At 31.7% G+C, this 140,447-nt stretch overlaps 20 protein-coding genes and 1 non-coding gene across 39 annotated transcripts; 10 read left to right on the plus strand and 11 right to left on the minus strand.

The window, feature by feature from the left end:
* Positions 1-1,614: 1,614 nt before the first annotated feature.
* Positions 1,615-3,028, plus strand: LOC113863890 (ethylene-responsive transcription factor ERN2-like). The gene has a single exon (XM_027497657.1). It carries the CDS (start codon positions 1,694-1,696, stop codon positions 2,930-2,932), a length of 1,239 nt encoding a protein of 412 aa, XP_027353458.1. The 5' UTR covers positions 1,615-1,693; the 3' UTR covers positions 2,933-3,028.
* A 1,459-nt stretch (positions 3,029-4,487) lies between these two features.
* On the minus strand, positions 4,488-12,828 carry LOC113863541 (SNF1-related protein kinase catalytic subunit alpha KIN10). Of its 8 annotated transcripts, none has more exons than XM_027497167.1 (12): positions 12,629-12,786; positions 9,108-9,211; positions 8,781-8,981; positions 8,273-8,457; positions 8,007-8,189; positions 7,728-7,859; positions 7,147-7,332; positions 6,753-6,842; positions 6,601-6,684; positions 5,803-5,943; positions 5,339-5,578; positions 4,607-5,162 (listed from the first exon to the last, which is right to left on the minus strand). In XM_027497167.1, exons 3-12 carry the CDS (start codon positions 8,971-8,973, stop codon positions 5,049-5,051), a joined length of 1,548 nt encoding a protein of 515 aa, XP_027352968.1. In that variant the 5' UTR covers positions 8,974-8,981; positions 9,108-9,211; positions 12,629-12,786; the 3' UTR covers positions 4,607-5,048. The 8 variants fall into 8 exon arrangements, with proteins under 8 accessions (XP_027352965.1, XP_027352968.1, XP_027352967.1 ...); XM_027497166.1 differs by having other exon boundaries at positions 9,108-9,380; XM_027497164.1 differs by lacking the exon at positions 9,108-9,211 and having other exon boundaries at positions 4,488-5,162; positions 12,629-12,828.
* Positions 12,829-15,137: 2,309 nt separating this feature from the next.
* Positions 15,138-17,225, minus strand: LOC113862541 (SNF1-related protein kinase catalytic subunit alpha KIN10-like). The gene is made up of 5 exons (XM_027495622.1): positions 17,051-17,225; positions 16,696-16,880; positions 15,818-16,000; positions 15,583-15,714; positions 15,138-15,326 (listed from the first exon to the last, which is right to left on the minus strand). Exons 1-5 carry the CDS (start codon positions 17,223-17,225, stop codon positions 15,138-15,140), a joined length of 864 nt encoding a protein of 287 aa, XP_027351423.1.
* Positions 17,226-19,806: 2,581 nt separating this feature from the next.
* LOC113863318 lies at positions 19,807-25,126 on the plus strand. Of its 2 annotated transcripts, none has more exons than XM_027496860.1 (10): positions 19,807-20,289; positions 20,727-21,089; positions 21,173-21,256; positions 21,664-22,101; positions 22,387-22,522; positions 22,651-22,813; positions 22,963-23,091; positions 23,355-23,549; positions 24,156-24,278; positions 24,710-25,126. In XM_027496860.1, exons 2-10 carry the CDS (start codon positions 20,798-20,800, stop codon positions 24,824-24,826), a joined length of 1,677 nt encoding a protein of 558 aa, XP_027352661.1. In that variant the 5' UTR covers positions 19,807-20,289; positions 20,727-20,797; the 3' UTR covers positions 24,827-25,126. The 2 variants fall into 2 exon arrangements, with proteins under 2 accessions (XP_027352661.1, XP_027352662.1); XM_027496861.1 differs by having other exon boundaries at positions 20,182-20,289; positions 21,176-21,256; positions 24,710-24,993.
* Positions 25,127-26,641: 1,515 nt separating this feature from the next.
* LOC113862815 (ABC transporter C family member 3-like) lies at positions 26,642-33,494 on the plus strand. 2 transcript variants are annotated; one of them, XM_027496038.1, is made up of 11 exons: positions 26,642-26,938; positions 27,755-29,582; positions 29,944-30,030; positions 30,122-30,772; positions 30,952-31,116; positions 31,371-31,665; positions 31,767-31,981; positions 32,106-32,411; positions 32,497-32,560; positions 32,679-32,918; positions 33,112-33,494. In XM_027496038.1, the coding sequence occupies exons 2-11, from the start codon at positions 27,795-27,797 to the stop codon at positions 33,222-33,224; spliced, it is 3,924 nt and encodes a 1,307-aa protein (XP_027351839.1). In that variant the 5' UTR covers positions 26,642-26,938; positions 27,755-27,794; the 3' UTR covers positions 33,225-33,494. The 2 variants fall into 2 exon arrangements, with proteins under 2 accessions (XP_027351839.1, XP_027351838.1); XM_027496037.1 differs by lacking the exon at positions 26,642-26,938 and adding an exon at positions 27,038-27,089.
* A 1,107-nt stretch (positions 33,495-34,601) lies between these two features.
* On the minus strand, positions 34,602-40,967 carry LOC113861912 (protein IMPAIRED IN BABA-INDUCED STERILITY 1-like). Of its 2 annotated transcripts, none has more exons than XM_027495017.1 (9): positions 40,426-40,967; positions 38,672-38,956; positions 38,274-38,591; positions 37,654-37,881; positions 37,322-37,419; positions 36,788-36,896; positions 36,220-36,696; positions 35,561-35,693; positions 34,602-34,851 (listed from the first exon to the last, which is right to left on the minus strand). In XM_027495017.1, exons 1-9 carry the CDS (start codon positions 40,777-40,779, stop codon positions 34,844-34,846), a joined length of 2,010 nt encoding a protein of 669 aa, XP_027350818.1. In that variant the 5' UTR covers positions 40,780-40,967; the 3' UTR covers positions 34,602-34,843. The 2 variants fall into 2 exon arrangements, with proteins under 2 accessions (XP_027350818.1, XP_027350817.1); XM_027495016.1 differs by having other exon boundaries at positions 36,220-36,705.
* Positions 40,968-43,397: 2,430 nt separating this feature from the next.
* Positions 43,398-48,577, minus strand: LOC113860920 (probable WRKY transcription factor 4). The gene is made up of 4 exons (XM_027493485.1): positions 48,080-48,577; positions 46,420-47,144; positions 46,176-46,334; positions 43,398-44,071 (listed from the first exon to the last, which is right to left on the minus strand). The coding sequence occupies exons 1-4, from the start codon at positions 48,455-48,457 to the stop codon at positions 43,789-43,791; spliced, it is 1,545 nt and encodes a 514-aa protein (XP_027349286.1). The 5' UTR covers positions 48,458-48,577; the 3' UTR covers positions 43,398-43,788.
* Positions 48,578-57,147: 8,570 nt separating this feature from the next.
* Positions 57,148-57,266, minus strand: LOC113863980. The gene has a single exon (XR_003504590.1). It is a non-coding gene; the product is annotated as a 5S ribosomal RNA (ribosomal RNA).
* A 2,301-nt stretch (positions 57,267-59,567) lies between these two features.
* On the minus strand, positions 59,568-63,314 carry LOC113863668 (chorismate mutase 1, chloroplastic-like). The gene is made up of 6 exons (XM_027497318.1): positions 63,153-63,314; positions 62,086-62,311; positions 61,870-61,956; positions 60,821-60,964; positions 60,346-60,438; positions 59,568-60,066 (listed from the first exon to the last, which is right to left on the minus strand). Exons 1-6 carry the CDS (start codon positions 63,260-63,262, stop codon positions 59,830-59,832), a joined length of 897 nt encoding a protein of 298 aa, XP_027353119.1. The 5' UTR covers positions 63,263-63,314; the 3' UTR covers positions 59,568-59,829.
* A 1,214-nt stretch (positions 63,315-64,528) lies between these two features.
* On the plus strand, positions 64,529-66,810 carry LOC113863184 (pentatricopeptide repeat-containing protein At3g29230). Its single transcript, XM_027496658.1, has one exon. The coding sequence runs from the start codon at positions 64,582-64,584 to the stop codon at positions 66,391-66,393; it is 1,812 nt and encodes a 603-aa protein (XP_027352459.1). The 5' UTR covers positions 64,529-64,581; the 3' UTR covers positions 66,394-66,810.
* Positions 66,811-67,903: 1,093 nt separating this feature from the next.
* LOC113863405 (UPF0301 protein BF2109) lies at positions 67,904-69,467 on the plus strand. The gene is made up of 2 exons (XM_027496974.1): positions 67,904-68,190; positions 68,436-69,467. Exons 1-2 carry the CDS (start codon positions 68,043-68,045, stop codon positions 69,194-69,196), a joined length of 909 nt encoding a protein of 302 aa, XP_027352775.1. The 5' UTR covers positions 67,904-68,042; the 3' UTR covers positions 69,197-69,467.
* A 645-nt stretch (positions 69,468-70,112) lies between these two features.
* On the plus strand, positions 70,113-72,433 carry LOC113863183 (probable mitochondrial saccharopine dehydrogenase-like oxidoreductase At5g39410). Of its 2 annotated transcripts, none has more exons than XM_027496655.1 (2): positions 70,113-70,907; positions 71,526-72,433. In XM_027496655.1, exons 1-2 carry the CDS (start codon positions 70,218-70,220, stop codon positions 72,216-72,218), a joined length of 1,383 nt encoding a protein of 460 aa, XP_027352456.1. In that variant the 5' UTR covers positions 70,113-70,217; the 3' UTR covers positions 72,219-72,433. The 2 variants fall into 2 exon arrangements, with proteins under 2 accessions (XP_027352456.1, XP_027352457.1); XM_027496656.1 differs by having other exon boundaries at positions 70,113-70,914; positions 71,536-72,234.
* Positions 72,434-72,856: 423 nt separating this feature from the next.
* Positions 72,857-74,944, minus strand: LOC113863454 (isoliquiritigenin 2'-O-methyltransferase-like). Its single transcript, XM_027497040.1, has 4 exons — positions 74,511-74,944; positions 73,595-73,908; positions 73,443-73,507; positions 72,857-73,153 (listed from the first exon to the last, which is right to left on the minus strand). Exons 1-4 carry the CDS (start codon positions 74,942-74,944, stop codon positions 72,857-72,859), a joined length of 1,110 nt encoding a protein of 369 aa, XP_027352841.1.
* Positions 74,945-76,701: 1,757 nt separating this feature from the next.
* Positions 76,702-79,242, minus strand: LOC113863232 (isoliquiritigenin 2'-O-methyltransferase-like). Its single transcript, XM_027496734.1, has 4 exons — positions 78,749-79,242; positions 77,352-77,665; positions 77,199-77,263; positions 76,702-77,079 (listed from the first exon to the last, which is right to left on the minus strand). Exons 1-4 carry the CDS (start codon positions 79,198-79,200, stop codon positions 76,783-76,785), a joined length of 1,128 nt encoding a protein of 375 aa, XP_027352535.1. The 5' UTR covers positions 79,201-79,242; the 3' UTR covers positions 76,702-76,782.
* Positions 79,243-83,953: 4,711 nt separating this feature from the next.
* Positions 83,954-87,435, plus strand: LOC113862933 (tRNA (guanosine(18)-2'-O)-methyltransferase). Of its 4 annotated transcripts, XM_027496243.1 has the most exons (6): positions 83,954-84,548; positions 84,923-85,061; positions 85,436-85,497; positions 85,762-85,900; positions 86,859-86,999; positions 87,090-87,435. In XM_027496243.1, exons 1-5 carry the CDS (start codon positions 84,028-84,030, stop codon positions 86,985-86,987), a joined length of 990 nt encoding a protein of 329 aa, XP_027352044.1. In that variant the 5' UTR covers positions 83,954-84,027; the 3' UTR covers positions 86,988-86,999; positions 87,090-87,435. The 4 variants fall into 4 exon arrangements, 3 of the variants coding, with proteins under 3 accessions (XP_027352044.1, XP_027352043.1, XP_027352046.1); XM_027496242.1 differs by having other exon boundaries at positions 83,973-84,548; positions 86,859-87,420; XM_027496245.1 differs by having other exon boundaries at positions 83,973-84,548; positions 85,762-85,895; positions 86,859-87,295.
* Positions 87,436-89,617: 2,182 nt separating this feature from the next.
* On the minus strand, positions 89,618-93,911 carry LOC113863804 (phosphatidylinositol 3,4,5-trisphosphate 3-phosphatase and protein-tyrosine-phosphatase PTEN1). The gene is made up of 7 exons (XM_027497524.1): positions 93,636-93,911; positions 92,782-92,958; positions 92,118-92,231; positions 91,533-91,721; positions 90,728-90,964; positions 90,357-90,458; positions 89,618-89,797 (listed from the first exon to the last, which is right to left on the minus strand). Exons 1-7 carry the CDS (start codon positions 93,909-93,911, stop codon positions 89,645-89,647), a joined length of 1,248 nt encoding a protein of 415 aa, XP_027353325.1. The 3' UTR covers positions 89,618-89,644.
* A 2,040-nt stretch (positions 93,912-95,951) lies between these two features.
* Positions 95,952-101,864, minus strand: LOC113861942 (cyclic nucleotide-gated ion channel 2). 2 transcript variants are annotated; one of them, XM_027495059.1, is made up of 8 exons: positions 101,624-101,860; positions 100,799-101,453; positions 98,608-98,823; positions 98,185-98,501; positions 97,768-97,879; positions 97,441-97,677; positions 96,809-96,895; positions 95,952-96,701 (listed from the first exon to the last, which is right to left on the minus strand). In XM_027495059.1, the coding sequence occupies exons 1-8, from the start codon at positions 101,647-101,649 to the stop codon at positions 96,216-96,218; spliced, it is 2,136 nt and encodes a 711-aa protein (XP_027350860.1). In that variant the 5' UTR covers positions 101,650-101,860; the 3' UTR covers positions 95,952-96,215. The 2 variants fall into 2 exon arrangements, with proteins under 2 accessions (XP_027350860.1, XP_027350861.1); XM_027495060.1 differs by having other exon boundaries at positions 96,023-96,701; positions 98,608-98,721; positions 101,624-101,864.
* Positions 101,865-117,040: 15,176 nt separating this feature from the next.
* On the plus strand, positions 117,041-120,157 carry LOC113862732. Its single transcript, XM_027495886.1, has 2 exons — positions 117,041-117,178; positions 118,546-120,157. The coding sequence occupies exon 2, from the start codon at positions 118,679-118,681 to the stop codon at positions 119,477-119,479; it is 801 nt and encodes a 266-aa protein (XP_027351687.1). The 5' UTR covers positions 117,041-117,178; positions 118,546-118,678; the 3' UTR covers positions 119,480-120,157.
* A 4,494-nt stretch (positions 120,158-124,651) lies between these two features.
* Positions 124,652-127,905, plus strand: LOC113862542. The gene is made up of 2 exons (XM_027495623.1): positions 124,652-125,081; positions 126,153-127,905. The coding sequence occupies exon 2, from the start codon at positions 126,226-126,228 to the stop codon at positions 127,903-127,905; it is 1,680 nt and encodes a 559-aa protein (XP_027351424.1). The 5' UTR covers positions 124,652-125,081; positions 126,153-126,225.
* A 1,285-nt stretch (positions 127,906-129,190) lies between these two features.
* LOC113863108 (EID1-like F-box protein 2) lies at positions 129,191-132,664 on the plus strand. Of its 4 annotated transcripts, none has more exons than XM_027496534.1 (4): positions 129,200-129,324; positions 129,400-129,455; positions 130,196-130,978; positions 131,895-132,664. In XM_027496534.1, the coding sequence occupies exon 3, from the start codon at positions 130,214-130,216 to the stop codon at positions 130,958-130,960; it is 747 nt and encodes a 248-aa protein (XP_027352335.1). In that variant the 5' UTR covers positions 129,200-129,324; positions 129,400-129,455; positions 130,196-130,213; the 3' UTR covers positions 130,961-130,978; positions 131,895-132,664. The 4 variants fall into 4 exon arrangements, with proteins under 4 accessions (XP_027352338.1, XP_027352335.1, XP_027352336.1 ...); XM_027496535.1 differs by having other exon boundaries at positions 130,205-130,978; XM_027496537.1 differs by lacking the exon at positions 131,895-132,664 and having other exon boundaries at positions 129,191-129,324; positions 130,205-131,061.
* LOC113863107 (chaperone protein ClpB3, chloroplastic) lies at positions 132,540-139,212 on the minus strand. Its single transcript, XM_027496533.1, has 10 exons — positions 138,648-139,212; positions 138,012-138,230; positions 137,608-137,845; positions 137,131-137,326; positions 136,481-136,535; positions 136,085-136,235; positions 135,556-135,864; positions 134,746-135,011; positions 133,576-134,502; positions 132,540-133,160 (listed from the first exon to the last, which is right to left on the minus strand). The coding sequence occupies exons 1-10, from the start codon at positions 138,882-138,884 to the stop codon at positions 132,831-132,833; spliced, it is 2,928 nt and encodes a 975-aa protein (XP_027352334.1). The 5' UTR covers positions 138,885-139,212; the 3' UTR covers positions 132,540-132,830.
* Between the last annotated feature and the right edge of the window lie 1,235 nt (positions 139,213-140,447).

Below are 140,447 nucleotides of genomic sequence, written 5' to 3' on the forward strand. Positions count from 1 at the left end.
TATAAGTATGATTGTGGTTGGAAATGGACAATTATGTCCCAGGTGGGGCATTGGAGCAATCGTCTTTCATGACCTTGACAAGAGCAAAAAGCACTTTCCTTTTTGTGTTTTAACTTTTAAAATTGTAAGATTTAATTAACTAAGAATGACATTGACCTCGTTTTGGCTTGAAAGAGACTACTACATCTGGATTCCTTAGACACTTGCATAAGATAAATCCACTTCTCCCAACTGTTATTCTCATTCTTTTTTTTTTCACATAAAAAGTGTAAAATGTAACTTTAAAAAATGAAATATAAGAATTATATTTCTTATTAATTAACATGTAAGAGCTTTGGTTTACCTAATTACCGTATTCATTACTTTTATTAGTTTAGAGATATTATTTTTATCTTGGTTTAGAATATACTTTTAATCCTTACATTTTAGTGATTTTTTAATTTTGGTTCTTATAAACAAATTTTTATTTTATTTTAATTCCTATATTTTAACAAATTATTTTTAATCGCTATCGTTGATATGATTCAACAAAAAACTGTCTGTCTAGCAGATTTTTAGTAAACCAGATCAGTAATAAAGATTAAAAATAAAAATCATTTAAAGAGACAAAAACAAAAAATTTGTTAAAATATGAAAACATATGTAAGCCTTTTGTCTTTTACCTTCGCATTGTTGCTTAAACATAGTGTTAGAAAGGTGAAATCTATTAATTAGACTGTTGGTGAAATTTAGGCTCCATGAACTCCATCGATATTTTTATTTATTTTTATTTTCTTAATTAAACATAACAAAACACCAGTATTTCCACCCTTGTAGGGTCTGAGGAGGGTCACATGTACCTCTATGCCCCATAGGAACCAATCATTTTAACAAGTCATAAGACAAATGTGACGTTGCAACAAGGCTCAGCCTCCAATCAAACATAGCATGGAGAAAAAAGCTACCGCATTCAAATTATAAAGCTCTTTAGTGTTGTGCTAAAAGGATCATTAGAAAATCCATAAAACACAAAATGGAAATATAACTCAACTGGTTCTGAGCTAGAATCCAAACGCCAGCTGCATCATGCTATGGTTTCTAGTTACTTCTTTAGCACATAGATTTTGTTTGCTCTAGATTTTATTTGATTGTGTTTTTTTTTTTTTGGTCTCTTTTAAGACAAGTAATGTGGGGCCCTCTATCTCAAATTTCCTTGATGCCTTAGACAAAGTGGCAATGAAGAGCAGATAATGGACAGCATGAAAATTATAACATTAAAAAAAGTGCTAGATTACGTAATCTTTAGTTTCTATCACATAAAAGGTTGAAAGCAATGGCAATGACCAAGTCAAGCTTGCACTATGTTATAAGATATGGTTAAATTTTCAAATATGGTCACAGAAGATAAATTTAAATACCGTGTCCAGATCCAACAAGTTGCACCAATTAAAAAGTCTGAGAAGCCGCCAAATGTTCATTATAAAGCCTAAATTATAAAGAAACAAACAAATGGAGCCAATATCAGTGTGTCTGACCTGTTCAGCTCTAAAAAGTGAACTATTTCAAAGCTTCACTCATTAGTCAGTACCCCTCCTTCATATAAAAGCTAAAATCATCACAAAGAAAGCCACAACAACCAAGCTTCTGTGCCTTCAAAGAATCATTAGTAAGCTTAACTAAGAAGCAGGCAAACAGTGTGTAAAAGCACAGGAAAATGGGAAGGAAGAGAAAGGTTGCTGCAGAAGTTAGAGAGAGGAATCCATCTGAGGAAAACTTGGCATGGAATGAGGTGATGAAGGAACCTGCTACACCTGGAAGTGCCAAAAGATCCAGAAAAAGATTTGTTGGGGTGAGACAAAGGCCATCAGGAAGATGGGTAGCTGAGATAAAAGATACCATTCAGAAGATAAGGGTGTGGTTAGGCACTTTTGATACAGCTGAGGAAGCTGCAAGAGCCTATGATGAGGCTGCTTTCATGCTTCGTGGTGCCAACACTAGAACAAACTTTTGGCCTTGTTCTCAACCTTCATCAACTCCTGCTCTTCCCTCAAAGATTACAAATCTCCTCCTTCAAAGGCTTAAAGCAAGGAATAATGGCAATAATAATAATAATAACAATCCTTGCTCTTTTTCTGCTTCTTCAACTTCCTCCTCAAATTCTTTTTCTTTCAACAACCAACAAAAGCAACAAGTAGATGTTTATGGAACTGAACCAAAATCTTTCTCAATGGACCAATTCACTGATTTCCTTAATGACCCTGAAGATTATGGCACAAGCAACAACGAATTCAGTGATAATAGTGCACAAATTGACTACATCACAAATAGTTTTGAATCATGTTTAGCTGGAAAAGATGATTGTAGGGAAAAAGAAATGGGTATGGAATGCAATTTCAGCAGTGTGGCACAAACAACATCAAATGCTGATTGCAGTTCAGGAGGGGAAAGAGAGGGAGACAATGAAGAAGGCATTTGTTTGAGTGCCAAGGATTTTCAGTTCTTGGACAATGTTGTTCCATCTAATTACTATTATTCTCCTTTTGAGATTGCTGAAGAAATTGAGGAACCTTTGGAACCAGAGAACTATAGTGATGAGCCTTCAATGTTAAGAGCTGTCATGAAGAGAATGAAATATGAGAGAAAGTTCTCAGCTTCCCTTTATGCCTTCAATGGAATAACTGAGTGCTTGAAGTTGAAACTGGAATCGGGAAACAAAAATGGAAGAGGGGCTTCTAGTCAACTAACCAGCCTCAAGATGGCTTGTAGCAAAAACAAGATTGAGGCTAATAAGAAGAATGAAGAGTACATGGGAGCAATGGATAGGAAAGACGAAGAAAAACCACAAACATCAATTGGCATGGATTGCTCCTCCCCCACTTTTGCATCCAGTATTGATGGGGAACTCTTACTTTGGAATTCACTTGATCTTCCTAGTATTTGCTTTGTTAACTAGCTGCTATTCAATTAGTTTCACTCATTTTTCTGTAACCTCAATGTATGCTAAGCAACATGTGTGGTGGTAACATCAGATTTATTTAATTATAAAAAATATTTTCTAGTACAGTGTTGTTATTTATGTTTATATTCTATTAGGCTATGTTTAGGAGGAAAGAAGAGGTGAAGAAAAGGAATTAACAAGGCTTAGCTTTAAGAGTTACTTAATTAAAAGAAGAGTTTGAGAATTTTCTAAATTCTCCAAAGCTCTTTAAATATTAGTTTTTTGAGTTCTTCTAATCTTAAATTTTTTTTACAGTTTTCTTTCTTCCACTTTTTTTAACTTTTTCACGATTGAGATTTGAATTTTTTTTTTTTAAATGTTAGTTTTTAAAGGAGAATTTTTTTAAAAAATTATAAAAAATAAAAATATTAAATTTAAATTTATTAATTTTTAGAAAAATAAAAAAAATTATAAAATATATATATAAAAAGAATAAAAAATATAATAATATCATTTATATATTTAAACTTTCTATCATTCTCCTCTCTTAATATTAAACATCTAAACAAAGATGAAGTTAAACCTCCTTTTTCTTTCAAACTCTTTTCTTCACTCTCTTTCCAAACAAAGCCTTAGTCACTAGTGCTCATTTCATTAGTCAGTTAGATTCGGTGGTGGGGTGCTAGGGTGAAGTACACACGTGAAATAACTATTAACAGGTGGCAAAGATATGGTCTATTGTTTCTCATATCATCGCTTAATAAGGTTCTATTAGGGTGAAAAACTAAAACATCTAATATTAAAAATAATACGGACCAGAAACTATAAGAAAATGGTGCTTAAAGACCAACAGCAAGAACGCAAATGTGGAAACAAAAATATCTAATAGTTAAGTTAATGATTGCTGTAAGTCTCTTATATCATAAATTTTATTGCATTGGCAATTATTCAGTAAAAGCACAACCACCACCATTTAAATAATTAGCATAAGACCATATTCGTGAGAAATATTTTGAAACAATGATGTCACGAGTTGGTAGCATTAAAGAGCACATCAAATTTATTAACAAGGTAGCTACATAAATATTTGCGTAGTGCAAAGGTAGTTATATCGTTGCTGGTTAAAGAATATAAAGGAAATCGAGGGAAAGACGAATATAACGTAATGATTCAGACACATAAGCTTTTATTAGATAGACGAAGACGTATTACCCAATGTTTAGATGAAAGGAGAGAAAATTTATGTTTTTAATTTCTAGAAGTCAACTTTTCTTAATTATGTGTCTTTCAATCAAACAAAAAATTTTATTTTCAGATACTCATGAAGAATAAACAAGAATAGACAGTTGCATTAGGCTAGTTTCTAGAAAAAACAATGTCTATTTTCAAATATACGTTTATCTTGAAATAAAATGTTTTTGTGTAGGTTTCTCTGTCTACAAAAGAAAAACAAACACGGGCATGGTAAATTTTCAGGAATATTATATCCCTAGGAATATCATTCTTGGGATCAATATTCTCGAATGAAAAATCAACTCCCAAACAAAGGCCGCCAAGGGGTCCATAAACCAAACAAAATATGGACGGTAGTATACGTCGTCTCATCGTGATACTTTCAAAAGGCTAACGCATAAAAATCCTGAAAGTATAAATTTTGCCAGGTACCAGTTGCAGTCTATAAAGGCTCGGAGGATGCAATCATACAAGAGTAATCTGAAATTACATTCATAAGATAATGCTAATCTGCAAATTCAAAGTTAGATGCAGGCATGCAGCCTAGACAGGCATCCCTTCCGCTTCCAAGTAACAATCGCAACAGTCATTTACAGCCCTCGATTGAAAATCATACACATCACTGTCAATTGGGGTCTAATTCTTTCATCAATTTCCCCATATAATTCACTACATTGATAAAATTAAATTCATCAAGAGAAAGGAACACCTAGTTAAACAACATTGTTAATGAAGCAAAACCCATATTTAGGATTGGCTCATTATGATGTTTACCCATAGAAAAACGGGTAGAAAACAGACCATACTCTCGGACAGAAAAGATACTTATATGTACAATGGTAGCTTATTCACATGAAACAGGCATATTTGAGTCTCTTGTGAGCCTAAGCTCTTTGCTCTAGAGGACACGAAGCTGTGCAAGGAAAGCAGCACACAGATCCAAGAAGAGAAACTGTGGACCTTGCACCCTTTGAAGATCAAGCAGATACTTTTCTTCCCTAGTTTTGTAAAGCTGTTATAGAAGTGAACATAAGAATTCAATAATATCAAGCAGATACTTTAACTACTTTGATTTAGCAAAGGACACTTATCTGACCATCACAGCAAAATCATTACTACTAAGGCAGTAATTGAAAATGTCTTTTTATATCAAATGCTGTAAAGATTATGGTTGTAGAGGTAAATTACCTGCACCTCAAATTTGACAACATTTGAAGCAGAAACGGCATCATTCTCAATAATGTTGGAATCATCTCCAAAGTAATGATTATTATGCACAGCATTGTTCACCATTCCTTCATGTTGACCAGGAATGCCAGCAACCCACCTGCACTTCATGTTGTAGTGACCAATCTTCTTCCAACAAACATTTAATTCTTGCAAAGCTTTAAGGACCTCAGTCATTATTTCACGAGGATGGGCACGAGACTGTCACAAGATAATGAACAGAAAGTAACTACCAACAAGCCATCAAAACTACAATTTTCTTATGGCAACTATTATTGAAAATTCAGACAGTTGTTAGATATAAAGTACATAAGCAACAAATTCAGCAGCCCAAACTTACAACAGATGGAATAAACTAGACAAAAAAAGGCACCCAGCAAATATTTCCTCACAAACAGCATGATCACAAGTGATATTCATTGTACCTGAAGCCCAAGGGCCCATTTTCTCTCAACAGGAAACTGTTGTCTCAATCCTGCTCCTGGATAATCCATATAGCCTTGAACACGGTGCCCAACAACTGAAGAAGCAACTTCACTGGGATGCATTTGGTTAAAACCAGCATCCTAAGCAATTTCAATATAAAGCCAAAATTAAAGGAGTTTTGGATAGGATTGAGTTTTAAAAGGAAACAAACAAAGAAATATAATATCAATTAAGAATAAGAAACCTATGATTCCAAGGCTATAAGATCCAAGAATAACCAAGTTCAGGCTAGAAAGAAATATTTAATGAACGGTTTAACGATAGGAGCCTCACTCAAATTACAAAAAATACTGAAATGGAACTCATTTCACAGCACCCAAACCCAGGACCGAGGTAGCTGATAGAAGGGCTATTTTTCCTTCTCTCTCACTCTCCCAATTTTTCCCTCTTCTTCCCCTCCTCCATTTTTATTTTAACTTAACCCCACCCCCTCTCCTACCTTGTAAGTAAGATGTTAAAAAGCTCAACCCCTCCCCTTTTCTCACATTTCCAATGCAACTTCAGTTATAATTTTCTACTGTTCCTTCCTATCTTCCTGGCTTGCAACATCATAATGTAGTGACGCCTAACATTTACTCATAACTTTTGTACAGTACACAATATGCAACCCAGTTTGCATAGGGATACAATATACCCAAATGTTAGAAAAATGTCTTCTGTTCTTTGGATAAGCTAAATGAATTAAAGAATAAAGACACTAATGAAATATTAAAAAAATAAATGTAAGAGAAACTCACCATGGACTCTTGAAACTCAGCTCCAAGATAGCCGCTGGAAACACGGAATCGGTTGTCCAATAACAAATAGTAGGCTACAGTACCCTGAAATATAGGGATGGGAGTAAGGGATAATCTGGCAGATGTAGAAGGAGAAAATGAAAGGCACAAACCTCGTTTTGTATCCTGTTCCGAAGAGATTCAACCAATTGATTCTTGTCAAATCCCATATTCACCACTTCCTGAAGGATCTCCTCATCAATCTACAATACCATGACATCATTTGGTTTTATTTTTTGGACTGATTACAACATATCAAATATCATACACCTTATAATCCCCAATGTGCAGGTGTGTCTAAAGTGAAAATTTTGAAAAACTTAAAGTAGCTGAAAAGATACCAGTGCCCTTAAGTAACTTGAAATGTTACTCAAGGTATGAAACCTCGCATTTTCATTTAAAATTAGTATTTTTCAACTACACTTTTCATGAACCATAGAAGATAATTTACAGAAGTGTGACATTGGAGGGAAAGGGGGGATAACCCACAAAGACATAAAAACAAACCTTTTTGGCCTGTTGCATTGTATCTGGTGGTGGCACAGCTAAATAACGTGGAAGACGAGCTTGGAACCATGGGTGTTGACGGATCTCAGGTATAGTTATCCTCTTCATAGGGTCGACCACAAGCATCCTTGGTATCAAATTTCTAGCACCAGGTGACAGATGACTGGGAAGTGTATATATCCCACCCTATATGATACAATATGTGGTAAATAAACCTCTTTGAAGTTGAGGATAACAGAACTTAAAGAATAAATCTGATTCTCAAAAAATTCATTATTCAGTTAATACTAATATAGAACATCCAACAGTTAGACTCAAAGTTATAAAGAAATTATAGAACTATTATTATATTCATATAGAACTAGAAAATGCAACCCATGCATTTGCACAGCTTCAGAATATTAAAAAATAGTAAAAAATGAGTAAATCAAAATAAATACACAAAGCTAAAAATATAAATAAGCGAGACTACAAAGCAGGAAAATTAGCCATGTGTCCTTGGTCTGGACAGTTTCAATATATATGTACATAACAGCCAATGGTTTGATTAATTAAATAAATAAAATTAACACCAACAATACCTTTATTTTCTTGAAGAGATTTGGAATGTTTTCATCATCAAAAGGCAGAGTGCCACAAAGAAGTGCATACAAAATTACACCACAGCTCCAGACATCTACTTCTGGTCCAGCGTACAATTTCCCAGAGATAACCTATGAAAAAAAATGGGAAAACAAAGTGTTACCAAGAAATACAAATCACAAGACAAAGAAAATACATATATCCTCAACAATTACAATAACAAAAAAATAGCAATAATCATCCTCATGCATTCCATTAAAAGCCAGAGAACTTCAAACCTCAGGAGCTGCATAGTTGGGGCTTCCACAACTTGTCTTAAGAAAGTGACCATCCCGCATGATGTTGCTCAAGCCAAAATCAGCAATCTTGACATTACATTTGGAGTCCAAAAGTAAATTCTCAGGCTTCAGATCTCTATGAACCACCATATTCCTGTGACAGTACTCCACACCAGAGATTATCTGCATCCAAATAAGAAATTAGCTCAAACAATCTGCAACAAGCAAAATTTTTCTCTACTATACAAAATAGTAAAGAAACCCACCTGCTGAAAAAAATTACGAGCTTCATCTTCCTGCAGTCTACCCTTCTCCACTATGTAATCAAATAACTCTCCCGATTTCACATACTCCATAACAACATATATGTCAGTTGGAGTTTCTATGACCTCATAAAGGCGTATAATGTGAGGATGCATGAACAATCTTAAAATTTTTATTTCTCTTCTCACTGCAATACATTTAGAAAAAGGAAAAGGGGAAGAAGGACGGTAAGCATGTTTGATAACAAGACAGAGCAGGAGGAAACATGGGAGATCTTGTAAACTAAAGCATAAGGAAATTGGTTATATCTATCTTCAAACTCCACATCATTAGAACATAAGGATAACATATGTTAGTAAAATACATAAAAGTTCTTGAAGCTATAATTATATATCAATATTCACAAAACAAAAAGTTGCTAGAACAATTGGAAATTCCTAAATTAAAAAAAAAAAAAAAGGACCACAATTAGATGATAATATATAATTTATTGATAAAAATAATAAAAACCTTTTTCTTCCATGTCCATGTTCTTTATCTTTCGACGGTTAAGGATCTTGATTGCAACCTTATGGCCAGTCAATACATGCTCTGCAATTTTCACCTTCCCAAAGGATCCAATTCCAAGTGTTTTTCCCAATTTATAATTGGGTAGAAACATGTCCAGGCCAGCACCAACACCTCGGCCAGCTGATCCATCCATTTTTAAATCTAGAAGTAAAATTATGGAAGAGATAAAATATATAATCAGGCACATGAAAGTATATCTAGATGCATAAACAAATGCAAACATCAAAATAAGCATGCTAGAATGACTAGAAGAACATGCATAATTACATGAGCTGCCAGTGACACAAGGGTTTTACAGCACTGGTACAAATTTAATTGTCACCCCAATTGTCCTTTTCTTTAAGTGTATGGCGCCTATAATCCAATTCAACCTTTAATAAAGAGGGAGAAGTTTAGACAATAACGAGGAATAGCTCCAACAGATGGGTATAAAGTCTGCCACATAAAGTCTCAGCAACTAAGACTCTTAATGGCTTACAATAGTAAACACCAACAGATGGGTATATCAAGACTGATAAACATCACATCAGAGCAGCATTACTGCATAAAAGAGGATCCAGAACATCATTACAATTGAGAACAATTGTCTGACTTATTGTTGCAATCAAAGAAAACAAGATCCTGATTAATTGTATTCTAAAAAGAAATTTAACAATTTTCTTCTCTATTAACATAGTCATCAATCCCAAAGGCAACATGGGGCAGCCATCCCCTAAACTGCTATGGCAGGACAATGCATCGAGAGGTATGACATGACCACTATTTTGAAGAATATTGTTAAGAAACTTGAGCTTAACTCACTCTCAAAAGTTAACTCATAGGAGGAGGACTATCCTATTCCTTATAAGGAGTATTCTGACTTTATTCCAAACCAATGTAGGACATCTTAACACATCTCCCTCACGTGCTGAACTGGACATCTAGTGCGTGAAATTTGTAAGACTTGACATGTACACAGGTGGATCCAACAGGACTAGACATCTATGAGCAGCCCAACATTTAAACTGAATAAGCTCTGATACCATGTTAAGAAACTTGGACCTAACTCACTTTCAAAAACTAGCTCATAGAAGGAGGATTACCTTATTCCTTATAAGGAATATTCTGTCTTTATTCCTAACTAATGTGGGACATCTTAACAATTATAAATACAAGAAATATAATCTATACTTCACATAAACAAACACTCAAAATATATTCCCTGAAATTAAAGACATTTATAAATAATAGTCAAAAGTCATAGTCTATACACAAAAGCTAACAATAAAAGTTGAAGAACATATAGGAAACAGAAACAGAAGAGACATCTCTGAAATTTAAAAAAAAAAAAAACAGAGAACTCAATGATGAGTAGGGAAACACACAGAGACAACAGAAAAATGAGGATACCTTGCCACTCAGAACACAAACACAGAATGAAAGAAAGAAAGGAAAGAGAAACACAACTCAGATAAGCTGGAAAAAAACATGACAGAGACAAAACATAAAAGAGACCAAAAGAAGGTTCTGCTGTGAAGCATGAAATGAAGCTTGAGAGCTGTTATGGGCTGACCAGAAACACTGCCAGAGAACTGGTTCAGAGACCAGAAAAGGGAGGAGGTCACCCTTAGTCAAGCTTCTTACCCCAACTTTCAAATATGAGCACAAAAAAGGTGCATTTAGTCTTGAATAAGATACATATAGGTTTTCCAATGCAAAACAAGGGAAATGGAAAAATACCATACCCAAAATAGCTTCAGTGATGTACAAAATATAGACAGTAAATAGGGAATTTTCCCCTGTGAAATAATAGGGGATAGCAACCAACTGACCATGACTCTGTTAGGAAACTGGATATTTGGAGGGTGTATCATAGGAGGAATAGAGTAGATGTAGAGGATCATACCCTTGATACCGGTAATGCCAATTAGTTGCTGAGATAATGGAAAGTTAGTCATGGAAAGGAACATAACAATAACAGAACATGGGAGAAAGGGATCTCACTTTGGGAAGGGCTCTCAAATACTCTACATCAATTATCATCTTGTATCATTTCTGTATCAACACTCTAGTGGGTCCTACCACTGAGTTGATACTATTTTTCTAACAAGATTCCTCTCTATTCATAAGTTCTCTCTCTTCTCTGAAACAGATCTAACCAATCCCACTACTTCAAAACGCTCAGAAATGTAAATGAATAGTAACCTGTGGCTGCTCTCCGCAACGCTCCCCCCAGATGACAGTGCTAGCTAAGCATGCTATTAATAACTATTAATTATAAAATAAATTTTCTACTTTTATCAGAAAAAAGGAAACTCAAGAATATACTTATACACACTGACAAAATCATTATTAGTAATGAAACGAATGACAAAAAAATTTAAAAAAATATATTAGCATTGAATCATCTGTCATTACCCTTTCTTTTTCATTGGCATTGCACATTCATAAAAGGCTGACAGGTGATGTGAAGGTAAGGTTATTGAAAATTTGACATGCGACTCAATGTCATTGTTCCTAGTGGCAAAAAAAGTTGCATTTATGGTCAAAGGGTTAAGGATCAATGCATCAAGCCTCCCAAACTGCACAAATGCACAACACCGGGAGCCTCATGCACTAGGAACTGAAAACTTATATGCAAGTCCTAGGCTCCAATATACCAGTACAAAAAGGGTATAGCCAGCCAGATAAGTTAAATACACACTTTTAGAAAGGAATTATTTAATTGTTAAACTTTTGAAACCATAAAATACTTGTATCGGAATGAGTCCAAACTCCAAAGGCAGGTAACGGTTACCTCCTCTGTTTCAAAATCATTACCATTTAAGGTTTTGCACAAGGATTAAGATAGTTATCAGAATACCCTCAATCTTAGGGAATATAATTCCATTAAACTAAATTAACCCTTGACTTTGACAATGCTCTCTCTCACTCCACCTAGAGGAGATACCAAGATACAAGTATAAAATTGGAGGTAACAAAAAATAATGCTTTCTTAGTTTTGTAAAGTGACAAATAACTTTAAATCTAAACAGAATAAACTCCTACAATGACTATTATTTCAAAGTGGGGGGCGCATTTTTCTACCATTCTCACTATTTTACCCTGCCTTAGCACCACAGTTTGCAAGTTAGACAGGTGGCCTCTCCAGCTGCTTTACATCTATCAATAAGAGGCACCATGCACAGGCCATACGAGGCACCTTGCCTCAGGCGCTCCTTTGACTACACTGTTTTTCCAACAATAAAGAAGCTACTACAACCTTATGAGCAACAGATTTTCAAATGATGTAATCTACCACTAACCACCAGCTAAAAGTTCCACTGATTGTTAAGAACCGTACAAAAAGAGAAAAAAAAGTGTTAAACACACCATCTACTACTCTGACGCTAGTGGCAGTGTATATACTGATACCCGAAGGAACCAGAAGGTGAAAATTGATGGAAATAATAATACAACGTAAAGAAAACAAACAATTAGAAATAATTTTAAAAAAAAGGAACATAAAATTAGAAGTAATAACAAGAATTTTAGAACAATTCAACACAATTATTCAAAATCGTGGCCATTCCATATCCACACGCAACGCAATCCAGAACCTCAAATCTGAAAACTAGCAGCCTTCCGATCGAAAGCACTTGATTTAATTTCAAAAAGTAAAAAAGAACAATAGTTATCAAGAAAAAATAACCAACAAGAAGAAGAATCTTAGCACGAAAAAGAAAAAGCGAAATTAACAGAGAGGAAGGGGGAGATGGAGATGTTGAAAATTGTATGGGGATTGAAACTGGAGAAGGGTGAAGGCTCACCAAGGTGTTGTTGGAGTGAACGGAGCTTGAGAGTGAAAATGAAGAGATTGAAGGAACCCTAATGTTGAGGATTGGGAATGGGATGGAGAAGAAGAGAAGAGGAACAAAGCATCGCGTTCTCCTTCGATGTTTGCATCAGCCTCCACAATCTGCTAATACACGACAAAAGACGGTGCGTTTTGATCTCACATGCTTTCGGTAATTAAATTCGCTTCTAAAGCATTTATATCTAATTATTATAATATTTAATTATCAAACGCGATAATTTATTTACAAAATTTATAACTAAATGCAAATATGATTATTTTATTATCCACCACTCCGATTCTTATATAAGCTAACAAGCATTTTATATATTTTATATATATTATTAAATAAAAATTAAAAAAGTAATATCATGTAACTTTGTACTATTAGCGCTAATAAAACGAATTATTTCTCGTTAAAGTGGGCCTGTAACAAGTAGAGAATTTTAGGAAATTAAGCTAAAAAGGTTTAAATTTAATTTAAATTATAAAATTAACTTCTAAAACAAATAAAATTTATTTTCTTACATTAAACTTTCTTAGATTATGATAAAAGACTTATATTTAATTTGAATTCAAAATGTAAAATTCAAACCCTATATTTTATCATATAAGTTTCAACTAATCCAGGAGAGTAAATCAGTTTTGTTAACTCTAATAAAAATCATAATTTAAAAATTAATACTCCATTCCTTATTATTAATGTCGAAGTATTTTTGTCATCATCAAATTGTTACGTTGGCATGATTAGATTGTTTTTTAAATTAAAATTATTAATTCACTTTGTAACAATTTAAATTCTATAATTAAGATATAAAATAATTCTTTATTTAAACAATTAGCAGCTAGTTTAAATATAAGTATTTAAGAATGGTTCTACATAGATTAAAAAATTGAGATTCAATATTATTTCAAAATACAAGTGTAAAAACAAGAATTATAGTATTCTCTAAATTTGTGCTAATGTCATATCTAAAAGGGTCAATTTAGATTTTGAAAGTTGTGGTTGAATGTAAAAGTTTAAGTGGTAAATGTTTCATTTTTCTTTAAATAAAATCTCACCTTTCAAGTTCAAATCTTATTGAAAAATAATAATAATTTATTGTAAGAACTAATCCTATTATGCTACGAGTATTTTTAAATCAAACAAAATTATTAACATGGAGCGTTTCTCATGCATCAGCTTAAGAATAAAACTAGTATACAAATATGCACAACACAGTAGTCAAATGGTGCTTCCACAGGTAAAGTTCCAAGTTCAAATCGTTCCATATCCCTAACTTAAAATATCTTCATTGTCTTTAGCTTCACATTGATCATTTTTAATTGTATTTGAAGAGGTATCAATCAGACACTGGTTAGTCATTAATTTGTTGTCACCATAAATACTTGAGTCCCATAAGTATATACTATAAACGACTAACTACTGATTAAAAAAAAGTATGCTAAATACAATATTAGAGAAAAAAAATCTGCTTGAGAATATAAGCCAAAAGAATAACCCCATTTTCGTTAATAATTATTTGATTGTGGATTTATTATTATAATTTAGTTGCTGAAAGTGTGCTTAATGCTTTTTAGAAACTAAATTTCAGAAATAATTTGTAAATATTACTTCAAATTTAATTTTCAGAATTTTAAAACTAATTTCTACATGATTTTCAAAATTTAACTGTTGAAAGATCTATAATTAATTTTTAAAATTTAATTTTCAGGAGATATTAAAACATTTTTAAAAATTAAATTTAAAAAATAACAGTAAAATAAATTATGCTGATAACCAAAAAGGATGGTTCAAAAATAATCTCAATTTAATTTTACTTGGGTCTTAATAAGGTAAGATGTTGGCCCACACCTAGCATTTCTTGTCTCTTCAAATGCCTCGGGCCTATAAGAATTAAATCTTCAATCCATTCTTAGACCCACTTAGCCTGAGCCACAATGTTGGTTTCTAGCCAATTTCTTTGTGAAAAAACTAAAAAAATTCTTTGGAATTTTAATTCTCTTTTTGGAATGAACGAATATATATATATATATATATATATATATATATATATATATATATAGAGAGAGAGAGAGAGAGAGAGAGAGAGAGAGAACATTTCCTTATTAACACATCCATTTGCATCTTTTTTGGGAATTTAACTCTTAACTTGCCCCAAAAACTACTATTAAATTCAGTTGGGTCTTTCTGTTGATACTTTTAAATGTCTATTATTATTGTTATTTAAATGATTTTTCTTTAACATATTTTTTAAAATGAATTAATAATAAAAGCATTTTGCATAAAAATTATTAAATGGGAGAGTGATGATAGACACTACTAAAAATAAGTTACAGTACACTTTTTGTTTTTCCTGATTGTTAGGATTTACTTATAGCTTTTAATATGCACCACTTTGACTAAAATCCTATCTAAACACCAATGCTTGATTTTGGTCCAAAACGAAACCAAACACAATACTATGAGATGATACTCGAGGCTACATTTTGGGCTGTTGCATTGTATTTGGTGGTGAAACAACTAAAGAAGGTGGAAGAAGAGCTTGAAACCATGGGTGCTGACGGAGTTGAGGTATGGTCATCCTCTTCACTTGGTCGACTTCCAGCATCCTTGGTATCAAATCTCTTGCACCAAGAGATAGATGACAAGGAAGAGTGTATATCCCTCCCTAAATGAAATAAAATGTGGTAAGAATCTCATTAAGGAAAACATCTTTGTGGGTATGCTTGGATAAGTATTTTAATTAAATATTAAATTCATATACACTAAAAAATTGTTTAAGTATTAAAATAATCTTTATTAGTGTATTAATTATCTAACAAAATTAAAATGTTAATGGTCTATGCTAACAAATAATGTATAATACATTTGATATATGGATAGTAATATCCCACCCGATAAACAGGAACTGATTTAGAAAATACCTTAATTTTCTTGAAGAGATTTGGAATGTTTTCATCATAAAAGGGAAGAGTGCCACAAAGAAGAAAATATAGAATTACACCACAGCTCCAGACATCAATTTCGGGTCCAGCATACAATTTTCCAGAGATAACCTGTGAGATATTATATAACAAAGTGTTACCAAGAAAAACGAATCACGCATGATGCATAGTTATCATCATCATGTATTCTAAGCCAAATCATGGAATTTGAAACCTCGGGAGCTGCATAGTTACAACTTCCGCAAATTGTCTTAAGAAAATGAGCATCACGCATGATGCTACTCCAACCAAATCCAATAATCTTGACATTACATTCAGAATCCAAAAGTAATTTCTCAGGCCTTATGTCTCTGTGAGTCACCATATTCCTGTGACAGTGTTCCACACCAGAGATTATCTGCTTCCAAAATATAAGGTACCATAAATATATCTCATGATGTTAACAAAAAATATATATTCAAAATTTACGTGATATAGATAAAATAACTTATGTTTATTGTTAAAATCAAGTGTAAATAAAAGAAAAAGTCTCACATAAAATGAAATATAAATTAATTAAGAATTTATAAAGAAAAGAATCTATACACTCATAACTTTAAAGTTTTGGGTTGCGCATAGTTGTTCTACATATTTGAGAAATTCATTCCTTCTTTATTTCCTTCTCCAACATTTTCAAATAAATTAAAAAAAAATTATTAATGTAATTTATGAATATAAATTACTATATTTTGTATCAAAGAAAAATATTTTTTAAGCTTTTTAAATTTTTACCTAGATAATAGTTCATAACTCTATGTAATAATTTATAATTCTTCGTTACAATTCATTAAACAATAAACATTAAACTTCAAAAGAAAATAAAAAAATTATGTCACATGCAAATGCAAATCATCTCAATAATATATGTAATTTTTTTAATGGATTGATGTTAAAGCATTAATGTAAGTATTCATAATATTAAATATTATAATATTGAATGCAAATTTATTAATTCTTATTGTATATTTTTGATAGATTAAAAAAATTTGAAATTTACAATATATGTCACAGGCAAAAGTTTAGCAAATACACACAATAGCAAACAAGTACTACCTGTTGAAAAATATTGCGAGCTTCATCTTCTTGCAGCCTACCCTTTTCTGCTACATAATCAAAGAGCTCTCCAGATTCCACATACTCCATAACAAGATATATGTCGCTTGGAGTTTCTATGACCTCATAAAGTTGTATAATCTGAGGATGTATGAGCAATCTTAAAACTTCGATTTCTCTTCTCACTGGAACACAATTTGCAGAAATAGAAAGGAAAAGTTAAGATAGTAAGCATATCTAATTAACAAGAGTGACCCTCATGAGCAAACATGCATTTCCATTTCCATGTTAATTAAAATTTAAAAAGTAAAGGCAATATATATATATATATATATATTTGTAAAATAGTAAAAACCTTTTTCTTCCATTTCCATGTTCTTTATCGTGCGACGTTTAAGGATCTTGATGGCAACCTTTTGGCCAGTGAATACGTTTTCTGCAACTTTCACTTTCCCAAAGGATCCAATGCCAAGTGTTTTTCCCAATTTATAATTTGGTAGAACCATGCCTTGCCCAGCTACTCCATCCATTAATATGAAACTATATAATTCCATATATGGATTCACAAAACTAAGATTAATAAAGAAAGTCATCAAATATACCTAATTTTGAAAAATATATTTGTATTTTGACTAAATTAACATCTTACTTTGTTGGTACACTCTCATATTCGATGAATTATATACCTTACACATATACTAAATTTCTATCAAAGCACTGTTAAAATACTACTGTCTACTAACTTAACCATTGAAATACCTGTTTCCATCTCTCTAGAATCACAAATATATCAGTAATACCTTAATATATTTTTTCAGAATATTCTATATATCCTTGTTGGTAGTTTTAATTTTTCAACCAAAAATAAAATTATTTCAAATTGTATAAGTATATGATATGATGTGATCTTTATTATTCAATGATATAGACGTGAAGATAACGTAATGTGTTGGACACCCCACAAAAGAATTTAATTTCCCTTCAGTATCTTCTTGTCCATTATGAAACTTCCGAGAAGAAAAAACTACTAACAAGAATAAAATATTAACCACTTCATTAAATGATCGACCCTGAATAATAATAAATTAAAAAGGTTAAATTATAATTTAATCTTTTACAATCAAATGAAAAAAAATAAATTTTAATCTCTACATGAAATTTAAAATATGTTAAATATAAATATAAAATCTAAAGAATCCATAGAAGTTACTACCCTAAAAAGATATGGAGAATCGATGAAAAAGGATGAAGATGAAGGAAATAATAATTGAGGGTGCACTATGGCTGGTTTGCAATAAAAATCCAAATAAATAATATTGTACATGTACCAAAGTGCTGGTGCACGTGCGAAACTGCACTTGCATGTGAAGACAGGTCCTTTTTTCTTTAAGATATTAATGTTGCCCTCCAAAGTATAAGAAAACTAGCTTCTTTACCATTCTTTTCATGTGTTTTGCCTCGTTCCAAGTTTAGAATAATTGATTTGATACTAAATAAATAAATTTAGGAATTAAATTAATGTAAATCGTTATTTTCAAGGGAAATTTGTATATTTTCTTTTAATGTAATATAGAAAATATAAAAAAATTAATTTAACAAAGTTGAAACTTGATAGTTAATAATACTAAAATAATTGGTCCTTGATAATATTAATACAATACTAATGGACAAATAAAAATAAATACACTAAATTATTTTAAGGTTGGGATCCGTTACATTGATATATTTTAAAAAATTACATATATTGTTTGTGTAAAGCTTGGACATGAAATAAGCAAAACATTTGTAATCAATTACAAAATTTCCCATAAAAAATTAAAATTTTATTAATACAAAAAAGAAAAAGAAATATGACCACACCATTTGAAAAGGAAAATATATTATATCAATTATAACTAATATAAATATAGTATAGTATATACTAACAATTCATTCGAGTCTTGAAAGCGAAGACTTACTTTAAATTTGTTTACTCCAAATGTCAAGTGATTTCTTAATTTTAAGTATCTTTCATTTTGTCTTTTCTTTTTATCTCCTCAAATTTTATTACTTAACTTTAATGAATCTTGACTCATTTAATTCTTAATGCTAAAACTTCTCACATACATACGCATGTAAATTTAAAATTCCTAAATGTTAATACGACATACTAAATTAATTAATGTACATAACTTATTTTTATAATTCACTCTTTAAATTTTAAAAGTCTGATATGATCATATGATCGTTGTTTAAGAATTATATATAAATAATAAAATATTAGAATAAGCAGCCAAAATTGAGATAAAAAGAAAATAAGATAATGAGATTCTACCAAGTACAGCATGGCGGCTAACATGGGAACTCTCTTTCTCTCTTATTTCCATGTATATAGGCAACAAAATCTGGTGCATGAACACCTAAACTTAAGGGGAACATCACATCCAAACACCCTCTAATCTCATAATCAACTCACCAAAACTTGAACTTTATTGACACCCATTATTTCATATTCTTTCAATATATAACATCCATCTTTCATTATTGATTAGGTGCTTTTATATGCACTAGAATTATTGGAAAAGGAAAGCACATAGAAGGTGTTGTGTTTTTGCAGTATCTGGATCCGACATTGCCCTTGTCGGACCCACATTAATACATGTTCTTCCCTCTCCCTCTGTTTGACTTTCCTTATTGCACAGAGGGGGAGACCATATCCCACCCACTCATCCTTCATACAACAACAGGTAATTATCATTATTATTATTATTACATTGGTGGTATCAAAAACTATGAATTGAAACATCAATGTCACATCTGAAGGATTTACATAGGCCGGTGACAACTGAGTTAGAAGATTGTTGGCACCTTTCATCTTGTCTATGATTCTTTTCTTGTTTTTTCACGTTGAATTTCGGTCCTTCACGTCTTATCTGCCACTATTCTATATCACTTTTCTCTTGTTCTGATTGTTTTTTTTTTTTTTCTCATTTAAAAGTAATTAAAAAAATAGATTGTAGTATTTTTTTTTTCTTTTTTGTATTTCTTAATCTAATATAGATGGCTAAGGTTTAAGTGTTTTTGTCGTCTTTTGTTTTGTATTTGAATTCTGCATATTCTTTTGCCAGAGTCATTATTTTGTGTATCAATATTTTTTTATTATTACTTCTTTTCCCTTGTCACATGATATCTTACCTTTCTCCATTCCGGTTTGCTTTCTTTCATGTTATGTAAACAGCCTTTTATATATCCAACAATTCATATTTTTTATATTTTTAAAATTTATACAATACCATATTTTTTTTTATGAGCAGATGCATGGTATACAAAGATAATTGTTTTCTTTTGAAGGTTGTTAATATGTCATGTCTCTTTTCTTTACATGCTTTTTATCAGTCAGGTTTCTCCATCCATATATGTAAGTCTATATTCTTTGTTTAAGGAGACAACAGTAGCTTCCTCGAAACAACCTCAAAAGGAAAACCTCTCTCTGTGTCTCTCTGTGTACTATAAAATTTTTCTGCTTGTCCCAATCTTTATTTATTTTTTCGGTTTCCCTTTTCCAAAGTGTTGAACTCCATCGTTTTTCTCCATTCCTCCCTGCCTAGACCAAAGGTAAAAGCACTCTTCACTTTCCTCAGCTATAGAAGTGTGTATTGTATTGTATTATGTTATATATTATATATATCCCATGAAAATTGTCTTAGAATATTACTTTTTGAAAATTCAAAGTAACTTTTTAATTTGTTCTGAAAATTTTAAAAAGTTATATTTTTTATTTGGTCTTTCATTTTGGCACTATGTTTATCTTCATTCATTTTTGGAGTCAATTATATGGTATAATCTTATTATCTTATTTGTTGGCCGGTTGTAATTCAATAAAGTTTATTGAAAAAATGTGGCATTGATTGGTTTACCTTAAAAGTTTAATGTTGTGTAGTCAGTCTATGGAAATGTCAGAATCACTGCATGTGCCTTCCCAGGTTTCATTTTGTTTCTAGCATTGCTTTGATTTAGTTTTTCTAAAGTTTCCTTTGATATATGCTTTGCAGATTCTGAGGTTAGTCATTCTTACAAAGACAATTTTGAAGCTTTGAAATTGTGTTCCTAACAACAATATACAATGGGAGGTTGCGTGTCAGTACCTTCTAATGCAATGAAAGCACCAAAGAAGCTCCATAGACGGATGGTAAAAGGCCGTAGGAAGGTCCCAAATGCTATTCCTATTGATATCAAGAAGAGGAATAGCAATGCAGGGTCACGTGTAACAGATTATTCTGTTAGTGAATTTGTTCATATGATGAACTTTGAAAATGGTGCAACTACTACTTGTAGGCGTTCTGAAGTTTCCAATTCAGCATTCCATCTTACACAGCTTCAATGGCATCACAGTCAATATGATGCTGATGCAAATTGTATATTTTTTTAACTTCCCTGTTTTCACATTTTTATTGGACTTGAGAAATTTAGAATGACTTTTCTGTTTCATTGGTTGCAGTAGCGTGCCAAGAAGAAACTTATTTTGATTCAGTCAGCATTCTAGAATCTGATTCAGATGACGACTTCAGCAGTGTTCATGGAGGTAATGAATAAGTACTTCCCTTATTACATTGTAAACAATTATTGAACCATGTGAATAGAAAGCCTTAACTCTGAAGGATGGCATTTTAGCATTATGTTGGGGCATTAGACTACTGAGATTTAATGCTTAGATTTATTGAGCCAAAAGTGTGAAGTTATCCTAATGAGTAATCACCTGTCCATGTTGTGACATCAATTACCATTAATAAGCACAAATTCCGAATGCCAAATACCTTTTCCTGTTATTGTCTCTATTAAAAAGGGTGGAAAAAATAAGAAATAGGAAAAAAGTAATAGGCTAGTTAGTTTTTAGTGCGTGAGATAGAGGTTACTTTGTTATTGTTTTGCACCATTCAGATTGTTGTTTCTTTCTATGGTTTCTTACCTTGGAGTGGGATTTATATGCAGATGGTTTTCCATTAGTAGGCAGCACAGTTGGAAACATCGCATGTAGTCAAGTCCTCCAGTATGAAAGATCAACACGTTTTATGGATAACAAGTGTCAATATGAAGAATATAATGAAAGTTATCTTAAAGTTGATGGAGGAAACCAAGATAGGTTAATAAAGGGAAGAGATGAAAGTAGTTTTGGCCTTATCAGTACTCAAGGTTACGGAATGCCTCGCTTAGGTAAGAGTCAGGGAAGCTTCAAAAGTATAAAAGAATATAAACATGGTTTGGAAGAGAAAACTCAAGAGAATGCACGGAAATCAGGCCTTCATCGGTTGGCACCCTCTGTAAGTTTCAATGACAAAACACTGAATCGTCCAAGCAAAAGGCTGTCAACGATTTTCAGACTTTCTTTCAAACGAAAATCTTGTGATGTAGAGGAAGCAAATGAACATAGTAAGTGATAAAGCCCTTTGCTTTTCATTGCATGGAAATAAGTTTACATAGAACAAGAGTTATTTTTAAAAATTGCATTTGTTTGGGCTTGCACTTTGAACTAGCAACTACAATGTTGCATACTGGAAAGTGTTGAAACTTGAAACACAAGTATTATTTTCAAATTCAAAGTAATACCAGTATCAAACTAAAGCAACCTTTTGTGTTGCTTGAATATATTAATCTTGTGTGGAAGTATACTACACTAAAATAATATGCTGATTAAGCTCCTTAATTATATGTAAGGTCATTCAAAAAGATATCTGCTCCGTCCCAGAGCCGGACACACAATTCCATGTCAGAATGGAGAAAAGCCATCTTTGGGGTGTTGGTCTGAAATTCCACCTTCAACATTTCAACTGCGTGGCAAAAATTATTTCAAGTATGTTGTTGACCTTCCTTGCTTGCATATAGACATACACACACACACACACACTTATGTCCTTTATATACGGATGTCATCAATTTTGGTTCCATGAATACATAGATGTCTAATCATTCACTATGCAGAGACAAGCGCAAATCTCCTGCACCAAATCATAGTCCATACATTCCAATTGGTGTTGATCTATTTGTCTGTCCAAGAAAGATACATCATATTGCCCGATATCTTGAGCTTCCAGATGTGACAGCCAGTGGGAAAATTCCCCAACTTCTTATTGTAAACATCCAGGTACAATTCTTTTTTCATTAATTTAACATTCATAAAACACTTTTCAGTACTAGTATTTAAATTACTGTCATTAATTCATCATAAAATTATGAATGGGTACTGCTGATTGGTTTCTCATCCATCAGATTATCTTGTGTACTTTGTGACAGTTGCCTACATATCCGGCTGCAATGTTCCTTGGTGATAGTGATGGAGAAGGGATGAGTCTTGTACTGTATTTCAAAGTTGCAGAAACTGTTGATGAACAAATTTCTTCCCAGTTTCAGGAAAGCATTAAGGTAAATCATTCGTTCACTGCTACTAACCTGTTACAAACCATTATTAAGAACACATTATACTGATAAAATAAGAAATTTCATAATGCTGCATATACTTTGTGCCAAGCTGTTCTTAATGAGTCCAGTTTGGAAGTGTTGTTTTTTTCTTTCTGTACATTAGGTTAATATATGTTTAAACTAAGTCTGACACAATGTATATCTTTTGATACTTAACAATCAATATTAAGTATTAACTTGGTTCATGTTTCCTATTTATGCTATAGAAATTAGCTGAGGATGAGATGGAAAAGGTCAAAGGATTTGCCAAAGAATCTAGCGTTGCTTTCAGAGAAAGGCTAAAGATCATGGTAGGACTCGTCAATCCTGAGGAAATGCAACTGAGTTCCGCCGAAAGGAAGCTAGTAAATGCTTATAATGGAAAGCCAGTGCTGTCACGCCCACAGCACAACTTTTACAAGGTAGAGCTCATATATGCATGTTTTTCAGTCACCACAAAGATGTTTTCATCATATGCCTATGATAGATTTTCAAATAAATGAAACCTATAACCATCTTTCCAAATTTACATTTCAAAGCAAAATAGTGAACTTTAAGGAGCTAATACCTGGTCAGTGAATGACCCGATGAGGGGGATGTATATGAACTACATTGTGGTTACTAGCTTGAAAGATGAACAAAGAGGATTGAGTGTTGTTTCATGGGCAACTTATACTAAAATCAGTTCGCATGAGTAAAAAGATCATGGGCTGGGTAAGAAGTTTGAAAAATAAATTAATAATTTTACCATATAATTCAAAAAATTATATATTTTTATTTTTTTTCCTGCATAATAAGTCATGACTTTCTAGACATTAAGGTACCCTTAGCTCAATTTTTTTATATTTTAACCTTTCTCATCATGTTTCATCCAGACATTTATTGTTGCACAACCTTGATAAACACGATACACCGTTTCTTTTTTATTTTGTTGTAAACATGACATACTTTACTAGTAACATGTAAGTCCTTGCCTTCGATGTTACATCCGATAAGGAGTTGACTCTTGTTTATTCTTTTCCTAATAGGGTCCTAATTACTTCGAGATTGATCTGGACATCCATAGGTTTAGCTACATATCAAGAAAAGGACTTGATGCATTTCGAGACCGTTTGAAAGAAGGCATTCTTGATCTAGGCCTAACCATTCAGGTACTTTGTGTTGTTTGCATACCTTGGCATTCTTAGCTATAATATTTGGCCTCAATTGACATCAAAATAAAATCTATGGTTTTTAAATTTGCTATGACTCCAAAGAACCAACCTTTTCTTCATCAGGTTTTCATTTCAAAAACACAAAACCATCACCCTTCCAAGCCCCAGCTTTGACATGCACATAAATATCTGTGCTTACTGCTTTACATTACCATATATCATAATTTTTTCCAGTTTTCACCCATTCTAGATGGACATTTTTTTTACAAAATCAAGCCGTTAATAATACAACATGATTGAAAATATAGTTTTATACTTTTATATGAATGAACTCAAATGTTCTATTTTGAGATACTTCAAGTTTGCAACCCTTTTCCTAGCATTCTTTAGTGACAACAGAGATTGACCATCTCTCTATATAATAACAGGCACAAAAACAAGAAGAGCTCCCAGAACAAGTACTGTGCTGCCTTAGATTGAACAAGATTGATCTTAGTGACAATGGCCAAATTCCCATGCTAATGACCTGTGATGGTGAATGCTAAGGGTTTTAAGTGAACTGGAGGGAATAACATTCAACACTAAAAACAAATATATGCATTAGTTACCATTGTATACTAGGAGGGAAAAGTAGGAGTAAGATGTTTATGTTGGATGCAACTTCTGCAGTCACATATTTCTGTTTAAATGTACATTAAGATAAGAAATTAGGATGATGATAAAACATGTTTTGCCAAATGACATGAAAGGTAGAAGTGTTTCTTTATTAACCGTTGTAACCTGTAAACAAGTGAAAGGAACGTTGTATTATTGAAATGACAAATACTGCTAATAGATGTTTCTTGCCACTTTCTGTTGCTTCTTGATGTGCTAGCAAGCCTTTGCTTAATTGTCACGGCATTGAAGGTTGACTTATACTTCAATATCACGAATATGGATATTTACTTAACCTCAAACTTGGACCTTGTCAAGAACTAGTTGCATCACTTCAAATTATACTATTTCAATCTACTGACGATTTTTGTGGCTCACTCATACTCCGTACCCTGATTTGTATGTTTCGCATGATTTCCTTTTTGGCCTTTATAAAGTTCATTTCTTAGTTTTTTCATGTGCCAAAATTAAAAGTATTCCCTTTTTTTAAAAAAAATAAAAACTTGAATTCAAGACAAATTTCCTTGTATCCAATAGTTCCCATCGTTTTCTGCCCCGTCCCCATGTTTTTCAAAATTAGAGAGAACTGAAACTATAGGCTACTTCATACCATGGCTTTAGATTTTAGCGTTGGCATAGATTTAAACTAAGTTAAATCGAGAAATAAATAAAGCAGTGTGATTGACAAATTGAATAATAAAAGATTAAGCAAGATGCATGGTTAGCTAGTCTAACAATAGTTCACATGCATATTCAGTCAACATAGTTCGTGTGGAATCTCTTTTCCTAAACACTATTCTTCTCTTTAATTTTATTAAGGTGATCGCAGTCTGCAACACAAATTCAGTTACTCTTATATCGTCAAATCCAAGTCTCTTTTCAAGCATTATGAACAACTGGAATCTTTCGATATAAAGAATTGTCCCACGTGCCACTTCTATTTGATATGCAATCCCAAAGTCAAAACTGGTATATTATGATCGGAATTTGTTTGAGCTCCTCCGAATGTCTCCCAACATTTGAAATTCTCACAGTATTTATGAACAACTATATTGCATGTTATACACACTAATTGAATTTTGAGCTATTGCAGGTTATATTCCTTCCGTCTCATACTAGACGTCAATTAAGCACTTTTATTTGTTTTATATTATTTGTTACTTTAGAATATACATAAAATAGAATCAATTATTTTTTAAAACAATACCCTTAGCTATTAGAGATTATTTTTGTCAACTAATTACCATAATAACGCTAAAATTACTCTAGGTATGGTTCTTATCTACTGTCTATTCCAATAACTTCAGCATTTTTAATAACAGTATTTTAGTGAAATCAATTTATGTTATCATAGTAATCGGGAAAGCTAATCACTTTCTTTAAATGTATGCATTAATATTAAATGACATTCAACATGAGATGGAGAGAAAAATAAATATGAAACGTGTGCCAGCAATTCTTTGCTATGTCAGCATTTTAAATGAGCTATTACGTCATGTTTGAATTAGTCTTTTTCTTTGTACTCCAAAAAAAAGAGGAAAACTACAACCACACAAGTTAACTGCAAAGAACATGTCTAATTTATTATTTTTTTTTTACTAATTCCAATAAAAGAGATGAACGAAAGCTTATCACGCGACTTTAAGGTCAATTTGGCGTATACTATCATGACCTTAAAATAGAGTAACGGACTTTTACTATAACTTAGATATATCATAATAAAACATGAGATGTGATTCCCCCAGTTTTGAGCTCAAAGAAAACGTCAAAAGCCATAGAAAGAAAATATTGCATTAAAGCAACCTCATGATTCATTTGCTATAAAAAACCATAAAAAATGGAATTCACCAATTTTCTACTTATCAATCTCACTCTTACACTCACTCGCTAGCCACCTTTTAGAGAACTCTCACTTTGGAGCAAAGTCAACAAGTGAACCACTACTCTTCATCCATAAAAATCTACCCAAAGTTAAGCTTCTTGCTTAGTTTGGTTTTCAAAAGGTAAGCTGTTGTCCCTCTTCTCTCACCACTCTTCCAACCCATTTTCACAACACCTTGTCTTTGTTACTTGTGCTGGTTATGTGTCTTGGGTATGACTGTGTGGGAGAGAGTCCAGGTTGACTCGTGAGAAAAAGTGGGTTCCATAATACAGGTTTCTTGTTCTACAAACATAGTCTTGTTCCATTAAAAAAATTATTTGCATTTATTTTTTACTCTTGATCATTTAAATAATATTTAATGGTATACATTTATTATTCTCATATTCACAATAACCGAGGGCTCTCTTCTGAATAATGCTACACACACACATATATATAACATTTCTTTTCTTTCTGCTAGTGTGGATATTATAAGCTATACACACAAGGAAAAGTTAGGTTAAGTTAAAATTCTGTTTCTTACACCCGCCTCCTTATTTCATTCTAGTTTCAACGTAAGAGAAAACTTATATTTTGATTCCTACACAAAAAGCATTTTCAAATAGGTCTCTATTGTTTGTTGAAGTTATAACAATGTTAGAATATTTTTATTTAGGGATCAAAGTGTAAAGTTTCTCGCGAGAAAACTAAAATAAAAAAATAATTTTATAGAGACCATGTTTAAAATCATTTTAGTTTAGATAAATAACAAAGACCGATTCATAAATTTGTTTTTTTTCATATAGGCACCAAAATGTATAATTTTCATAGAAGGATTAAAATTAAAGAAACGGTGTAACGTGTTGAAGCCAGTGCTTTTTACAGTATCTCTGTAGCTAGAACAGTATGTTGAACGGAAAAGGTATTTAACAGCAATTTAAAACCTCTAAAACTGCAGAAAATTTCACTTGACAGCTACAGAATTTGGTGACCACAATATGGATGATCATTCCCCTCTTGAAGAAGCCCTTCTGAACGGTGATACTAGTGCAAGCAACAATTCTGATCCCAGTAAGACTAGAGGAAATGAAAATTTAACCCGCTATTCAAATGCTGGATTTTTCAGCATGCTTACTTTCTCATGGATGAATCCACTAATAAGTCTAGGCAATGAGAAGACTTTAGATCATGAGGACCTTCCATTGCTTGCCACCAACGACAGTGCCTATGGAACTTTTACAACTTTCAGAAACAATCTTGAGTCAGAGTGTGGTAGTGTTAGGAGAGTGACCACTCCCAAGCTGTTTAAAGTGTTAATCTTCTCAACATGGAAAGGTCTCCTTTTATCAGGTTTACTAGCATTCCTATGCAGCTGTGCTTCTTTTGTTGGACCCTATCTTATTGAAAACCTTGTTCAATACTTCAATGGGGTACACAAGTTAAGAAGTGATGGCTATATGTTGGCTATTGCATTTGTTGCTGCAAAGCTTGTTGAGTGTATTTCACAGAGGCACTGGATGTTTAGGTTGCAGCAGACTGGGGTTAGGATGCAGTCAATGTTGGTGGAAATGATATATGCTAAAGGTTTGACCCTTTCACGTCAATCAAAGGAAGGTCACAGCAGTGGGAAAATCATCAACTTAATGACTGTTGATGCTGGAAGGGTCGGATCACTTTGTTGGTACCTGCATGTTCCATGGTTATGTGTTCTGCAAGTAGCTTTGGCCTTGTTAATTCTCTATAGAAATGTAGGGATTGCTTCAATAGCTTCTTTTGCTGCCACTGTGATTGTGATGTTGCTAAACCTTCCTGTGGCATCATTGCAAGAAAAGTACCAACTTAAATTAATGGAGCTAAAAGATAAAAGAATGAAGGTGACATCTGAGATTCTAAAGAATATGAAGATTCTAAAACTGCAAGCATGGGAGATGAAGTTCTTATCAAAGATTTTTCAGCTTAGGAAGACTGAGGAGACATGGCTAAAGAAATTTCTAGTTAGCTTGGTTATTATTAGATTTCTCTTGTTTAATGCCCCAACTTTTATTGCTGTGGTCACTTTTGGTGCTTGTGCTCTTATAGGCATCCCACTTGAATCAGGGAAGATCTTATCTGCACTTGCAACATTTGAAATTCTTCAAATGCCCATCTACAGTCTTCCTGACACAATTTCAATGATTGCACAAACTAAGGTTTCTCTTGATAGGATTACATCATTTCTTTGTCTAGATGACTTGCAGACTGATGTAGTAGAGAAACTTCCACAGGGTAGTTCTGATATAGCAATTGAATTAGTAGATGGAAATTTCTCTTGGGATTTATCTTCACTTAATAGTAATACTACATTGAAAGACATAAATCTCACAGTTTTTCATGGTATGAGGGTTGCTGTATGTGGTACTGTTGGATCGGGCAAGTCTAGTTTACTTTCTTGTATAATAGGGGAAGTACCTAAGATATCTGGGACCTTGAAGGTATGTGGATCAAAGGCTTATGTTTCTCAATCACCATGGATACAAAGCGGCAAGATAGAAGAGAACATATTATTTGGTAAAGAGATGGACAGGGAAAAGTATGAGAAGGTGCTAGAAGCATGTTCCTTGACGAAAGACCTTGAGATTCTACCATTTGGTGATCAGACCATTATTGGAGAGAAGGGAATCAATTTGAGTGGTGGACAGAAGCAAAGAGTACAAATTGCCCGTGCCCTTTACCAAGATGCTGATATATATTTGTTTGACGATCCTTTCAGTGCTGTGGATGCTCATACAGGATCCCATCTCTTCAAGGTATTGTTTTCTAAATCATTGATACAGCCTTTTAATCTTTCTAAACATTCTGAAGTTTAATGAGTATTTTGTGCAATGTATTATGTATTTCAAAGATTAACTGACGAATATGAGTTTAAAATTAGATGTCTACAAGTGGAGTTATCACTTGTATAATTAGAAAATTTTGTGAAATTTAATGTTTCTTATCTCTATAAATTTCAACAGTATATTATGGACACGGATACAGCTACAAACTCATGGAATTGGATTTTTATTTTTTCTGTAATAGATGTTATACTTCAAATACAATGCACTAGCTTTATACATTTGGATGGACAGGCTGTTACCTATTTTTACATTTAATACTACACTGTTTCAGGAATGTTTACTTGGCCTTTTAAAAACAAAAACTGTGATATACATAACTCATCAAGTAGAGTTCTTACCTGATGCTGATTTAATATTGGTGAGTGATTTATATTATTCATGCTAATGAATTCAAACACTGTAATTCACTGTTGTCTCAGTATTTTTTCTCTTGCTTACAATTTGTTTAGGTCATGAGAGAAGGAAGCATAACTCAATCAGGAAAATACAATGACATTCTCAGGTCAGGCACAGATTTTATGGAACTTGTAGGTGCACATAGAGAAGCTTTATCTTCTATTGAGTCCCTAGAGAGAAGGCATACACTTAAAACACTGGGTATCACCACAGAGGACACAGATTCACCAAATGATTTTGAACTTGAGCAAAAAATGAAAAACATAGATGATCAAAATGAAAAGTCTGATGACACAGTTGAGCCAAAAGGCCAACTAGTTCAAGAAGAAGAACGGGAAAAAGGCAAAGTTGGGTTTAAGGTCTACTGGAAATACATTACAATAGCTTATGGAGGAGCTCTTGTACCCTTCATACTACTCTCACAGACACTCACAGTTGTTTTTCAGATTGGAAGCGATTATTGGATGGCTTTAGCAACTCCAGTTTCAGCAACTGCAGAAATTGCTATTGGAATCTTCACACTTATGATTGTCTATGTCGCTTTGGCAATTGGAAGTTCCTTTTTCATCCTATCCAGAGCAGTTCTTTCTATGATAGCTGGATACAAGACAGCCACTATGCTCTTCAATAAAATGCATTTGTGTCTTTTTCAAGCACCAATGTCATTTTTTGATGCCACCCCAAGTGGGAGAATCCTTAATAGAGTATGTCATAATATGTTAATAATTCTTAACTGGTTTAATTTGAAGAGACAACATATTTAATATTTACCTTATCATGGCTTAGTGAATTATTTATGACAGTTTGATATCTCTAGATTTTTTTCAAATGATCATATTGATTATCATAGTTGTCTAAATTGTACTTTTGCTTTTTGTTGCAGGCTTCAGCAGACCAAAGTTCAATAGATTTGAGCATTCCAAATGTAGTATGGGCAATTACCATGAGCATGATTCAGCTCTTGGGGAATATTGTTGTGATGTCTCAAGCTGCATGGCAGGTGTTCATAGTATTGATTCCTATTATGGCAGCTTGCCTATGGTACCAGGTAGTTTTCTGGATAATGTCTAGCCTATATCATTTGACACCACTAACATCAGAAGTCACCAAATGGATCTGATTTTGACATTCATTCCTCCTTTTCTATTTTTCAAGGAATGCATGTTCCTCATTGATTAAATAAAGTACACCTAGTTTTATCATAATTCTTATTGAGAAAAAAACAAGAAAAAAAAACTATTTTGATATTATTATGCTAACAATAGCATTATGTGTGCTAAGATAGTGCTTAAATATATTCAGCGATACTACTCAGCATCTGCACAAGAATTGGCACGATTAGTTGGTGTATGCCAAGCTCCAGTTATACAACACTTCTCTGAAACTATTTCTGGATCGACAACCATAAGATGTTTTGAGCAAGAATCAAGATTTAATGACATAAATATGAAGTTGATAGACAGATATACTCAACCCAGATTATACAGTGCAAGTGCAATGGAATGGCTGAGTTTGAGATTGGATATTTTATCCACTATCACATTTGCCTTCAGTTTGGTGTTCCTGATATCTTTTCCAAATTCAATTACTGCTCCTGGTGAGTACTTCAAATTAATTACGTTCACTAGTCACACTTTACTTCTTATGACGCTAGGCATAAAACTATTCATTTCCTACTTCAATTTTGTCTTTGTCAAGGCATTGCTGGATTGGCTGTGACATATGGGCTTAGTCTAAATGAACAACAATCTAGTTTAATCTGGTTTCTTTGCAATTTGGAGAACCAAATTATATCCGTAGAAAGAATACTTCAGTACACCTCCCTCCCAAGTGAAGCTCCTCTTGTAATAAAAGACAGCCAACCAGATCATTCTTGGCCATCATCTGGAGAGGTTCACATTCAAAATTTACAGGTAACTTTCAAAGGTTATTCATCTGATTCATTCTAAGTTGAAGGTTCAAATTATATTTTCTTGGTTACAAGTCCATCCTGGTTTTATATGGTATCTATCCTTAACGAGGAAGAGGGCAATGCAGGTTCAATATGCTCCTCACTTGCCTCTTGTTCTACATGGTCTTACTTGCACTTTTGCTGCTGGAGCAAAAACTGGCATTGTGGGAAGGACAGGAAGTGGAAAATCAACTCTAGTGCTAACACTTTTTCGACTTCTTGAACCTGTTGCTGGACAAATATTGATAGATAGTGTTAACATCTCTTCGATTGGAATTCATGATTTGAGATCCAGACTAAGCATTATTCCTCAGGATCCAACAATGTTTGAAGGAACTGTAAGAAGCAACCTGGACCCCCTGGAAGAGTACACAGATGAACAGATTTGGGAGGTAATTTGATTTTGCTTGACATTGTGAAGAACTTGTATCTTTTGGTGCAAGTTATTCATATTAATATATTTAAGCAATATTTTAGGCCCTAGATATGTGCCAACTAGGAGATGAAGTAAGGAAGAAAGAGTGGAAGCTTGACTCTACAGGTTTGACTTCTCAAAACTTTGAACATAGATATAGGATGTGTTACTAGTGACACTTATTATAATATTATATGTCTAGATGTAGTGAGAAGGTGATACTTATCATCATGAGTTTTTGCAGTTACTGAGAATGGAGAAAATTGGAGTATGGGTCAAAGGCAGTTGGTCTGCCTTGGCCGTGTTCTACTTAAGAAAAGCAAGATATTGGTGCTTGATGAAGCTACTGCCTCAGTTGATACAGCCACAGATAATATTATACAGCAAACAGTGAAACAACATTTTTCAGAATGCACAGTCATTACCATTGCTCATAGAATAACTTCAATCCTTGATAGTGACATGGTTCTGTTTCTAAATCAAGGTAAGCATCATTTTTTTCTATTTGGTAAGTTCCCACATCAACTACAGATATGACCAAAGTTCAACTTATAAAAGCTAAAGCAACCATCACCTTACGAGTTTTTCTTTATTTTTGTTACTTGTTTGTTTTCTTTTTCATTTTTCTTCCCTCATCATAAATGTGTATAAAATTTCTCTTCATGTCAATCCTGCAGGACTTATTGAGGAATATGATTCACCAAAGAAACTGCTTAAGAACAAATCTTCTTCTCTTGCTCAACTAGTTGCAGAATATACAAGGAGGTCAAACTCTGGTTTTGGAAGTTAAACTGAAACTGAATTTGAAATTAATCTCAAACCAGATCTGTTCTTTTTAATGAAATAAATTTGCAGGTCTATAGTAACCATTCCACTTCATGTAGTCTCTTACCATCTACTGGTCTTGGGCAGGAATTTGGTGGTTATATTTTATATATGACTTACAGAAACTTCGATGAGACTCACTCTGTCACAAATAACTTATAAAGCAGAGTAATCAAACTACACTTTGAGAGTTCTGTGAAACTTGTCAATAGTATACTACACCACAAGCTATTTTACATGTTTGGCTTAAGATTCATATATTCTTTTTATGTTCTTTATTTAGTTCACAAATATTTAACACATTTAAATTTAAATTAATCTTTTCTACTAAAATGTATTTAAATATTCTAAACATATATTAAATATAAATTAAATGAATTAAAAAGAATTAGAATATTATAAACAATAATAAATAAACTCATTCCAAATTTAGTAATTACATGAATTGATTTACTTCTTTGCTGTTATATTTGTATATGTATACACTTTTGATTTATGTTTATACACAAACATATAAAAAAATCAAGAGTGTAAACAAATATAACTACAAGGGGTGAAAGAAGAAGAAATATCATTTAGATTTATTTATTCCTGTTATAATAATATTTGTTTTAAAAAAATACTGTATTATTTTGATTCCCTTTTTAAAAAATCATGTATAAATTACTTACATTAATTTAATCAGCTTTTAAATTTTAGCTTTTTTGGCAAATATGCTCTTTTTCAATAAGAAATATCAATTTCCTTTAATTCAACATGTGTTGGAAAGTCAAATCTTCACTCAACTTAAATTTTAACCGAAAATATCAAATTCCATCAATAATAATAATAACAATCACCTTGAGGATAAGAACGTATTCTCTTTTAACATTTTACCCGATTTTTTGCTCCTATCCTATGAGATAAGGGAATATGTATTTTTCTTATTATTCTACAACAAGTTTTTTAAGTGGAGAAGTTGTAATTTTTTTTAACGTGTCCATTAATTTAGTGGTAAGCATTAATATAATAAATGTGTTCATTATTATTATTATTATTATTATTATTATTATTATTATTATTATTATTATTATTATTATGTACCCATAGGAGATAATCATAAACTTGTACCTATGAATTAGAAGTTAGAACGACGAAAGACCACAAAAAATGAATGAAGGAAAGTTGCTTTGGTCTAGATATAATACTTTAATATTTCTCTCTCTCTTTTTTCAGTTTTCAATGTCTGAATACAAAAGGGTTGAGAGAAAAGATAAACAAATAAAAAAACGAGTAAATGTACTAATTACTAGGCTAAGACAAAATTTTACAAGAAAAAGTGAACTTTTCTTTAACCATACCATCTTGCACATGGGCATTGTAATTTGTTACTGTAATCCTATATATATAATTCAGTGTTAGTCCTATGTACGATATACCTGTATGAACACTTAACTCTTTCACAAAGAGAGAGGGTTCTGTCGCCAAAGATGTCAGAAGTTAAAAGGTTCAGATGTTGATAAAGGAGAGTCCATCAATGGCCACAATGTTTAGTCAACCACCACTTGTAGAAATTGAGATTAAACCACTCCTATGATCCTTGATTCATTTTTCTGTAAAATATGGAGTAACTAATTCATATATTGGTATCTGTCACGAGTATCTTATAATTTTGTTTTAAATAACTTCTAATGTACCCTTAAAATACCAGTTAGAGATCAAAGAAAGTGCAACATCGGGTTGAGTTTCTCACCAAATTATTCGATGAATGCAAATCAAATGAAAATGATAGGCAAGCAGAAACACGCAGGCAAAATATAGAATAATCAATCAATTTAATCCTTGTAGTAATAAAAATATCATTTTTGTTCTTGAAATTATCAAATAATTATCATTTTAGTCTCTAATGTTATAAATGACAATCATTTTGTCTCTAAGATTGCAATAATGAAGATAAAATAATTTATATTATTTTAGAGACTAGAATGACTTTTAATTTTAGGAACTAAATTGACTCGTGCTTAACTTTTACTGTATCATTATTTAATCACATAATTAGGGGACATAATTATTAGATTATAAGGAATATGTGGTTGGCAGAAAAATGTCTCTTTTGCTTCTTCTCTTCTTCTATGCATCTAGTGATAAAGAGTGTAAAAAGGATTGTAATTATATAATCGATGAGAGACAAATATTTTTCGTGCAAAAAAGCATTGATGTGACTCAGGTGGATGAAATAGCATAGCATGGAAGTGTATTAAGTTTGTTTCCCTAAATTTGTAAATGTAACGTCACCCAAGATTAAAAAAAAAGTGTTCTTACCTCTTCCAAACCTTGATTTATGAACTGATTGCCGCACACTATTTTCATTCCGATGCAACAACTCATCATTTTTATTCAATTGGGTTATTTTTGGTACTGATTGTTCCACAGGCTCACCAAGTTTTTTGTAGCCCTGTAAAAATGTTGGTATAACTCGCAAAATCGTACAAAGAGAGTACATAGGTATATCAAGATTTCAAATATGATCCACACTCAGTGTAAACATAACTACTAAATGAGAATTTCCATCAGAAGTAATATTAATAAACCTTCATTTTGGTCAAAGAAAGGTTCTAAGAACAATAGTTTAGTTCTCAAGAGATTAGTTTATCAATTCGGTTCTCTAATGATAGTTTGTTAACATTAAAATAGAGTCCAAAAGTTACTATTCAATAGCACTAAATTATCATTTGAGAATTTGATGTCATTGATCTAGGGAGAATATAGTAAAGAATTTTACACAAGCACCAGTGAATCCTTATTAAATCCATTACAAAAGAATTATTTCCAGTTATTAATCAAAAACACATATCAAGCGTTAATTGCCAAGTCTGACACTGAAGTCAATTTATATCATAACAAGTGACATATTGATATGATTATGGTTATGTTTGATCATAAAGCAAGTTTCTACATTTGCAAGAGGATTTCAAACTTACCTGAGTATCTATCAGAGAATCTGTTTTATCTGTGAGATCAAATTCCATGTAATAGTTTGAATGGCATGCATCAGCTGCATCAAACGATTGAACATGATGAGCCTGGTGCTTTTGTGATAGATGGTTGGAAATCTCATCCTGATAATTATGATTTCTTTCTGAAACTTCTATCCCATGTTTTGTTAAATCATATGTGCCTTTTGCAAAGGCTGGATCCAGTGCACTGATTTTGCTTCTGGATCCATCTGATAATATGGATGAATCATGTTTTTTCCTTTTCACCCACGTAAAACCACTAGATCCTGAGACTGGTGCTGGTCCTGAGTATGCACTGAATCCATTGGAACCATTCATCAATTGGGCAGCCTCTGACTTTGCATCATATGAAGCCTTTGGTTGCTCTTTATGCATAGCTCCTACTTTTCCCTTTGTAATACGTGTCTTACCATCATCTGTACAAGCATTTTGAGAAATATTCTGCATTCCCTTCACAAAGATGAGAAAGAAATGAATAAAAGTAGTTATTTGTTTTAAGTAGTGTGGCATTATGCATTGAAAGCAAGAGCACCTCTTTCAAAGCTGGTTTGTTGATATTGTTAGGGTCATGTGAAACTTTGTGGACTCTTCTTTGCCTTTTCATTGTTGCAGCCTCTCGCACTTTACCTTCATTCTTTTTCCTGAGTATAAGATCAAAACTTCAATCAGAAATTGGAAATAAAAGCAGGGTTTTAATAGAAACCACGCTTAAGTAGACTATCCATTTTATATAATTTGGACCTGGTTAATGGTTTAAATGAATATCCAAAACAAGAAGGAGATTATGAATATAAAGATTAAAGACAGAATGAATAATTTATTTTTCACTTTAAATGCCTAATTCTACTAAAGTTTGTGAAATAATATATGTGAATGTGGCCAAACGTTAGCCCTTGTGTCCTTGACCTTTGAAGATGATGCAACCTTTGATTTTTCATTCCATATAATAATAATAATAATAATAATAACTAGATTCATAAATAAGACAGGCTAGCAGAAAAACCCAAGTATAATATAGCTTTGCCATGATTATTTTCTATGAATAGAAAAAACCACAATGATATACCTGCGCATATCTTCCCGATCTTTAACATCCATTTCTTTGCTTGGTGGATACTTTGGCAGGAGTGATGGATTACAAGCATATGGCTTGGTGCTGAAATACTACACACGTCACAACATGAAACATCAAATCAGAAATCAAACTTAATTGTGTACGATAGGGCATTTTGAGGAAAAAAAAAACAATCATGCAAATTACACATGAAACATCATTCTCAAAGCTAACTCATGAAAACTCATATTCTTTATATTAAAAAAATCATAAAGGTAGTAACTCTCCAAAATGAAAATATCCTATTAAGAAAGGAAAAACAGTAGAATGCATAAAGAATTCACCTCAGACATAAGTGCAGAGGATGCAGTCCCACGCTTGGAGTGATCAATGGAAAGCAAAGTCTCAAGAAGGTTTACAGCAGTTACAGGAAAACCTTTACATCTCTCCCGAAGAGAGCTTTCGTAATTAGTCTGAGGCTTAAACATTGTGGCAAGAGGAAGCTTACTCATTTTCCAGTACTCATCAGGTGGAGACCCACAAAGCTTGAAAATTCTGTGTAATTGTTCAACCTGTAGATTAAACAAGAATATACAACAAATCAAGCCACCAAAGTTTTAGTGCTAGTCAGACAAATCATTGCTTGACTTGCCAGGTAAATTTTTATTACACATAATAAAGTAGTATTGTGTATACAAATTCACAGTTGAATAGCAAACAAATACTTTTGTGATTTTTCCTTTCATAAATGGACAAAACTTAAGTCCAGTTAATTGGGTGCTATTGGCGTTGTTTACTAATCAAAATTAGTTTTATTTCGGTAATGTGAAATAACATTAAATGCAAACATTTTATCAAAGTATATCTCTAATTTTAATTGATAAACAATACTAACACATTTAATAAATATCTATATACTATCTTAGTTTATAAATTGATTAAACACATTCATGATGAGGATTACCTCAGTTCTCCCCTTAAGGATGGGCTTCCTCAGTAAAAGTTCAGCAAATACACAGCCTACACTCCACAGATCCACTGAAACTCCATAATTTGTTGATCCCATTAAGAGCTCAGGAGGACGATACCATAGAGTCACTACACGACTTGTTAAAGGGTGCTTACTATTTGGGTTAAGGGTATTTGCTAATCCAAAGTCTCCTATCTTTAGAATACCTTCATTGTTCACTAATATATTAGATACTTTAATGTCTCGATGCATAATACCCCTAACGTGACAATGCTCAATTCCACTTAATAGCTGTCTCATGTAACACTTAATCTGTAGTGGAAAATATGAAACAACAATTAATGTAACATCTAATGTATTAAAGTAACCAATAAATGCAGACAAAAACAAACCTGTGAGTCAGTGAACTTGACATCAGGTGAAGATACTAGACCAGCAAGATCATGCTCCATGTATTCAAATACAAGATATATGCTATTTGATAGTGGTGAAGTAATTATTCCCTCCAATTTCATGATGTTTGGGTGGTCAAGTGTGCGTAGAATTATTATTTCTCTTGCCATGAACCTAATGCTTTCAGGTTGAAACTTGTCAAACCGCACCTTTTTCAGGGCAACCATTCTCCCAGTTTCAACTTCACGTGCTTGGAACACACTGCTATATGTACCTTGTCCAATCTACACAAATTGAAATGTTTTAAAAAAATCATTAGATAAATATTGACCACATAATGACAATAAGCCATGAGGACAATAAATTCTAGTAGACGTAAGAAAATGAGTGAACATGCAATGTATCATTGTGGATCAAAGAAAGGATGAAACTTTGTAGGTAAGAAAATTTTAGGCAGTCACTAGTCCATATAAAACTTCATTGAATCTTTATGACAGGGATTAACGACATGATATAAATAGTTAAATGCAAAAAAATTCACCAAATAATACTTTTCGAAATTGAATTAATAACCTAAAGTTTAATATTATTCATTTTATTTTAAAAACACTCCATGATCTCAGAACATTTAATGTTGTTATGTTTTGTTCGTAGAATTGTAGCAAATACAAAAAAGTAAAATTGAAGGTAGGACATAATTAGTTTTATAACTGAGTTAACTCCAAAGTTGAATACTTAAAATATAATAAAATGAACTTTCCCATTCCCATAATTTTTTTTTCCCCTAAGTCAATAAAAAGTCAAAATATGCCTCAATCTCATAATCCGGTTTATCAAAGTGCAAAGCTTACTCTCATCATCTATGAACAAAATCATTATTGTAGAAGTTAAAGCCCACAAGAGCATAACCCATTTAAGAGATACAATCATTTGCATATAGAATTCCCATAAAGCATGCATTTTTCCCGCTCCACTCATGCTTTCAATTACATCAATTTCAAACAACCCAATACTTAATCGTTTTGCACCCAAAATCAATTTCTCTCGCTCTAACACATGTTACAATATAAAATTTACAACTAAGATTAGAATAGTTGGTCCGGTCCAAAGCTCACTAAAGAATACAGTTTGAATTTTAAATTCTAAACCCGAATCAATTTCAAGTCTTGACCCATTTAGAATTTTCTTTGATCCCGTCAGAACCGGTCCAATATATTTAAGTAAAAAAATGCACATTCAAGATAGATTTGAACTTTTGCTCTACGATCCAAATAAAATTCATTTTTTACCCATCTAATAAAGCTTCTAGTTAAGATTAATTTGAATATGCATCCTAATTAAATTCAACGATTTAAGTATGAATTTAAAAAGACGTTAAAAAATCTATTAACATAATCATTTAGTTGAATTTATAATCATCAAAACATAAATTCAAACATGCACTGAATAAAATTTAATAATTACATTAAAAAAAACTCTAGTTCTATTTATAAAAAATAAAATTTTTTTAATATAAAAAATAAATACCCATTTTCAGATACAACAATTATCATTTTTTTTCACACAGTACACGTCTTTCATTAGAAATAATTTTGTTGAAGTCGGATAAGATTTTTATGGACAATCAAAGTTTTTTATTTAAAACAAATTATTAATTTAATCATTTATTATTATAAATATTTTTAAATTTTAATATAAATTTATAACTTATAAATATAAGGGATGAGAAATAAGATGGTGGAAAAGGGTATACCTTGTGCAATTTCTCAAAAGAATCAGTTTTAAGAGGGAGCCATCCTTGAATGGCTTCTCCAGCAACAGAGCTAAGCCAAGGTGGCCAACCAGCAGCATTATGCTCAGCTTCAACAAACCTATGAGAAGACAACCTTAAAGAACCACTCCTCAACTCCTCAGTGTGGAACCCTTCTCGTCTTCTCTCCCTCTCCACAACCCCACAATTCGATACTGCATTCCATTTTCCCTCCACCACGTCGTTTCGCCCCGACCCATTGCCCCGCTTTCTCGAACCAGACTGCACGTATGGCGCCGCCGGCGACGAACGCGACCCACCTCCGGCAACCGCTTTCTTCGAATTCACACACCCCATTTACCCGGCGCGGTTGAGCCGACCCGGAAGCGGGGTTCAAAATCCGCCTCCGAGGAAACGGAAACGTCAGAGAGAAAAATGAGCGAAACCCAGATAGAGAGGCATTGCATAAGGTTCAAAATGGTGGCTTTGTTTGATGGGTGTGTTCTTTCTCTCTCTCTATCTCTTCCACAAACGCTTAGTGCAATGCGATCCAACCCTTTTTTTTTCTCTCTCACTCTATCTAGAAAGTAAGGGTTGCGAGATCTGCGGAGGGTTTTCGAGGATGTTGTGAACGGTCCTGAGACATTCGCGGGTCCCAATGGTTGCATCTCTTTTTGACGTTGTAATGTAAGAGAACCAGAAAAAAGAAAGAAAGAAAAAGGTGTAATGTAACCTTTCGGAGGCTGTCTTATTGTTTTCTGTTTGTTTCTTTGTTGCTTTTGTTGAACACCGAGGAACATTGTCTGTGTGTATTTTTGTGGAACCAAATGCAATGGTGATGATGATCGTTGCATGCCAACTCTCTAACAGCTCCATTCAACCCTATCTATCATGGAGTTAGTTGGATTCGAATAATTTGATCATTCTTTAGTTTAGTTGCTGCCCAGTTGTGACCTCACACCTATCTAGTGTTCCTGATTCGATTGTTACATTTTCGATGATCTTAGTTATATCATGTTGTTGCTTTAAATAATTATGCATAACTACGTGGGTCATGATTGTTTTTTATTTTTTTATTTTAATTGTATTTTGATGATATATATAACTAAAGTGATGCATGCTTTTTACTTGTAAGTGATTGATTCGAATGATAGATGTGCGGTTTTCGATAAATAATGTTTTGAGTTGAAGTTATTTTATGCATGAAAAAATGATTGAAAAGGCTGATTTTACTGTATTAAGAATGTTATCAATTTAAATATGATAGATTAAAGAACTACTTAACTTAAGCATCATTTAATTTGTGTTTAATGTCCCGATCATGTACTGGGAAAAGGATTTGATATAATGCTTAAAACCATGATATTCTCGCACTCAATAAACTAATATTTTATGATAATTTCTTTTATGATGTTGACTCATGATAGTTGCTGTCTAGTTTTCATTTTAAAAAATCTCTCATTTAAAAAAACAAACTACTAAATATTAATTTGTGGTTAAAATACTTAAAATCTTCCCACGCATTTTAGAAAATGAATCTAACAGCCAAAACTATGTTGTGAGCTGAAATCCCTGTTGTTAAGATCCCTTGCCACGGCTAAAGTGACAAAAAAAACAATTAAATTAAATAAGTCTACACTTTAATGTTTTGACCATCTTTAGAAAGTAAAGGCAGCCGCAGATTGTTTGTTACTTTATACTTTCTTGTCAGATTATGAACAAGATAATTGAGGTCCCCATAGTCAAAACTGCAAATAAATAACCAAAAATTGAACGACTTGATTGAAATAATTTTAAAATTATGAGACTAAATTTGAACAAACAAAAATTGATGGGTCAAAATCATACATAACTATAATAGAATCATCAAAAGCACAACTTTATTTTCTTTCAAATAGAATTTATTTCCTTGTAACACTTAAAAATAAAACCAATACTCAGAATTACTTGTGGGATGCCTAACCCAAAGAGAGCATTGATGATACTAGAATGTAGCAAAAAAACTTAACTGGATCTGTACTTCCCTTACATTCTGTCCATTCCAAACCAAATTCTGATCCTGCCAAAAAGTGGCTGAGATGAAATGCAAAATTTACAAAAGGTTCGTGTAATAAATTTAAGATTTTGTTATGTAACCATCACATTTATGTCTCGTGTTAGTTGATAATGGTCCTCACACCACATTCAGCTTCTCTGACATGAACTTTAGAGACTAAAAAACTGCAATAAAATTTGACTCAATTTACAGGATGAAATAGACAAAAACGTTTTCTATTTGATCCTTAATTAAAGACTTAATGATATATCACTACAAACTTCAATTGAGGCCGTTTTCACATACTTTCATATCAGCCAAAGTTCCTCTTTCTAATTCTTTTTCTTATTAAGAAAATATTAAGTAAAAAGCACCCACGGTCTATAATGCTTTTTCACAGTCGAGTATTACTTTGATGTTCATCTTTATTTTAAGAATTTTGTTATTTTAAGACAAGTTGTAAATTATTGATTGCTTATTAATTAAATTTAATATATTTTTAAACATTTAAATAAAATTAATAATCAATAAATTTCTTACAACTAATGACAAATACTGTATCGGACCAAACAAAAACCATAGGAAATCCATGAAATTATATATTTTTTCTTTCTTTTTTATTTCATTCCTCGTCGTAACAACATTTAAGTACAAGACAGCTGAAAATTGCAACGACTGGACACAAATGAGAAAAATCTCACTGTCTGTAGTACTGTATTATGTGAACAATAATATATCAAGTAAACATCATTCAACAACAATACCTTACTAGAATCAAATTTCAACAATAGAGTCATTTGGTTTCAAGCAATGTTTCTTGTTCCCATTTTTTTTATTATTATTTTAATACAAAATTATCGTATTTTTATTCTATTTCTTGTTTTTTCAAATATTGTGCAAAAACAATGAACAATAAACAAGTCTAAGCCTTGTTCCATTCAGTGGGAACAGCTACATACATAAATGCATACAAGATCAATATCATTTTGAATGCAGCTTTTCAATTTTATTTGAATTCTAGAACTGCCCTTACAAGGAGTATTAAGCAGTACCAGGAACAACCCGGTAATTAATAAATTATAACAATGTCAGTACATTAATTGAAATGATCTTCATACCTGTGAATAACATCTTATACAAACAATTCCATAATTTAGATATACAAAAGGTGTTACATACAAAGAACTCGAAAACAACATAACATACATTGACCATTGTCAATTCTGACTACACCTTCGTGTTTATCCATTTCATCTTCAAGACAATTTCATTCTGTACCAGGTGAGTTCTCTTCATTGACAGGTTGAATAAAAGCACGTGGCAGCAGACTTCTATACTATGATTTGCTCTTCTTTTAAGCGCAAATGTACAGGTCTTTGGTCATTGCTTCCAAAATCCATATCCTTAAGCAAAGGATGCTTCTCTGGCACCACATTGTGTGATTTTAGTGGCATTGAATTGGTACTAGCTGTGTTGTGGCTGCTGTTTCTAGCAGCAGGCACATCATGATTATGTTTACCTTCGTATGTAGTTATGACAGCTTTAGGGTCTGTTGAAGCTCTCTCAACATGCTTGCGCACGTTGCACCCTGCACTAGTGCATTTGTAATAACTCCTGCTCACAGAAATTCTGTATCAGACAAGTATAACATGTTTGAAAACAAATTACATGGATAGCTACAGACAAAACTGGTTATCATTTTGCTATCAGCTTGAAAGAATTATGAATGGAGCACCGTGTCCTCGTACACATCAGCAAAGTGAAGTCTATATCTTAGGACTTAGGATACAATTATGACTAAAAGCATCATAAGATGAGAACACTCACTTCAAGAAAGGAACAAAACAGCAAAATTACCTATTTGTACTTTATCCTTGGCATGGGAGAGGAGGTCTAATCTTGGCAATAAGGTCAAACCACATTTGCAATGGTGTTATATGATTGAAGAACTAAAACTTGTGATTATCTCATGATGGAAATGAATAGACACATATGTCATACAGAAAGTATGGGACAATGTCACAGACAGTGACTGGTGCTAATAACCTGAAACTCTGAATAATGCAACTAGAAACAGCACCAAATGTTTATAAAAACATCAATTTATGTGGAAGCAACACAGCAGATTCTCCCAGGTAAGAATATCAATAGAGTAGAAGCTAAAAAAAAAATTGTATAAAAACATTTCAGACTCAAAGGAGCAGATGCAACAAGGGAATAAAGAAATTTTTTGGGTGTACAAGAATAATTGAATTGTATTAAATTATATGATGCCATGACATGACAAGTTTCTATAATTGAAAAGGCTGAATGCAAACTGAATTATTAATAACTACAAAGTCAAAATGTATAAAATATATAGTTTAAAACGTTTCTTGTAGAAAGCATGAAAGTGGTTTGCCCATAGACTTAGTTACCGGATTTTTTTTGACAAATTTAAATATCAGAGATTAAATTTCCCCTCCTGCATACCACTTACTAAGATTCAACGTAAAGTCTCACAATAATGATGAAAAAAGTGATGAACTGGATACCCAAAGAATTGCATACCCATAAACGGTACACCTATACTGCCTACCTGGTAACTATGGGTGGAACTTGTCAAGTTAAAATTTCCAGTTTCTCCCCATCTTGAGTTCTAATTTTTAAAGCATAACATTTGGGTTTTTAGTCCCCAAATAGAGGAATCATATTTCTTAAGAGAAAATCATAAATAAAATCCAATAATAGAGTCAAGGAGACTTTTAAGCTGACACTCAGACACAGACAATCCTTTGTACAGAGAAATCAAAAGTAGACAATCCTTTTGTAGGTCCAACACCCAAAATTAATAGTCATTAATGAAAAAGCTAGAATTTTCACTTCTCTCAAAATCAATTGTGTTATGAGCAAAATTGATTTTAAAAATCCAGAATTCTACCCAAACAGTAACATATCAAGTTACTGTGCAACTTGATTATTTTCATCAGTATGAAATTTTGCATATATCCAGAGACTGTCTATGATTTTCGTAGTTCTTGAGCAAAAACCTCAAAAACAAAACTTGATTATGTTCATCAGATATGTGATTTTTCACATATCCAAACAGGCTATTAATGATTTTTATTAATTCTTGTGCAAAAACCTTAAACAAAAGATATTTTTTGAAATGGAGATACAGTCAATCAATACAGAATTTTTGTGTGTAAGCGAGACAGAGTAAATTACATTGACCTCTCTTGAGGTTTAAGAAACTCGTACAAAGTCCCTCTCTAGCTTCAGAAATTACAAACTTCTCCTATTTTTATATTAGATAAATATTGCTTAAAATTTAAAAGCTTTTCAAACACATACCCACTGTGTATATTTGTTCAGGCACACAGTACCCAGTTAAAATCAAGTAATCAACTACAAGCGAAGGTAGAGTGATCCCATATCGCAAAATACTAAACATTATACAAAATTAACATAGATTGGGTTTCAAGTCCAAAAATCAAACCAACATCTTATATCCCAGTTGTACCAATTCACCATATACCAACATAGGATACATAAAACATAGTGAGAGATTCTTGCATGATTGATTAAATTTATAGCTATTAAGCTGATCTAACTTCATGCAATAATTTATATGATTTCAAAGCAATAATTTGTTTAAATTTCAAACATATTTTGAATTTTTGAGAAATATAATCCTAAAATGCTTTTGAAAGAAATATTGTAGCATAGAACTTATTACCTTGGATGAGGATTTCCCTTCACCACTTTTTGACCATACTTTCGCCATCTGTAGCCATCATCCAGGAGATCAACTTCACTTCTTGTTTGCACAATGATTTTGGGTTCTGTGACAGTCTTCTGAGACGGAGGTACTTCAGAAACCCCAACATCAGTGTTCCTGAAAGGCAGAAATTTAGCCATCGCCATGAAGAATTATAAAAGTGTCTAGCTGTATGATAAAGGATGAACATGGTGAAACTTGCCTTCTCTTAGGATTTGGCTCACTGTCATCCCCCTCTTCCCTATTATCTAAATCACCGACTTCCTCACTCTCACTTGATCCAGGTAGTAGCTGCCTGGGTGCCCCTTGATTGGAGGTCTGGTCACTCTCAGGTACTGAACAATCAGGCACAGTTTCACTAAACTTGTTTAAATGTCCAACCCAACCTTGTGAGTTAGACTCAGTCTTAGGTTGAACATTTGCATTTCCATTTGAATCACTATTATCTTTGACACGCCTATTTGCCTGCGGTTTTTCATGGTTATGCTGGCCTTTATAGATAATTTCAGTTATGTGACCATCAGGAGCACGCTCAACTTTTTTCTTCACAGGGCAATTCAGATGTGTGCACTTATAGTAGCTCCGTGGAAACTCACTACCTTTAACCTGCTTCTGCCCATACTTACGCCAGTTGTAGCCATCGTCTGCAGGTTTGTCAATGGCCAGGGAAGATGCTTGATATTTCTTATCACCGTGTGAGAGCTCTGACATTTCCAGTTGAGCATTTCTAGGTTCAGATACAGATGATACCATTTGCTGCTCTGAAGCTTCATTTAGAGCAAAAGATGGCTGCTGTACAGGCAGTTCAGTGGTAGCTGTTACTGCAGGCGGCTGGTATTCAGCTTGCATGTGCATATGAGATTGTGCTAGGACAGCTTGAGCTGTAACCTGTGCTAATGCCTGTTGGTGGGACATCCCAAAGGGGCTCTGTATACATCGAATTGAAGATATAGTGAAAACCTCAAATAAGTATATCCATCATCTTCAAGGCAAAAAGATCACATTGATACATAATAATGTGAAAAAATCCCAACAAATGATTTAATATAATGCATGACCTTGCACAATTATCCGGCATCAAAAAACTTCTTTTTGGAAGACAGATTTCAATAATCTTTGTCAAATTTAGCAATTAATCATGAACAAGTGGAATGCAAAGGTACAAACAATCATACTTAGAAGACAAATAAATCCAGTCAAGGAGTTGCTTGGTGAACATAAACATGGAAAATATTTCATTTATTTTCATTATGGAGGGACTTGCAGAGATTGTATTTCAGCCATAAATTCATTTTCTGTTGCAGACAAAAAAATACCCCTTCAAAATTATCATTTGAGAGAATCAAGGTAATACAATCAAAAAATCATTTCACTTAAAAATTTGTATTGTGTGATCTGAATACTATCCCCATCACTCAATCAACCCCTTCAACAATACCAAAGCCCATGTGTATATGTTTCAATCCAAACTTAAATTTGCACCCCACGCATTGAATGTGCTAAAGACCAACTCCTTGTTAGCAAAAACCATATTGGCGATTCGAAAAAAACCAAGTGATTCTCAGAGAAAGAACAATACAGAAGCAGTCCACAAAAAACATAACCCATGACACAACACAATTAAACTAAAACTCAGATCAAATCCGAATTGTTGAGAAAGTCCTTAAGTATTTCCCTAACAAAACACTAACAAACCCCAGAATCATCATACAACCGATCTCATCTCCCTCTTTCAAAAAAACTAAACTTAACAAATATCTCTCTAAAACACACCATAAAATCACACCCCGTTTACAATTCAGCCACAAAAATTGCTTTTTTATTTCATTTTAAGAAACCCAATTATTAGTTGAATCTATTACCTGAGGGGAAAAGAAGCCAGGAGAGTTGAGAAACCCAGAAGGGCTCAAGCCAGGTGGAACAGTGAAGATTGGAGAACGAGCAATCACCAAATTCATGGGTCTACTCTGCTTGAAACCTTTGTGGGTCCCATCTTCTTCTTTGAAGGAATTGTCGGCGGCGGAGAAAGCCATCGGAGAGGCCATGGCTCCGGCGAGGAGCTGAGAAAAGGAGCGGCAGTCGCCGGAGTCGGAAGCGAAGAAGCTAGAGACGAGGGTCATAGGGCCGGGACTGGCGCCGCCGCCGCCGGCGAAGAAGGCCTCGGCAGAGGGACGGGGAGGGAGAGTTATGGTGGGGCGCGGTGGCGGCGCCGTGACGGAATCGGCGTTGTTGGTGGACATTTAGCGGCGGTTGTGGTGGTCGTTTGTAATAATGCAATGGATAGCGCCACCGAAATGATGGGTTTCGTGTTGTGTTATCTTCAACACTCTCGCCACAAAGTCCACTTCGTGTCGTGCAAACTCAATACTGTTATTATTATTATCTTATTTAAACCTTTTCGTTTATTTCTCTTTGTTTTCGGCTTCCATTATTTTTGTTTTTCCTTTACCAAATTCAAAACTCTCCCCTTTGCCACCCATTTTCACAAGTGAAGAGTTGAACTTACATTAGTTTTTTTTTTTTTAACTTTTGTTTATTTAGTGGATCGGTATTTTAACTATGCTAATTGGTGTAAAACTTTATATATTTGTATGCATAAGATTAGCTTCTTCTTTTATTACTTTTAAAAATTTTGTTTATTGAAATAATAACTATTTCTAAAAAATATTTTATATTAAGATTTATTTATTATGAATTTCTCCTTTTTAAAATTAACATGTATAATGAATTTCAACATATTTTGTAAAATCATTGAATGAATTTCATTAATATATTATAAGAATGAGATTACTATCTGAGTAGCATGAAGCAGAAGTATGAGAAACTAGTGTGCTAGTACAAAGAAGCTGACATAGTTTAGTTTTATCTTTGCCTCGCATTGTAAAGGGCAAGAAGCTTAACGTACCGGCACATTGGTCACAGTGGGACACCAAAACATGCTTTTCACAGACACATCATGATCGTGGCTTCCCAATTACTACACCTTCAACATTTTTAATAATCATTAATTAATTAAAAGCCTCCACTCCCACCCTTATAATATACACTAGTGTTTTCTCATCTTCAAATTCAAGGCCATTTTATACAATTCTTTTATTAGATAGCTAAGATAGAGATGTATTTAAATTGGTGATTATTTTGATGGCTTGAAAATTAAAATTTATTCACATCTTTTTAAAATAAACCAGTAACTATTATCCCTATTATATATATTTAATGTAATATTGATAGTAATTTTACGCATGAAAGATATAAAAAACTCTAAAAAATACCATATATAATAAATGCTACCACCATTAATTGTTACCAAATATATTTTCAACAATATACACTCGTATTAAATATAATTTGCATATCTTATTCACTTTACACAAGTTGAAAATAAATAAATAAATAAATCACGTTTATTTCTATATTAATAATATCACATGTAATATTTATGTTAAAGGTAGCAATGTTACTGTATCTATGTTACTTGAGAAATTCAAAAATAATAAAAATTCATAAATAAGGAATAAATCAGTAATTTTAACAATTAATTTTAATAAAATAATTAAATTCTTTAATTTATGTAATTTTTTTCTAAATAAATAAATAAAAAGGAATTTAATTTTGGTATGTAAAAATATGGATTGACATTGCTTTGATAATTTTAAAAACAATTGATATTAACTTAACTTTCTCGAAAGTGGCATTTATTTAATGTTTTAAAGAGGTTGACAATTAATTCAATATCCATTAATGAAAGGCAACTTTAATTTAATCACTTGATAATAAAATTAGTTTATATCTATTCAGTTTCTAAAGTTTGGCAGTCCCTAGTATAAGATATTTTTTCTAAATTTTTAGAGACATTTGTTATTTTTTATACATTTATTTTTAAAAAATTTAATTTTTTTTAGAAACTTTTAATCACACCTAATATGATAATATTATTTGAATTTAAACAAGGGTAAATTTGGAATCTTATATTTTTTTAATTAATGCAACAATTACTTTATCTTTTTTAAGCTATATGATTTAATTAAAAAAGAAGCATAAAGATGGATAATTTTGATTTTATTTTTTATTGTTCAGAAATTCAATAAACCTCATGTACTTTTGGTGGAATCAACGTAATATCAAGTCAACCAAATTATGTTTTTTTTCTTAACATAACTAAATTATATGTTTACTTTTAGCTCTTTTAAGCAATCACTTAATCGACATGAAAACTGAAATAACAACATCGTCTTGTTAGAATTCGACTTTCTAAGTCTTTGATTAAATAAATAACAGAGTAAAAAAATAACATTGTTAATATATTGTATTGAAATTCATAAAATTTAGTTGTATATTTGAATTTGTGTTAAAATAAGTAATATCTAAAAAAAATTACTAATTGTGAAGGTAAAAGTTGTATAAAATTATAATTTATTTTCACTATAGTGAATCACTATTTCATAATATTACTGTTCAATAATAAAATCACTCTTGTAAATTTTTTTCTAAAAATATATTAAAAGTTGGATGAAAAAAAACAACTGAGAGCAGATATTTAGTTTGTTTCTATTTGCAGGTGCATTGACCTGACCTAACTGTGAATCACAACATGAATGACCTCGAGAGACCGGCAAGTAAGCAAATGGAGGACCACTCAATCTTACATAAAAATCCTCAAATGATGTATAATGTCTTTCTTCCACCTTTTTCAGGGATGGAGTGAAGACATTTACAAAATAAACAATTTTATAAAAAAATATATAGTTATTTAATTCAAATTACCAAAATATAATAAATATATTTTAATAAAATTTTATTATTACCTTAAACAACGAATAAAAAGGAATAGAAATAATATACATTATATTAAATGTTATTTTTGAATTAATTTTCAATACTATATAGCAAACAAATTGTTAAAAAATGTTGTAGCATTCTTTAAATTAGGTTACAATCTTACTATTCGATTGAGTGGAAGTTTAAGACTCGAAATTAAATTCAAAATTAGTATTGAAACGGTGAAGTTTACAAAACTTGAGAGACCCATTAAGTAATAAAAAAAATTACAAATGTTCCTGTTAAAGTAACACAGGTCTTTAAATCTTTACTCTGACGTTTCTCTAACTGTTGCTGACGTAGGAGGGTACCTGCAAAAGGTACTCCGATACTGAAGTCAGGATTCAGTTCTGAACAATAAATGTTATTTAATAATGAAAAGTCAATCCTTTATCTATAATTTTACCTTTATTATATAGGCACTATAATGGTCTAATGGGCCTGTCGAGCCAGTCTTCATTTTAGCCCTTTATTTAAAGTAGATAATATATTGATTATTACTCTTAATTGGGTTAATTATCTTTTAATCCTGACAAGGAGTATCTGACCTATTATACTGAATAGATACTCGATTTTCTTTTCTAACAAATAGGATTTAGTTGATCTTTATCCAGTATAACAACTAAATTAAAATATCGGTTTATAAAAAAAATTAAAATTGTAGGATACATATAAAAGTAAAAATGAATTATTTTAATTACGAGAAAGAGAAATATTGGAAGCACGTGGAAGATAATTTTCTATTGTGGAATTAAAGTGAGGAATTGGGTGGGTGTTGTACGTGGAGTATGTTAAACCATCAATTCAAAACACCCTGCAAAGTTAATGTCTATTTAAATTTGACAAACCAGTTAAATAAATCATCAACAATGACAGCACGGCTTGATATTTTTCTTTAATTTTTATTTATATATTAGATTTCAACTAAATATATCATTTATATTAATTACCTTTATTTTAGCAAAATAGTAATTAACATTTATGACGATAAATTTATATTTCTTATATTTTAATAATAATAAAATAAACAGCCACCAATAAAAAGCTGATATAACTAAAGTTGCAATAAATAGAAATGGCGGCGAAAGGCCAACGAGCACTGCCGTCCTCAATAAAACAGCAAGTGGCCTCAAAATTAAAGGTATAATAAGCAGTGTCAGCAAAAGGATAGTCATTAGTTAGTGGTACCCTCAATACACTGTTTCAGCTTTTATATACCAACTCACCCTATTTGTATCAACTTTATATCCGTAACTTACATAAATTAAATTAATTGTTATTATATAATTATTAAACTATTTCATGTAAAAATAAAAATACAATTGATAATAAACTATAACATTATTTTTTAACGATAATATTTAATACAATTATTATGATTGGTTGACCTTTTGAATAAAAATTAAACAATAATCAATTTATAATATAAGTATTTTAATTTTTAAATGTTTTTTAAAATATTTTTGTTAAAAATAATATTTAACATAATAAATATTTTTTTATTTTTAATTACCTAAACTATATTTTAATATAAGACTGTTAGGTAGTGTTTACTGTTTAGTACCACAAACTTATAACTTGTTTAAAATTTTATATCTTAATTTTTTAAAAATTATTTTGTATAATTATTTAATTACAAAATAAAAAATTTGATAATTTTTAAAAACTTTACCTTTATCTTTTTAAACAAACTATATAGAGAGTATTAAATACACATTTTCTAATAAACATTTATTTATTGACTAAATTTTATTAACAATATAAAAATACAAGAAAGAATTATTAAATTAAGATTGAAAAATATAAAACTTATAATTTTTTAATAAATTTTAATTAATAATTAACTATGTGATAAAAAAAATATTAAAAAATGTTACCGATATTTTCTAATTACGTATAATGGTAAAACCTAAATTTCCAACCCTTAATTTTAATATTATAGTAATATAATATTACATATTTTCTTAATCGTTTAATACAATTTAATTAATTCTATTAAATAGTTCTAATTCAATCGTTTATGAGCCACGAGATAGCGTTGCCTTATTTGGCAAAGAAAAAAAAAAAGTAAGAGATCTTTCGTGAGTTTTGGTTAGAATACGAGTCACTATCAAGATGTCTAGTTAAGAAGTGACGGCAGAATATTAATCAAAAAGTATATATATAATCATTCTCTTTAGGCAAAATTTAAGTAAAGAATACGTAAAAAGCGTGTATACATTAATTATAAATTAGATTAGATTTTTCAAAATTCAGTAAAATTGACTTTAATAAATAAAATTTAAATTATTAAATATAATTAGAATTATATACGCTTCAATTATTTCGAACTACATACTTTTATAAGAAAAAAAACATTTTTTTATTACAAAATACATGGTTTTTCTTCATATCTTTTAAAAATTACAAGAACGATCTTTTAATATGTAAAAAAAAAACACACAATAAAATTTTTTACATGATGAAATTTAATTAAAAATTATAAAATATTTAACATAATTTGATGCATTTATATTATTAACTATTATAAATTTTTAATGAAAATTTACTGTCTATTAATTTTTTATTGTATGTTTTTAGATACAAGTTTAAAAGGTTATTAAAACTAAAGAGAAATTTATCTTATCACTTGCATGTATTAATTCTTTGAATTAGAATTAATTTACTTAGATGGGAGGGCGATTAGTGTAGGTGAATGAGAAAGAGTTTGATATTAAATCAAATAATACATTTAATGTGATATTTAAGTCATGAATTTTTTTTATTTCTTTCACTAATTCTTTTGAGTTAATATATATATATAATTCCACGTTATATATGAGATATTGTTTCGTAGAGAACAAGTTGAGTTGGTGAAATAGCATATTGCAAATTGCGTTAGTACATTGATGCACAGTTGGCCTGCTAAGCAAGTTGCCAAATGGCACGTTTCTGTCGGTCATATCTTGCAATCAACCGCACATTATTAATAGATTAAATTATTAAAACTATTATTAACTTATTTTACTTGTAATTTTTTTATTCTTTAACTGACACTCTTATCATAATTAATAATTGTTAAAAGTAAATAAACTTTGTTATACAAAATATTGATCGGATTTGAACGTAGTTTTATTGAAATTTGTATATAATGAAAGTTGTATAACTATTTGATTAATTATTTTAAACAAGAGATTTGATAAAATAATATATAGGAATATGAGATTTTGAAATTAATTAATTAATTATATATATATATATATAAAGTTTAAAAAAAATTTAAGGATAATTTTTTACGTAAATGAAGAGATTTATATATAAAATAATTAAAAATTGTAAAAACATTTTTAAGTATTAAAAATCGTTGTTGACAATTTTAAATGACATTTGTTGGTACTTTCTCATGTTTTTTTTTCTTTTTTTTAATTTTATAGATAAAAAAAGAGCCTAGCCTAAATATTTTCTCAAATAATATTTTTTTAATCAATAATCACCAATAATTTACAATGTATACATAAAATAACTAACTAACTAGCCACTTTTTTTCTTGTAAAACAAATATTATTAAAAAGAGTTCAAGGGGAACTCAAAACTCATATACGCAGAAAAAATTACTTACTTAGAGAAATAAAAAGCAAAAATATACTTATATAAAATTAAGACAAATGCAATTTCGTGGGTTCAAATACCAATCAACTAACATAATAGCTTCTCCATTACTAACAAGTGATAAACATTTCCAAGATCTCAGAATAATAGAATCTAGGACCTTCCTCTCATCCAAAATACCATTTGAAAATACAATTCTATTTCTATGCAATCATAAAGACCACACTGTACTTACCCAAACAATTAATAAGCATATTCATTCTCTTTTACTACAGCCAACACCAACCTAAGAAAGCAAGTGAGTCGATAAATATGAAGGCAAAACCAGTGAGAATCTAAGCCAATGCGCAGTAAAGTACCAGATTTGAGATGAAACTGAACACGTTAAAAATAAATGAGTTGGAAGTTCCTCCAAACTATGACAGAAGCAACAAGTTATATCATTAATTTGAACACCACGATCAATCAGTAAACCTTTACAAGGAAGTGCATTCAACAACAATTGCCAAGAAAAAAACCAGACACTTAAAAGAGACCTTCCCTCTCTATAGCCTTTGCAAGGCATCTGCCATACACTGATATACACTATTAGGACTACCAAAAAGTTCAAATAGCCATGAATACGCAGATTACACTGAATAACAACCTGAAGAATCTGCCCTCTGTACCCATTTATCTTCTTGTAGTAACTTAATAGAAACTCTATCCACAAGCTCTAACAAAAGATTAAAGCTCAAGATCTCATGTTGAAAGAGTCCTCTTCGCTAACTAACATTCCAAACCCACTTAGTGCCATCATGAAAATCATTCTCCAATACACATGATTTAGCATTCCTCGCCACCGCAAATAATCGCGAAAATGCTTCATACAATCGCATCCCACCTACCCACTTATCTCTCCAAAAAAGAGTGTGTAAACCTGCACCCACACTTTTATCAAACTTCTCATCCAGCCATGAATTCCCTTGATGAATAACCTCCAACAAATCATGCCACCACAAAGAACATTTGTTGTGAACTGATGAACGCTGGATAGAAGAAGCTAATATTCTATATCTAGATTCCAACACCCGCACCCACAATGAACTAGAACAGTTAACACCTTGCCACAACCATTTACCAAGAAGCGCCCAATTAAACCACTGCACATTCCTAATGCCTAAGCCACCATTCTTCAGCGGTCTATATACTGTTTTCCATTTCACCCAGGGAATTTTAGATCCATCCTTAACACCCTTCCATAAAAAATTTCGTTGGATAGTGACAATCTCCTTTATTACCGACTTCGGCACCTTAAAAAAGGATAACGAGTGCAATGACATAGAATTAAGAACGACATTAATCAAAGTCACCCTACCTCCAATCGATAAATACCTATGCTTCAACGACGTTAACTGCTTTTTAAAAGCCTCTAACATACCCTTCCATGCACTAGGCTTTCTCGGGTTAACACCTAACTGTAACCCGAGATATTTTAATGGGAAGCTACCAATCTTACAATGTAAGAACTCCGCAGCCAAGTTTTCAAAGTGATCACCAGTGTTAATCCCCAATACAAAAGATTTATGGAAGTTAATTTTCATACCTGACATTAATTCAAAGCTACGCAATATTGCTTTCAAAGTCCACAAATTCTGCATCGAAGCCTCTCCCATAATCAATGTGTCATCCGCAAACTGCAGCAAAGAAATATCTGGTCCCCCTACCCCAATCTTCACACCAGAGAACAACCCACAAGTCATTACCTTCTACATAAGAACTCCTAACCCTTCCGTTGTCACAAGAAAAAGAAAAGGGGCAAGAGGATCCCCTGTTTTAGGCCCTGCTCAATATGAACCTCCAATGTACGACAACCATTAATCAAAGCTGATAGGTTTCCCCCACACATACAAGCTTCCATCCAACTGACCCATTTGTCTGAAAATCCAAATCTAAATACTTGGATGTACACCGAAGAGGCACAACCCTTCCACTTAAGATCTGAATCCGAAAATATTTGCCTTATATCAGGAAGACCCCAACGCTCCTAAAATAGCATCGACCCCGCAGTAAAAGAGAGCGAAGACGATGCCGGGGAGCGTCAAAGGCTGCAGGGTGCCGCAATCTTAATTACCTCCTTAGTCTCGAAGATGAGCCCGTTAAGAAGCTTCTGGAACCCTTCACGAGGAGCAATTGCACTCTCTCGTCAAGCAAGCCGCGGAGAAGTATCTAGATTTCGAGAATAATGTTCGCTAGTTGGCTGATGTAGACCTCGCTCACCGAAAAATCTTTGTCCATGGTCTCTGATGGAATTCCACTGTCGAAACCCAATTGCAATTGATTTCGTCGGCAGAGGCAAAGACGTTCCTCTGCCTATTTCGTTTCATTGTTTCTACTAAGCAGTAAAGTTGACATGAACAATCGCAAGGTAGTAGGGTTTGGAGCTTTCGGTGAGATTCAAAGATCACAGAAAGTGAATTGTAATTTTCTACGATTTCATGATTAGTAAACTAAATCATTTGGTGTATTTTCACATCCTTAAAAAGATGTGCAATACGAGGACTTCCTAGAAGGTCACCCATCCTAGTACTACTCTCGCCCAAGTACGCTTAACTGCGAAATTCTAATGGGATCTGGTGTATTAGTGCTGGTATGATCACACCTAGTTAAACTTGATTGTTGATTATATGTGCTATCTTTATTTTTAATTATTTATCATTTAAGATAATATAAACATTTAAAAATTATAATCATACAAATTATATTATAATAAAATAATATTTTTGTTAAAATTCTCTTATTAAAAGTTAAAATATAACTATGAATCAAACTAGTATTTGAAAAAATTAAAGCTCACAAATAGTTTGAATCCAAAGAACACACATATATATATATATATATATATATTATATTATATTTTCTTTTACGTCATTATATTATGCCTATAGCAAGTAAGCCAATGGGATTATGGGTTACCAGGCTTTACTGAACCCAAATGGGCTCTACCCAATTAAAAATTGGCTATGGTTTTCTCTTTTCTTTTGATGAAGACCCTTTTCCCAATTTTTGAAGATTTGGAATGTGTGTACAAAAAGAAATCAACAAGTTAAATGGATATTGAATTTAAACTACCACAAATAATGTGTCATTAGCATGATCAATTTATTTTAATGCCAATGAATGCATAAACAATACATTATCTTTTATGCATGACATAGTTATTCTTTGTTATTTGTTCAGGCCACTCATGAAAATTCTTTTCAACTTTGAATAATTTTCACAGCATAAAATGGATTATATCAGCGAATTGCCGAATTGCGTCGCGTCTTATGTATCCCATCAATGTTATCTATCAAAGATATGTTGAAATGCAATATACAACCTATGGAATCTTAGGAGAGATCTTGAAGCTGGATATCTTGTTGACGTGATAGAAAATTCTACTATATATATATATATATATAAAAAAATACTTAATTTGGGTTTGAGTAAGGGTGAATTTGTAAAACGATTTGATCAATTTGTCAAGACTTTTCAAGGTACAAAGATTGATTATTTTATGGTGGGCTTCTATCTAAATAATTTGTAAATGATAATAAGGGTAAAGTAAATAAATATAAATGAGAGTGAAAGATTGTAATTTGGGGTCATTTTCTCTTCACATTTTAATTTATTGTTATATATATATATATATATCGTTATCCAGTGGTGAAGAAGGCTTTTTCACATTAAAAAAAAATTAAAAAATTACAACATCCTAACGTGATCATTATTTTTTGATGCAATAAAACTTAAGTTATTGTTAAATATTGTTCTAATATATGGGTTGTATATTTTATTAATTATGTATTATGTTATTAATAAAGTTTTATTTGCATTAAAGAGATATATGATGATAAGTTTATTAGAATATATAACAACTTTATTACGTGTAAATATTATAAGCCATTATACATATTTTTTATTATATACTGAATTCGAAACAAGAAAATATTAATAATTACAAATTTTACATGAAGATGTATAAGGTTTAAAAGTCATGACTGTTCATGAAAAGGTATTTAACTATTTTTATATTATAGTAGTAAATAAAAATACTTCATCTCATAAGTGAAATATTTACTAGAGCTTTTATCTTGTACAATTAACTACATGTATTTTTTAAGATTAAAATTGACTCAAAATATATGTGAATTATACTTTTTCATTATAATTGATTTACTTTTTTCTCATCTTTTGTTAATTTTATTTTGAATTTTTAAGATAAAAGTTATTAATTATTTTTCTTATTGTCTTAGATAAACATTTTGTAAGTACTTATGTTTAGGATTTATAATTTTTTTATTAACTTATATAAACTTCCATTTTTTATAAATTTATTTTTATATTTATAAAATTTTTCTTATTACATTATATAAATTTTTAAATTTTTTTATAAATATTTATAATACATTTATAAAATTCATAATACCTAATATATTATTTTAAATTTTTAAATTTTTCTTATCACTTTCATTCGTTGTTTTTAGATCTATCATGTTCTCAAATACTATCTCTCACCGACTAGTTGTAAATAAGAGTTATTGGTCCTCAAATATGATCCATGGTTTTATTTTTTAATATTTTATCATCAGAGAAGATCAAGATTAATATTGCATAAAGACTTAAAAAATAAAAAAACACTGATTTTTTCTCCAAATTATCTTTCATAGATTTGGATACGCTGTTGCCTCAATTTTAATCATCAATTTTTGATGATTTGATGTAAATATATTCAAGTTTCTCCTTTTTATATTCAACACTTGTATAATTCACCTGAACACTTTCTAAGTTGTTTATCGTTTCTTTCGGCCGTAGCATATGATAGCATGTAGATTACCCCAACAATCAAGTTAAGCAAACAAGTTAATGCTCTGTAACAAAAAAAAAAAAGATGTTATTGTGCAGTTTCACTAACAAATTCTGAAAATAATTTTAATTTTTTAAAAACTTTTATTTCTCAAAAAAGAACACAACACCAACGTTGTCCTCTGTTAATTACAGAGCCTAGAATCTAAAGGTGTTTTAATAACAGAAACTGGTGTTTGCTATCAAGTTCAAATCCATTCAAAGGTTGTTTATGTGACATCTAGTATTTGTCCAGTGGTTCACAAAGATTGGTTGGTTCTCTATAACCATCTCAACCAAAGGGCACTTACTAATACTATTTAATATATAGTATATATGCTCAGTCCAGCCTCCTCAATAAATATGCAACTTGAACTTCCTTTGTCAATGGCATGATCCAATCACCATATAAGTTAGCTACCAAGCTTGGAGTTATTTTGTACACTGGCTCAGCAAAATTCTCCTTTGTATTTATAACCACTTCTTGCCCATAAGTTTTGGCTTTCACCTCTACTCTCCTTTTGATTGCCTCTTCAACTTTAGTATATGTTAGCATGTCCATCAACCTATCCTTGTCCTGCAAAGTCAATATTACAATATGAAGTTGATCTAGTGAAAATCTAGCATGCACACAAAAATGCAAATGGCACCACAAAGATATCTCTTCGCAGTTTGCAATGTACCTATTTACAAACTAACTTGTGCAAGTCCACAAAATAAGTGCTATTTTTAAATAACTCAAAAAATCATTCATGATCTGAAGAAGATTTAACATTGATATCAGAAAGGTACTGTGGAATTTCCCTAGAAAAATAAACAGAATTGCATACAAGTCTGCCCACTAGTATTTTTGTACCTGTGCGAAAATGGCAGGTTTGTATGCATCGGGAGAAGCTTGAAATTTTGCCTCTGCTACAAATTTTCCATAATGGATCCTCTTTGAGAGAGCCTGCAGTGTAGAAGTCACAAGTTTCAGGCCATGTAAAAACAAGAGTTTCAGCTATCAGCTGTAACTCACTAAACTTGTTAATTGCCAATAGCAAAACCATTAACATCATATGCTTAAGACTAACATTTTTTAGACTGGTTTTCTTTTTCGTTCTTGATGGCAAAAAAAATCTTGCGAACAATCTTGTTTGAATGAGGAAGACTAAAGAACACTACTTGTTACTAGTTTAGTAATGATCATTAGCAAATAATAATAATGAGTAATGGGGAACTCTTTATGCAAACAAATTTTTTAATAATTTAAAATTCCAAGATATATCCTCTATCCTTATTTTACCTGATGAAAAACATGAATTAGTTAAAAGGTAACTTAGAAAGTGTACCTGCAAGCACATTGTATCACAAACACATGTGGATCCGCAATTTCCATCATCTCCTTCCTTGATTAGTCTTGGGATAAGATCTCTAAAGTACATGTGCCACACTTTATCATTTATGTTAATTGAATCCGCTATAGGATGCAATACCTATTAACACATTACACATAATTTTAGGAAGAAGCACTTAGGCACATAAAAACTTAGCAACAGCTCAAACTCCCATAAAATATATGTAACATCGTCAGAGCTCGTAACTAGATAATTTGGTTGTTCATTTATTTGAATATGTAGACTAATAAAATATATTAAAGTAGGTCACTATGAATTTATATGACAGGATTAAATTGATATTGAAGTACCAAGCAGACTGATTTTTTCTTTCATTCCACATTTTACCGTTACTATTAACGCGTGTGTGTGTGTTGGGGTGAAATGGTCTCGCAATCTTTAATATCAAAAGCGATTTCCCTACTTGGTATGCATTTTTTCCTTTTCATGAAATCTGTTTATGCTCTGCTATAATTGAAAGGAGAAAGAACATTATCATTTCAAATTAAATTCAAAGGGTTTCTTAGCGCTCCCTCGTTATAATTTTGAGAAACTTCTAGTTACCTTTCTTAATACTATTACCATTTAACTTCCATTCAGTTTTAAAATATATAACGAGAGTGAATTACATTAACACTGCATATTGAAATAGAATTGATATACTTAGGAAAAAGAACATTTAAAGTAAGTTTATCCTTGAAGCAAGTAAGAAAAGTTGTATCCACAAATCACTTTGGATGAGCCTTGTCCTTATATGTGTGATCACAAAGTTGGTGCCATTAATAGTGTTAGCAACAGCAACTCCTTAACCTCTGCATGTTATAAACTCATATATACATACTGCCTTTCAATGTCTGTAATGAGGAACTTATTAGACTTCAAGATAATATTATTCTACCAACATGTAAGCATAGTTCTGTCATGTGAATGTGACAACTTCAATGCCAAACCAAAATCCACTTAAAGAGAACATCCTTAATTTATTGTTAAGGTATACTCCTTACCTGAGGATAATGCAAAGGAGGAAACATTGGTTCAGGTAGGCCTTCAGGAAAGAAAGGATGCTCATCAGGGCACCTGTATCTGCCCACCTTCAGTGTAGTGAAAACTTGGTCAGGAAGTAAATCTATATATTATCAAGAGTTTGGTACTTAACACTTTCATTTCACTTGATCCCTTTTTCTAAATAATGCTTTTCATTTGATCATTTAGTTCCGTACCTTCGAATCAAGCTTCTCAGTTTCTCTGACCATGTATTCCACCAATGAGCCATGAAATCCATCCATGGAGAAAGCATCTGGGTCATATGTATCTGCATTGTAACAGTATTGTGCTCTCTTCAAAAGGCTAAAGATTATGTCATCCTCTTGACGAATTAGAGAATGTCTTAAATTTTCAAGAGTCAGGTTTTCACTCCTATCAACCCTTTTCTTTGTTGGCATATATCTGCACCCAAGAGATAGGCTAGTTTTTTTTAAAATTTGATACAACAAAAATGGAAGGCAAAAGGGAGAGTATGCTTCTTAGAACCAACTAATTAACTACATGCAGATTTAAGGATGAAGAGATTTGTATAGGAAACTTAGCTTTACTAGTATAGCTGTAAGAGTGAGGACGAAAATTTATTGAAGTAGCTAAGAGTCTGAATAATTTCTCTTAGATTGTAAAGAACACCTTCGTCCCACTATAACCTTTTAACATTGTGAAGATAAAGTGAAAATGTCCTTATTCTAAGTTTCATTATTACTGGAGTCAGACATCATGAGTATCCACAAAAGAATGACCAAGTGCGCACTACAGAACAAGTAAAACTGTATACATACTTTGCTAAATAGATCGCAATGAGACCTCTTAAATTTAGACTCTGGCCTAACTCAATCTCAAAAGCTAATTCACAATGTGAAAATGTTTTATTTAACCTTCCTAAGCTCTTATTTGGTCCTATCTATAATTGACGAGGAACTTCAACACACCCTAGCATACACCACTGTGCTAACCCTTTGGGTTCTCACAAACACCACTTGACAAAAAGAAATGAAACTGATGGCATAACATCGATCATATTATAAAAATAAGGACCAACGCTATTGTTTTAATGGTCTTGATTGAGTATATCAGTATATGGATTATGCAACAAGTTCAATTGCAGGGCTATTGCTAGCCCTCAAACTTGAATGAACAAAAATGTAATTTTCACAATGGTTAGCAGCTACATGTAAGATTATACACATCACATGTCAATACATTAACTATGAATTGAATATCCAAGAGGCCAAAGAGTACACACCCAGAGGAAGTGGGAAAAGCCTGAAGAGAAAGACCATGTTTTTTAGCATAACATGAAGTGGGGTTGAAGGGAAAGCCAACCTTGTGCATCAATCCAAGCTTAGCCTCCATAGAAAAGACAGAGGAAAAAAAGAATATGTGATAATAAGAATGAGAAATTGTCAAATAGAGCAGCAGCATCAACATTAACAATTATAGCATGGTTCCCACTTACGTACCAAGTTTAATAATCTTAAAGTAAATTTTACTTACAATAATAACAGAATATGTGACAAACTTATGATGATGTGTTTGGTGCTTTGGCGGCGTTGATTGGTGAGGTCTTCTTGGAAACAAGCTAATGTGTGTGGTGATACGTGTTGTATTTGGATTGGTAACTATGAGTCTTTGAGATAGATTCATGCACTATAACATTCTGTTTCTGACTCTTGTCAAGGACAAATGATGCTAGATATTTAAGTGAGGTTAATTTCTCTTGTCAAAATTGTTTACATTGAGGTGACAACCAGCCTAATGACACTTATATTAAAATAATGGAGATTTGCATTGATTGTCTTGAATTTGATTGCATTATATAAATACATATGTACATGCACGGATAATTTAGATAGAATAACTATAATTTTATAAGAGAATTCTATAATAATTTATACAATACTCTTCTTTTTACATCTTTCCATCATATTATTTATTTTATCACGTATTTCTCTCTTTTCTTTTTCATATATCTATCATATGAATCGTTGTATAAAAATAATTTTTTTAACGAGATCTCATTTAGATATAAATACATATTTTAATTTGCATTTTGAATTATCTATAATTTACTTTTAATTTATCTCTATTTAATATAATAAAATATTTATTTTTATATAAATTTATAAATTTTAAAATAATTATAAATATATTTAAAAATTCTTATGTATTTAAATTTATTTTAATCTGATAATATTCATGTAATATACAAAAAAAAAAAAATCATCAATAATTTTAAGTTGTACAAGAACAATGAAGAAGAAAAACAAATGAAAGAAATTTTAAAAGGAAGAGAACATATTACTAGTTAGGGAGAAAGCAAGAAGAGAAATAAAGAAATCTAACGTTTTATAGTTTATTTTAATATTCAATAAGTTTTAATATAATATAAAAAATAAAATTACAAATAATTTTATTAAAAATATACAATAAAAATTTTAACTATTACATACTTTATTTACTTCTTGTCATATTTATTTTACTCATTTAAAATAATATTTTTTCTATTCTTTATTTTAATTTATTCAAAATTTAAATAAAATATTTTGATTTCAATTCTAATTATCTCATTTCCCTCCTCCATATATCATCCAAACACACTGAAGCCAAGCCATTATCATAAGCGATATGAGAAACAGTGTGAGCTGAAGCATTGTTGTTGTTACCTGGAAGTGATGCAAATGCAAGCAACGATAACAGGGCGAGTACCCACGTGGTTCTCACGCCGAAGACTCCTCGAAGAGAAGCTCTCTGAACTCCACAAGTGCACCAACATCGACACGGTCAACCAAATCCATGCCCAAATCCTCAAAGCCAATCTCCACGAAGACCCTTTCGTCGCTCCCAAACTCATCGCCGCGTTCTCCCTCTGCCGCCACCTCACCGCCGCCGTCAACGTCTTCAACCAAGTTCCTTATCCCAACGTTCACTTGTTCAACTCCATCATCAGAGCCCACGCTCTCAACAACTCTCCCCCCTTCAACGCTTTCTTCCAAATGCAGCGAAACGGCGTTGTACCTGATAATTTCACATACCCTTTTCTCTTAAAGGCTTGCAATGCCCCATCCTTGCTTCCTTTGGTCCAAATGATCCATGCCCATATAGAAAAATTTGGTCTTGATGCGGATATTTTCGTGCCTAATTCGCTTATTGATTCATATGCTAAGTGTGGGAGTGTGGGGCTTGATGCGGCGATGAGATTGTTTTTGATCATGGAGGAAAGGGATGTTGTGACTTGGAATTCTATGATTGGTGGGTTGGTTAAAGGTGGTGAATTGGAGAGTGCTTGTAGGCTGTTTGATGAAATGCCTGTGAGGGATTTGGTTAGTTGGAACACCATGTTGGATGGGTATGCTAAGGCGGGGGAGATGGAGAAGGCGTTTGGGTTGTTCGAGAGAATGCCTGAGAGGAATGTTATCTCGTGGTCGACGATGGTTTGTGGGTATAGTAAGGCTGGGGATATGGTTATGGCTAGGGTGTTGTTTGATAAGTGTCCTGTTAAGAATTTGGTGATTTGGACGACGATAATATCTGGGTATGCCGAGAAGGGGCTTGTAAGGGAGGCGACAGAATTGTATGAGAAAATGGAGGAAGCTGGGGTGAAGCCTGATGATGGATTTTTGTTTAGCATTTTGGCTGCATGTGGCGAGTCTGGAATGCTCGGGTTGGGGAAGAAGATTCATGAGTCTGTTCGGAGGTGTAGGTTTAGGTGCAGCACTAATGTGTTGAATGCGTTTATTGATATGTATGCGAAGTGTGGTTGTTTGGATGCTGCCTTTGGTGTCTTTTGTGGAATGATGGCGAAGAAGGATGTGGTGTCTTGGAATTCCATGATACAAGGGTTTGCCATGCATGGACATGGTGAGAAAGCACTTGAGCTTTTCTCTAGGATGGTGAACGAAGGTTTTGAGCCGGACAAATATACATTCGTTGGCCTTTTATGTGCTTGCACCCATGCAGGCCTTGTTGATGAAGGGCGCAATTACTTTTATTCAATGGAGAAAGTGTATGGGATTGTTCCTCAAGTTGAGCACTACGGTTGTATGATGGACCTACTGGGCCGCGGGGGACACCTAAAAGAAGCTTTCATGCTTCTGCGCAGCATGCCTATGGAACCAAATGCCATTATATTGGGTACTCTTTTGAACGCTTGTCGGATGCATAATAATGTAGATCTTGCAAGAGCTGTGTGTGAACACCTATTTAAGCTGGAGCCATCAGATGCTGGGAATTACACCCTTCTGTCAAATATTTACGCTCAAGCAGGTGATTGGATGAATGTCGCCAATGTAAGGATACAAATGAAGAATACAGGAGGACAGAAACCTTCTGGGGCAAGTTCCATAGAGGTAGAAGAAGAAGTGCATGAATTTACAGTATTCGATCAGTCACACCCTAAATCAGATGATATATATCAGATGATCGATAGACTGGTACAGGACCTCAGGCAGGGTGGATATGTTCCAATGATACATCAATTGAGATGAATGGTAATCATTCGTTACATCAATCTGCACAGATGAAATGATGCTTCAAGAAATGAATATGACAACTTAACTGTACAAATTGCTGGTTTACTAATAACAAGTAAAGAAATCATTGTATTCATTTCTACCACTGGTTTAGCAGAATAACAAAGTTGTATGGATGGCTGAGCCTATGTTTACGATGCAAGCATCCTTCATTCCTACTAACGCTGGCTGGAGCACTTTTGTAAAGCCTTTGTAAAGAGAAAATGGTCATGTCTACTACTTAATCTAAAATGAAGCTCTGCTTCACATATATATAATGGTTAGCGATTACACACTTCATTTCTCTCTCCCGGTTGTTGACATGTCACCAATCCAAACCTATTTATTATACTTGAGACATTTACTTGGTGAGGTTATTCCAATGCTACTTGTTATCTCTAATTTGCACGCCACTCTACGTTTGACATTTGTGTTTCTCTCGGAGCTAACTTCTTTCAGCCCTTCCTCTTTTGTATTTATCTTTGTCTCTTTTGTATTTATCTTTGTCCATTTCTCTCATGATTGGGTGGGAGTTTTTGGAAGGAAAGGGAGAGAGAGACATTTTTTAATTTTAAATAAGAAAACTATATATTATTTATGATAATAAATTTATTATTAATACATTTAGTTTATGTTAATATATCAATTTGTATATTTTATTTTGAAAAAAAATATTAATTTTAAACATTTATTTAAAATTAAAAATTTGTCCTCCTTTCCTCTTCCAATATCTGAAAGATATCAAGAATGACTAATGAAATGAAGTTTTTTTTTTTTAATTATGAAAAGGAGGTCTTGAAAGGGGAAACTTTCAGTCAAGTGGGGACTGCTTTGGATGCAGCCCAAAATTCAATCTTGGATTTAAATTTTGTTCTGGCCAGCGTCCGTAGAGTTGAGAGTTATTGTATTATTTCCTTGTGATGTATGTTGCTCAGTTTTGGCCTTTTTAGCCTTGGTCATTATTGGGCTTTGATCAGTGGATCCTTCAATAACATTAAGTGGGCTGGGAAATGGGGGCATAATAAATCTGAAAGAAAGAAAAGGACTGAAATCATTACCAAGTAAATTTTTCTGTGCAATATCATAAATGACTAATTCATTGTAATTGAAGTTGCCTAATTGACCCTTCGGTGTAACTTGGGTAGTTTAACCATGATAAAACCCAAATTACAGAGTTATCCCACAAAAATAGCCTTCTCAATAGTTTAATGCTGCCCATGATGTTTTTAAATCTTTGAATGCCACGTGTCCCTTTCTATAATGTCGAATATCCACAAGTTTAAAATAATTTCAACATTGGAAGTTACTGCGGAAACAGGTAAGTGGCATAGAACTTGACACATCATCTAAAAAGGTTTTGATCCATCCAATACCCACAAATAAAGTTCCGAGTAGCACTATGTGTTTGTCGTCCTATGTGGCATGCGTCAAAGTTTATCCATTGGCCCATACTTTTAAGACACCCAACTTGGATGAGATGCTATTGTGCAAAGACCAAATTTTGAGATGTAGATACCGTACAATACGCTTTGTGGTGCACATTAAACCTCATTTCACATTTATACATATTCCACCAAACTCTCATCACTTTACCCTCATCTGGTGAAAGAAGGAACTCTGGTAACATGGAAGCTTGTTTTCTCTCTCACAATTCCTTCACCAAAACCACAGATCAACTCATACCCACACTCCGAAATGGCTCTCTACCATATCCAAAGAGATCTTCTCAACAATTCCAGTGTAGAAAAGTTAGAATTCCATCTCCTATATCTTGTGAGTTCTTCACTTTCCTCTCCTCTTTAAAACTAGTCTATGTTTGGTTCACCTTATTTTTATAAATACTTATTTCTAGGTTCCTAAGATTATTATTATAAAAAAAGTGATTATTTCTCTAAAATTAAGCTGGCTCAAACATGCTATAATAACTATATTCATTTTCTAGTTTATGGTGAACAGAAATGTTTCATTGTCTTCAGAGCTAGTATTTTAATCTTGCAAACTTTGTCATCCAATCACAGGCTGCCACATATCATCTCCATCACCGTTGGATGATGACAAACCGAGCCTGAACGGTGATTGGCGATCTTTCCGTGCAAAATTGGTGGCCAGAGAGCAATTGCTGAGGCCTGAGGAGGCTTCTTCAGTGAGTGATCTAGACACTGTTGTGGATCACTCTCCACTCATCAGCATGGGTGATAAATGGGCCCACATAATCCATGAGCCTGAAAAGGGTTGCTTACTAATTGCAACTGACAAGCTTGATGGGGTTCATATTTTTGAACGGACAGTGATCCTTCTTTTATCAACCGGCCCATTAGGCCCATCAGGGATCATACTCAATAGACCATCGTTGATGTCCATCAAGGAGACAAGATCAACGGCTCTTGATGTGGAGGGCACGTTTTCTAACAATCCGTTGTTCTTTGGTGGGCCTTTGGAGGAAGGGTTGTTTTTGCTGAGTCCAGAAGAGGGTGGTGGTGGTGATGGGGTGGGAAAGAGTGGGGTTTTTGAAGAGGTGATGAAGGGGTTGTATTATGGGGCAAGAGAAAGTGTGGGTTGTGCTGTGGAAATGGTTAAAAGGAATGTGGTTGGGCTTGGAGATTTTAGGTTCTTTGATGGGTATTGTGGGTGGGAGAAAGAGCAATTGAAGGATGAAATAAGGGCTGGTTATTGGACTGTGGCTGCTTGTAGCCCAAGTGTTGTTGGGCTTGGGAGTGTTGGAAGTGTTGGGCTCTGGGATGAAGTTCTTGGGCTTATGGGCAGAAGGAAGGTCAAATGAGGCAAAACAATAGGTGCAAGAATTTGACCAAAAATATCATGGTGCGATAAAATATGATGAGCTCTTAGACTCAAAACTAGTATGAGTTGCCACAGAAACTCCAAAGTCAAGTGAACTTGTTATGAGGCTCTGAAAATTTGATGGCATAAGAAACTTGATTGTGGGATTTGGTTAAATTCTTGTGAGATGTAAACGTTGTAAATTATAATTATTTTCCTACTTGTGTTCTTTATGTGCCTAATTGCCGTGTTTAGTTTTTTGGTGATGCTAAGGTGTGAGAATTTTGGTTTCTTCTCGGTTAAAATTTCTATTCTATCTTAAAGTAAAGGTAAACGTGCGTGAGGAAAAAAAAAATTTATACGGAAGCTAAAACTCACTGAGGGAACTTAGTGTAGACAAAATTTGGGTTTTTTTAAAATTAAAATTAGAGTCTTATTTTAATTATCGAGATAATATTATAAGTGCAAAACATGACAATTTTCGTAATAACAATGGCAAAAGGACAACTGAATTGTGTTTTGTTTAGATTATCTCCAACGCCGGCGATAAAACCTATGATTTTATCAGGAAGAACAATACTTGATGTATTAATATTAACTATACCATTTCACAGTTGCGTAATAATTTGATAAATTTCATAATTAGAACACATCTAAAAAGAAGTAAATTTTAGTAAAATAAAAGCATTATTATATTAAAAAATACAATAAAAAAATAAATCTCGTTATTTTATCAACTAATGTGAAACAATTAGAGAAAAATACATTTTTCATTAAATAAGAATTCATCATAATTAATTGTAAAAAGTGTTGATTAAATTTAATAAATTTTATATTTTTTCTCACACAATTTTATTCAATAAAATAAAATAAAATAAATCTTAACTATTTTATACAGGCAAGTGAGTCATCAACATTCAACGATCGTTTAATTGTGAGACAGGTGTGAAGGTTTCATTTCATTGAAAACCTCACTTGCTCTTTTCTCAACTCTCTGCAACTTCAAGAAGTGAAACGCCGAAATGGAAGGAGAAGAGCAACGAAACGCGAATCCCAACGAAAACGATGGTCATTTCGACATCATAATCCTTGGAGCCTCAGGTTTCACAGGCAAATACGTTCTCAGAGAAGCACTTAAATTCCTCAACACCCCGACCTCGCCGCTCAAATCCATAGCCCTAGCAGGCCGGAACCGCACCAAGCTGGCCCAAACCCTCGAATGGGCCGCGCGGCCCAACGTGCCGCCCACACTCCCCATTCTCACCGCCGACACCAGCGACCCGTCGTCACTGCGGGCCCTATGTGGGCGCACGTCACTCCTTCTCAACTGCGTGGGCCCATTCCGCCTCCACGGCGAGCCCGTGGTGGCGGCCTGTGCTGAAGCGGGCTGCGACTACCTGGACATCTCGGGCGAGCCCGAGTTCATGGAGCGCATGGAGGCCGGGTACCATGAGCGGGCTTTGGAAACGGGATCGCTGGTGGTTTCGGCTTGTGGGTTCGATTCGGTTCCGGCGGAGTTGGGCCTGATGTTGAATTCGAGAGAGTGGGTGGGCCCCGCTGTGCCGAATCGGGTGGAGGCTTACCTGAGCTTGGAATCGGAGAAGAGGATTGTTGGTAACTTCGCCACGTACGAATCCGCGGTTCTGGGTGTTGCCAATGCACACAGCTTGCAACAACTCAGAAGGTCCAGACCCAGAAAACCTCGCCCTCTGGTATGTAATTTTTCGACTCTCATTTATTGTTGTATTGGTTTAAAACTTGTGCTTGTTGAGTGTTTTGTACCTTTAAATTGGTGGGTAAGAGACAAAAATTGGTTTGTTTTTGAGGTGGAAGTGAGACGATGAGGATAAATAAAAACTTTCTTTTTCGTGTGTGTGTAAGATGATTATATTGTCATTGCATTTATCTGTTGTGTTTGGTCGGATTGGTTTGGTTTAAGACCAGTTCCATGTGGGGAGAACTATATAACCTAGTACCAACTACCAACTGCGGATAGTTACCTCATTGAAGACATCGTATGCAACCCAAAGAGCATATAAAGTCTACTATATGCTGGGGAAATAACAATTATCATAGGTTTAGTTTATGGACTCGACAAGAGAAGTTCTTTCTGTTATTAAGAGAAATGTGATTTCCGAATGTCCCTCCAAGAGTTGTGTAAGCCATATGAATGAGACTTACGCAGGTATTTTATTTAAATGTTGCTTTTTTAATTATTGTTACCTGTGCAAATACTTGGTAATGGGAAATATGCTGTCACATGAAGGTACGCACACATATTTTCAATATTGTGTTGTGTCATTTATCAAAATTTTTTTTCATGGTTGTAGATTCCTGGACCCCCTCCTTCAAAAGGAGAAACTATAGAGAACCAGAAGAAAGTTGGTCTTTGGGCAGTAAAGCTACCTTCAGCAGATTCAGTGGTGGTTCGAAGAACACTCGCAATTCTAACAGAAAACCCTCGTGGTCTTCCCGGCCTGAATGAGAGTGCTGAGATGGTTGAGAAAAGGGAAGCTTTCTGGTCATCTGTAAAGCCAGCTCATTTTGGTGTGAAAATAGGCTCAAAATCTTTGTTGGGCATTCTCCGAATCATTATGGTTGGAGTTTTCATTGGCCTTTTAGGAAGTACTGGTTTTGGAAGGTGGCTTCTTCTGAAATTTCCTTCAGTATTTAGCCTTGGTTGGTTCAGGAAGAAGGGTCCTTCCGAAGAGGAGGTGGAAAGTGCTTCCTTCAAGATGTGGTTTGTTGGGCATGGTTTTAGTAATGAAAGGCTTGCTTCTCAGGGAAACACAAAACCTGACATGGAAATTATAACAAGAGTAATGGGACCTGAAATTGGATATGTCACCACACCAATCATTCTTATTCAGTGTGCTCTTATTCTTCTCAGCCAACGGAACAACCTTCCAAAGGGTGGAGTTTACCCTCCTGGGATTATATTTGGTCCAACTGATCTCCAAGACAGACTTCAACAAAATGGAATATCCTTTGATATCATCTCAAAAAACACTATTTCTTCTTGACTGTTATATGTTCAAACAACTTTGAGCATGTTTGATTTTTATTTTAAAATAGTTTTTTTTTAATTTTTAAAAGTAAAATACAATACAAATTTATATTGTATTTTAATTTTAAAAATAGAAAATTATTTTAAAAATAGAAATCAAACGTACTTTTAATTATTATAACCACGGTATTTGTTTTATTTGACCAATTTTATACTATACTATAGTTATACCAATATTTGTGGCTTTATACATCTCACTGTAGCCATGGCTTCACCTTACTCCATGTCTCTCTCTCTCTCTCTCTCTCTCTCTCTCTCTCTCCCCTCTCGTTGAGACCGAAGGAGCTGTCCTTGCTCATTTACTTTTGTCTCGTGACAGTGCAGAAAACAGTGCGTAGAAGGGGATAAGAAGAAAGTGTACCCAGCAACATAGCTGCATTGAATATGCTTATACTGACCTTTTATATTTGCATGTGTCAAAATACAAATTTATTTGATTATTTAAAAAGTGGTAAAAATGATATAAGAGAATTAATGTGCTCTTCATTGGAATGCCAAATCTATTACTGAAGTGATTTATTAAATCTGTATTTGAAAATACGTTAAAATAAACATGAATTATCTACTGTTTTGAGCGAGAATTTAAATTCGCACTTATTTGTAATATTCCATCACTCCGAGTGAAGAGAAAACACGACAAACAACTTGAAACTTAGAAAATCCAGAATGCTTTCCCAAACTCTCAAATTGTTTCTCTGTTCTTTCCCTTCCACCAGGTGTAATAAACATGATGTTATCAAGAATTGAGATCACTTTATATTCTTTTGTAGGTTCTGGCTCTTCTGGCAGTATGAAATCCCCAACAATGACCTTCCCATTTGGTGGCAAAGCTTTGTGACAATTGCTTAAAACTTCTAAGCATTTTTCATCCGACCAATTATGGCATATAGCCTGGAACAATGTTATCCACGAAATTTGATTAGTACTCTCTATTATTGAGACAATTTGATCTAGTTATGAAGAAAGGCTAAGGCCTATAAAATAATCAAACTTTTCTGAGAAGTTAAAATTAACCTTTACTTTTTTAAAAGGTCTCTTATTTAAATTATTAAAACTTATGAAGACAAATCATTTTTAATTTATAAAAAAAATATATTATTTTTCTTTATAAATACTTATACATAAGTTCATCCACTCTGAGTCTAATTGAAATTAAGTCATAAGTGTATATTATACTAACCTTTAGTATTATGGCATCACCCTGTGGAACACCTTCAAACATATTCCCTCCAATGTGCTCAATCCCTAAATGAAACATATTTTATTATTAACGATTTCATGAAGATTTAAAATGTAGAACTGGTCAGTATGTATCATTTGAGTATTGATTACCTGGAAGGGATGGTGCGTTTTCAATCACATGTGGGAGGTCAAAATTAATCCCCTTAATTGAAGGGTATTTGGTGATAATCATTTTGAGACATTGTCCAGTTCCCCCACCTACGTCAACTAAAGTTGATATGCCCTCATATCCTGTGTATTCTCCAAGTATTTTTTTCATATGAGTTGTGCATATGTCATCCATTGCTTTGTTAAATACGTGATTTATCTCTGGGTCTTTCCCAAAATACTCGAACTTGGACATTCCATGAACTTTCTTGAATAAGTCTATCTCAGGATCAATAACAACTTCCTTAAAATTCAGCCTATGTTACACCAAAGATAACTTCAATATATACAAGTTACTAACTGATGATTCACTGCGATATATTTGTGAATCATTATCCTCATTTTAAAATTTCTAAATTACTTAAAAATAAAATCAGAACAAACTTTTAGGTCACTATTCCCGCCAATAATTATTAGGTCAGTCTCATGATAATACCTTGGAAACTAACTATAAGAAAAAAGGCAATTTGATTGGTAATAAAAACACCCTTAAATTCTATTAAAATATAAAGTTCACCTAATAACTGATTACAGGACTTCTCTTTGAGTCAATTAAACGTATTAGCTTAATAGTCAATCAAAACTAAGAACTATAATTATGTCTAATTTTAAATTTAACTGTTATTTGCAAATTTTCTAATAATTTACTTTGTACAAATTTTTACATTGTAACTATTTTTTTTAATATATGCAACATTGCACAGATAAGAGGTTGTACATAGCAATACATTAAATTGCATTAAATGGTGTAATTTTTGATAAAAGTTTACTACTCGTAACTTCTTATCACTTATAATATTGCATAAATTAAAAAAAATCAATTATAAATAATGATATTAAGCATAGTAAAAACACTTACCATACTTCTAACAACACACGGTGACACAGAAATGATGTGAATGAGGCGAGGTAACCATCACCATTTTCATCAGAGACGAAATATTTACCAGATGATGAGATCCCATAAACTCTCACCATGCTACCATCTTCATTGGTGCGAGTGGAAACAGTAAGGAGAGAGTAGCTAGCAAGCAAACGTAACATACGATCAAGCCTATTTGGCAAATCAGTGTGTTGAGTTGGTAACTTGGAAGCAATTTCAAGGGGTGACATGAATCCACTACTCTCAGGTGAGCTTTCCTTTGCAATGATCTCAAACAAGTTGAGCTGAATTGCAGCATTAAGAGCTGCAGGAAAAACCACATTGGAACCAAGCACCATGGCTAAGAGGACGACATCAGTGTCATCTCTTTGTGAGGTATGGTTCTCTTTTTCTAAGGAATAGGAACCCATATTTATTTAATTTCGCTTAATATAGTTTATGTGATCTTCGTTTTTTTCTCTTCTAGTGTGCGTTTGATTCCCTTTTGTGCTGTGTTTTTATAGGCATATTTGGCACTTGTTAACAGCTATACATTAAAGTATATCTAAAATTCTTAAAATATTTAATATAATTATATTTATTAAAATTTATATTTAAAACAATAAATTAACTTGAAACAATCTCGATTGATTCATGTGTTCATTAGTGAAAACATAAATTATTTTTAATTTAAAAAAATTATGTATATTTTTTATTTATTTTCTTTTCTTATAAAAATTCTTTAGAAATTTATTCTAATAAAAAAAATATATCGATTGGTGGTTTTTAACTTTTTTTCTCCTTTGTTTCTCGTGGGGATAACGTATACTTTTACCTTCAACTCTTCATAACACTAATTGTTCTAACCAGCTTTTAATTAAATAAAATACTAATTAAATACATTGAGTGGCTGACCTCAAGGGATCACGGGTAGCCACTACAATATATATACGTGATTGGATCACTTTATTAATTTTTAACATACTATAAACCTATAATTTTACTACCTAATATATATATATATATATCCAATTCAAAAGCTTCTTACTCTCTACCGACTCTTAACAACACGAGTAGTGTTTTTTTTTTTTTTTTCTGGAACAATTTTAGAATAACACCTTTATCTCTTTAATTTTTTTTTTGTAAACTATAAAATTTAAGTGAGAATAAAAATAATATATTCAATATCAAATAAGATATCTAGAATTTGGTATATATTCAATAATATAGAAAAGACAAACATAACTAGTAGTACAGTTTTTCACCAACCATTTCATAGAATAATAGTCAACCTAACCTTGTACACGTACATGATAGCCGTGTATTTAAATATAAAAGATTAGGTAAACATTTTAAATATTTTTAACTAATTTCCTAGTTTTATTTTAGAAATCTTGTACCCGATTTAATTTGAAAACCAAAATTATTAGATTAATTATATTATTTTATTATGTCTATAATGATTAAAAATAACTTTTTTAAAATATGAATTTTTTGTAATTTATATTGATTTTATAAGTTATATTATTGTTATGTCGTATCTTATATTATAATATGACTTATATTCATAGTTTCTAATTCAAAATTTATATATTTACTTTTGATCCCTTCTTTTTTAACATATTTTTATCAACCAGTGCTTAATTAAGTTTAACTAACTTTTATTTAGTTTTTGCAAAAAATTATCATTGACAACAAGAAGTGAGATCGTTGTAGCGTTTTATTTACCCTACTAGTCCTGGTCATACAACTTTGATTCATGGCAAATGTTTTTTTAGAGAAATTACACATTCACATAAAATTTATGAAATCCTAACTAAATAATATAAAATAAACTAACTTTGTGTATATACATGTGTGTGTGTGGGTTAGTTTTCAAACATAATAAAGTCAAAATGAAAATATCAAAAGGTAGGTGAAAACCTGCGACTTGTATTCTCCATAATCATTAATTTATTACATCAAATCCCAGATTACAAGATTGCCTGAATACATTACATCACGAAAACTTGAGAAACTGTCAAGCCTGACATTTATATAGCTTCAAAGTAAAAGAAAAAGAAAACATCGTAAAGAAAACATAAAAACAGAAATGGTATTTATATAATAATTTATTGCATCATATTTACACCACATTTATTCAGAAAACTAAGGATAACATAGATATAGACAAAGAAAAAGTGGTGTAAAATGATGTAATAAAAATCATATATAAATAGCAATTAATACTCAACGTTGAAATGGGAAATTACTGTGAATGAGATATACTTCATTTGTAAAGCTCCATCACTCCCAAAATAGAGAAAGCGCAACAAGCTACTTGAAGCTTAGAAAATCCAGCACGCTTACCCAAACTCTCATACTGTTTCTCAGTTCTTTCCCTTCCACCAGCTGTAATAAACATGATGTTGTCAAGAATTGAAATCATTTTAGATGCATCTGTTGCTTCTGGATTTTCTGGCAGAACGAGCTCCACGATTATGACCTTCCCATTTGCTGGCAAAGCTTTGTAACAATTTCTCAAAATCTCTACGCACTTTTCATCCGACCAATTATGCAATACAGCCTAGAACAATTTTCCAGAGATACAAAATATTTTGGTTAGCATTTTACGTTGAAATATAAACTGTAATTTTTAACTTTTTTTTAAATAGAAAATGTATAAGTTGATTTTATTATAGTAACCTTTAGGATGATGGCGTCACCCTGTGGGACGCTTTCAAACATATCTCCTCCAACATGCTCAATACCTAATGAAATTTGACAACTTTGCATTAGTGATTATGGAAAAAATAAACAAATTGTGACAAGATATAGATAGGTGAATTAATTATTTACCTGAAAGGGGTGGTGCGTGTTGAATCACTTGTGGAAGGTCAAAGTTGATAGCCTTAATTGATGGATATTTGGATACGATCATCTTGAGACTTTGTCCATTTCCACCTCCTACGTCAACCAAAGTTGATATTCCCTCATATCCTTTGTATAGTTGAAGTACTCTTTTCATATGGGTTGAGCATATATCAGTCATTGACTTGTTAAATACGTGGTTTATTTCCGGATCTTTTCCGAAGTATTCATACTTCGATATGCCATTAACTTTCTTGAATAGATCGATTTCAGGATCAACAACTGCTTCCTTAAAGTTCAACCTATATTACAGCAAAGATATTTCTTATATATAGCGACTAAATTTTTGCAATTAATATATAAATTGCGTGACTAATACTTCATGACATGAAATAAATTGACTGTCACAGCATATTTAAATTCATATTTAAATTTAACCTAATAAACGAGTCAATTGTACGCTTTGTCCCCATTAATTATTAAACAGCTTCTACTTCTTGTTAAAAGAAAACAGTTTTAACTTGTTCTTGTTTATTCTAAGTATATTTTAAGTTGTGATATTTAACGTGCGTCTAAGAATACATACTAAAAATAATAAATAGTAAATTTTTATTGAAATTTGTAACATTTAATGTTATCAATGTATTAAATTTAATGATATTATGTATTCTTTTTAATAAAAACTTATTATTCATGCATCATTATTGTATCTTGAACATGCGTTAAAAAAATCGTTTAATTTATAGGCCTTTGTCCCTGTTCATATACCAACAAGCTATTTGTAAAACATGAAAAATATAAAAATTGTTTAACTTACTGCAATATCTTGTTGACTTTGCTAATAGTAGTACTTATATAATATCAACGTGAAAAATATTAAAATAATATTTTTATTTTAAAAAAATTATTTTAAAATTTTCCTCTTGTTCTTTAAAGGTGATGTTAACAACTGATTATTTATAACGAGTAAATAGCAGGCTTGTCCCTATTTATTAAACAGCTTCAAATTTGTCTTCCTGTTAGCTTTCGTTGACAAATGTCTTCTTCACATGTTAATCAATCACGTTGAGAAAAATAATAAAATAAAGGAGCAATTTTTTTAGACGTATATTAAAGTTATTTTTATCTTGATAATTCATGATAACATTAAATGTAAAAACTTTTTATAAAAGAAAAAAAACTCTAATTTTAATTCAAAAAGAATATCACCAAAAACACTTACTATAAACTACACGTGAATTTTGTGCCATGAAAAACCCATCTTTGCGTACCCACACAAATGTTATATAATATATGCACTTGGGTTTTATTTGACAAATTTTGTAAAAATTATATTGTATCTTGTAAACGATGATATGAATTAAGCATATAGTAAAAACACTTACCATACTCCTGACAAGGCACGGTGACAAAGAAATGATGTGAACGAGGCGAGATAGCCATCACTATTTTCATCATCGACGAAATATTTACCAGCTGGTGAAATCCCATAAACCCTCTCAGTGCTACCATCCTTATTGGTGCGAGTGGAAATAGCAAGAAGAGAGTAACTAGCAAGCAGGCGAAGAAAACGGTCAAGTCTATTTGGCAAGTCAGAGTAGTGTTGGGTTGTTAACTTTGAAGCAATTTCAAAGGGTGACATGAAGCCACCACTTTCTTTTGTGCTTTCCTTTGCAATTATCTCAAACAAGTTGAGCTGAATTGCAGCATTAAGAGCTGCAGGAAATACCATATTGGCACCAAGAACCATGGCAAAGAGGGTATCACTATCATCTCTTTGTGGGGTGGCACCGTCCACCACCACATGGTTCTCTTCCATTGTAGAATATGAACCCATATTTGTTTCTTTGGTTTATAAAATAGTGTTGCGTGTTTGTGATCTTTTAGTGTCTCTTGTGGTGGTGTGCTTTTGCTTCCCTTACTTGTGCTGCTTTTATAGGCAAATTTTGCCACTTGTAAGCAGTAACCACTCCCTGTACCTCAATAAAATTTCTTGCTTTTTTCCCTATCAATTTGCATGGTGGTCCCTTTGTTGTTTTGTTTTTATTATTTTTTTAAAATAATCTCAACAACTCCAATGCCCATTATTATTTAAAGAGGAAGAATATCAGCGTATTCTTAACACATTTTTTTTATACTTTATAAAGTTTTTAAAAAGTTAAAATAATTATCAGAGAGTTATCTAAATATTTTTTAACTTGTTAAAAAGTTGATCGATTGCAAAGATTCTGTTCAACAGTGTATCATTAGATTTTGTTTATTCAAATAGAAAGTCTTATTAATTAGAATCAGTAATCAATGTCTTTAAGAAATTAATTATATAATTAATAAATTTTATTAAAAATTAGATAAAATATAATAAAAAATTCTGATAAAAATACATTCCTATTTTTTACAAATAGAAAACTGTTTCTAAAAGAAAATTCAAACACACTCTTAAATATTCACATTGGGTTGATGACTTCAAGGGACATAGCAACAACCACGATATATTATTATGGTTATTACGTATTAACTGGAATACTTTATTTGTTTATACCACCAAACCTGTGCTTATACTTGAGTAACAAAGCCATGGTTTTCAATATGCGCTTGAGACTTCGTCAATGGGACATTCTTATACGAGAAAGCAATTCAACTATTACAACTAATAAAAACTTAAAATATGATAAAATAATAACAGATAAAGACAACAAAGTCTTCAGCGAAATTAGTTTAAAACACTAACCAATTATCATTATTAATTGTTAATATTGCGTCATGTTATTAATATAAGTTTACCATGTCAACGAATTTGTTTATTTTGTTACTAAATAAGACTATACTAGCCGAGTCAATAATGACAACTAATATTTTCCTATCATCTTTTCTTTTATAGTTTTACTAATTATAATCGTGCAGATAATGCCGAACTGAATCGAAAACTGCTTCTTTTGTGATTAAACTCACACAAGGTTTCTAACTTTCTACGGTCCTTGACAATGCTTTTTAATTTTACCATGGTTGTGGTCATGACAAACAAAACAAGTTTCATTGTTACAATTGTAATAAAATTTTACATATGAATTGCAACAGTTGTCTATGGAATAATTAATAGCTTTAAGAAAGGTGACTGTGACTCAAAAATAAGCAAATTATGCATATTGATCGTATTAATTAATACACCCACAAACACGTTTATTAAAAGAACTGTTTTTTTTTACAAGTTTTTGACTCAGCCATAAAGAAAAAACACATTAGAACCTTTCAATATGTTTTTAGTATTTTGAAAATAAAATAATAAAATAATATAAATTTAACATATTAATTTTTACTGAATTGTTTATAAATATATATAGTATATAACTCTCATAATTTAAATTATATATTTATCTTTTTTAGAAAAACTAAATTCCAAACATTTCCTAAAAAGAAAAAACAACCAATACTCTAAAGAATTATTTAGTCACTATGGACAACCTACTAGTGGACTTGTACTATTGATGAAGGTTGGTGAAGATTTTTGTATTAATAAAACTAAACTTGTTAGGTAAATTTTGTTAATTAGTTTATTTGAGGCGCAGTGAACATGTTGGATGATAATGTGTTAACAATAATCTGTGCAGCAAACATAAAATGATATATAAGCTTGAAAAGTATACAGTTTTCAGTGGATTAACTTCTTTAATTATTAATTTGTTAAAAAAAAACTCATAAGAAATTTATAGGTGTTTATAGAAAAAGCTAGTTAGAAGAGAACATTAAAAATAAACAAATTAATTTTAAAAGTTGTTAATTACTGTTCCAAGAATATTAGTTCAATAACAACTAATTTTTATTTAAAATATGTAAAAATGTATAAAAATTAATGGTAAAAGTAGATTCATAATACTTTTTTTATAAAATAGTTTTAAAACCTTAAACACCATGAATGATGTAACTAATGACGCATTTCATATGTGAATTGCAAAAATAAAGAATATAATTTATACCAATTCTACGAACACGCACAGATGATGTAACCAGCTTCTACTGGAATGCGTAAATGAGATTATCGTTCCATTCATCTTTATTAATTATATATATCAACGAGATGGATTGTGGCTTATATCTAAGAGTAATAATAGGTGTTAAAATGGGAGGCTTCCTCTATATTTTGTTGGCCACATTTACCATTTTATAAGCTCTACTTAAGCTATTTGAATACAACTCTTCTTCTCACCATGTTTGAGAGCAAATACCACCAAAATATGGAAGACTTGCAACATAATTTTTCAAAGATTAATTTGCTAAATTAATTTACAAAGAAAAATTATTTTTAGACAACAAAAGTGTAAGTTGACTTATATATCTATTGCTAAATCAGCTAGCTTACTCTTTAATGATTCAATTTTGACTCGTTAAACATTTTATTAAACTTACTTATTTAATTAAATAAATAAATTTAAACAAAAAAAATTCAATTTTGATTATTTAACTGAGTCAAGTTCAAGTTCTGTGAGTATGATGTTAATAGCTCAAAATTAACTCACATGTTTATGTAATATTTAAAATTCATATACTTTATTATTTTAATTGTGTTTGTATTATTTATCTAATTTTAATTTTCAAAAGTTGTTAAAGTGACCATATTCAAAAAATTATATATACTACTTTCATTATTAAAAGAGTTATTTTTAATATTGCACAATTTTTAAGTAAATAAAGTTATATATAATTTTATTTTACTTTACTTTTTAGCGTAAAAACATTCATTGAATATTAAATTAATAAAACGTATTCAAAATTTATTAAAAATTATACACAAATCAATGAGTCAAATTTAAACTTTAAAAATATTGATTAAATTAAATTCAATCTTTAAATTTAATTTATTTAAATAAATACTTTAAATACTTGACTATTCTTTTAAGTTAAAATTTATCAAAACTTATATAATCCTACTTGTTTTCACTTTTGATATAATTATTATAACTCATACTTTATTATTATTATTATTTTAATAAAATTAAATAGTCAAAGTGAGAACCATCCCAGAAAATATTATATAAGAAAGCATCAATTAGGTGTAGACAAGTTCAAACAAATATAGGAGATTTTGAGCATGATTCAACGTTCTAAGAATGTTTCTTTCATCAAGTGAATCGAAGCGAATTACCTTGCACATTGTTTAATAAAATATGGAACCCACCAACAAGTTGACATCACCATTTGGGATAATTCACTTCCTTAATTGCATATCCTCTTATAATTATTTGATATGAGTTCTTTACTTCTTAAGTTCTTCCTTTATCTTTTTCTTTTTTTCATGCATTAAAATTTTAATTATTATTATTTAAAATAATATTTTCTTTTTCTAATATTAAAATATTCTCTGAAATCATTCAATTCAAATTGCCTTTTAAAAAATCACTAAATCCAAAATCATCCACCTCAAGTTAAATTTAAATATATCCATAAACTTTGGATTCATTCAATCTAAATTGCCTTTTATAAAAGCACTATTACATTTAAAGTGACCTCATTCATGATTTATTAAAAGAATCAGAATTTAATAATTTTAAAAATAAAATAATATTTTTATAATTTTAAAGATTAAATTAAACACTCATAATTTTAAGAATTAGGTTACACTATTTTAATTTTATTAAATCTTACTAATTTTAAATCATTAGATAGTTTAAATATATTTAAATTAAATAAAAATTTAACTTTAAAATACGTATGAGCATTAGATAAAGTGATTTTAGAAGTGTCTGAAACGGCATTTAGACCCTATTTCCTCATGAAACGTTTGAAAAGGCAGCGTGCCACGGAAGTCTTGCATGTTTGGTTTCGCGTTGTTCAGGTTATTGAAAAGGTAGACTTCTGCATCAATTTTTTTATTGTATTTATGTATTATTATTAAATAATTCTTTAATTTAAAAATTACTAATATTTTTTTAAGGACTTTTCTATGATAAAAAAGTATTAAGATATTTTTTATAATAAAAATAAATTATAAATTAATTAACTAATAATATTATGCCAGGAGCACCTGATACACTTCAAACTGAGAGCATATGAACAAACATTTTTTTTTTAAAATTAATAATGATCACAAATCGTATAATTTGTGATCATTATTAACAATAAAATATGCGTCGAGCCATTGATACACAGGAAAGGTCAACATATGTATGTCATATATTCGTTCCTATTTTCTTAAGGAAAAAATAATAGAAAGATATTTAAAAAGTAAAAAAAATTAAATAAAAATATCAATCAAATGAACTAATTTATCAAATATTAAATTAATTTTGTAAATGATATAATATACGAGTACATGAGAAAAATTTATATAAAATAATAAATATTTTATAAAATAACACATTTTAATATAAATTAAGTTTAATTTTTTAGAATAATGTTTTTATATTTTTAAAATTTTATTAATTTATTTCTATGGTTTTAGATTTTTTTACCATTATTATTTAATTAAAACTGTTATAAAAAATTAAATATTAAATATACATACATAAATATAAATATAATTTAATTAATATACTGAGTATTCATATTTTAATAGATTTTTTTATACATATCGCATCCAAGGCTCTTACCCTAACCGCTCATCACACTTCAGTGTTATGCTACATTGGTATGTTATCGGGAAAAAAAAAAAGGAGCAACAGCGGAACCGCAAATGAGTGCTTGCAAAACCCTCTCGTGTCTGTCACTCTCTTCTCCTCCGTCCTTGAAACGCACACACCCTCCCTTTCTCTCTCTCTCTTCCCTCATCCACCCAACTCTCACGCGCAGATGTTACACGTCCGAACTAAACGCTTCTTCGATCGAAGAATCAGAATCCCAATCTGCGAGTGTTCAACACTTCCTCACGAGCCCCGAAGGAGTGTCAACGCTCATGAAGATGGAACGAAAGCCTCTTCTCCATCAACCGCAGCGTCGATGGTTCCCTTACCTCGACACCTTCCGCTGCCGAAACGACTGCGTTTTGACCAGCGCCGAGGTCATCGACGTCCTCGCTCCTTGCATCTCTGAGGTTCGGAAGCAAAGGTTCGGACGCGTGATTAGGAACCGGAGCTACTCGGTTTGTCTGGTCGTCGAAGGACTCTGCGATTTCGGCAATGTCTCCGCCGCGTTTCGATCCGCCGACGCACTCGGCGTTCAGTCCGTTCACGTCGTGTCTTGTGACACCAACAAAAGGTGTTGACATTGTTGAGGTGAAATTTTAGGAGCACTTGGTTCTCATTTTTCAATACATTCCCAAAGGATTTGTCAAATGGATTTAATTATTTTTATTAAGATTAATGTGTCATAGTGTAATCATAATTCATAGAATATTATCGATGTAGATCTGTGAATGTGGATGTTATCGTTTGTTGCATTGATTTGAAATATTACAAAAGGTATGATAAAATGCTTGATTAGAGATTCGCATTGATCGTGAGGCATTATTTCGAGTTATGCACTGTGTTATTTGGACAATGATGAAACTGCTGTTGGGCGTTTCATTCTGATTTTGTGGTTGTCTAGTGTCTACCATAACTGAAGTTTAGAGAAAATGCTAATTGTTGCAGGTATAAAGATAATCGCCATGTAAGCATGGGTGCAGAGAAATGGTTGGACATTGAACTGTGGGACTCTACAAAGGAGTGCTTCAAAATGTTGAAATCACGTGGTTATCGAATTGCCACAACTCATGTGGGAATGGATGCGGTATGGTTTTTTTTTTGCTATTCTTTGTCGCCTGTGTTGCACTTTGTTGAAAATCAAACATGGCCAGTCCCAAGTCTGTATTTGATTAATATAAATCTCGAGGCTATTTTAAATCCTATTTTGTGCTATTTTTAAAATATGAGGATTGTGTTAGGCAGTTGACTGCCATCATAAAACTTTATCAAATCTCTACGGCATGTTATCCCCAGATAAATTGTGTGCAACAGTAATCATATCATATGTCAGTGACTGGTATTAAGTTGTTGATGATTTTTTTTTAGTCGTGTCTAATTAATATAAATCTGAAGGCAAAATGTTGAAAATCTTAAAATGACATGCAGTGAAGTTGACTCGCCTTTTCTTGTTGTGTGTAGGTTTCTATTCATGACTTAGACTGGTCCTGCCCAACAGCAATTGTAGTCGGGAATGAAAATAGGTTATTTCCTTCATTTTTGTGATGCTCAATGCTTATTTTTTGCATACCATTGGATATAGAAAAGTCCATGTAATGCCTTTCAAGATACAAGTGTGAGCTCAATGTAGCTGTCGCCTGTCATTTTTTCTTGTTTACTGAGTACTGACTTAGTAGTCAGGGAATCACCAACCATTTTGACATTTAAATAAATGTTATGTTCCTTGTAACATAGGTATTCTGCTCAGGTTTTTTATGTATTCAACAGTGGACGTGTTCTTGTTGCAGGGGTATTAGTGATGAAGCTTTGGAGTTGTCAGATTTGCACTGCTGTATACCAATGACAGGGATGGTGGACTCTTTTAATGTTTCAGTTGCTGCAGGAATCCTCATGCACCATGCTGTTTGTGATAGAATATCTCGTATGGTAATAATTTTAGTTATATATTTTATTTGGTGTGGAATGACACAAATCTGGATTTTACCTTTTTAATATTGATACTGTTGTAAATCCTTATGTTCAGTCTTTATTCTTTACTCTCAATCTGAATCAAAGTGCATACTTGATTTATACAAAAATTAGAAGAACTGAAAAAGCTGCTGCTCAGTGTTGTGCTCATAAGTTTGATTAATCTTAAAGGCTTAGATGAATTGATTTAAGTTTATCACAGAATTGCCTTTTTTCCTCCAAAGAAAAAATTAATTTCGATAGAGAGAGAGAAAAGGTACAAAAGGGGATGGGGGGAGACCGGGTATCCTCCTGAACCGAGAAACTAAAAGAAAACAATGAGCCAAAGAGGCTCATGAATTAAGTTATTCAAAAGGAAAGTAGTTGCATGTGTAGTATAATAATAATGGCCACTGTTTTGGAGTTAGATCTGCACCTAACATTGATGCGACTGGGCTTGTGAGTGTGCAACTTGTCTTTTGTTATTAATAATGTTGTGAACTGTTGTCCATACAAAATAATTTACACTACATTTTGTTTGGGAGGACGCGCAAGCAAATCGAAATTAAGTCTAGCACTTCTGTACAAATTGGAAAAAACAAGTTATTATACTATTCCTCCGATAAGAATTTTAGTTTCCAATTTTAATAATAGCAATCCAATTGCTACGCTGCTTTGCAACTGAGCATTTCTTTTCTCCATGAGATATTCCAACATTCTTTTAATCTACTACAAAGGCATCTATAAATGTACTTAGTGTAGCACCGTTTTTGTTTCTTTTTAAAATATTGCCTAATTAAAGAACGAAACAAGTTCTATTGTTCAAACAAGTTTACGTAACATCAAACTCTAGTGCAGTTTTATAGTTTGATTTTTATCAAATTTTGCTACATGCCGTTTGACATTTAGCGGACTGAATTTTCCTAAACATTTGCAGGGTCGTCATGGAGACCTGACAGTAGAAGAATGCCAAATTCTACTTGCAGAATTTTCACTGCGCCATAGTAGGAGTGCGATTAGTATTGTAGAAGATTATGGAAAGCGTAAAGCAGCAGTATTGACCTAACAGCAGTAACAGGTCAAACTTCTGATTGTATGCTTGCTTATTCTTACAAGGAGACAAACAAGAGACTGGATTGTCTCTGATTGATTGATTCGTACAAACTAGGTGCTACATCGCATTATCTGAAGCATGGCGGACAAAGCTTGTTGATGACAATGGAGACCTTGCCAACTACCAAGCCTCTGTTTAGATTATATAATATTTCGTCAAGGAAGCGCTTACTAGCCCAATTTACTTAGTAATGGGGAACGATGCCATCAAAAGTGCATTTGTATTTTCTTTATGTCAAATTTTCGAGCATTACAGATCTGAAAAGGACAATGATTTTTAGATTCCTATTTCTAAGCATTTTGATATTTAGTAGCTTGATATTAGGAAGTTATGAATGCAGCGAAGGCTCATCAAATCTGGAATAGTGGTTTCCCGTTTTTCTGTGGCACCGGTAATGTTCACTAATTGACAGGCTTTTCGTTTTTATGTTTATGATTTTGCTTTTGGTGTTCAATGAAGCAAGGAAGGTTCTAGATGATACGAGCTTTTATATTGGCAACATAAACTATTACCACAAACCTGGGAAATGGGCAGAGTGAGATGAGGTATGGATTATGGATTCTGATCTTTGATTTCAGTGGGAGGACAAAGATAGTGTGACCTTCGACGTTGGAGATACAATTCGTTTAAGCAAAAATTTTAAGTAAATTTTTTTTACTTAAATAAATTTAAATTTAATAAAATCAGACTAAAATTAAAGAGAATCTAAATTAGGTAGTTTGTGGTAATAGTCTATGTTCTCACTATAAAAGCTCTGATATTCCTTGCTTCATTGATAACAACATACACCCTCATTAATTTCTTGTTGAGATGTTCCCAACTTTTGAATTAAATCTTAAGAAACTTCAATTGAACATCAAAAATAAAATCATAAACATAAAATTCCAATTGGATGCTTAGGTTCCAAACAAATTAGAGAGGATCTGAATCCCACAAACCTTTGTACTATAGGAAATGAGCAATGACATATAAGGCTTTAATGCTGCAATATGAGATGACAATGAGGTATTGGTTGAGATCTTTGATTCGAGTGAAAAGGACTAAAGAAGATCTAAATTTACATATAAGGCTTTAATGCTGCAATATGAGATGACAATGAGGTATTGGTTGAGATCTTTGATTCGAGTGAAAAGGACTAAAGAAGATCTAAATTTATCAATATTATTATTTTTTGTTTTTAAGTAACACAAGCAAAATTTATACGTTTCTTATTTATTGTATTTTTAACTTCTCGCACTTTCAACTTGTAATGTGCTACTTTTAATAGTTATTTATGATGGTAATTGTTTTTTATTAAAATCAATCTCTTAACTCTTTACACTTTTTTTTGTAACATAATTGTTTATATTAGATTGTCCTAACACTATCATTTGATCTCTATCATAACTAATTTAAAATGTCATTTAAAAATGTTTTTAATTTATATTAAGTATCAATTAGTATCAGTTTTAAAAATTAAAAACACTTGTCTAAAATGGGAGTCAAAAACTCACACCAAATTTATGAACATATGTCAAATCATTTTAAAGTAAATATATTATATTGTTCATGTATAATTTAGTAGCGATTTATATTTAATATCTTATTGACACTTAAATATGTCAAAAAGCTTATATAACGATTCTAGTTATAAATAAATAAATAAAACGAATAAAATAAGATTTCAAAACTTCACTAGACACCATGAATAACAATAATTCAAAAGAGTACATACTTAGAATCGATTTCTGCCGTCAACAATCTTTCTTAACAAGTGACATATGTGTACCCTGACATAACCTCTCCCCTTAACTTTGATATACTAGAGAAATATAGGTGGTGGACATGCCGACAATAGTATAATATTTCATTACTAGTTCCAAATTCGTACAATAAGATAATAACTACATTTGAAAGGAAAGAAATGTATTAGAGTTTGGTCCTTAAAATATAAGATACCCCTACTTATTTGATATTCAAGCAAGCCAGCAAAAGGTGATGTGAATGATTTAGTTTTATCCATTGAGATTTTTAAAAGTTATTTACACTCCAATCTACTAATATATTGATATAGCATAAAAAAGCTGGAAAAAGCAACTACATAAAATGCCAACTTTTTTATGGCATGTCAACACTCGATTGAATTGCGATGAGAAAAATCTTTTCAGATGATAAAAATTAAACTCTTATGATAAGGATTTACTTTTTGAGTAAAAAGAGCTTTATAACATAATTGAAAGGTTGCGAAATCATTCAAAAATGTTACTTGTTAGGAAGTTAAAATGGGTCAAACTTTCAGTAATGTTTTTTTACATGACTGGATGAGGGTTAAAATTTGTTATACATTTAAATTAAATCCAATAAGAATGCAGGTGAACTTATGCATTATAATGCTCTCAACCTCATCATCTGCAAAGTGCTACTCAATCACTAAAACAATACAAAAATTGCACTTACTGCTCTTGTCTTTCACCAATGAAAAATTAGACGGCTAGACAGTTGGAGGAATCAGTGCACTTACTACATAACACCGCAAGGAACTTATTGTTGGGATCATTTTGCAGGAATTACATTACAGCAGTGAATTGGATGTGGTCTTTCATATTATGCAAAGATGTGTGGAAATATTATTATAAAGAATCATCACTAGTATGGTCACCAATGGATACACTTGATGATGAATATCCTGTATTAGCAGGACCAAACAGTAATTCTAGGCAAAAATCAGGGCCACATATTGATCTTCCTTTCTTCCCAACTTTGTCCAACTCCTGTATTGTGAGCTACAAAACAATAGTTACAACGGGAACACAGTCAATCACACTGTGGATTCTGTTGCCAGTTCTATTTAATTGTAAATGCCAAACACATTGAGGGAATTTGAACTTACTAATTTTCATAAAGGCCTTTCTATTAATTTCATTTTACCCTTTGGTGGTGTATTTTAATTTATTTGAATATCACTATATCGCATCTTAGTTATAGCCCTGAAGAACATCTATTCAATCCAGAAATTTTATTGGCCCAATGACATGCCATATGCAATTCACCATTTCATATTGACAGATATGCTCATAAAATATAACTTGGTTTTGTATACTCGTAATTTTCTGTGTCTCAGTACCATGCTTCAAAATTCAAACCATATTCAATGATAGACTACATAAACAAAAATTTTAGAATACTCTGAGATGTGAGATTTATATTATATAAGCCTCACCTTGAAGAGATTTTCCATCACAAAGTACATATTCTTGCCCTTTTGGTTTTAATCAAATTTGAAGGTATAATTCCCTTCCAGCTTATATATCAGCAAATAAAATTAGGATGAGATGAAATTACCTGTAGTAAACTGTTTCTAATAAAAGCTGTGTTAAAACAGCAATAGAAAAGACGACCTCCTATCATTTTCTCATAGAATATGACACGAACATCTCCAGTTACCTATCCAATAATTTAAAGTCATGGTAGAATATTTGCTTGCAGACAGAAGTGAAAATGGATACTGGATTAAAGAACTCCGTTAGCAGAACTTCTTCTTAATGTTGTGAAGTTCCATATATTTTATAGTTTCAAAAAAATAAATAAGCAAAACCAATAGAAGGGATTGCAAAACTTTTTTCCAAGAACAAAGCTGATTATATTTTTTGTGAAGTAAAAAAAGACTAGTTTCTTGCCAAATGCTTCATTTAATATCGCCATTGATTACTTACTTGTATAGGTTTATCAAAATAATGGTCCAAACATGATTTTTGGTAAATTGCAGGACTCTCTGTGTCCATTTGAACTACAACGCGAGGTTCTTCTATTTCTGATTGGTTTCCATCTTTATCACCTTCAAGAATAGAGATATAGTAGCGAGGACTGTTGGTTCTCTGATAGCCTTTCTTTATCTGTCTACAGCAGCTTCGGTAAGCTTCCACCGGTGGACGATAGACCTCATCAGGAATCTGTAAATAAACAGGAACTCATCTTGGTAAGTACAAGAGGAAAGTCTTGTATCTTATTCATTATTTAAGGATGTTTTCAACTACTCATATATCATATGTATAGTACATGCATAATTATGAGTGGTAAAATTTTGGTGTACTTCTTTAGGTGTTTTTAGTGCTATTTGACCATCAAAATTATAGTTTCACTTTGATAAAATGTCTGCATTTAATGATACCCCGAATTAATGAGAAATTCTAATTTTAATTGGCAAACAGCGCCACAAGCACCTAAGAAATTGCACCTAAGTTTTGTCCAATTATGAGAGGAGATCATGATGGCACAAAACAATTTGTAGAGATTGGTGGAAAAGAGAGAAACTAAATAGAAATATTGAAGAGAAATGTGTTGTGAAACAGTATTAATTAGCTCAATTACTAGTGTAGTACAAGCTTAACTCAACAAGACTCCTATGTCCTGTCATATGAAGGATCCAAAAATTAGCACACTAACATAAAATTCAAAAAGATAATTCAGCCACACGAGATACCTCAAACATTGTTTTATCATAAATTATGGTGCACTAACCTCCTGCAGCTCTGAGATAACAAAGAATATTGTGTCAATGTTGACTGTATCGTAAAGCCGGATTCGCCGCAATTCTCTGCTACATGGTTGAGGTATGTTCACGTTTGGTAGTCCATATCCAGCTCCCCTAGGGACAGAAAGTAGACTTTCCCAGTATGCCACGTAACGACGTTGGCTTGGTATTGATACCTGATCGCAAATAGGCACAAAAATGTGGTTCAATTTGATTCTTTCATTTTAAATTTCCATGGAGTAAAAGAGGAGCTCAATATAAGGGGAAAAAATGAAAAATAAAAAATGGAAGTGAATACTCCTATAAAAAGAAAGAACAAAGTTACAAAGGCATATATTTTTGAAGTCCATTCCTTGTAATTATATTTTGAATCTATAGTTTGTTTTAATGTTTTCACCATCCACAGTCAATCACAAACATGTTATTTTCATATTCAGATCCATTTCTTACTAGTTTACCATTCACAAAGTTGTCATTGTATTTTGAAATGATAATAAACATTACTCAAAACTTGTGTTGATGAAGATAGATTTACATTTCAAATTGTTGGAATTATACCTAATATAACTTACTCCTTCATTGTTGGTTGTCCTTCTGTCTGCATATAATTGAAGAGCATCATCAGCTGACATGCCGCAATAAGTTAAGTATGAACACACCATTAATCCAGTTCTACCTTTCCCTGCCTGCATAATTGGAACCAAAGAATACAAATGAGAATGGATGCCACTAGTTGTAGTTAAATATACTAGAGGGGAAATTATATTAGATATATTTTCAACATTTAAAGAATTATCTGCTTTGTAGCAAAGTAATTAATCTTAGAAGCATCTTAAGGTTCACTTGCAAGATTGTAAAAAGACATTGGTCATCCATATCCTGGGGGAGTCCAACTTATACAAAGTAATTAATCCTGTGGAAGAAATTTACTTTAATCTTTACGAAATGTCGAATATAAGCTTCTAGGATTAGTAAGTAAATAGCCGTAAGTCCATAACAGCTTAAGGCAACTAGTAACAAAGCTATAATACTCATCTAAATGATGTCAAACAATCATTCAAAAGACAAGATTGAAGTTGTTCACCTCACAATTAAAACCTCATTTGGCATATTATGTGATTTATTTAGTTATTAATATCCTCAAAAAATGAATTATTTAATATTACAAGTTCCAAAATCCAAACACTTCATTTGAAATTTGCCAAAGATCCCAATAGGAATTTTGACCTCTCATACCATGCAATGAATAACAGCAATATTTTTTGGGTCACGTGACAGCCATGAATCCACACTTTCACAGAAAGCTTTGATCATTTGAAGAGACGGCACATGGTTGTCATCAAAGGGATATGATTCCACGCGTCCATAGAAGTGTGCTGGATCATAACTTTCTTCTATACAGAGATTATATATCTGAAAATTTTAAAGTGATATGCTTTAACTACCACCACATGCATGATAGAGAGATAGGAGAAAAGAAAAATGATAGGTACAAACAACAGCCTCTACAATTATCATATGTTAACATTGCAACCTAGTCAGAAGATCAAACAATAAACAACAATCTTGATCAGTCTTTAAGAGAATATTTTGGCAAATGCAAAACTAGGTAACAAACAGTGTGTCATCCACTTTTATGAAGATATAATAAGTTACATCAGACAGCTGAAGAAAACTAATTATCAGTATCAAGGAATGCCAAACTAAGATTATAATAACCCAAAAGTGACCTCTTAGTAACACAGGTACACAAATAATTGACATGAACCCCATGGGATAAGTCTAGTCTTTTTCATTAACTAAATGAGGCATCAGTGCATTTTGAAAGATTGGTACAAGACAGTAACCACTGACCACTGTCATGCCCGATAGTAAATTAACTAATGAAGACAAATGGAACAAATTTCTGGATTTAAAGAACAAATATTCAATAATTGATAACCAAAAAATGTCCATGACCAATAGTTCAATATACATACATTAGAGCATAACTACACACAAGTATGGATAATCATGATGAACAACCAAAACATTGAAGACCAACAAGAAGATAATATGCATTATACATGGTAATTGGTTAAAGGGTGCACCTTATAATGCTCTGTATGTCTCATGTCCAACACAGATTTGACCTGCCACAGAGGATTTCGATACATTGCTCGCATTCGTTCTGCAGGAAATGACATTGCTAATACTCGGTCTGTGATATATGACATGTCAAGATCATAACCATCAATTAGCATTCTTCTTCGTTGCTTAGATACCAAGTTACGAATAAAATTCTTGCTAAGGTAATTGATCATGTGATGATGTAAACTTAGGCTATCAACTTTGGGTGGACCCTGCTTTGTAAATTTCAACCCCATTTGGTTGATATGCCAGGTTCCACACTACTGAGAAGGTACCTATGACAAAAATAAGGAATTTGTAAAATTTTGAGTGCTAAAGGTTAGATACATAATTTATTAAAAAAAATAGTGAATTGTCTCAAATCGAAGTGAGAGAATGTCATGAATAAATAAAAACAGAGTTAGAGTTTGAGATTGCAAGACCCACTAAAGTTGTGGTGTAAAAACATTTAAATTGAATAAGAATATAATAAATTTTGAAAGAGGCTAATCTCTATCATAAAATGTCGAGAAGCTTGACATATTGCAAAATCATTAATCATTTCATTCATCAAACTTTATAGTGTATATTATGCTCAATTGCAGGCTGCACTTTGTAACAAGTATTCACGAAGGTGTGCAATGAACCCATGGCATTGAAGGAGATGCAACTGCTACACCTATTTTGGTAATCTAATAAAATCAAATCGCTTCTACAAAAGCGTATAGAAAAAAAATATATATACATCATTCTCATCTAACTAAAACAAAACGGAAGCATTACAAGTTTTGACTTTGTTGGTTCATTTTCCATCTTATAATAATGATTAAACACGATTTAAACAACAATTTATAGAAGCTGCCCCTATATTAGTCATATGACAGGTATAGTTTGAACTATGTTATACCTTACTTTATCAACAATTGAGCAAAGAAAATTATAGGTTTCAACATCAGATTGTTAATGGTTTTAAACTGCGGTCCACAACCACAATTGTTGCTACAATATTGTGACTTTTTAGATCCCTACAACACATTGCGGGTTGCAGCCACATTTGTCATCAATTTCCCACAATGTTGTTATTCATAACACAAGAGCAACCGCAGTTTAAAACCACATATAAGATAATACATCCTTCAAAGTATCAATAAAAAAGATTCATTTATGATCCATTTAGTAGAAGAACAAAAGGTTTAGTAAAAATCAAATTTTATTATTTTGTTCTAAGATTTCCTTTTAAAAAAATACAAAACATTTAGGTGTTCATTTGCCTTCCTATACAATTACAATCAACAAATATTTAATTTTTCTCAACATGATTTTAAAACAAAGAAAACGGGTATGATCAAATGTGGCACCTAAATAAGCTGAACATGAAGCTGCATATCGGAGCTCTGAAATTGAAAGAGCAAAATCTAGAGCTCCAAAAGAATGCAGGAGACCCTAGAGAAACCAGTGGAAGGATGAAATGATGAGGACTTCCATGATCCATGTTGTGATAGGTTTGGTTGGTATGAAGAGAAAATTTGGGAATGGGATTGGCAGAAATGCTTTGCCATATTTGGAGGAAATGATGACCTCACTTACACACAACACGTCCAAATTTGGACACAACACAACCGAAAACATAGGATAGGCTCTGTTCTGTTTATTCTGTTCTTCCTTGTTTCTATTTCTCCTCTGTTTTCATGTTTTTGACAAGGCGGGAAACCAAACATAATACCTGTCTGCTTTGGCAGCTTTGTTAACTTCTGTATATTTATTACAGATAACTCTCATTGGAATTTTTTATTTATAAAATTTATTTTATAGCACAAAACTTTCGTCTGGTTTATTGAAAAATGTTAAATTTTAATAGACTAGGATCTCTTGAGAAACAAGTGTATTAAAAAAATGTCTATTTTGTGTTTTATTTTTTTTTACTTTAATTATTTTTTAAATATTTAAATTACATATGATATCATCTAAATTTAATTTGCATTATGAAATTAAATAATTACTCGATGATAACTAACTAGTTTACTCGCTTGACATTAATTTAAAATTCATGATTTCCTGTTTTTTCTAGCAGTGGAAAATCTTACACAATTTATTTATTCATAAACACATAGGAGCTTCAGCAAGTGATTGCTCAAGATACAATTCCTATAAAAATAAAAACTTAATTATGATGTACGTACTAACTAACATTGTAAAAAATTTATATTGGTAATCAATTGTACTACGCAGATATGACTTCTAACTTAATTATTATAAAAGTGAATAATTCTAATTTTCATGAAAGTTTATGATGAAAAACAGTATAAAGAACTTTTATATATTCTAATTGAACTCAAAAACAAATCTTGAAGAAAAACTTATGGATAAAAATTAAATTCTAATTTCAATGATTTCGCAACTACTCATACTCACAATCTTGTTTTCTTTTATACATTTCATGAACGGTTCCATGACTTTCCAAAGCAATTTTCAAAAGGTCTAAAGGACTAGAGAAACAGTTTTATTGAGGATATGGAACCAATAAAAATTGAAACAAAAACATGGACACAGAACACTAGCTTTCATTCAAGATGGTCATGTGGCCTTATTGACATGAACATTGCAGCATATTGCAAGAGCCTGCGCTCAGTGCCTCCATGTTCCCTTACAGGAGTCACTGGACCTCTAGTCCTCTGCCTGTAACGTCTCCAAGCAAATTGAATGTTAACAGCAGCCCATGTTCTCCAATTTGATGAATAGTATCTTGCTGTTCTCTTCAGCCTCTCATTGGCAAATTTGTACCGAAAATGATCAGTGATGTACCTCAAGTGATCAGCATCAAGACCAAAGGCTTCCACTGATTCAAGACATACAAATGTGGCTGACGACGCCGGAAGCCGGTCGATAAACGGCCGGCGAAGGCACCATGAAAGTAGCTCATCACCTAAGAATCCTCCTGGTTCAAGATTGCTTAATGCAACCATGCCTTTGCTAAGACTTTGGTGGCGCTTTATGCGGCCACGGACAAGGAACACCATCCTTGGTACAGGATCACCTTCTCTAATTATCTGTGTCACAAGGACATTAACAACAAAATCATGATCTTTTCTACTATATTCAATGCTTGAAAGAAAATTTGGTCTCTGATGAAGTCATTTGTCTGCATAATTCATACCTTTTCATCTTTAGAGAAGACTAATGGCTTCACCCTGTCACATATGTTGTCAAGAATAAGATCATCCAAGTTGTGGAACAATGGTACCTGTCAAATAGAAATAACTAGTTGTTAGGAGAGTGATAGCAAATGAGTATTGTTATTTGCATATAATTAAGTGATCATGTGTGTACATTTGAGGCAGCTAAACAAAGAATTAATATCGTTTAGAAAAGTTATGTTATGAGTTATGATGTTCAAACAACATTATTAATTACAAATATTTGGTCAACTAATTTTTTATATTTATGAGTTTCTTTCATGTGTTTTTTTAATCTAATTAGAATTAGCAAAATAGGTCGGGCTCAACCGAGTTGGCCCAAACTCGCTCAATAAAATGTACAGTTTAAAATTTAAATATTCAGATCAAATTAAATTTAAGTATTTTTAGCTCGATACAAGTTAAGGCTAAAAAAAATAAACTTTATCCATTTTAGATACTATATTTATAAGCTCGAATTGTATTTAGAATTTTTAGTCTTACTCACTAAAACTCATTATGGCCGATTCAAAATGAGCCCTGTATCCAACATCTATAGGGCAACTTCCTTATTATCTAACTTCTTTTATTTGCGAGATAGAACATTTCTTACCTTTTTAATGAGGTCCAAGCAAAGATAGCGCTTGATGTCCCTCCTCAGTCCCTCAGGCAAGTCTTTGATCATTTCCATCTCATCTTCTCCTCCCATGGCTGCCCATCTCTGACGTTCAAAATGGCGAACTCTTTGCCTTAATCGGGATGGCAACTGCCTCCGCCGCATCCACCACTCCATGTCACGACATCTCAGCTGCATCTTTCTCTTCTTTGCCATGACTGCATGTAAGAATACCTTCATGGTAGGAATGATCCCAATTGTTAGTCCATAACATTAATCAGCATCATTTCATATTTACTTGTAATAATAATGTACTTTGGATACCTGGATGTTACCAATCAACAAAGTGAAAAGCATTAGTCCACTGAGTACTATGCATATGCTGAAAATCACTTCTAGCCAGTTACTTGTTGGCTCAAGATCATTTCCGAAAGTGCTGCAAGATTAGTAGGGATTGTGAAAACACACAGATGCTAAGTCAAGAATTGTTTCATGTAAAATAACATGTGATGTGTCTCAATCCCACACAGTAAGGAAACATTTTTAAATGAATCCAAATGCATTCTACTTTCTTAATTCATCAAAACTATAACTAGATAAAACAGCATTACGAATTTCTGTATAACCAGTTAAGTATCAATTTTTTTTTACGTATTATACATAACTAACTTGAACAAACATAAACTTTTGAACTTAGGAATACCAGTAACATTAAGAGTTTGTTTATGACCAATTAATTACCTGAGGGTCATCAAACCCCAAAAAATGGGATAAAGAATCTTGACAGCCAAAGAGTTGCTAGATATTACTGGAAGAGCCCATTGGTAGATCCCATATTTGAAAGGTCCTTGAACATCTAAGCACAAAGGTTTCCTTACAACAACAGTGGAGTTTCCACCACATGGATTTCCTGGTGTGCCTGCTGGTAACAAAAACTGGTAGCATACTTCCTCTGAGCATGACACAGAGAGATTGCATCCATGAGTTCTTTCACACTGCTGCCGGAGGCACGACGCGACACGTTGAATTGCAAGGACATACCAGCATCCTCCAGCAACCTATAAATTAACCAAAACAACATTCAAGTTACAAGCAATGGATTTAGTAACGAGTTGAATACTTGATAATAGGCACACTCAAATTTCAGTTGTGGAGTTTGCTTACATGAGATGCAATGAAATAAGCTATGAGATTTAGACCAAAGCCCCACCAAATGGTGCCAAAGATGTAGCCTGTGACTTTCTGCATTCTTCTCATCATGCAGATGCTATGGTAAACCTTTGGGAGAAATTGGAACAAAAAAATCAATAGCATTATGGTCATAATGATTTTAATTCTCTCTTCTCTTATCAATTTTGGCACTATTAACCAAAACACAGCCTGCAAACAAAAGGAAAACATATAGTGAGCATATGTTAATTATATTGGCTTCTAACGTCACCCTTAAAATAGTTCAGATTTGATACAAAAGAATAAATAAAAAACATAAAAATGAACGATTTTTTATTGATGAAAAGTTTTCATTGATTTACTGTATTAGCTGATTGATTTATTGTATGTGACTGTGAATTATGAAGATTTTAAAGGATTTTCACTATATTACATGTCATGTGAGATGTCTGTGGTTTATTGTTGTCGTGTCATACTTGATGGAAAATAAGGAACTATTGTCGTGCTACCACTTTCTAATAATAAAGATTGTTGTCTTTCACTTAAGGCACTATTTTCACAACAGTGTTAAGACAGTACATTCTAAATATTACACAATAAAATATACCTCTTAATTTAACTCTAAAAACTGCTAAGAGTTCTCTTTGGTGAGAGTTATAAATGAAATAAAATGGAACAAAACTACATAATCATTATTCATCAAAATTTTGCCATGCACCATGAATAACCAATTATTTTAGAAATTTAAAATTTATCTTTCATTAGCATCTTGTTGAAGAAGAAGTGCTTCAATTCACCAGTTCACTATGCTCAACTAAATTTTGAAAAAAGTCGATATGCAGATTTAAAATGTTTCAAATAATTTGAAAGAGTTTTTTTTCAATGAAAAATTGGAGAAACATTCTTATTAACAAAAAAAAGGAGTAAATTTTCTAATATTTTCAGTTGATTTATTAATATTTCTATTCATAAAAAAACGTCTTATGTAAGTGAGGTGACTCTTACATCACTCAATTTTATTTTTTTTTACTTTCTTATTTTGTTAATTAATATCGACGGTGCACCATCCCTTTTTAAGAAGTATCATCCTGAGTGTCAATAAGTTTGTTCCCATGTTTTATCTTTTTAAGACTTGTTTTTCAAATGAAAATAGAGAGGTAGAAGGAAATCCATTTCCCTTTTTTATATTTATAAAATTTACTGTTAATAAATCAAATATATGAACAACGTTTTTTTAAGCGGAGACAAGTTACAAAGGGAAAACATTACCCTTATACTTTAACAAGAATAAACTAAATAACAATTCAGTTTTGTTAATATGTGCTCAATAACACGTCTTAAAAACATTAAATACACTTTATTAAATACTTTGAATTACTATAAAAAGTATGTATTAAATATTTTTTATGATTTTAAGATGATAAATACTTTTATTTTCAAATTAAATTTCTAATTTTAACCTCTTAATATACATCATTGAGCACATGTTAAAAAAATTGATAATAATAATAATAATAATAATAATAATAATAATAATGTACCCTATTAAAAATGAGCTCAAAGTTCTTAACCAGTATAAATCTAACTTACAGAAATTGCTATATATTAAGACCCTACTTAAGTAATTAAAGAATTATATATATATATATATATATATATATATATATATAATTTACTTAACAATAAGAAATTAATAACCTATTTGTACGTTCGTTGAAAAGTTTCGTTTAATTATATCAAAATATTATAGATTTTATTACCTTCATCTCTTAGAGTTAACAATAAACAGTTAATAATGATAAAATTTTATTAAAAAGAAAAATATTTATTAAATTTTTATAATTTTAATATAATAATTATGTATTTGTTTTAAAAAAAATTCTATTTATAAATAACAAAATTCAAATATTATTGATGTGTAGAGTTTATATTTTTTACATATGAGAAAGCATGAAATTGAATTACAACGTTGTGACAAACAAGATTTACAGAAAGTGTTGGTGTGAAAGAAGTGTTATTAACGTTACTCTTTTTAGTTTTTTACAGTACGATTCTGCTTTTACAAAGTGAATAGACAAACACGTGCAGACTCGTGAGTGTGAGCGCGTGAGAGACAGAGAGATAGAACATGTGAGTGTTTGCAGTGCGAGAGTGAAAGAGAGCGGAAGTTACGAAAAATTCACACCTGCGGAACGGGGAGGATCACGAAGGCGTCGAACCAGAACCCCTTCAAGGATCGCAGGTAATGCGACGCGATGGCGCGTGCGTCCCACACGAGTTTCCCGCACCCAACCACCAACGATTCTCTCGACACGTACGCCAGCCTGAACTGCAGCCACACGTGAAACAAATGCACCGCGTCCACACCCGTGCGTGCCACCGTCACCAACGCCGCCAACCCTCCGTCCATGTACAGACACGGCGACCCCTCTCTTCCGATCGACAGAGCGTAGAAAAACAGCGGGTCGATAGCCAGCGCCACCCCACGCGCCAGCAACAACGCGCGGTTCCACACCTGCACGCGCTTGCTCCTCGGATCCAAAACCCGCCCGAACGGTCCCGAGTTCGACCTGGACGCGACCCGAAAGCCCGAAACCTTATTCAGCCGGTTCTGGATCGGAATTAGAGAGGACCCAGCGGAGGCCTCCCACTGTGGTTGATGAAATCCATCGCAGCTTGTGGAATGAAACATCGGCACGCCATACTGCGTGCAGGCGTAACACTCCACCGCACTGCTAACCGGATTATCATCCAGTACGGCGGCGACAGTAGTATGACTATCGCTGCCACTATCTCCATTGTTCACAGAGTTCTTTGAGCACAATTTCCCACCAATCCACCTAGCACAAAGGGATATTATTCACATAATCATTACAAAACTAACCATAACCCAAGACATATTATGATATCATACACATGTTAACACATGCAACATGAAAAAAAATGTTAGTGAAACATGCTACGTTAATTAAGAATGCAGGGACATTGTAGATATAGAAAGAGAGGATACCGAAGGAGAGAGGAGGTGAAGGGCATGGTGGATGAACCATGGGAGAGGGAGAGAATTGAGAAGGTGGGTTTAGCTTAGAATTATGTGAAGAGAGGTAGAAGCAGATGGAATTGGATGGAAGAGTATATATGATGAGATGAGTTTGCATGTGAAGAAGGGGAACTTAAGCTTACGGTTACGCAACGTTGGGTTTGATGGGTGGCTGAAGAGTGAAGAGGGAGTGTGTGGGGTTGCTATTCACTGTGTCTATTACGTACCACTCTGTTCTTTGCCCTTTGCCCTTTTCTGCCACCCTTTGGGACCACTTTGTTTTCTTTCCTTCTCTCTCTTTATCCTTCAACACTGCCTAACTCGCTGGTTTACCCTGTCATTTCACTTCATTTATTACTCACTATTTCATTTATGTACTTGCTGCAACCCTTTATATACTAAAACTTCATACAAGTAAATGAAAATAGTAAGTTTCTATTCAAAATATATATCTTTATTCTTTTATGGATATACAAATATAATAAGTATTTTTTAATTATCACTTACCATTTATAAATATTTAAAATATATTTTTTAAGTTGAGGTAAATAAAATTGATAATATATATGTATAATAAATTATTAGATTTCATTGATTTTAACCTTTTCAATTAATATAAGAGAGGATAATTCAGTTAAATACTAATAAATTTAAAAAAATTACATCTGACGCCTTTTTTTATATTATTGTGATCTCTTTCTTTTTATATAATTATATAAGAAATTAAAAAAGGTTTGTATTGAAGAGAAGGCATATAAATTTCAAAAATATATAATTAAAAATATTAAACATAATTTTATTAAACTTCTAAGAATATAAGTGTACTTCAAAGAACTTGAGTTCACTTTGTAATAATGATGTTCGCATGAGATGTGCACCCCAATAATAAAAAATTATTTTAAAAATATATAAAATGCCTTGTAATAATTTTTCTTTAAAATTAAATTTTTTGACTTTTTTTAATTTCTTGAAAAAAAAAAAAAGTGTGCCCCTTTGTACTTTGAAAGGTAATAATAAACAGTTCAATAATTTGAAACACGAAAACATTCTCCTTTTCTTCGCAGATAGACCAGCTCGCTGGGCTTCTTTTCTGTAAGCCAAAGAAAAACAAAATATATTGAATATTTCTCAAATTACATACCATATTCATATCGAAACACTTTTCTTTTCCGTTTATTATTTTATTGCAAATGGATAAATTTAGTCACTGATGGTTTTTTTAATCAAGGTTTTAATTTTTATTTTATTTTACCCGAGAAAATTTGTTAAGAAGTTATTAATAATGTCTCTATGAATAAATAAGAAGAAATATAAAAAATATTAATAAGGTTTAATCTTTCTCTTCCCTTCCTTTTCTCTCAAAAATTAACTCTCAAACAAAGTTTAAAAAATAACTCATATTTAAAATTTTTTATTAATATAAAAAATATAAAAAAAAGTGAACAGTATAATTATTTACCCTTAATAATAATTAGTTTAAAATAACTCATTTGACACGTACTTTTAAATTAAAATAAAATATAAACATATAAATGACAGTAAAAGTATACAAGAGATAAACATTATTGTTATATTAGATAACCATGAATTCACATGCATTAAAAAAGTATAATAAAAGATGTCCTGGTTGTTAATAATTAATATTATATTTTATGAAAATGTTCATATTGATATTAAGAATTGATTTTAAGTATTTAAATAAAATTGATAAATTTTTTTATTAAAATATGAATTTATCTCGTATATATGAATTAAATTATACATAAAATTTGATTGACTGGAGTTGAGCAATGGAATAATAAATTTTAAATTTATCTTATAAAATTTGAATTTAGTTTTTCTTTATCCAGTTTTTGTTTATATTTTTATTTTAAATCAAATTTCGATTAAAAATTATATATATATATATAGCTTGATTACCGAAATTAGAGCAATTCAAATTTAATTAAATTAATCTGACAAAATATATTAAAAAAAGAAAAAGAAACTTTATTTTCAATTATATTTAATTGGTTTGAACCAATCTTCTTTTTTATCTCACGAAACTCAACTCATGACCACCGTTGGTTTACACCAATAATTAACATCATATAAAATTTGAAAGGTATATATTTAGGGTGTATTATTGCAGCAACCCCAATGATGCTATATATATATTGCATGCTTGAGAATGTTATATAATCAATAACTGCAAATTATTCTGACGCCTATATCAATGTGGGTGGGAATATTGGCCTTCATAACAATACATATATCATATAATTCAATTTTCTTATAGCCACGAGAAACTGTGTGAAATTTGTTAACAAATTAACTAAAATTATAAATATGCTAATGCAAATGTTACTCGTATCAGTTTTATGGCTTTGTTAAGGAAATAATAAATTCAAGCCACAGTAATAATGAATATATATTCTTAACTTAAACTGCTAATTTTGTTACTTAATTATAGTTTTAAAAAATTTAAATATTATTGTTATATTATGATTATATTTATTAATTTGATTGTTGGTGTCAGATATTCTAAAAGTTAAACAAGAAGAATATAACTAAATACATGATAGAAGCTGATACAATAAAAAAAGGTTGGTGAATAACCAGAGAGCTATCATAATCAAAGTAAAATGGCAAAGGGGTTGCATGTTTTTCACAGATCATATCTGTTTAATTGCAGTGATGAATGTGAATTATACAAACACTTTCACTGTTCCATTTTGTCTTGCATTCTTAAATTTATAATTTATGTTGGAGTGGTGCATACTTCAATCTTATGCTTCCAATCTAAGCCACCTTTGGTTTTGTGGTTAATGGAAGCAAACTAATTAAATCAGCACCCTTTATTAATTACCCGTCACGTCACTTTGAAAGCAACCATAAATTATCACACATAGTTATCTCAAAACCAAATCAAATTCTCCTTCACTTTGATATAATATTTAATTGAAATTAAAATTTTATTTTAATAATTCCCACGATTAAATTAAAATAAAATATTATATATCTTTTCTAAATAAAATTACTTATAAAATTTTTACAATAGTGTACTTGTTATTATCCCTTGTTAGAAACAGCAAAACTAACTACGTTTTGGAAAATACTATTTATTGGTTTAAAGCATTAATTTTATTTAAGAAAAAATTTCGCATTTGTATACTTAAATTTTTTAATGCACAAAAATTAAATTTACACACCACTTAAAGTGAATTAACTATATTCACCTGGATCAACCATTATTAATAAAGAATATTTACTGGTATTTATTAAAAGTGAAAGTTATATTAAAAATATAATATTTAATATTATTAATGTACTTTAATTATAAATTTTGCAAATAAAAAATTAACTCATATCTTTAAGACATTTATTAATAAAATCTTAAAATTTAATTAAAGGTCTAACTAATTACTACTTTTTGGCATTAATTATAAAATTAAAAATAATAAATATTTTTTAATAATTTGTTTTATTTTTAATTAATAAGTTTAAGAGTGTTGTTAATATTTGTCTTCAACTAATTATTACCCGTAAGCAAAAACCAATTGAAGCATTGTTTAAATGAGTCAACAAAGATCATTTGCAATCAAAATCAACTAAACTAATTTGATGTCATTAACAACGCGGTCTTTGAAATAGTTACAAAATCTTTTAGGCATTAGTGTGTTATCAAAGTTTAAAATTATCTTTTTTACAAATTATTGTTACTGTTCTTTCAGTTATGTTTTCATTTTTCAAAAGGAAATGATCGCTTAAATATACATTATACATACAATAAACTTGGTGATTTTGTGATCAATTATAACAATCGTTCCTTCTGATTTGTGATCATATTAACTACACTATACCCTTTAAAATAAAACATACTTTTTATAGTCACAATGAAACAAAAACAATTTTTACTGCAAATTTTTTTAAAATAATAAATTGTTACTTATAAACTCTTGAATTTTAGTTTAAATTAAAAATTAATAATGGAAATACGGAAAGCACCCTCCTTGGAATTTGGGGGAAAAGGTGAAGTAGATTCCGTAGAGATTTTCTCTTATTTTATTTTGTGTATTAAAGAGTGAGAAATGGTAGGGAACTTGTTTCCAACTTTCCGGAGGTGGAAGGTTCCTCCCCTTTGTGTTTCTTATTTCTTTCAATTTCATTTTCGTCGCCGCATGCAATAAATATTCCAAAACTCATTCACCAATTCTCCATTTTTTCACGTTTCAAATTTCATATAAAAACTTTTTAAATTGAATTCTATTAGAGGGTTAATCACTCTAATTTTGTTTTGCTCATAAGAATTTCAGCAGAAAAGATGGTAAAAAATATCCATGCCTAAAAGATGAATAAAGAGTTTGCAACTTATTAAATACGAAATTCTATTTTAGGATATAGAATTCATTTTCATTTTTATGTTTAAGTTAAAGACTTAAGTTCAAAATTATAAGTTAAATTAAAATAACTTCATACTAGTTATTCACGTGTTAGTAATTAATTTTCATTTATATGATCTGTAATTAGTCTTCCATAAAAAGACCTATTAAAAAAATTATATGTAAAATAATAGAGAAGTTAATTATTATGCAAATCATCTTCTTTCCTTTTCCATTTTCTCATTCCGACTTTGACATTATACGATGTTGACATTAAATTCATCCAATCAGAAAGTTACATGTTTATATTAAAGTACCTAAGTATCATTATTCATCTTTCACTTTCTAATTAAGGACCACTCTTCTTATTATTAGTTCACAAATATCATGTAAAATTGACAAGTTTTATTGTTCTGCCTCGAAAAGTAAAAGATTTTTTCGCTTTAGGATCACTCATATTTCCCTTATTTTACCAATACAACAATCATCTTATTTCATTCTTTTTGGGAATTTTCTCCAAAAGTACATTTATTTCACAGTGAAATGAATGATTGGTATCAAAATATGAATGAATTACCACTGAGGTAGCATATATATATATATATATATATATATATATATATATATATGTGTGTGTGTGTGAAGGTTTTGACAAATCCAAAGAGTCTATTTTTCTTCACCTGACAGAGAGAAGAAGAATCCATTGAGATTCTATACAGCCTCTAAACCCAGGAGAAGAAGCCTTTGTCACAGTTTCTAAACCCAAAAGAAGAAGCTTTCGATGCAACCAAGAAGCATATAAAGGTTTCTTTTACCATATATTAAAAAGGTTAAAATGAAAACAATTATCTAACCCAATAAATACTTTTATTATTTTACATGCATCCATCCATAGGTTTCTCTATTCACAAAAGATTAACCATGTCAAATTTACAATTCATAAAAAATGAATATTAATTATGGACACATTCATATATCACTGGACCAACAAGGCAAAGTTGATTCACCTCCTCATCCTTTTGGATACCACTGAAATAAAATTCGCTTTTTAAAAATTGAGTGGTATTTTAAATTCGATTTTTTAATGTATGTTAAAAGCATATAATAAAAAATCAATAAGTAATATTATATTTTTATTGTATTTTTACGCATGTTAAAAAAATATTTTAAGTTTTACAAAATCTTAATCTCTTTGATTTTTATGAGGAATAAATATCAGTTTTTATGAATTACAATAAATAAATATTTATTTTGTATGCCTTAATTATTAAATCATTTTTCTAGTTTTATTAACTCTAGCCTTAAAATTGAGTTTACACATAAAAAATAGTAAGTTTTTATTAAAAAATTCATTAATTTATTATATATAAAATATATGTTAATAAAATATTTTCAATTACTAATTTATTTTATTTTTGGATAAAATGATTGGTATGGCTGACTCACACAGATACAGACGATATGCACACATTACATAGATAGCTCATTTGAGAAAGAGTTTTCCATTCAATAATTGATGAGTTCAAAATCAAGGATTTATCTTAAACAAAGATTAATTTAATGACAATAATCCAAAAAATAAGTGGGGTCCCAATTTCTGACATGCTCATGCAACCTTCCATCATTGTTTTTTTTGTTTCTTCTTCGACTCTGAACAGAGTGCCCCGTCGTTATTCCTTATTTTAATTACCAATTACAAACTATGTTCCAAAGTCTTACTAACGTATTAACATTTCATTCAAAGCATATAATACATCACATTTTATTAATCTTAGTTAGTCCTGCATGCTTTTTTTAATTTTGTTTTTAATTTCATGTTAAGATATTAATTGTGGATTCAATCTAAAAATTAAGAAAAAAGTGAGCTTGGAGTTTGAATAATTTGTTTATCTGAAGTTGCAAACGATTAGTAGCCATTAAACTCTCCATTGTTTATGCATATAACAGTACAAAATTTCACGTGACTCCATGCGTATCTTTGCATGGGACCCATCTTATCTTTGATGATTATAAGGCTAGCCATGTTTATCAGTTCACATTATTTCAATCCAAAAATAATGGATCCGAATACAAAGCACAAAGTTATTTCAAATTTTTACTAAATTTTAATCACTAAATAAAAATATTTTTTTTTAAAAATTGCTGCTAACCTCTTCTTTGACGTTCATTTTCTTCCATTTCACTGATAACAGAAATTGCTGCACATTTCTTTTACTTTCAAGTTTCGATCGATTCATGATAACAATTGTGAAAGCTAGGAAGCTCTTTAGGCTTTTCTCGTCATTTCATTATTCCTTTTCTTTTATTGTTAACTTATTCTAAATATTAAATATAAAACAAGGTACTATTGCATGCAACTTTTAAAGGGCTTGCAATTGATTTGTATATCTTTAAGGAACAAAATTTTTAATTTTTTTAAATTAGTAAATAACTATTTAAGATTTTTTTTTTCATACATACATAACCAGATAAACATGATTCTTTTTCTTTTTAAAAAATATATTGAGCAAGTAATGCATTGCTACGGTGCTTCCATTATATAAATTGAAACTTCAACAAATTTCATTTGATTTTTTATTTTATTTTCATTTCATGTATCTTTAGATTTAAATGAGTTTACTGAAAGGGTACATTATTCTTTTTAAACACACTTTCTACTATTTATTAAAAATTATAATATTATAAGTAACATTTATTAAGTCCTTATAAAATTCATAAAATTTTATAATTCATAATAACTTTAAATTAATAATAAAAACATGTTAAAAAGTATTTACCAACCTTTCTCTTTCTCTTTTTCATGAGATAAGATATTTGTGGAGTCATCTTCGAACGGGGAAACCAAGAAAGTGTCTTTGCCGTTGAGATATCTTTTCACACTCTGAATTATATATGAATATGAAACTTGGAATAAGAAATAAAGCAGAAAAAGAATCTTTATAAACAAAAGTTGGAATAAAAATGGTTCAATCGTTGTCTTGTTTGGCATTTCAAATCTCCCGAAAGTGAAACGTGATGCACGGTTTCAGACATTCCGAGGGTAAAAACTAAAAAGATACCAAATAATTATGGTAAAAAGAGGAAACCAAGCTTTCTTCACCTTAAAGTTTGTTCCTGAAACTGAAAACCTGAAAGCGAAAGCTATGGAAACAGTTCTAAAGTTCTTAAATTGATGGCACTGACAAGTCATTGCCCCAGCTATCATTAAACAATTATTTTTAAGCTATAATAGTTATTAACTAAATGCATATTACATGAATGTATAGTAGTATATTTATCATTAGACTTAAACGACCTTATAGAAAAGATACATTAATATTTTTTTTATAAGTTTATTTAGTTTAAACTTTAAAGGCACTGTAAATTTGATATGACGTTTTATTAGTAAAAGAGTTTATCATTTTCGAATGAAGAAACCTAGAACATGTCTTTCGGTCATACGAGATTGTGATGATGATGATGATTAAGATGAATAATCTCGAGATTATGATGATGATGATTATATTATATATATTCAGTCACACGACGAAAATCACCTTAAACTAATAAAATATTTTTTTATTAGATTGACAACAAGCATATGTGCATAATACATCCACGAGTATACTAATCGTTTTGCATATTGAAAGGTAATTATTTATTTTGACAAGACACACAGACAATAAAGGAAAGAACATGTCACGTACAATCCATTCTGAAGGGATCGAACGTACCCAAATAACAGATAAACATATATTTAGCAACCTATATATATTAACAGTGAAAATCACTGATCTTTAAGCTTTTCATGGCATAGGTGCATTCCACAAATATACATCAAAGTAGACCAAGCAAGAAGAGAAAAAAAAATTGAAAATTAATGGGATCAAATTCTTTAAGAGCAGGACATGTTAATATAAAAATGTTTATTGTCATTTATTGTCACTCTTTAGTCAAATTTTTTAATAAAAACATTATTATTATTAATTAATTAATAACAGAAAATAGTATTTTAAATATAAAAAATATTTATAGAAGAGTGATAATAAACATTTTAGAATGACAATAGACTCATTCTGATAATATATATTAAATTGTTTTGTGTCTAAAACTACTAAGCCATTCCCCAACCGATATATTCAAGAAATAAACTCTGTTCACTTGAGAGATTTATTAGTGAATTGTGTTGAACTTTGTTGGTATATTAATAACAAATTTTATGCAAATTATAGCTGTTAACATCCACGCACAATAAAATCAAATTAATTTTTAGTGAGTTACTTGTCTTATATTTTACTTAATTATCTCCCTCCCAAAATTACATAATATGACTGATGAGCTTAATCATTTGTTATAATTTGTGCAGTTTTGTATAGAGTAAATTACACTTTCTCTAATCTTGGTAATTTCGTACTTTTTCAAACTCTTTCCATGTTATGTTTTAGATCACTTAATGCTCTTATTATGCTTTTTTAAACTACTAATTAAACCACTTTAAAATCCATAACCATGGTTAATTGTAACTAATAACTCTAAAACCATCGTTAAAGTTAACAGAATTTTTTGGCATATAGCATTTAAGGAAGGCAAGTAACTTTTTAAGTGAAAAATGGTTAATTAAGACAAAAAAGACTGAAAGATGTATATTAAAAAAGAGTGAAACTGCGTGAAAGTGAAATTTATCTTGCATGTCCCTTTTGTTCTTTTAGATAAAGATTAAATTAAAGTATGTCTCTTTTACTTATCTCACACTTTCTTAAACCCGATAATTTCGTTAAACAATTTTACAAGTCAATTAATACCTTTCTTAATTTCTTAAACTGTTCTATACGTCAATGAGAAAATTATCTTATTCTATTGCTTTAGCATTATCCGTTGTCTTCAATACTTCTTCTAATTACCTCATTCTTGAGTTCTATGATTAGAGGGTTTTTTGTCCTACGCTCGAATGTTTAGTCTATCAAGAGTGCAATAAAAATTCATGTCTTATATATATATATATATATATATATATATATATTTCTTGCATCTTTTCTTGATATCTATGATCAAGACATTACCCATATTCATCTTTAATGCATTTCACAATACAACAAGTTAAGTCCTTATCATTCTTTCTCTATTTTTAATAAGCTTATAAATATTTCTCTTAAATTTATATTTTTAAAAATTTAATTAATTTAAAATACTGTCCGTACAATGAACATAATAATTACTATGGTTGAGCTTTTAATATATAGCATTAGGTAAAACAGCATCAATTACTCATTCTTTAAAAGGGTAGTTTTGTGACAGCACAACATCTAACTATAAACTCAATCAATTAAAAGTTTAAGATATATGAAAATAATAATCAAATCTATGTAAAAATTAATCTTCAAGTCATTTTATCATTATCATATATAAAATTTTAACTTATTGTACTTACAAGCACAACACTCATCATAATTTTTTTTTCACTTCTTACAGACACACCAAATACAGAAAAACAAGATCCTTCATTCTTATTCCAATTACATATTGCATAAATTATTCTCTGTAAATAATTTCGATCAAGATTTTTTAATTTTCGGCATTAAACTTAAGAAAAGCCAAAGTTTGGTAACTCTCCTTACCAATCATCACTTAATGAATGTCAACAAAACGACAGTTTCAAAAGAAAAAGAAAAGATATTATTATCTTTATGCATGTAAAGAGTGTGTGATATTTTATCAAAAGATCGAGAATCCAACATCAGTTGCGTGTGATTTTCACAGAGATATAGATGATATTCTCAACGTGTGAGATTCAAAAAACCATCAAAATGGCAATGGAATGAACGGATATCCATCGCTATAGAGTGTACCTGTAACATTTAGGAACCACATTTGTTTCTGGAACTTTGAGGTGGAAAATCATTCATACATGAGAGAGAACCCGACACAAGCACAAGTGTAAATTCCTCAAATAATTGGAAAACAACAAAATCCTTCTCTTTCGTGGGACCTTTAAATAATGGGTGCAGTGCTTTTCAAACTTCCGTACAAATTAAATGCCGTACCTCTCCTTCTAATAAATTCTTCAATAATTCTAAATAATAATGAAGATTTTTTTAAATGGGTTCAAACATATGTTAATAAATAAAAATTAGTAATTTTTAAAAAAATTTAAATATATAATGTTACTAATATATTAAATTTTATAATATTTATTATCAGCTAAGTTGAAATAACATAGACAAATTTTATTATAATATTGTATATTTTTAAGCACATGTTAAAACAATTGATTGAAAAATTATATTAATTTTTTCAAGATACTAAATATATAAATGATTTATTTAATATTTACATTATATAATAAGTTTTTTTTTTATTAAAACAATTGATTACTTTCAATACTTTTTAGATGTTGAAGTGAAATTGAAGCAACTGCCTCTTAGTTGTGCATGAGGACAATGGAAATATTCAAGAATATAACCTACCTTTTCATTATTAAATTCAGAGTTAGCCAGAAGAAAAAAAGGCATGTTAAGTCTTTTAATATGATGGGTACCTACCACAATTGAAAATAAAATGTGATTGATTGTTATTTACTGGTATTTCAGAAATAAGTGAAGGTTGGCCTGAAGAAATGCAATGCTTATCTTGTAGCCTATCTATGGAAAGACAAATTAAACAGTATTATACGGAGTGAACTGTCTAAAAATGGTGGAACTTTTTTCTCCTGGTTCTTAAATTCACTTTCTCTAAAATTTTTAGGGGGGACTACCATTCAAATTGAATGTCCTCATGTCAAAATGCATATCATTATATTATTATTATTATTTGGTACAAGTTACCCTTTTTTTAGTTGTAGTATTAGGCTACATCATTGAGATGCTTACACTAAATGACTAATTAAACAACATTGATCTACATGTGGAACTGGCTCAAGACATATAAGAAAGTAGTTTCAAGAAAAGAAATTAGAACTTAAAATAAGGCATTAATCAGTATCAATTGCAGGAGTAATGCCTTGTGCTTATTATTACCAATTTACCACCTATAAACTGATGTTGCTTAGGCAGAGATCATGTTAAGAATGTGACTATCATTCAATTAAAAGGTTGTGTATACTGTCTTTGTTTTGGCCATTGATTTCTGTTACAGTTATCTAGTTTGGAATTTCAGAGGTTTCCTGCTTAGGATATTTTTCTCCAGTCAATTTGGAATCTTAAATTTCTGCAGAACCTTCAGAAATTGAAACATAAATCATCAATAGAAAAATGAAGAAATTGATACATAGTGCATATGAAATCAGATTTGAGTTTGACTTGGTGGCTGGTGCTGTATCATATGAATTATATGGACAGAAAATTGCAAGGCTTGAGGAGGACCTTATCTTGAAAGAAAATGGATTATAGATATATGCTGTATTTTGTGTGTTCAGACTTTTAATTCATTATTTTTTATTTATATTTTTTTAAAAGGATGTTTTCATCTGGAGTTGTGGGTATTGTGCACAACTTGTTCACTTCACTATTATTTCCATGTGATATCCTTATTGTTAGCATCAATGATTAATATATACACTTTCTTCCTAATTTATTTGAAGTTTTTGACCTGATACTAGGAGTATCTTCCATATATTACAGAAGTTGTTGTAACAAAAATATAAACAGAAGTTGCACCTGTTACAAAAGAGAAATGATAAATAGATACTTTGGCAAGAAATTTCTTATTTGGTATGTGGTATATGTTTTTGGCCATAGTTCGGGGACCTTGTCTTCCTCTTGTATAACCAACAAGGCAATGAAGCTTCTCTTGGTACCAAGTAATCATTGAATTTGTTTGGGATGACAACAGTTTCTGTCCCATAGACCATATTTTGGCTTAGATGAGCATGATGCTCCCCTGAAGTAAGTTCTTTCTTGTCTTTTGTTTTTAGCTTTTAATTATAATTATTGTTGTATGAAATTCTTCCTAAAACACTTCATCTCTAGACCCTAGTAAAATATGTTGGACCCTCAAAAGTATTAATCAGTTCTGTATCACCTTTAAATTCAAATATGCCCTTCTTGACTATAACATCCTCTGATTTGCCAAGTTAAATGACTAATTTATTAAAACTAATAAAAAAATTATATATTATAAATTTATACTGTATTTCAAAAATGTTCATAATATTAAATGATCAAACTTGCAATTTATATATTATTATAATAGATGAAAGTGTACCAAAAAGAAATTTAGCTATTACTGTATTTAAAAATAAGTTTTCATTTGTTATAATTATGACTAAATAAATATTGATAGCTGTATCTTATATTAAAAAAAAAGACCAAAGATAATATTTCTTTCTTGTTGATCTTGCTATTCTAGTTTTTTAAGTGAGTTGCCAGATCAGGCAACCTCAAAAACATTTCACTGGTGCTTTAAACTCATAGGTTCAAATATTCAATTAATCAGAAAGCTATAGCCCCAGAGGAAAAAAAAAAGGTCTTGTGAGGAAAACAGTGAAAGCATGGGTAGATTAATCACCAACCAACATATCCACTTTGATAATTGAAAAGGAATAATTATGAGCAGCTAATTTCTGATCTTATACGCTATCAGTCTCTTCAACCCCAAATTTGTTGTAGGACATAACCTTCTTCTTATCCAACATCTTTGGATTTTAGTCCCTATTCACAGTTTGTCCTTAACTCTTTGGGGGTTGCCAATGGACAGTGGCAGAGCTTCCTGTCAAGGAGAGCCATCACTCCCTCAACTTTTTTTTTCTTTTCTTAATAGATTGATAAACATTATAATAAGTGTTATTAAATTAAAACAAAACAGTGAATTAGTGTTGATTTTTATATAATAAATGTCATTGAATAAACAAAATTTATTATAGATAGAAAATTAGCTAGCCAGAATTTTTTTTGTTTTGGTTGAAAATTTTAAGGATTTTTTTTTTTTTTGCACTTAAAATTGAGACAATACAACTTTTTAATTTTATTTTGAAGTATATTTTTAAATGTGTGTATACAAAAATATATAAATTAAGTAAATTATTCTAGGCCTATAAGTAGCCTACAAAAAGGGTGGAATAAAGTTGTGCGATGAAATCAGCTGTTATCAAGGTGAAAGGCTTGTATTGGAATGCTTATATATATATATATACTTTTTAAAAACCATCAAGTAAATGGAAAATAATATTATTTTTCTTAAAAATTTTACCTAAATTTATATTTAAGTGATATGATTAAGCAGGGCTGATCACACGTTACCTTAAATTGAGTTTAGCTGAAATTAAAATCTCACACAATTAAATGTAAATACTTTTATAAATGCTCTTTAAACTTTAAAGTATATTTTGCCTCTAAATGATCTTTGAGACCCAACTCACTTAAATCTTTTATAGGCATATATAAATATTGCATGGAACTGCTTTGTGCCTTTTAATTTTCACCCCTAGTTTTACCATTGTTCCCATATTTTGTGTGTGTGTGTGTGTGTGTGTTTATCTTTTCCTACGAATTATTTTGTCTTCATAAAAGAAAAAAGACAATGGGCTTTTAAAGTTCTGACCTGATCCAAAAACAAAAACCTGGGAGAAGGAAAAATCACATGACATCATTCATGTTTGACAAAAGAAAAAAGGACATCTTTCTGTAAAGTGTATATCTATAACCCATTATGCAAAATAATGTGAAGCCCAATTTAGGTAGCATGTCTACCAAGTGTTTCATCCTTGTAATTTGTAAGCTTTGTCTTTGTCCATGGATATTCATTTTTTAAAATAAATAAATAAATAATCCTACTTCACCTTCAGCTTTATAGCTCCATCTTCATGTAGTGGTTACCTCCCTCCTTATACCTCTAATATAACAAAAACAAAAAAAGAAGAAGCTAGAAAACATTAATGATAAATCAACTTTTTTTATTTCCTTGCATATCTTAAAATTCACATGATTTTTAAAAAAATAAAACTTCTTAAGATTGTCAGCTAGACCCTGGTTATCAATTTTTTTTCTTTAACTATGTGTCTTATATGTCACACAATGTAAGAATAAAATAAATTAAGATTGTCATATACACCTAGACATTGTTAACATGAGTAAAACCTCATCTTATTTTAGTTGCCAAGTTTTATTAATTTGATGCTCAACATTCAATACTATAACATTTTATTTCCTCTGTGAAGTTTAGTTAGCAATAATTATTACTTGATTAGAAGGAATAGTTAAAATGTTGAAATTTTAAACTCAAAAAATTATTAGTGATTATAAAATATCTGCCAATTTAGAATAAATAAATAAATTGCAATATAAATATTTATATAACAGTGAATGTTTAAATTTAAAAAAAAACTGTATAAAAAATGGTGCAAATGTTGATATGAATGTGTAATAATAATAAAATTTTTATAAAAAATAATTATATACGAAAGAGATTAAATATTTTTTAAGATGTGAAATATTTTATAAATGTGCAAAATAGATTATTATATATACCAGTAAAAAAAGTATTAATTGTATAATTTTTATTGACAATGAATCCCAGTAACATACTTTCTAACATATTTTTTGACATATTTTTTATTATTAATTAAAATTTTTTAAAAATTAAAAAAATTAATTAAAAATAAAGAAATGAAACTCACATATTTTTATATTTTTAATAAATTAATTTAAAAATATTTTAGATTATATATCTCTAGAAAAACTGTAAAAAATTATTTATTTATAATATTTCAAAATAATATAATAAAATATATTTCAAAATTAATAGATTACAAATTATGAATTTAAAGTAAATGATAATACATAATTTAGTCGATGATAATGGTAAGTAGCGTTGTTTTAATTAAACCTTCAAAAAATTTATCTCTACAAAATAATATTTAAAACTAAAGCACTTAAAAAGCTAATAATTCAATAAAAACAGAGACAATAAATAAAAGAAAATAACAGAAATATTTGAGATATATTAATAATAACTGATTTTTAAAAAGTGGAATGATGAGAGGGCGAGCGACACGGCGTCGTTTGTTATGTCGATTGTATCATTCAAAACGCAGTAGCTGGTTCAACGCTAAAATATTCAAAACGGCGTTATTGAGATACAAAGATTGAGGGGTTTTCTTTAACCCTCTTTTTCTTTTCTTATTTGTTTATTTATTTTTAAATTTCAGTCTCTCTCTGACGTGATTTTTGCGTGCAATCGCTTCCACCATTCGGTACGTTCTTCTGTTCCCCCCCATGCTATTGCCTTTATGCTTCAGTGATTCTTCAGATCTGATTTCGCATTTTCCCTTCCCATTTTCCCATGCGTTCTCTTATATTAGGGTTTCTTTTCTCTTAATAATAATAAAAAAATGAATAATTGGGGTTGCAAGTGGTTTCATTTTAATTACCTGGTTTGGTTTGCAATTGTAAGTTTGTTTGTTTGTTTATTTAGTTATTGGATGCTATCATGAATTAAATGAATGCTATACTTTGATATGTTGGTTTAAGAAGCTAATTGTCACAAATTACTGGAATTGGGAGATATGGGATATGATGGGTGTGTTTGAGGGTGTGGAGAGGAGGGAATGAGAAGGAAATGAAGAATTATGGGTGATGATTTAAAAAGTTATATTTTGGAAATGGTTTTGAATAATTTTGATTTATATGATAGTCCCCCATTTCCCAACGCTATTATTTTTTCTCTCAAATTCCCTATCCAACCACGGGCCTTAGAGGTTCTGTGCTAAATACGTATCGGGTATGAAGTTATCGGTTACTTTATTTTGCATTTGGTTAACGACTTCTTTGCAGCTTGTTGGTATTTTCTTGATGTTATGCATCTGCTGAGTTGGGCTTATAATGTTGTTCTGGTTTCAAAATATGATAGTTTTTATGGCTAGGCCATGATTCATAGAGTGAAAGAAACAATTTTCATAATTACTGACAGAGTGACAGTGGCATAATGGCTTGTACTTACTAGTTTATTTTGTAATTATTTATGCTTTAGAAATTTTTTAAATGTATTTACCATGTTGTATGGTTATGGATGAACAATTTTTTGTTTTGGCAGAAAGGAAGACTTATGGCATTCATTTTTATTTCCTGATTGATTATGTATGACGCACTGATATTTGCATTTGCTTCACATACATGTCAGATACATAACCAATTCCCTACTACTTGAGGGAATGTGATTGACACTATCCCTGCTTGTAGTCACTATGCACTAACTTATGGTGACAATGCTTTATAATTTCTATTTTCTTTTACTATATGTCCAAGAAATGCTATTATATATTTATTACGTTTTATAAATATTTTATACATATCTATGTATGCTGCATACATTGTATCTTATATATTTTAGGAATAGTCATATCGCCATATTGGACACGCATTGTATCTGATGTGTATCAGATTTGTGCATCATAGTTAATAGTGCTAGTAGAAAGAGTGTGGACGTGTTTAACATGAGTGTGCACGGTTATTATCTTTTAAGTATGTACATATCGTTTTACTTCAAAGAAATATTTTCATTTCTGGTAATGAAACATTTCTCAGTATTGATGCTGTTAATAAAACACTTGTTTTTATTTAGGCTTAAACTTGGTACACTGCTGTCGCAATTGAGTATTTCAGACTTGATGCTTTGGTTCTGTCAATAATGACCACATTGAGGTCCAAATGATGCTTGTTGAATGGTTATGTTACCTATTTTGACGTGATTCAAAATGTGGAACTTCGCATCAAGTTGCATTGCTGGAAGTTTGGGTCTGAAAAATGATTCTCTGAAACCAGTTCACTCTGCTTCAGAATGTTCTGATGACGAGACTTCTGTGGTGAGCAGAGAGGAAGGGCTAGAATGCCCAATATGCTGGGAATCTTTTAACATTGTTGAAAATGTGCCATATGTTTTATGGTGTGGCCACACCCTTTGTAAAAATTGCATCCTTGGACTGCAATGGGCTGTGGTGAAATTTCCAACCCTGCCAATTCAACTTCCACTTTTTATCTCCTGCCCATGGTGCAATCTTTTATCTATCCGTTTAGTGTATCGGGGAAATCTGAAATTCCCTCGCAAGAACTACTTTCTTCTTTGGATGGTCGAGAGCATGAATGGTGATAGAGTGAAGTCACATTCAACTTTATGTGGGGATAGTCAACCAGTCTGGCCAATTAAAGACAGTTTAACAACAGGAAGCCAAGTAAGCCATGGTAACCTTCGTAGAGGACAAGTTTTCCGTCCGGAGTCTTCAAGATCCAATCAACATCATGGGATTACTGGTAATTACCTCAGTATAGAAAGACTGCATGCTTCTCTGCGGAAGTCACTGGTTTTATTTGTTCACTTGACAGCGAAGTTCCCATTGATCATTATATTTCTTTTGATTGTCTTATATGCAATACCAGCCAGTGCAGCCATATTGGCTCTGTATATACTTGTTACCATTGTGTTTGCCCTCCCATCATTTCTCATCTTGTATTTTGCATACCCTAGTTTGGATTGGCTTGTCAGGGAAATTATCACTTGAGATCATGGGGTTGTATGTCTTCTGCTTTGCAAGCATTATGCATGTAAGTTTGCTTCACCTAGTGGCCCCATGTCTTCTACTTCGCCATTGGCCAACATCTCCATTTACTTTGTGTGTCATTTATGTTACCATATATAGCCCATTCAATCTCAGTAAACTTTTTTGAGTCGTGGTTTTAGCTCGGGTACAGCTTGGCTGGAAGGAATGATATCAGTTTTTGGTATGAACTATTTTGAGGCAACCAAGGCCGTGTATTGATTAAATTAAGGTTGTAATACCTTTTTCCTGGTGGCAAATGGTTGCTTTATTAGAATTTGAACTTCACAAGAGCATGCGATGTAGTTAGTGATCAAGTGGATCAATATCAGAAAAGCAATTTTGTATCATGGACACATTTGGATGTTCCTATTAATACAACTTAAAGTTCTGTTTTTGCTAATTGTAAGTATAATTGGTCGAGTTGTTTGTCTGGCTACATGTGCAAGCATTGTATGCTTTATTATTTGATATTAGTTATTTACCCTTGGTTGGCTACTGGAAAAGGTTTGTACTCTAGTTGGAATTGTATCTTTCATGTATGGTTTGCATATACGTATTCACTTTCTCAATTACATAGTGGGAAGCACTCTGGTACTTTGATGTCTGTATCAAGCTATTTAAATTTTAAACTTTTTTGATACGTAGAATTCAATATTTGTTAACAGTCTGCCAACCATTTGGTCCCTTTTTAATTTATGTTTTTAATTTTAATATTTTATGCTCCTAAAAACTATTTGCATTTATAATTTTTCAAATATGAATTAGAAATCAATCAATCGACAAAGATGATCTAGTTCAAATTTTGTTGAATACAAAACCCAAAAGGCGCAATAAAACAAGTTTAATAGACCAAGTTAAATTTAATCATAACTTAATTTTTTTATATTAAATAATAAAATTGTTATTGAAAAAGGAAATGAAAACCAATCAAAATTGGGGCTAAGCTGTGGCAAAATGAAATTGGGTTGAAGACTTTCAAGTCCAGCCAGCATGTTAAACAACATATTGGACACAGCTAATTGGACGATCATAATCAGAAATACATAAATTTATAATATCAATTATGTCCAATTTCATATGAAATAAATCGGTATGATAAAAAGTGGTTAGTTTTATATATGCACTCAAACTTTATGGAATAGCACCGCCAATTAGTACAAAAATTTTCACATGAAATGCTCACAAAACCACGTATTCAAATTCTATTGGACAAATGTAAAACTCGAAAATGAAAAAAAAAGAAGAAATTTGACAAAAAAAGAAAAAAGAAAAAAGTAAACAAAACAGGTGAGTGGTTTTCCTAGTGTGTTTCGCGAGGGAAGAAAAACATAGTATTAATTAGCATTTGTGTTTATAGAATATCCACCTTAAAGGTTTTTGAGACGACATGCATGATAAATTGCAAATCTGCAACGAATAGTTTTAAGATGGAATATACTTCATTTGAAATCTGTTCAAATTGATATTTCATCTAAAGTTTGTAGGAAATTTGTGACAAATCTATCTTAAATTCTATTTGAAAATGAGAATTTTCAAGTAATAAGAAAACTCATTCACTTAGAGGCTATAAAACATTTTATTTTAAAAAAAATGACTCTTTTTGAGTGAATTTTTAAAGAAGTGTTTATAGAAGAAAAATATAAAATAAAAATATATAAAACTTATTGTTCATGTTAAAGTAACACAGGTCTTCAAGTCTCTGCTCTGACGTTTCTCTAACCGTTGCTGACGTAAAAGGGTACCTGCAAAAGACACTCCGATGCTGAAGTCAGGATTCCGTTCTGAGCAATAAATGATATTTAATAATGAAAAGTCAACGCTTTACCTGTACTTTTACCTTCCTTATATAGGCACTGTAATGGGCCAATGGGCCTATCGAGCCAGTCTTCATTTTAGTCTTTTATTTAAAGTAAATAATATCTTGATTATTACTCTTAATTAAGTTAATTACCTTTTAATCCTGACGAGGGGTATCTGGCCTATTATGCCGAATAAGTACTCGGTTTCCTTTTCCTACAAGTAAGACTGAATTGATCTTTATCCAGTACACTTATTTTAAAAGTTAAAAATAATTTATATTTTTAAATTTAAAAAATAAATAAATGAGAGAACTTTTTAAAACTTATCAAAATATATCAAAATATATATTATTTCTAACTTAAAAAAAGTTTTATTAATATGCTATATTAATTTTTTCTCTATAAAAACTTTTATAAAGTTTATCCTGTCTCTCCTTATAAGTTCTTTAGCGAAGATAGGAATACGAGGAGTTAATGGACGTAGTATCAAATTCATATTCTACAACTAATTTAATTAATAGATTATTCACTCTTGACAAGAAATAGTCCTGCAAATATCATAAAAATAAAATAAAACCTGACATTTGTCATGACAAAAAGTTGCAACTTTGTGTAGTATGTGGTGATTATCGAAGCAACACACGTGGAGTGGAATCCTATACTGAAGGTGTTTTTGTATGTTCTCATTCAATTATGATTAAAATTTTAATTTTAATTAAAGAAATATATAAAAATACTTATGATATTTTATTTAAGTTTTTTCTATCCAATAACAATAAACTAAACATATCAATTGCTTCGACTCCGAGATTAGAGTTATTGATATGATAATATCGATTGTGATTAAGAAATAATTAGCACGAATAACGCAATTAAGAATTGTGTTGGACTAGTTTGGCTGTTTCTGACTCAGAGAAGAGGGAAAGCACCACTTAGCTAACATGGCAGAAAATGAGGACAAAGCACTACGCCAACTCCTCTGTTGTTTCCTTGAAATGGAAAAGAGTTCATCTTTTAAGCATAATACTAGCTAGACTCAAGTTTCGTTATTTAAACATAAAAACATTGATATCGTATACGATTATGTATATTATAGGAAGTTTCATGTTTGATATCCACAAATGTGTGAAAGGAGATCACTAATAAAGGGAAATTTCTTGTGTAAAAATCTATCAGAAATGACTAACTCAGCAACGCTAAATAAAAGGAGCAAATTGATCAACTACACACACAAAACAATTGTTCAAAGCCATAAAACTACGTGGCCAATGAAGAAACATTGTTGAGAAAGATGGAAATAGTTAACTAAAAAGAGGACAAAATGAAAATTTGGGATTAATAGAATGTGTAAAAGGGTGAAGATATTGGTGTTAGTTAAGTATTAGTAGAGACAAATAAAAGCAAAAGAGAAAAAAAAAAGTAAAAAAAAAAAACGATTAGTAATGTAATAGAAAAAGAAAGAAAAGTGAGGAGAAAGCTACCAACTATGTTAGGAGTCATATTTCACTTATATTTACAAAGATTCAAGTAATATATAAGATATTTTAATTTTATATAATTTAAGCTATTACAATTATCCCTTTACTCCTTTTGTAATCCGACTATTTTTTTTAATTTTAATGTGTGTTTACGGTAATTAGTATAAATTGATGTATTAATTATTAATTAATTTATATGTGAATATCCCTTGACTTGAATTTTGAAAACATTGCCAATAAATCTAGGAAATTAATAAAGGAATGAACAGTGAATAAAAATTGGCATGATAAGGATAACACAAGTGAGATATACTTTAACGATGATGTTAATTTTTAGACGAAAAAGGAAATATATTAAATTTTATCTTATTTCTAAAAGTTTCTTTATATACATTGATGATATATCTTAACTTGTAAAATAATTACTTTAAAAAACATAAAGATTATTAAAATTGGTTTTGCCTTTTATGATAAAGTATTTTTTTATATAAAATGTTAAAAATTAATGTATTTAAGGTATTTAATTATTCTTCAATTGTGTTGAAATATTTATTTATTACAAGAGAGATGAATTAGAATATATTTACATTTTCAAATTCTTCACTGTATGGCTTCTATATTCTTTATCATTTAATTCATTCTCATAATCATTTGCTTTAGTATTGATTTTATTGTAACTACATATATTAGAGTTGTTGTTTAATTAGAAAAAAACTAAAACTACTAGATTTTTATACTTAAATTTAAATAATAATATTTGAGATGAAAAAACATAAATAAAAATAATGAGATGATTTATATTTATTTAGAAAAAATATGTAATTTAGCAGAAAAATAATACCTTGTTTAAAAGTGAAGATTTAAATTTATAATATAAAAAAAATATTTAACACATTTGTGTTTATTAAAATTAAATTCAAAATGACGTGATAAACTAAAATAACTCATGTTAATTATTAATAATTTTTTTACAATTAACTTTTTAAGATTTATTTTTATGATCCTTAAACTCATACTGCCACAACACATTGACTTTAATACACTCAGTCGTTGGGAAATGAAAAGCATTGAATTTTTGGGAATGCATTTGAAATCGAAAGAATCCGTAATGGATTCAGTATTAATGTCCACTTACCATTTTACCCATTTTGAAAACTTTACGTTAAGTGTTAACGCAGCGTAACGTCCATTTGAAATTTCAAAATATTTTTTTTTATATTTATAATTTTTAATTATTAAATAAATAAAATGTTGAATGATTTTTATATTTTGACGATAATAATTATATATATATTTATTTAATATATACTTTATAAAATAATAAAAAAATTGTAAGAAGATACGACAAAGCTCTTAAAATTACATAAAATATTAAATGACAAAAATGAATGAGGAGTGTACTCGGGTCTGGTTCTAACCTTTTTTTTATCTTATTTTTGGAAAATTTGAAAATCTAACAGTCAATTCCAAATTTATTTATTTTTAAATTGCACAAGCAATTAAAAATTTAACTTTTGCATCGACAATTCGAAATTTGAAATTCAAACATATATGAAAAGAAATTAATCAATTTGATATCAACAGATGTTAGGAAAATATCTTCACAATTTGAACAGAACATTAACCTGTCATTTTATTGCAAGCAAATTTGAATAAAAACATTCCTTAACTCCTGGTGCATTAAATACTCCGATTACAAAATTAATATTTGAAATGAGACCCCAAAAAACTCCAAAATATATATATATACACTCATAATGTTAATAAAAGGTAAAATTGATAATAATAAGTTACCATCTTTCTCTCTCCTTTTTAGATTCTATAATATAACAAAAACAAACGCTGCGTGTGAAGTAACGAGCTTAACGAGAACAAAGAAAACCAAAAACTGTTGCTTTCTTGCAGTACGTTCGTTCTCAAATCCTTTAAAAGGAGTGGCTCAGTGTTCACTTTGTTACATTCTGTTCCTTTTTCCTCGTTTTCAGTTAAAGCACCCTTTTTTTCTTCCCAAACTCTGCTATATAACCAAGGTACGTTACTACCAAAATTTTATCATCTGGGTTTGGCTCATTTTCTTACAAAACAAGTGGGTTTGCTGAAAAATGTGATTTTCATCAAATACTGAGAAGGGTTTTCGGAGCATGCTCTGATTTCTCTCTCTGTTGCTTTGTCTTGGTTCAACTGGTTTCATTTTGGTGTGTTTTCTGAGAAGTTTGCTTGATCATTGCGGTTGCTGTGGGTTCTGTACTTTTGTGATTTGAGCTTGTGCAGAAGAGTCAGTATAAGGTGATGCTTTTCTCAGAATACGAATATGATTATTTTTTTTTGGTGTTATGTTGGCATGAAATGGATACTGCATGCCTAATTTGTATGAGTATTTTTCTGCACTTGATTATATCTTATGTTTGGTTTAATTTGATTATGAATAATGTGCTTGCTTGTATGTAATATGTAATAATCTGCTTGATGGTTTAATTTGAATATTTTTCTGCACTTTATTATATCTCATGTATGAATATGTTTCCTTGATTATACGAGCCCTTTTTCATTAGGGTAAAGCTTAGAGATGCATAGTTGAGACACATATATTTGGTGTATATTTGTGAAAGTTGAATGTCTCAACTCTCAAGGCATGGTCTATTTTAACTGTTTTCCTTTACAAATCAATAAAAACAAGAAACAAAATGAATGTATTTGTGAAAACATGAAATGAAAATAGAACAGATTCCTCGAACCAAACAGGTCCTTAGTTTTTTTTTTTCTTGCTGTTTTTGGTGATTTCGTTTCCTTTCTGTATTTGTGCCTTGATGGCTGGTTCTTGTTGCTTTTTTGTCTCGTGTAATCTTATTTGTAAAATGACATAATGTTTAATCTAGATAGAATCGACAAGAACCGTATGTAAAACAAGGAATTTTAATGTTATATATTGTTATATGGCTGATGCCCCATTAACTTCTAATAATTTGTTTCTTAACATTTTGTGCAGCAAAAAATTTTGTTCATTTTCAGTTAAAGATACCTTATTTGAGTTTCAAACCATAAGATCATTTATTTTTCCGAACACTGAAAATTTTTTGCCTAATTTAGAGAAGGCCTAAAATATTCTGTTTTTGTAACTTCAAAAGATTGTGTGAATTATGCTATCCTTGGTGTGTGACATACTCTTGTATTTAATTTGAACTGTAGTTGATGAATTTTCATTGCATTAAAATTGTAGATATTTATTGTTTGCTCTAAATTATGTACTTGTACTAAAATTTTTAGCCATTATATTGCATTTTCTGTTTTAATCAGTCATTACTACCATCTTGTATTTTTCTTTGCTTTTGTTTAAAATTAGCTTGGTTTTCATTTCAGGATTGTTGTCCAGAATCTTGTTCTGCAGATCTCATCTCCCATCTGATTTACCAAGAAAATTGTTGATTTGCCAATGATCAAAGAAGTAACAATGTCAAGTGGAGTAGAATTAAGAAGGCACTCAGTTGGAATATCAAGTTCTGGAAATAATGAGAAAAAAGTTGTTCCTCATTACCTTAGAGCATCTACTGGCTCCTGTCATGATTTTTGTAAATATGGGAGAAAACATGTGCAGGAAGCAAAGGAGATACTCTCAATGACTAAAAGGGCTGCAAGAAAACCATTTCGCCGAAGATCAGAAGGGAGCATTGATGGAATAATGACATCAGTTGCCAAGGTCAAAGCATCAGTTGATTCTGATCCAACAAAGGTGTTAGCCAGAGAACACAGAAAATCATTTGATTCTGAGTTCCAGATTTTTTATACCTCTGACCCAAGTAAGCAGGAACTTGCAACAAAATCATCTGGCAGCCAAAAACAAATTGGGAATGGAGTTCAGGTAAACAAAAACATAGCATCATTGCTCAGGGTCAAACCATCATTTGTTCCAAAATCCCATGTTTCTTCAAGTTCCAAAACATGGGGGCAAGGAATTTCATCAAGTTTTGGGGTGGAAATTCCATCACAACCAACTTCCAAGAGGGTGCAAACTTCACCAATATCTTCTTCTCCATTGAGATCATCTTCTGAAATGATGAAAACTCATCCAAACTCAACTTTCCAGATGGTCAAAACTTCATCAAAATCTGCGTCCATGATGGTGTTTAAGGTGTCTTCTTTTGAAGATAAAGAAATGGAGTTGTCTGAAAAGCCTGTGACTTCTCTGAATCCAGATTCTGTTACAATGGAGACAATATATTCTATGAATTCCTCCGAGGGCTTTGGTGGCCAAAAGAATAGTGAGATTAAGATGAAAAAGAGGGAATCCTCCTCCAAGGTAGCTTTACCTTTAACGGCTTTGTTGTCATCCAAACCTTCTTGCAAAGGAATTGCAAATACTAATGCAAGAAAGCACAAGGGCCCGAAAATTGAGTCTCATAATAAGAATCAACCCAAGCCTACAGAAGTTGAACCTGAGGAACACAACAATGAGGCTCAGGAAAAGACTTTGTATATCATCAAGATGGAAACTGCAAACCAAACTTTGCAATCTGATCAAAATGAAAGCCAGGAGAGTGAAATGTCCTCTAATTTGGTGTCATCACGCAAGTTTTTGTCCTCCTCAAGTACTCAATCGTCATCCCAAGAAGCCCAGGAAGACCAAGAAGAATCTGAATATGCAACAAGTGAATTTGAGGAGGATTCTTCTGCTGGAAATCCTGAAATTGAATACATGGAAAATGTCGAGACTTTGGATATTGAAGAAAATGGAAAGCCTCAAGAGGATAAGATTGTTTGTTCTGAAGACAAGGACTGCCAAAAGTTAAGAGCAAATATGGCTGATACTCAAATTGAGAAAAATAGTCCAAGAAGGCTTAAATTCCTTAGAGGAAGTGTGTTGGGAGACAATGCTAGTGATGCCAATAATGATGCTGACAATATTGGTGCCATAACTGGTCCAGAGAAGCTTGTTTTGAGACATCAAGATGTGCAGGCCAAGAAAGATGAACATGGTTTGTATAATAATGTAATAAAGGAAACAGCAAGTAAACTGATTGAAATTGAGAAGGGGAAGGTCAAAGCATTGGTCAGTGCCTTTGAAACAGTAATCTCTCTCCAAGAGAAAAAAATTTCTGCAAACATTATCCATTGATCTGGGTAGACCTTTTCTACATTTTCTTTCACTTTGTGAAAAAATGATATGAAAATAAATCCAAGCCTGTGGCAGTGAATGTTAGTCAACAAGCTAATGACTCTGCAGAAAGTATACATAAATTTGCCTTGTCTGTAGAAGCACGGGTGTAGATCATTCTGCATTCTGTTCTTGAAACTTGTACCTAAGTATCACACGAAAGTGACTGATGTTTATGTGTTTAGGGACAAATAATTCTGTCAATATAGGTTGTTTAACTTGTATATCTGTCTGCTGTACTGAGTTCTGAGGATTGGGAATCAAAATATATTGAGTTTAAGACAAATTTTAAATTTTAGCAAAACATATTTGAAGTTAATACCAAACATTTGATTTAAGCCATACACACACTAGGTGCATTGGTCAAATGATTAAAAATAAAAAATAAATAAATTTATTATATTAATACTAGACTTATTTATTACAAAATTTATTTTTTTGTTTCATTAGTTTCAATAAATTATTCATCCATATAAAAAGATTCAGTTTTTTTTTGTTTCAAATGCATATTTTACTTTAAAAATAATATTAATTCCAACAAGTATTAGAAAGAAATATCTATTATTAAACACGTGAATTAATTGTAAGTTAAAATATTAGAAAAAACTAGAAAAATATATCTTATTCTTAATTAAGATTTATATTTTATTAAAAAAATGTTTGTTGAAAAATTATCAAAAAAGTTTAATTAGAACTTTAAATCTAAAAAGTTTATAAAAATAATTATTCAGTAAATTTTTTTTAATAAATCTGACTGCCGACCCCTACATTTATTGAGCCACCTTTATAAAATTATATTAGAAATAAAATTCTAATTAAAAAGTCTTGGCATGTCAGCCATGGGCACAAAGAAAAACAAAAATGCTGAGTAAGAATTATTGTAAAAAAAAAAAGAAAGTGGGAAAATGATGACCTGACACGTGGCAGAATGGGTCGATAAAATCATTTGCGGGAAACTTTGTGCTCTCTCCCGACAGTGAAATCTTTCTGCTTATCTTTATTGTTCAAAACAACGGGCGTGCTTCTCGCACACGACATATTACGAAAATGACCTTCCGTTGTCTCCATGCCACGTCATGAAATGTGGGCCCACGAAACTTCCTTTCTCCAGTGCCAGCTCATTGAACATGACGTCATTTGACAGCTGTCTCTATATTATTGGGCCTTGACATTTGGATTGTACCAAAGCTATGATTCAATGATTGTCCTTCAATATATATATCATTTCATATGAACCCAAACCCTTGCATCTGCAATTGCAACCCCCCCCCTCTCTCTCTCTCTCTCTCTCTCTCTCTCTCTCTCTCTCTCTGCGCATTCTGCTACTTTGTCTTTCAGTGTGTTCTATGCATCTCTTTACCAAATTGCCCCTCCTCAGAGGTGAAATTACTGTACCATTTTCTTTTGTTTTCCTTTTGAAGTTTTTCTTATCTGTGTTTCCCCAATTGCATGCAGAAGTGGGTTTTTCTAGGGTTTGGAGGCTACGCCGAAAGCGGGTTAAATAAGCTAAGGTGACCCAAATCTCTCTCTCTTTCTCTCTCTCTCTTAAATTTTCAAAGGATCTGAAGTTACTGAGATCCATTCTATTCGCAATTTTCATTCCTTGGGTTTTGGTTAATTTCTTCATCTGAGTCGAGTTTTTTTTTTCTTTCGAATTTTCTCGTTTTGTGTGTGAATTCTGGTTTTAGGGTGGGTTTAGATTTATCTCTAACGAGGAATTCGGTTTAACTCACTGCATTTTTGTTATGGATGTGTGACTGCAATCTGAAATTTTGGGGGCTGATTGAATTGGATTGAGAAAATGTAGTAAAATTTTGTCATGTTATGTGGTTGGTGATTGTGTTATTGCTGGAAGATTTGAAAACGTATTTCTCTGTTGCCTATAGTTCTGAATATCCCCCCCGACCCAAAAGGTATTTTATGGATTGTAAGACTTGGAAGTAATTGAAGTAAACAGCACGCTGGAAATCCACCCTGTACAAGTGCATTCGAAGGAGAAGAGGATATTTCTATTCTTTTCTTGAACTAACTTGGAGTACTGTAGAAAGCAAGCTGTTTAGGAGGATTCTTGATTATAAGTTATTTGCTTCAGATTTATTATTATAAAATTGTTAGTTGCATAGTTCAGCATTGGTTTCATCTGTTGTCTTGATTTCTCCTTTTTACCATGAAGTATTTAATTTTGAAATTCGGTGTTAGGTTTTGTCAACTTTATAAATACAACATAAGTTATAAACTGATAAATTTTTAGTTTTGCTAGGTGAAGAACATGATTCTCACTAAGCAGTACCGGTGTGTACACTCATCTAGCTGTCAATGTACTAAAGGGCATTTAAGTGAAGATGTGATATTCTTAGTATTTCATAATTTGAATTGGAATCCCAAGCTAATTGCGACTCTGTCGTGTGTGTGCAAATGGTTTGATGATCTCGCCAAACGTGTTCTATGGAAAGAGTTTTGCAAAACAAGAGCACCGAAGATGTTGCATGATCTGCAATCTAATGGAAGCCACATTGTTGATGGGAACTGGAGGGCCTTGGGGAAGCTGCTTATATACTGTTCAGGGTGCACAAAAGGTGGCTTGTTCAATAGCATTCAGATCCCTGGTCACTTTGTTTATCAGACTCGATTTTCTAGAACATCAGGAAAGAGCTTTCTTTTGCCACAATGCAGAACTGATGTTTTGTATGTGTCTGATCCTTGTGAGCATCTTGACCAAGGTGAAGAAGGAGATGTAGGATTCTTCCGTGGGGTTTTTAAATCATTTGCAACCTCAAAGGTCAGGAAGATGCTTATTAATAAAGGTGCCAAGCTCCATCCAACAGAAGTCTGCCCTTATTGTAAGGCAAAGTTGTGGAGCATGCTGCAAGCCAAAATGATCCCTCAAAGTGCTAGTTGCAGGTTGGGTTCATATGAAGATTGTATTGAGTATTATGTGTGTCTCAATGGCCATATGCTTGGGATATGTACCTTGTTACCATTGTCTGATTCAGAAGAGGCATCTGAGTTGGAATAATACCTAAATGCTTTTCAGGTATGTGTATCCTGAAAAGCACAACTTACTTTTGTTTATGTTGTCTATTTACATTTCTATATAAATGAGATTAAAATTGGAAGCGATTTATTAAACTCAGCCGTGAAAGTTTCCAAAAGTAGTAAAATTTAATGGGAAAAAACACATTTATTACATTAAAATTATAAAAGTGTGATACTTTTTTTTTTCAATAAAACCCTGTTATTTTTTAGTGCTTAAATTCTGCTGACTGAGGTTAACATTTTTCTAACTGGAAATGTTTAATCTAGTAATTGTGGCTAGTGGTTTTCATTTAGAACTGGATCCATTTAGAATGCCACTAGGCGGAATTTAATTGGATGTTTTAGTTGTGGTTAATCTTTATTCTTTACAATTAGAAAAAAAATAAAAATCAATAATTTCATAGAATGGGATTTTGTAAAGCATATAATATAATTTGATAATGCTAATATTCAAAAAGGATTTTGAATAACAAATTTAACATTATACATACAATTACTGGAGTGGAAAAGAATGTGATAGAGTACTATTACTATTGTTATATACTGCTTATGGTTGATTCTGATATATTGATCTGCTCGTAAAAAACATGTAAAAATGTAGAAACGACTACAACGCCATTAACAAAATCCAAGTAAAATATTGCATGTAAAAACATTCTTGTAAAAAAAATTTAGCACTCTAATTACTTCATTAGCCAATCTGATATTTATTTTTTTGTGAACTTTAACCGACCAATGTTTCAAGATAAAATGCTACATGTATTCAAATCGTGCATCACTGGAATGAAAGTTTATATTAAAAGTAGAAAACATTTAGAACTAATAGTAGTAAGGGTTGACAATCCTGAAGGCACAAGCATTAACTACCTTATTGAGGTCCTAACAATATGACTCGCCCTGTAATCCTTGGGCAGGATGGCGGAAAGTCCTCACAAGTTGGTTGAACACACTAACGGTCAATTTCAGCTGAACTGCACCTGAAATACACCATTAATTTACCCTTGATCTCGATGCTTCTGGCTCACCCAAGCCAACATTTCCAAGAACAGAGATATTACTAACCCAATTTTTCGTATGAATCATCATACCGAAGGTTGCTGTGAACAATGTGATATACCATGTATATTGATGTGTGGTGTCTTTTCCTGGTGACAAACATGCGTGTGCACTAATACATATTGTACAGTATCATTAGGATTCATTTGTATGTTCTCATTATCATCCAGAGACATTGAATCGCATGAATTTTATTATGCTTCATCGGTTTCCTTTTTTAGGTTTGTACACATACGCCTTCCAGTCCCAAACCCACTCCAGCGACGAAGAATAAACAGTAATTTTAAATTAGACAAAGGTATTATCTCGTTTATGGCTGGTCAGAATTTGTATAAGAATGGGGGATTTAATGCTTATTTCTCCAACTTGGAATGAGATACTTCATACTTATGATCTTTAGTTTGTTATTTGACTTTTTTTATTTTGTCCTTCGAGCATATAGTCATGGTTCACAAAACCTAACTTTTCTTAATGAAGCTGGAATAAATCTAACTCGACGCAACTGAAATAAGCTCAACTTTACTCATTTACATCACTATTAACATTATGATGGGGGGTAAGTTTAGCTAGTTCTGCAGGATGCTACTCCCTCAACAGAGACAAAGGTAAAATATTTATACAGCTTTGTTCCACAAATGTGATATTTTGCTTGTGGTATGCTCATTGATAATATAAATTATATATGAGATGCAAATTGCACCGGGATCATTGTTCAATTGCTAAAAGGAAACCGTGTATACTCATTTGTGGGAAACCTACTACTGTGAGGAAAAAGCAGCAGCAGTAGACGGCATTCAAGGAGCCTGTGGAAAGGGTTCCAATGTGTCTTGAGTGGTAGGTTCTGAATCAGCTGCAAGCTTCCTAAAAACAAGTTTTTGCTGGGGAAGTTGACCGTTGGCAAAACCTGTGAGTTCTGTGTCTATTAAAATCGTGTCCTCTTCCTTAAATTCTCCTCTCAGAATACCCTTGGCAAGTTCATTCTCTACATTCTGCTGAATCACTCGCTTGACTGGTCTAGCACCATAATTCGGGTCATATCCCAAATTTCCAAGAAATTGGATAGCAGCTTCCGTCACTTGGATTTTCATCTTGCGATCTGCAATTCTCTTCTGCACACGCTCCAACTGTAATAAACCACAATGACAAAGGTTTTTACTTTAAAGTTTTCTTCATTAAAACAAATATTTTTTTTAAAGCTCCCTTTCTTAAAATTATGTTTAGCCCAATATCTCCTTTTAAGCAGAAGAGAAGCCCAAAAAAAAAAACTGGGCTAAACACTACCTAAACAAGCTTACACAATTTCTTATTTTGATAACAATATAGCAGCTTTTGTTCTAAGCTCAAGCTTCACACTATGTTTTAACAGTCAATCAAAGAAGAACCCCCCTACCCAAGTGCAAGTTAATCTATGCAAGCCAAATTCAGAGACTCAACCATCCTTAAGAGAACTCAGTCAATATGCATAGAGTTGGATATTGAAATTAGTCAAGTTTTGGATGGCGAGATTCGGGACAATGATGCATTAAGAAGTGAAATTACCTGTAACCTGACAATGCTGCTAATTTGCTCCCGGTCCAGAGGCTGGAAAACAATATATTCGTCCACTCTGTTCATGAACTCGGGGCGAAAGATGGATCTTGCAGCATCCATTACGCGCTGCTTTATGGTTTCATAAGTCAACTCTTTAGGCACAGTATCATCATCTGAGTTGAGAATGTACTGTGATCCAACATTTGAGGTCATAATGATAACAGTATTGGTAAAACTCACAGTGCGACCCTGTGAGTCAGTTACTCTTCCATCGTCCAAAATTTGAAGGAATACATTGAAGACATCTGAGTGTGCCTTCTCAATCTCATCAAACAAAATAACAGCATAAGGTCTACGGCGAACCGTCTCAGTAAGTTGCCCTCCCTCTTCATATCCAACATATCCAGGTGGAGCACCAATCAATCTTGACACTGCATGCTTTTCCATGTACTCACTCATATCAATCCGTACAAGTGCTTCTTCCGTGTTGAACAAGTAAGCTGCAAGTGCCTTAGCCAGCTCAGTCTTCCCTACACCTGTAGGTCCCATAAACATGAAGCTAGCAATTGGCCGATGAGGATCTGAAAGACCAGCTCTTGAACGTTGGATTGCCTCAGCAACTGCCTTAACAGCAGGGTCTTGACCTACAACTCGCTTATGGAGTACTTCCTCTAAATACAACAACTTCTCCCTCTCTGATTGTTGCAGTTTTGAAACAGGGATACCAGTCCACTTGCTTACAATTTCAGCGATATCATTTCCTGTAACTTCCTCTCTCAGCATGGACTTCCCAGAGTTCATGTATTCATCTAACTCTTTCTCTGCACTTTCAAGTTGTCGTTGCAAGGAGTTTAGACTGCCATACTTTAATTCAGCAGCACGATTAAGATCATACTCCCGCTCAGCTTGTTGAATCTCAAGATTCACCCTGTCTATCTGATGCACAAATACAGAAATCATTAGCATCAGTTGTTTATCATATATTAAAATATAATCATGTTTTGCATAATTAAATTTCTAATTTCAAATATAATTACCAACTCAACCAATGACTTGCTCTAGTTCCACATGCTGACAATACCGCAGAATGTTAGATTAATCCTACCCATCTCTTAAACAATTGTTTATTTAAAATGAAAAGGACAACCTTGGAAAAAAAAAAGGTATATAATAACACACCTCTTCTTTGATTGATTGAATACGAGTCATTACAGACTTTTCATGCTCCCACTGTTCAGTCAGCTCAGCCTGTTTCTCTTTTAAGAGAGAAAGCTCTGCCTCAAGACGATTCAGCCTATCTTTTGAAGCCTTATCTGTATCATTCATGAGAGAAAGTCTCTCCATCTCTAGTTTCAATACTGACCGATTTATCTCATCAAGTGCAGTAGGTTTAGACGTGATTTCCATTTTCAGTTTGGCAGCTGCCTCATCAACTAGATCAATAGCTGCAAGTTGGAAGAAGTTAGCAATTAGTGCTTTATGAGCATTGTTGATGCTGATGCCAGTCCAATAAGTAATTTTAACAAATTAAACCCTAGTGTAACAAAAAGAAAATGACACAACTATATTGTGATCATTCAAATTTCAAAATCAGTCCTTCAGAAACCAGTACTATTATGTATCTTCTTCCCAACAGCAGCCAAGAGCTATAGATTTGAAGTTTTACAAAACTATTTCAAACTTTAAATGGTTTATCCCTTAATGGCAGCAAACTATTCTCAAAGAATTGGAATTTTAAAGATTTCAAGAACAATTGCATAGGGATTCTTTTTCGAACAAACATATATAAACTAATTTTCCACAAACCCTCAACTGAATTCACATATTCTCAAAAGCATGCTCAAATCAGAAAGAGTTCTAATCCAGAATTCAAATTTCTTTCACATAAAATTTGTAAGCTGTCATATTAATAACTTTAATAATATCAATGCTTCAGAAACTTAATCTTTGTTCAAAATATTCAGAGTTAAAAGAAAAAGGTTTTATTACCTTTGTCAGGCAAAAATCTCCCACTGATATATCGATCTGAGAGAATTGCAGCTTCCACAAGTGCACTGTCAGAAATTCGGACTCCATGATGTAGTTCATACCTTTCCCGCAGTCCCCTTAGTATTGAAATTGTATCTTCAACAGTAGGCTGGTCAACATAAACTTGCTGGAAACGACGCTCTAGTGCTGGGTCTTTCTCAATATATTTCCGATACTCGTCTAGTGTTGTTGCACCAATACATCGCAGCTCACCCCGACCAAGCATAGGCTTTAAGAGATTACCAGCATCCATAGCACCATTTGTAGCACCTAGCATATGATAGATTGTAATTTGCAATCAAATCCAACATTCACAAGTTAAATTTCAAATCTCCATTTGGCATTAAACAAAAGTCATATTTCAGGAAAATTATTTGAATAAAAATGTATGATCTATGAGCATAATCCCCATCAATCCATAGAGTTTTAGTATATAAACCAATTTGCATCACGTAGCTGTCTGAAAATGGTAGGGTTTGAAGCCTATTACCTGCCCCAACAACTGTATGAATCTCGTCAATGAATAGGATAGTCTGACCATCAGATTCTGTTACTTCTTTAAGTACAGCTTTCAGCCTATCTTCAAATTCTCCCCGGTACTTTGCTCCAGCAATAAGTGCACCCATATCAAGAGATATAAGCTGAATAATGACCAATGCAAAAAGATCAATTTTACAATTCCAGGACAATGTACAAACTTTCAAATGAGGATAGAATAAGAGAAATATTACATTTTTCATTACAGTGCAAGTAAAACTAGAATGGCAAGAGGATATAATAGAGATTATTATAGTGAAATTGAATATGGTGTAGAAACTTAAAAATCAGTTCCCTTCATTTTCATCTAATATAAAGAATACCCCAAGCATTTGGTTATAGCACATACCCTGCGGTTCATCAAAGCTTGAGGAACATCTCCTTGCACTATTCTCTGAGCAAGTCTGTTTCAAAGGAAGAATCAGTTCAATATGACATAGAAGCAAATACTAACACAAGCATTGAAATAAGAAGCAAGCAAGAATAAAATTAGATAATCTGATTGTTTTCCAATAAAGCTATCTGAAAAACCTGAAACACTGGCAAAACACAAATTTAAAGGGAATTAATGTTCACACTAAGCACTGAGCATAAAATTAATCATATTGTTTCTGCCATTATATTTTATACCACTAAAGGGACAAAGAAATTAATCACTTAGGCCAACCTCTAAGACTCACTACCTCTTTAAAAGACTTATCTTTTAAAGACTAATTTTACACATATTGTATATTTCAATAAAATTTATTTTATAATTTCAAAAGGCATATATAATCATGCGTATAAAAAAATTTGATTTTTATTATTTTTGAATCTGTGTCATGGGTGCCATTGCTAGTATTCATGAAACAGGTTAGACATTGGAATTAAGGCCCACCAATACTGGTATTAGTGAGCTATTACATTTAATTCTAAAAGATTTTAACAGCAAAAGTGTTCAACAAATGTTAATGTAATCCAATCATAGGCAACAACAAGGAGGAAGAACTAAGCGTTTACCCTTCAGAAATTGCAGTCTTTCCAACACCAGGCTCACCAATTAGCACGGGATTGTTCTTTGTTCTCCTAGAGAGAATTTGGATGCACCTGCGAATTTCATCATCTCTTCCTATGACCGGGTCAAGTTTTCCAGCTTTAGCCATTGCTGTCAAATCTTTTCCATATTTTTCCAAGGCTTCATACTTCCCTTCAGGGTCTATATAGAAATTTAAAATGAGCCTTCAGCAATACAAAATTGACAATCACTCGCAGCATATAGTTTCAATAAGCTCATGGAAAAAAAAATAAAGGACAACAGGAATCCACTGGTGCTCAATACTCCCAAACCATGCTCAAGTCTTCAATAGGACCAGATTAAAAACTAAGTAGCCTTCCTCCAAAACAAAGATATAAGACAAAGATAAAAAGAAGACCACACACAAATGCATATCATATGTTAAAAGTTATAAAAAGAAGACAAATGGAAAATGTAGTGACCTTGGTCAATAACTGCCTGACGTCCCCTGATGGACTCTATTGCAGATTTTAGAGCCTGCTGAGATATTTGAAAATCTCTAAAGAATTGCTTCCCAAATCGTTGATCTTGGGAAAAAGAAAGAACCAAGTGCTCGACTGAAACAAATGAGTCTCCATATTCTTTCTTGTAGTCCCTAGCTCTCTGAATCAATGCCTCCAAATCACGCCCCAACATTGAACCGGCTGATTCCCCTAGAACCTATCACAATTGATAATCAATAATGAGTTAAAACAAGGTTTTTGGGGTACAGAATAGAGAACCACAAAATACATATCTCATCCATCCACGAACTAGTACTTGTCAAACACAAGCGGCCAATAAAACACAAGTGCGCACGTCAAACTTGTTAGAATCTGCAAATCACCTTAGGTTGCCGCTGAATGTACTTATCAGTTGCTTCAAGGAGTCGTGTGTTATCCACTCCAACCTTTGAAAAGATCCTGCGAGCAAGCCCATTCTTCTGCTCCAACAAAGCCTTCATCAAGTGCTCTGTCTCCACAATCTGATGCTTGTTCTCTTTGGCCACCTCCGGCGATGAAACTATCGCCTGCCACGCCATCTCCGTGAACTCTTGCTGTGTAATCTGCCATTGCATCAAAATCTCAAAATCAACCAATGCACTCCCCAACCCCCAACAACCATGACACAACCCATATTCACAAAATTTCCAAATTGCAAACTAGCTGAGAAAATCACCACATGTGGTTCAAAATTGTTTGAGTTTGGTTAGTAACTAGTCAGTGATCAGTTATTACTTATTAGTAATCTTCGCCCATTGAAGATCACTCTTCTCCATTCGACCAATGTCATTTTCTTCCCTCTCAACTTTGTCTTCTATCAACCATGTTTTCCGACAGAGAAACCTTAATAATTACAAAAGTTTAAACTAACTTCTACTAAAATTATAATTTTTAAATTTACTTTAAGCATGGTAATTGAAAGCTTCGAAAGGAAAAAAAAAAGAGAATAAATCAGAATGAAATGCGTTGCAATATGATACCCTTCCACTAGAAGCTTCACAGCGAACGGAGAAAGGTGTGGAATTTCTTCGAATTGTGTGAAACCCATTTGCAAAAAGGTGTCTTTTGCAGAAGGGAAGCGATTGAAGGGGCTTCAGGGAAATGGGTTTTGCGGAGGAAGAGAGGGAGATGTAGTAAAGCTGAGAAAACCGAGCGTGGTTTCTGTTGCACGATATAGGAAGAAAGTGGGAAAGAGAAAACGACGTCGTAGAGGCCATGGCCGAGGAAGAGAGTGAAGGAAGGAACGAATGAGAGGGAAAAATTAAGAAGAGAAATGAAGAGAAGAGAACTTTGTGTTGCGTGGACAGTGAGAAAAGAAAAGAGAAGAAACGAAAAGAAAAAAAGGTGGAATTGAAATTCAAAGGAAGAAGTTAGAGTGAGTGTGGAGCATTCTCGGAAGTTCGGGAAGCATGTCTACGTTGTTCGACGCTAAAACATTACAAAAGCCTTCATTCCACGTGGTCTGGTTTTTGGATATCAATGAAAGGCGTCATGAGGTGACCTCAACTTTGAGCAAATTTTTTCAGTAAAAGATTTACAACACATACATAAATTTAGTATGTGTTGGATTGTTTTTACCTTAATTGTTTTGATCCTCATTAAAAAAATATAATTTGACGACTTATCAATTTATTAATTAGCTTAGCTGCATTTTTAAACTTACTTAAAATATCATTTTTTAACTTTATCAATGAACTGTTATTTTTCAGTAATATATGCTTCATTTTTATTAATTAAGTTCTCGAATTTTAGTTTTGCTTATTTAAAAAGATTACTGAAAAATTTAATCACATTAAATTATAAATATTTTACTCAAGTGATATTGTTTATCTTAATTATTTAATTTATAGCAACTTTAAATCTTTCATACTATATTTTAAAAAATTATACACCTTAGTTTTTTTTAAAATATAATTTAACGTGTAGAACGAGTGACTTGTAAAAACAACTTTATTTAAGATAATTAAAAAATTAGTCTGAGATGGACAGAGAAAAAAAAAAGTAAGGTATAAAAATTAAAGTTGTGCTGACATTCTTTTTTCCTATCAATCTTAAGGAAATGATAGTGTGCATCTTAGCTTTAATGCATATAACGGATGAAAAAAGCATCAATGTTTCAGATTTTTTAAAAAGCTGAAACCATTGTCCAAACAAGTAGGAGTCCACGCTGATGCATTTTTTTTTTTGTGACAATCTCAAATGAGCTGAGGGATTATCTATGTTTATATCAAATCTATGTTTACGTGAAGTTTTAACGTGTAATCAAATACAAAGATTTTTTAATGCATTTTTTATGTTTATATATTAGACTTATGTTTATAGATTTTTTTAACGTATTTTTAAATACACTTAGTTAATGTATATGAATATTTGTGTCTTGTTGAAGTATGAAAGTTCACAATTTTCTTAGTATCTGGCAATGATGTGATTTAATCACAATTTCTTTTACCTGGGGGAACATGGCACTGGAAAAACAGAGACTCATTGCTCTATAACATTTTCATGTTAAAAGTAGCGATGCTGACACTGAATATAGATATTTGACATGCTATTTTTAATATTCTATTTGCTAAATTAATATACTATGCATACAATGATCCCCAAAAAAGTGTACTGTATATAAATAGCCATTTTAAGCTGAAATCAAATATGTAGTTTATAACTTGCATAGAGTTTGCAAAGTTGATTATTAGCATGCTTGTAACCACTTTCTAATATGCTTTCAATTTACGTTAACATAGAAAATATAACTAATATCACTAAAATGAACATAGATCCAT

This window comes from Abrus precatorius, unplaced genomic scaffold, assembly GCF_003935025.1.
Source record: "Abrus precatorius isolate BTA unplaced genomic scaffold, Abrus_2018 Scaffold3, whole genome shotgun sequence".
In the NCBI taxonomy this organism is placed as follows: domain Eukaryota; kingdom Viridiplantae; phylum Streptophyta; class Magnoliopsida; order Fabales; family Fabaceae; genus Abrus; species Abrus precatorius.

Coding starts and splice junctions, on each gene's coding strand:
- LOC113863890 (XM_027497657.1), top strand. CDS start 1,694: ATGGGAAGGAAGAGAAAGGTTGCTGCAGAAGTTAGAGAGAGGAATCCA.
- LOC113863541 (XM_027497163.1), bottom strand. CDS start 9,075: ATGCTTATTTTGATGTTTGCATTTGTTTATGCATCTAGATATACTTTC. Junction 7,333..7,727: donor ATCTCTTCAAGAAAATAAAG/GTATTGTTGGTG, acceptor TGTATCATATAG/GGTGGGATATATACACTTCC. Junction 5,944..6,600: donor CTGAGTTTCAAGAGTCCATG/GTGAGTTTCTCT, acceptor GAAATTGCTTAG/GATGCTGGTTTTAACCAAAT.
- LOC113862541 (XM_027495622.1), bottom strand. CDS start 17,225: ATGGATGGAGTAGCTGGGCAAGGCATGGTTCTACCAAATTATAAATTG. Junction 16,881..17,050: donor CATGGAAATGGAAGAAAAAG/GTTTTTACTATT, acceptor ATTGTGTTCCAG/TGAGAAGAGAAATCGAAGTT. Junction 16,001..16,695: donor CTCGCAATATTTTTCAACAG/GTAGTACTTGTT, acceptor TTTTGGAAGCAG/ATAATCTCTGGTGTGGAACA.
- LOC113863318 (XM_027496860.1), top strand. CDS start 20,798: ATGGGAGGTTGCGTGTCAGTACCTTCTAATGCAATGAAAGCACCAAAG. Junction 22,102..22,386: donor AGAGGAAGCAAATGAACATA/GTAAGTGATAAA, acceptor ATTATATGTAAG/GTCATTCAAAAAGATATCTG. Junction 22,523..22,650: donor CGTGGCAAAAATTATTTCAA/GTATGTTGTTGA, acceptor TTCACTATGCAG/AGACAAGCGCAAATCTCCTG.
- LOC113862815 (XM_027496038.1), top strand. CDS start 27,795: ATGGATGATCATTCCCCTCTTGAAGAAGCCCTTCTGAACGGTGATACT. Junction 31,117..31,370: donor CAGCTTGCCTATGGTACCAG/GTAGTTTTCTGG, acceptor AAATATATTCAG/CGATACTACTCAGCATCTGC. Junction 31,666..31,766: donor AAATTCAATTACTGCTCCTG/GTGAGTACTTCA, acceptor GTCTTTGTCAAG/GCATTGCTGGATTGGCTGTG.
- LOC113861912 (XM_027495016.1), bottom strand. CDS start 40,779: ATGGGGTGTGTGAATTCGAAGAAAGCGGTTGCCGGAGGTGGGTCGCGT. Junction 37,882..38,273: donor TCCTTAAGGGGAGAACTGAG/GTAATCCTCATC, acceptor TTTAATCTACAG/GTTGAACAATTACACAGAAT. Junction 37,420..37,653: donor CCTCTGCACTTATGTCTGAG/GTGAATTCTTTA, acceptor TGACGTGTGTAG/TATTTCAGCACCAAGCCATA.
- LOC113860920 (XM_027493485.1), bottom strand. CDS start 48,457: ATGTCCACCAACAACGCCGATTCCGTCACGGCGCCGCCACCGCGCCCC. Junction 46,335..46,419: donor GAGCCAAATCCTAAGAGAAG/GCAAGTTTCACC, acceptor TCTGCCTTTCAG/GAACACTGATGTTGGGGTTT. Junction 44,072..46,175: donor AAGGGAAATCCTCATCCAAG/GTAATAAGTTCT, acceptor TTCTGTGAGCAG/GAGTTATTACAAATGCACTA.
- LOC113863668 (XM_027497318.1), bottom strand. CDS start 63,262: ATGGAGGCTAAGCTTGGATTGATGCACAAGGTTGGCTTTCCCTTCAAC. Junction 62,312..63,152: donor GCTTTTCCCACTTCCTCTGG/GTGTGTACTCTT, acceptor TCTTGGGTGCAG/ATATATGCCAACAAAGAAAA. Junction 60,067..60,345: donor AACCTGCCATTTTCGCACAG/GTACAAAAATAC, acceptor TTGACTTTGCAG/GACAAGGATAGGTTGATGGA.
- LOC113863184 (XM_027496658.1), top strand. CDS start 64,582: ATGCAAATGCAAGCAACGATAACAGGGCGAGTACCCACGTGGTTCTCA.
- LOC113863405 (XM_027496974.1), top strand. CDS start 68,043: ATGGAAGCTTGTTTTCTCTCTCACAATTCCTTCACCAAAACCACAGAT. Junction 68,191..68,435: donor AATTCCATCTCCTATATCTT/GTGAGTTCTTCA, acceptor ATCCAATCACAG/GCTGCCACATATCATCTCCA.
- LOC113863183 (XM_027496655.1), top strand. CDS start 70,218: ATGGAAGGAGAAGAGCAACGAAACGCGAATCCCAACGAAAACGATGGT. Junction 70,908..71,525: donor CCAGAAAACCTCGCCCTCTG/GTATGTAATTTT, acceptor TCATGGTTGTAG/ATTCCTGGACCCCCTCCTTC.
- LOC113863454 (XM_027497040.1), bottom strand. CDS start 74,944: ATGGGTTCCTATTCCTTAGAAAAAGAGAACCATACCTCACAAAGAGAT. Junction 73,909..74,510: donor CGTGTGTTGTTAGAAGTATG/GTAAGTGTTTTT, acceptor GGTGTAACATAG/GCTGAATTTTAAGGAAGTTG. Junction 73,154..73,442: donor GTGATGCCATAATACTAAAG/GTTAGTATAATA, acceptor ACATTGTTCCAG/GCTATATGCCATAATTGGTC.
- LOC113863232 (XM_027496734.1), bottom strand. CDS start 79,200: ATGGGTTCATATTCTACAATGGAAGAGAACCATGTGGTGGTGGACGGT. Junction 77,264..77,351: donor ACACGCACCACCCCTTTCAG/GTAAATAATTAA, acceptor AAATTTCATTAG/GTATTGAGCATGTTGGAGGA. Junction 77,080..77,198: donor GTGACGCCATCATCCTAAAG/GTTACTATAATA, acceptor AAATTGTTCTAG/GCTGTATTGCATAATTGGTC.
- LOC113862933 (XM_027496243.1), top strand. CDS start 84,028: ATGAGTGCTTGCAAAACCCTCTCGTGTCTGTCACTCTCTTCTCCTCCG. Junction 85,498..85,761: donor GTAGTCGGGAATGAAAATAG/GTTATTTCCTTC, acceptor TTCTTGTTGCAG/GGGTATTAGTGATGAAGCTT. Junction 85,901..86,858: donor GTGATAGAATATCTCGTATG/GTAATAATTTTA, acceptor AAACATTTGCAG/GGTCGTCATGGAGACCTGAC.
- LOC113863804 (XM_027497524.1), bottom strand. CDS start 93,911: ATGGGGTTGAAATTTACAAAGCAGGGTCCACCCAAAGTTGATAGCCTA. Junction 92,232..92,781: donor TTGCTGTTATTCATTGCATG/GTATGAGAGGTC, acceptor CCAATTATGCAG/GCAGGGAAAGGTAGAACTGG. Junction 91,722..92,117: donor GGACAACCAACAATGAAGGA/GTAAGTTATATT, acceptor ATTTGCGATCAG/GTATCAATACCAAGCCAACG.
- LOC113861942 (XM_027495059.1), bottom strand. CDS start 101,649: ATGCCCTTCACCTCCTCTCTCCTTCG. Junction 97,678..97,767: donor TGTTGATTGGTAACATCCAG/GTATCCAAAGTA, acceptor CCTACCATGAAG/GTATTCTTACATGCAGTCAT. Junction 96,702..96,808: donor TCTTCTCTAAAGATGAAAAG/GTATGAATTATG, acceptor CTTGTGACACAG/ATAATTAGAGAAGGTGATCC.
- LOC113862732 (XM_027495886.1), top strand. CDS start 118,679: ATGTGGAACTTCGCATCAAGTTGCATTGCTGGAAGTTTGGGTCTGAAA.
- LOC113862542 (XM_027495623.1), top strand. CDS start 126,226: ATGATCAAAGAAGTAACAATGTCAAGTGGAGTAGAATTAAGAAGGCAC.
- LOC113863108 (XM_027496537.1), top strand. CDS start 130,214: ATGATTCTCACTAAGCAGTACCGGTGTGTACACTCATCTAGCTGTCAA.
- LOC113863107 (XM_027496533.1), bottom strand. CDS start 138,884: ATGGCCTCTACGACGTCGTTTTCTCTTTCCCACTTTCTTCCTATATCG. Junction 138,231..138,647: donor GTGAAGCTTCTAGTGGAAGG/GTATCATATTGC, acceptor ATGCAATGGCAG/ATTACACAGCAAGAGTTCAC. Junction 136,536..137,130: donor AAGACTGCAATTTCTGAAGG/GTAAACGCTTAG, acceptor CCTTTGAAACAG/ACTTGCTCAGAGAATAGTGC.